Source organism: Dryobates pubescens, chromosome 2 (assembly GCF_014839835.1).
Source record: "Dryobates pubescens isolate bDryPub1 chromosome 2, bDryPub1.pri, whole genome shotgun sequence".
Classification (NCBI taxonomy): domain Eukaryota; kingdom Metazoa; phylum Chordata; class Aves; order Piciformes; family Picidae; genus Dryobates; species Dryobates pubescens.
The window spans coordinates 32571998-32702358 of NC_071613.1; the positions used below are offsets into that span (position 1 = coordinate 32571998).

The following is a 130361-nucleotide window of genomic DNA, read 5'->3' on the forward strand; positions in this document are numbered from 1 at the left end:
AGAAATAATTTTCCTGTTGACTATTTTTTTAAACAGGAAGCTGAAGAACAAAGCAGTGTTAGTCTCGGTGCTTTTTTGAATAGGTTTCAGATTTCAAATATTGCATTTAGGATAAGCAGATGGGGAAAAGATAGGGCTTTGTGCTGTTTTGTCTAACTATGGAGAACTGGAAATACAGAAGACAGAAATGTAACTGAATTCAAAGAGATCCTCTGAATGTGGAGCTGGTGCTTCTCTGCAAGCTGCGCAGTAAGGCACGAAAGGGCTGCTGAGCGCAGGCCAGCCCGTGCACAGGGCTCTGCGACTGCCTGTGTTTGCACAGAGCTACATAGGCTTGGCTTCACACAGCTTCCTCTCTGTCAGTCAGGCTGTCCCTGAGCCAGCTTCCCCTCTGCTCTGCTTGCTCTTTTGCACTAACCGGAAAGAGAAACAATTTCTGCAGTAAGTGAGAAGAAAACCTGCAAATGCCAGAGAAAATGGCAGTGCCTCACGCCACTTTGAACTGTTTTTTTTCTAGACAGTCAGCCAAAGCTAGGGGTGATGTGCTTGACTCCTTTCCAAGTCCTTTCCTCATAAAAGTTTTTAGACAAATTCCATTGAAGTCTTATTTCAGAAAAGCTTCCTTTTGAGGAAGATAGCTCAGCAGTTCTTTAATTTGGGGTGGGTCTATAGCTGTATTTTAAATTTTTTTTGAAGTGTGAGCATCTAACAGGATAAATCTGTTCCTTTGGGTTTTTTTTTTCTCATACACATTGTGGATCATCTCAGAGTGATTACAGACTTTATAGGTGGTGACTCAGCTCAAATCTTCACTCCAAATGATGTTTTGTTCTATCCAGAACATTTTCCTAATGCTCATTTAAACTGTAAAGGGTACCTTACCTAGCCTGAAGTTGATTTGGCAGATACTGTGCTATTACAGATCTCCTTGGTTTTATCAAATACAGTTAAGTGGCTTCAGAAAGTAAGAAATGTGTATTCTTGTGAATAACTGTCCTGGGACCGTAGCCATCAGCCTGGAGTTGTTGCAAGAATAACCTTTATTCCTATTCCCACTGTGTTTACCCAGCTTGTGCCAAAATTACACAAATAGTGGCAAATCACTGTTACTAAGGATGGCTCAGGTGAATGGACAAGAGCAAAACACATACTGAAATGCCATAGCACCATTAGAAGAGTCCTGGAGCGTCTGATAGGCACAGTTCCAGTGAGCAGTGAGCCAAAATGCCACAAAAACCATCCCTGTGATTTGAAAAAAATCTCCTTGAGGCTTTTCCTTTCTTCTTTTTTATTTTTTTCTCATTTAATATTTTAATTGCGTTGAAGTTCTGTATCTCCAACATGACCCTCCTAGAACTGGCCTAGATTGGAATTTCTGCTTGAGGTGTGGAAAAGCAGGAGCCTGGTGTCCAGCTTGGGGAAGGCTGAGCTTTGGCAGTCAGGCTTTTACCTTTGCAGCAGCTTGTGGCTGAGAGGCTGGGCTGCCTGCTTGTGCTTTCACCTCTGGGAAATGCATAGGGTATGACTGTGTGTGTTGCTCCTGAGGAGGAAGGTGCATTCAGAGGTGATGATGGAGGAGTCTTCAGAGCAAGCAGAGAAAAAGGAAGAAGCATGAGTCTTTCCTAGAGCTCTGCTGTTCCACCCTACGCATAATGGGAGAGATCTTCCAGCAATTTAAGGGCTTTGAAGGGTTAGCATCTCTTTCTGTGATCCTGAGCAGATGATACCTTCTTGAAGTAAGGGTTGATGGTGTAGCTATGGGATTATCTCTAAGTATTTCAACAGAAATGAGGTTGTTGGATTAAAGAGAGTTCACTTTTGCTACAGCATTTTTATCCATTGCCATACTAACGTATGGGTGGTGTACTTGTGCAAAACTGGGAATGTATGTCTGTGAGTTTATGTGGCAGTGGGGATGATGTAGAGAGCCTGTTTAAAGATGCAGCTGTTTTCCATAGAATAAAACACAAAGTGCTTTTTACAGATTGTTTAGGTAATGTAGCAAATAAACCCCTTAGCTGCAAGGATGCTTTTCAGCTGACTAGAAATTTATTAAATAATCTCTGGGCCTTGTGTGTTTCTGTGTTTTACTGTGCAGGTTTCTTAGCAAAACCAGACACATCTCAGCCTTCCACCATGCCTGTGCCTCCCCCTCCAGCTCCCCCTCCTCCCCCAACACTGGCATTGGTAAGTTTTACAGGAGGTAAATACACTGTGTATACACTGTCCTCTGTTGCTACTTGTCATACTGAACAGGCACTGAGGTGTGGATGAATGTATGCATGTTATTTGGGGTAGAGGTACATGTCCTCAACAGATGTCTGTCAGGGGAATCAAAGTCTTGATTTCCCCTTGCCCTTCTCCAGCCAGGTACTCCTACCTTCTCCTTTGTTTTACTCTAGTACTTACCCGACCTGAGCTGGAAAATAAAACAATTCTATTGTTTACATTTGGTAAGGATAGTTCTTAGCCAGCATAGCTCCTCAGCTAGCCTGTGGTATCAGATCACAGGACCTACTGCTGGCACAGCGTGCTTGGTGAGACTACACCGGAACAGAGCTTGTGCTGTATTTGCTCTCCAACAATCAGTCACATCACTGACAAGAAAGAAAAGGCTTCTTGAAATACTGCTGTAAAGGACTCAGATACTTTTGTGGCAAAACCCTAGCTGATTACACAGCTGGATTGGGCTCTGCTTCTGAAGAGTCTTTCCCTCATTTTCCACCACAAGCAAGATACAGACTCTCTGCTTGGTTCCTCCATGGCAGCTCTCACCACCTTTCAGGAAATTTCCAGAACACTGATAAAGTTAGAAAGTTTTTCAGGAAACACCATTTGCTAGAAGAAATAATTATATATATGTGCATGTGTGTGTGCGTATATGTGTCTGTTTGAAGGAGGGCTTTTGGCTCTTGTTTGAAAAACTCTGTCACCAAAATGTAAACTGAAGAGAGAAGACCATTGAGACAAACCTTAGGCATCTAAAGATTTTATTTGGCCTCTATGAAGAGGTCTATCAAAACTAAAATAACAAATAAAGCTCTGATTTATCTAGAATTTGTACATTGAGTTTTCACTACAACTTTTAAGAATGTCTACCTTTTTGAGTAGTCTGTTCTTGTTCAGTCTCCAAAATGGCAAATGGCCACAAATGTGCCTTGCCTTTAAAAAATCAGACTCTGAATCCTAAGTGAAAAAAAAATGCAAATTCACATAAAAGTGTTCTGTTTCTGGTGAACAGTGTGGGTTAGAATAGCAGCCTTGTTTTGGACCCTAAGTCAGTAATAAGACAAACTACATATAACATCATCCACAGAAGCAAACACAGCATGCTACCCATTCCAGTGCTGTTAAAACAGCAACTGAGGTCTCAAGTAACTACCACATTTGAGCAACACTTTGTCACTGAAAGTTGAGGTTTATTTTGGCTCTTCACTTCTGATTTTATTTTTCAGGCAAATACTGAAAAGCCATCCTTAAGCAGGTCAGAACAAGCAGGGCGAAATGCCCTATTATCTGATATTACCAAAGGGAAAAAACTGAAGAAGACTGTTACCAATGACAGAAGTGCCCCGATTCTAGACAGTAAGTATGGTTCTGCATGTTGGAGTTTCTCTGTGTGTGAATGGTTCTGCATATCTGAATGCAGAATATTAGTTTATATATCATCAGATGAACTGGCATGAAAGAAGTAGGTAAAATAAAATGCCAGAATTTTCCATGCATACAAATAAATTCTGTTCATCGTGGATTAAGTCACTGAGAAATTAAGTACTGCTTATGACATGCAAGTGTTAATTTGTTTGCTTATTCTCTTTTTCTCATTTGCTTAAATCAAAAAACTATGAAAACCCTACTAGGAGCTCTGCTGAGGAGCTGCAGCAGATCAGGCAAATAAATGCTCTGTCAGGACTGAGGAGAGCACAGAGAATAGCGTGGAATTTCAGCTTATACTTTTGCATAAACAGTAGAAAAAAATTAAAGAACCCCCAGCACAGCACCATTGGCTGTAGTGGCCCCAGTGCCACCTAGACCAAAACCAGAGCCAGAAGCCACAGCCCCACCTGTGTGTCACTCTGCTGCTGGCAGTTTTGCCACTCCTGGAGTGACTCAGAAGTATTATCTTTATAGCTGAGCCTTGCTACTCAGCCTGCCCAGTGGTGCTCTGGCACAGGGCAGCAGCCCCACTTACCTGAATCAAGACAAGATCTCTGTCCAGCTGTGGTGCTGCTGTGTCTCACTGTGCATGTTGGCAGGTGCTGAGAAGAGGCTAGAAAGCCTGGGCAACAAAAGTATTGGGAAGAGAGAACAGAAGAGCAAGAGAGAGTCTGCTGCTTCAGAGGAACAGTGTTTATTGCCTCGGGAGAGAAGACACCTCTACAGACTGATTAGTAAATGTGATACAACTCAGTCCAGGTCTGGCCATGCAATTAAAGACTGGACTATGATAGGAAGATTATGAGGAAAGAAGGACATGCCCAGAGAAATGAGACATAATAATAATACAGTTCTACAGTCAGACAGATGTTTAGTTTTTTAGCACTTCAGTATTATCTCTGAAAGCAGAGTTACGTGTTCTAGCTACTGTAATGAGCTGGAATAAAGCATTAGAGGGAGTAAAGGAGAGGTAAACAAGAAGATTAAAATGATGCATCCCATTATCTTGTTTACGTGAATTAACAAATCATGATGAAAGACTAAACTATAGTAGCAGCATTTCTCCAGAGGCTCACACCCCATGTGAGTCAGAGCTGAACTGAGGTAACATGCTTAAGGAAAGAGAAGGATGATGTGAAACATTCCCCCATGAATACATTCTTCCTCCTTTTTTTTTCTGGGTGGCTTTATTAGAAATGCTTTTGATCTACAGGTTTTAATTACTTGAAAGTCAGTGAAATTTTCACCCACCCAAAGTTGTGAAAAGAGAGATGACAAGAAATGAAGCAATTGATCTTTGTACTTTTAGGATCCTGTCGTATTTCTGGACCTATAGGGAAGTAATCAAAAAAAGCAATCTCTTTCCTTTCTAAGCTTTGTTTAAGTAAGTAGGTATGTTGCAACATCATCAATAGTGACAGAGTTCCGTGCATTCTCAGAACTAATCTCCAGAGATACCTCCAAGAGGAAGGACACCTTTGTCTTCTTCCTTCTTCATTTCCCATGAAATTGCCCTCACAGTTTGCTTATGGAGAAGCGGAGGAGAAGGATAAGAGAGCAAAGGTGTGAAAAAATGGGAAGCAGCTACAAAGTTGGTAACAAATTATATGCTCAGTTCCAAATTCTTCATAGTGATAGTTTCTCTGCTTTCCAGTCCAGAGCAGACTAAAGAAAAGTGATGGCTTAATAAAATGCAGTGGATATATTTATTGCACCACTTCTTCCATGGTGAAATAGTGGTGGTAATGGTAGCTATGATGATCCAACCTGAACAAAGACGTGTGTTTTGAAAGCTTGTCCATTTTTCCCTATCTACAAGCATTGCTCTAATGAAAGAGGTGACTTTGTAGGATCGCTCTTGCCTCTCCGCTTAACATGGGGGATATTTTTTTTTCCCCAACAGAGCCCAAAGGACCTGGTGGAGGTAGCAGTGGTGGCTTTGGAGGAGGTGGTGGCAGTGGCAGTGGTGGGAGTTTTGGTGGTGGTGGTGGCTTCAGTGGTGGTGGACCACCTGGCCTTGGAGGCCTTTTTCAAGCAGGAATGCCAAAGCTCAGGTCTGCTGCAAGTCGAGATGCAGGTAAGAAAGACCTTTCAGTTCCAGTGTGAAAAAGTAAATTACATTGTTTAAAACCTTCATAGCACTGCAATAAATTACCTGCTAAGATTGAAAAGTCTTCCAATATCTTAGGCTCATAGGAAGTGTCATTTTCAGTTTGAATCTTGTTTTATTCTTAACACCAGATTTTGAGTTATTAATGAAAACTAAAGATCTCAGCAATGTTCAGTTGCTACATTCAGGCAGACTAGGTCGTGCCTTGGCTGTGGGTATGCAGGACCAGAGGGGAGCTTAAGAGAATTCCAGATTAATTCTTCCTTGTGCCCCAGATAAAAGGATCTACTTTTCAAATGGAACATACCTCTGCATCAGCTCCACAACAGCATGACTTACCATTTAAGGAGTGCATGAGGCATCCCAGCTGGCTGATACCCACACTGCAGTTGTAGGCTTGTCAGGGGCATGCACTGTATTCTTATGGCTGGAAAACAGCTGTCTGAAGCCTTTGTGCCCTTTGAAATGAGAAAGATCTGGGGCCAGTTAGTTTTGTAAAGTTAAGGACATAAGATTTCACATGTGTTGCGGGAAGACTGGACACTAGGGGTTGTAGGGTATTGAGAACCTTACATATTTTCTAGATTAACATAATTTTCCAGCACCTGTGTACAAAACAGTCTCTCAGAGATGGTATTTTCTGTTATGTCATAGTCTGTTTTGAGAACTTGTATTAACACAAAAGTTCCTGGCATCACAGGATAGTATTTCTTCAGCTGTAAGGCTGGCTGCCTTCTTCCTGATGTGCACTAGTACCCCCTTAGATAACAGCTACTAGAAACAGCTGCAAATAGCCTTTTGCTGGACTAAGCTAAGAAAGATTTCTTTGCTTTCATGTTGATGGTATCAAATACTCCACCATTTCTTCCCTCCCTATGTTATTGCTTGCTGGGTGATGGCTGCATCAGTGGTGTTACCTCGCAGCCACTTCGGTCTCTGACAAGACGTCCCTGATAAGTGTTACCAGAATGTCACCTGCTACTCTGGAGCAGCTCCCCAGTGCTATCAGAACAGCAGCTCACTGCTCCTGGGTGCCAGGCCCTGAAGGCTGGCTTGCCCCATGCCAAGGCTGACCCCCTTAGGATGCAGCGTGTTAGGAATCGCCTGTCCGATGGATTCTTATGCCCTCTCCTGTGCCCACAGATGCCGGGGCAAGCCGCCCGCCCGCTCTGCCGCCCGGAGGCCGCTCCGCCGCCGCCAAGCCCTTCTCTCCGCCGAGCGGCCCGCCGCGCTTCCCGGGGTCGGCCTCGGGGCCGCGGACCCCTGCTCCCGAGCCGCAGAGGAGCCGCATGCCCCCGCCAAGGCCCGACGTCGGCTCCAAGCCCGAGCCCGTGCCGCCGCCGGTACCCAGCACGCCCCGGCCCATCGCCTCCAGCCTGCACAACAGAGGCTCGCCGCCGGTGCCGGGAGTGAGCCGGCAGCCCAGTTTAGGGCCGTCTCCCCCGCCGTTCCTGGGCAGCCGGAGCGCGGGATCGGCCGGGCCACTCCGGCAGACAGGCCCCAGCGCGGCATCCCCCTTCTCCGGCCGGCCGCCGCTGCCGCCCACCCCGTGCCGGCCGGCTGAGGACAAGCCGCCGCCTCCACCGCCGCCAGCCGGGCACAGACCGTCCGCAGCTCGGGAACCGGCTCTGCCCCCGCTGCCGCCACAGAACAGCAAGCCGCCTGTGCCCTCTGCCCCACGGCCTACAGTCGGTGCCCCAGCGCCCCCACCTCCCCCAAGCAGGCCGGGGCCACCCCCTATCCCGCCTGTCCCGGGCGGCAGCGACGAGATGCCGCGGCTGCCCCAGAGGAACATCTCGCTGGGGTCCTCCTCATCGCCCGGCGGCGGGGGCGGCCGCTCCGGACCCCTGCCCCTTCCGCCCAACGAGAGGCCTCCACCGCCCGTCAGAGACCCCCCGAGCCGATCAGGTAGGCAGTCGGGGGCTGAGGGTCCAGAGCTTTGCCAGGGGTTGAACAAGTGGGCCGGGTGGGGTGAAGTGGAAATTCTTGATCGCCCAGTGGTGCCGTTGGCAGTGCTCCCTGGAGCATAACCCAAAATCGGCAGCCACCCTGCCCTGATACAGCCCTGCAGGTGCTTCACCTGCTGTGACCCAGAATCATACAGCTGGGCTCAGCCAAACTTCCTGAGGAAACACTCAATCCCCTCATCCAGGTCTTTGAGAAAGATATGAAAGAGAACCGGCCCCAGTGCGAGCCTTGGGGAACACCGTCTGTGACTAGCCACCAAGGGGATTTAACTCCATTCACTACCACTCTTCAGGGCTGGCAATCCAGCCAACTTTTGCCCCAGCTGAGGCACCCATCCATGCCATGAGCAGCCAGTTTCTTGAGGACAGTGCTGTGGGAGACAGTATCAAAGTCCTTACTAAAAGTCCAGGTAAACAGCATCCACAGTCTTTCCCTCCTCCACTAGGCAGTTCCTCCTTGTAGAAGGAGATCAGGTTTGTCAAGCAGGACCTCATGAATCCATGCTGGCTGGCCCTGATCACCTAGTTGATCAGGTGATCTCAAGGTGATCTGCTCCATGACTGTTCCTGGCACTAAGGTCAGACTGACATGTCTGTAGTTCCCCAGGTCCTCCTTTTGGCCTTCTTTTAGATAGCCATCACATCTTTACTAAGGGCAAGTCCTACAGTGGAGTGGTGGATAAGGAAAGGGCAAGGGATGTCATCTATCTGGACTTCTACAAGGCCTTTGACATGGTCCCCCACAACATCATTCTCTCTGAGCTGGAGAGATATGGGTTTGATGGCTGGACTGTTCAGTGGGTAAAGAATTGGCTGGATGGTCACATCCAGAGGGTAGTGGTCAAATGTTTGATGCCCAGATGGAGATAGGTGACAAATGGTATCCCTCAGGGGTCCATACTGGGACTACTGCTGTTTATTATCTTCATCAGTGATAGAGACAGCGGGATCAAGTGCACCCTCAGCAGCTTTGCAGATGACACCAAGCTGAGTGGTGCAGTTAATATGCCAGAGGCACCTGGACAAACTGAAGAAGTGGGCCCAGGTGAACCTCATGAGGTTCAACAAGGCTAAGTGCAAGGTTCTGCACCTGGGTCAGGCTGGAGGATGAGGTAATAGAGAGCAGCTCTGCAGAAAAGGACTTGAGGGTACTGGTGGATGAGAAGCTGGACATGAGCCAACAATGCACACCTGCAGCCCAGAGGGCCAGTCACATGCTGGGCTGTATCAAAATAAGTGTGGCCAGAAGATCAAAAGAAGTGATTTTGCCACTCTGCTCTGGTGAGACCTCATCTAGAGTACTGTGTCCAGCTCTAGGGCCCCCAACACAAGAAGGACATGGATCTGTTGAAGAGGATCCAAATGAGTGCCACAAAAATTATCTGGGGGCTGGAAGACCTCTCTTACAAAGGCAGGCTGAGAGTCGTGATTCTTCATCCTGCAGAATGCTCTGGGAAGACCTTAGAGTGACTTTTCAGTACCTGAAGGGGGCTTACAGGAAAGCTGGAGAGAGCCTGTTTATAAAGGCCTGTAGATTGCTTGTAGGACAAGGGGCAATGGTTTTAAACCGAGAAGGTTAGGTATTGATTGGACATTAGGAAGAAGTTTGGGTTTTTTACTATCAGAGGTGGAGCACTGGAACAGGTTGCCAAGGAAGGTGTTGGAGGCCCCATCCCTGAGGACATTCAAGGCCAGGTTTGATGGGGCTCTGAGCAACCTGATCTAGCTTGGGATGTTCTTGATTACTGGAGGGATATTGGACTAAATGACCTCTAAAAGTCACTTCCAACCCAGTACATTCTACAATTCTGTTCTATGATCTACAAGGTGGATGCAGGAGGTACAGCATAAGATGGCTTCAGATGAGGCATCCCTTTTTCACCCTGTGCAATGCACAGAAGGGCTGCAGGAGCAGGATGTGGCATGGGGCAGGGCCTTCCCTTCCAGCCATTGCCACACACAGAGGCAGCAAATGGTTCTGGCAAGCACAAGGGATTCTGCAGTTGGAAATGAAAGCCTATGGGTATGATGATGGCTTAAGGACAGTCACTGTGCATCACCAGCCTGTTCACATGGACTTTTACAGATCTTGGCAACTTTCATTATAATTACTGTAATTAAAATGGGTTGCAAACAAGGGATTTCCCCATTATGTGCTTCGGTGCAAAGATGTCTAGATTCTGATAGGTGACAATATTTGCCCTCCTGAGTCAACCAGCATGAGTTAATGGTGGCATTCTTGTGAATGGAGGTTTGCAGAACCAACCTTCTACGTGTTGGGAGACATGAATGCTTACAGCCAAATTCAAATTATTTTAATAGAAGACCTAGCCAACAGTTGTTAACTATAATGGTAGCTGTTACAGCATGACTAATTATTGCTATTTACCATATGCAAATTTCAAGTGAGACTGAAAATGGAACTGCCTCCTTTGAGTTATTTTGTAATATACTTTGTCCTTTCTGACAACTATTGTTCATAACTTTTAAGAATTGCACATTATAACTTAGTTCTCTTAATACCTGCCGGTTCTCCTTTAGAAGATGAGATAATTTGGGCACAAACAGCCAGGCCCTTTTAAAATGAGAAGGGAGAAGCACTGAACAGAAGGCAACACTGGAAAGCTTGTAGAGTTGTTTTTGGTTTCATCCTTTGGAATAAAAATCTGGAATAGTCTCAAACCCACCCAATCCTGAACAATAGAGATGAATGGCATGGAAGCTCCCACGGGCAACAGCCATCTGTATTGCTTTCCAGCTCCTTGAACCAGCCTGGATTTCTTGTAGCACAGCAACTGCAGCAGCCATGCAGCTACAGAAAATACTGGCCCTGAAACCGTGCTTTGTGGAACTGGTTGCCAACCAAAAGGATGGCACAATGCCAGCACAGCCTGCAGGAAATAAACCAGAGAAACCTTGTCAAGTCTGACTGGGAACATGGATCAAAGTTGCAGAGAGTGTCTGCAGTTATTCACGTGATTCCAAGAGCTTTTTCCATGGTGGTCTCTGCTTCCACTGTTGCTTTCCTGGTTGGCTCTTGTCATAAGCAGATTGTTTTAGCAAACCTGCAGTACCTTTCTGCTGGCTTAACAAGCAGAAGGAAGTTGTAGCAATAAATTATAGAAGGACGTTGTAGCAATAAATTATAAATGTAAATACTCCTAATTTGCAGCAGTTCAATATGGATGATGTGGTTTAGAGAGAGAGAATGAAAAACTCTTCTGAAAGTCACTAAATGCTTCTCTTTCTTAGAAACCATTCCCTGAAGGCAAACTTTACTAAACTGTAAAAAGAGAAGGTGGGGGAGAAAAAGGATGTTAAAAAAAAAAAAGAAAAAATTCTCACCAAGTTCAGTGTGTTCCACAGAATCACAGAATATTAGGGACTGGGAGGGACCTCAAAAGATCATGCAGTCCAACCCACCTGCTAGAGCAGGATCACCTATATCAGATCTCACAGGAAATTCAAGTGTTTCTTGAAGGATTTTCAATACTTGTTGCTGGAGATACAATATCTGCTGCTCTCTTTTTCAAAATGCACATCTGTAACTAGATTTTGTCAGGTCAAGGAAGCATTTCATTAAAGTGAACATAATTTTCAGTTGCCCAAATGAGTTCTGACCCAACAGTCAACTCTGTTAGACTGTTGTCTATCAGAGGTAGCAAGACCTTTAAACAGGCTTGGCCCTGTGCACCCTCTGCTTCGTTTCCTAACTATGAGTAGCTCTCTCCTGGCAGCAGCAGCAGTTTTCTTGCCTTTACTTACCTGCTGCTCTTGGAGTAGCACCCATCCTCCGCCCTCAGGCAACCTGTCATGTCACCATGCCAGTTAACTCACATACAGAGACACTGGCAATACCAGTCTACATGTGAGGTCTGTTTTCAGTTTAGCAGGAGGTGGATGTGCTCCAGCTATTGAAAAACCTGGCATGCAGCATATATGTTCATAAATGAGCGAGCTGATGCCATGCTGCCTAACAGTGCCACTCCCGGGCTGAATCTCTCTGTGCACTGCTGCAGATTCTGGCTGTGACACCCAGAGAGGACCACCCCTATGGACAAAGAGCCTCTGAGCCTCTTCTGTTACACATCCTCTTGCAATGGTACGAGGAAAAGAAATGGGCTATGGTTTGGATCTCCACAGTACCCTGAATTCCATCTGTAACCTCATTGTGACCAATGTAATTTAGAGTGGCTTCAAGGACCAGCACCTATCCTGAGGGTCTTTTCCAACCTGAATGTTTTTGTGGTTATGTTATTCTGTAGCTGAGGGAAATGCGGGCACTAAGATATATTTCTGCAGCTTTGCCCATTAAATCAGCACCAACTTCTTAGAGAGCCCTAGAAAGCAAAGAAGTCTGTGTTGAGGGCTATTTCCCCTCTGGGTCAAGGGTCTTCAGCCAGTGCACCGTCTCCCATTTATGCAGGCAACAGTTTATCACCAGCAGAATAACCCCTGATGCAAATAACATTTGTGTGTTTCCCTCTTGTCTTGCTCCAGGCCCCCTCCCACCACCTCCTCCCATAAGCAGGAATGGAAGCACATCAAGAGCTTTGCCTGCTGCTCCCCAGCTGCCATCCCGGGCAGGCCTGGACAACCAGAGAGGTGGACCACGACCACCACTTCCTCCTGACCGGCCAGGCTCAGCAGCAGCAGGACCACCACCACCACCACCCCCTTCATCAGCTGTCCGAAATGGTTTCCAGGATCTAGGTGATGGTAAGTCATCCTCCCAGTTGTTTGCGTTTGACAGAGACTATATGATAGCTTTTGACCTTAATAAGTCACAAAAGGCTTTTTTTCTAGTGCAGACCTTTGGTTTCTGACAAAGACAAGTGTCATTTGGGCCTTGATTAACCCTGCTAAGTAAGAATGGACTAAATATGCCATGCATAGAGCACAACTGCAAAGACATCCGTACAGTCTCCACAACAACCCTTTAGAAAACAGTCAGGAAAATCCAAATTTACAGTGCTTTACTTTGCTACAATACAGAAATAAGGCTTAAAGGGATTGTTCTGACTCTAGTATGAATTCAGACCATAGCTACATTAAGATAAGGCTCTTTGAAGAAAGAATGATGACACAAAAGCTGAAAAATAGATGAGAGAAGAGACTGTCAGAACACTGCTGAGAAGCTCAAATATTTCCCTTTTTGCTAGTATTTATTGAAAAGACAACCACCAAGATTGCTGTTTTAAAGATTTGTTGTGCTTTTCTTCTTAATTATTTTGTATTTGCAGAGGGTAGATAAACCTTTCAGCTAATTATGGAAGGCCAAACCTGGTATTTCTGGCATTTGTAAGGTTAGAAAAAGTAAGCAGAGAATAAAATTGTAACTCATGCTTTTGAAGGATCTTCACACATAAGACAATGCAGGTGGGTCACAAGCACATTTTTTCCTACCCTAGTCATTTGCAGGGTTCAGAAAACACACTGGTTTCTGATTGCAGCCACTGGGAGTACACACAGGAAAACTGGATCACAGCAAACAGCCACATGTACAAGTGCCAGGCAAAACTTACTCAGACATTCATTACATTATGCAATAAAATATAACAATATTGCAAGAAAGTTATGGTTGCAAAGTCCTGAAGCAACCAAGTGAAGAAATGACAGTTTAAGACAGCCCACGCTTTGTTCCTTGGGCCTCTAAATTCAAATGCAGAACAGAGCTCCATAAACTTTTCCTATTATTTCAATGAAAAAAATTGTCAGCTTACTTTATTCATTAGAATCCTATAGACTCAGTAGGGTTTCAGTAGTCTCAAGAGATACATTTTTAACTGATAATTTTCCATTTTGATACTAGTCACATACAGGTTCCTCTGTCATCACAGATTTTGTCATAATGGCCTCAAGTTTTCTTTTTCCTTTGTAAAAATCCAGAAACAAAAAACACCACTTATATCTCAATGTGCTTTTAATGATGCTCTTGAGCTCTGTATATCAACAAAATGTGAGTATCAGAAAATTCTACACTCAGGAGAAAAATACTGTTCCGGAATAGAAAATGCTATGTGTTTTGGGTAACACATATTTCTTTCTGTATGTGTGTGTGTGTATTAAAACAAATGGATCTCTTACACACAAAAGGGAACACAGCACTTATTTCAGTGGAATTATGGCCATTTTCCTGCTCTGTGTTTTTGTGTTAGATTGGCTAAGTGAGCGGTTCAAGTTAACAAGAATTTTCATTCTGAGACTAACTTGAAGCATCTTCTTCCCTGACTTCCCAATAGGATGCTGGTTTGGTACTGAGCTGTGTAAACATTTTGCAATATAAAACCTGTATTAAATGTGATATTAATATAGTTTCCTGAAGCTGTGTCACAATAGTAATGTATAAATCACATGGAATCTTTTTCAGATGAATGGGAAAGCAGATTTTCTTTTCATCCTGTCTCTGACTTGCCACCTCCAGAGCCATATGTACCCATGAACAGAAGTTATCCCAGTAAACTAGCGAGAAGTGAAAGTAGAGGTAAGTTTGTTCCACCTCTGCTGTTGCAATTTCAGCAGATCATCCTGAAATCAATGCGTATGGAGAGGAGACTGGATGCTGAGGTTTCAAAACTTCTCAGACTAACAGCCTGGTCACCCCCACCACACAGGAAATGCCAAATGCAGTTTTGCAGGCACAATCCCTCTTAAACTTGTATTTGAGCTGGAAATTGTTTGGGTTTTAAGTTGAAACGTATTGTAAGAGACCACCTCTGCTATCATAGTCAGCCCTTCTACCCCTTCTGCTACACGCAGCCAGAACCACAAAATTCCCTAGGGCTTCCACCTCATTTCCCATCTAAATTCAAGCACAACTCATTTATTCTTGTGCAAACATCATCCTTGAGTTTAGTTATCCTCCTTCCTTAATGAGTTAAACCCCTAATATTTTTAAAAACAACAGTCATATCCTCTTCTCAGCTTTTATTTTGCTGGGCTGATTAAATTGGGATCCTTGTTTCCAAGCTCTATGCTCTGATCATCAGGGTCGTTTCTTGTATACATTTCAGTTTCGCTTTGTTGTTTCTAATCAGTGTTACATGCTGTTTCAGTTCAGGTCTCAACCATGTCCTCTGTAGCAGCATAAATGTTTCCTGTCGTCATTAGTGATATTACCTGATACTCCCAAGCATCAATGTACTTCTTTCATAACCAGTGACATTGGTGGCTCATAGTTATCCTGTAATCATCTGCACACTCAGATGTTTCTCTGTCTCTCCTGTTCCCAAATGAGGTTTTGGTTTGGAGCAGAAATTCCTGTTAGTCTCTGATCCTTCACTTTGCCCTGTTAGCTTTCATCCCATTGGTATTGCACCACAAAGAAAGGTAAAGTAATATATGCAGGTTTATATGTCCATTTACAAATTTACAGTGAAAATCTTGATATAGGGAAAAACATGAAGAGCTTTGAAATGTTCCTGCCATGTTCATTGGGATTTGCATGTGTGTCAGGTAGCACTGAGAAGGTTTGTGTTTGCATGAAATAGTAAGGCTAACAAGAGGTATCAATCTAGTTTTGAGAAGGGTACAAAGGATTAAATTGCATATGCTTTTCAGATATTTGGGGATAGCATTATTTCAAAAATTTCTTTTGCACTGTTTGAAGTTTTGATGATGTTTAATAAAGTACCTGGAAACTGTAAAGATTTCTTAGTGAAACGGCTAGGCAAAAAAAATAAACCAGGTCTTCACCAGTTAATGACTTAATGAATCGGATGTAAGCTCCCACTTCAAAAGAAACCAGGCGGAGTAACACAAAAAACTTCCTTTCTCTTTTAGGTGGCTCTGGCCGAAAAGAAAGAGGTGCCCCCCCACTTCCACCTATACCAAGGTGAAATGGATTCTGGCCCATCTTTGGGCAACATTTGTTTTCAAGTTTCCTTCAAGTGAGCTCTCCTGCCCTACATCATTGGAAAGTTGTCCGCTTTGCTTGATTTCTACTTCTGACTTGTCAGCTGGAACAAACTTCAGTCTCTCTTACAGAGTGCAGCTTATGAACTATAGTTGCTCAAAGCTATAAATTTTATTTGCTTATACTGCAGGCTGTCATGAAAGGCATTTTGTGAACCATACACAACATATGTGTATCATGCTTAGTGTGTCCAGCCATATGTCCTTGAAAGCTCCATGGGAGGGCTGGCTTTGAATTTAATGAGAGCTGGAACAAATCTGTTTCATTCACTTTGAGTACACTGGCTGTGTTATTTGAATGATAAAGTAAAATCTATTTTCTGTTTAAAAGACAGTTGCTGGAGAAAAACATGTAGCCAAGAGTTCTCTGGATCCTTCTTTGCAAGCCTAACTCATCCCATCTGCTTCTGCAAGCCATAGACCTACTCCATGGTGACTGAGAGTTCATCCTAAAGCTTTTCGCTTCAGCTTAGTCAAACAAATCTTATTTCAAACAATATGTAGCACGTTTTTCCCCCAGAATGAAGTGTGGCTGGCCTTGTTTTTAATCTGTGAAGAATCTTGCAAAGAAAAGCACAAGTGAAGAATGCATAAGCATAAAAATACCCTTTTTAAATTTTAATCCCTCTTTCCTTGTTTTTCAATAGTGTTATGCTTTTAGTCACCTAATTCTTTCCTGCTCTGATGTGAACCAACCCACAGTCAGCTGTGTGCTGTGTTATTTTAATGCCCTCTATCTGTGACTACATGCAAAGAGTCCTCGGAAAGTAGTCTTGGTGCAAAAGCAGCAATTATAGTTGCAGGCTCCTACAAAATATCACTAACACCCGTGCTTCACAGACTGCTTTCCAGCTGTTTCTTTGGTACAATTAAATGATGGGGTTTGGCTTAAAAAGCTTCCAGGGGGTTAGGTCACAAGTCTCTTGTTTTATTTGACTTGTGTTACAGTACAGCAGCTGAGGTCAAAAATGTGCCTTAAGTGAAAGCCCTTTGATGTAGTGAAGGAGGTCTGGGGTTTGTGCCTTCAAGCAGGAGCATTAGCTCCAAAATTTGCTCTCTGCACTGATTCAAGGGAGATGGGAAGATTTGGCTGTCTGAGTTTGCCATGAAGCCTGTGTCCTTTCAAACTGTGCTGAAAGGGGTCTCCACAGAGAACTGCAAGGCCTACATTCATAGAAGAAAGAGGAAAGTATTCTAACATTGTGCCAATTGGTTAATATGTTTAATGGCTTTTGAATTTTGTATATGAGAAGAGTTAATTATATGAGTGCATTTTACAAATGGATCTAAATGCATAGAAAATGCCTTTGGGAATTAGAGGAAGGGTCTAAATCTGGATTTGAAATACTGCTGAATGTTGCTCTTTGTTAATTAGACTTCTGATGGTTAGCTCTGAAAAATTGCTTCTCTGTCTCCTCAGTAGCTTTGGTAGCGTTCTTGGGATCCTTACCAAGCTTGTATCAGCAGCCATGCTTCACAGGGTGTTGTTGCTCAAAAACAAAAACAAAACCCTAGTTATGTAGGTTAGGGAATTTTTTCTCTAGCATGGAAAATATGATCCTGAGTACACTCTAGCTAGAATGAGGTCAGCCCTTGAAAAATCTAAGGAATTTAGCCAGAAAGGATCTGGATCCCATTGGACTGTGAGCATAGGGCTTTTTGCTCTGTCAGTGGACAGGGAGGGGCAGATCCTCTTTCTGCCCAACAGCCTGAGCAGTCACAGTGAAGGGGATGAGACAGAGTTGGATTTGGCCAGATGAGATTTAGTAAGGCCTCTTCAGTGTTTGTTTACAAAATCTTATTAGCTGTGATAGCATTTGATTATGTACCTGTTTTTTACATTATTTTTTTTTGTATCTAATGATCTATTTTAAGTTACTATTTATGGTCTTGAACCTGCAATTAAATGCGCAGGCGCAGAGATGTATCTACATCTAATTGCAGGATCGTGGCTGTAAGAGTTTCTTAAACAGATGTTCGAGGGACCTCCATGTGACAGGTGCACCTTGGAATCAAACCTTGCGCAATACTGAATTTGTATATGTATTTCATGGATGTCACTTAAAGTGCCTATCCCTTTGGGATATTACTGTGTGAATAGAAGTCCAAATAAGATTTTTACGATAATAGCTTAAAGGATAAATTATTCTATCCATGTTTTGAAACTGAAGCATTTATAACTTTCTAAGCAACAACATTTTGAATTTAAGAATGCAATATTTTCAGTACCTTGACCTGCCAAATCCTTATTAGTTTCCAAACAGCTATGCATCCAAAAACCTCAAACCTCCAGAAACTAGTAGCTGTATTTTAACTTACCTGCTTCCAGCATGATGGTTTTACTTTCAGTAAGTTGATGACAGTGCTGCACATTGTTCTGCTAGCTCCCTGCATCATTCAAAATATCCTATATTTGATCTTTAGAGCAAGGTTTTCTGACCAGAAATTGTAGACCACTACCAAAGACTTCTCAAATCAGCTTCAGTCTCACTTTAAAATGTGCTGTTTAAAAGGCCCTCAGTCAAAAAGCCAAGAAACCTGAGCTGTTTTGTGTTTAGCACTTCTGGGTATTATGGGAACCTCATCAGAATGGATGCTTGGCATATATGTAAAATAGCTTAACAATGCAGAAAGAGGTATTTTTTTTCATCTAACAACAACTTTATATTTTGCTATAAAAATCCCTAGATATATTCCAGCACAATGCAGCATTTTATCACTCAATATATTGCTTCGTGTATCAGTACCTATTTGCAATATCATAGTATCATAGAACGGTTTGGGTTGGAAGGGACCTTAGTATTAAAGTATTTATTTCACTATGAAATGTTAAAAAAGAACACAAATCACATTGAATAATTGGTGCCTTACAACTTTTTTAGTAAACTTTCCCATGTCTCACTAGAAAAACTAATAGGCTTTGCTTTTCCAAGTCCTAATGTAAATAGTGCTGCGAGTAGCATTATAAAGTGTTTGAGCCAAGTCCCACTGTTGTAATGTGCTTGGTCTGCTAGCTTCAGACTGAGCTCAGTGTATGGAGGGACTTGGGTCAGTCTTCAGGTGTGGTGTAAGTGGGTACTAGTTACCCTCACAATCAGTTGTTGATACTGCTCTGGAAATTTAACGCTTTCCAAAAACCAGTGTCTCATGCTGCTGTCCATACAGCCCAGCTGACCTCAGCATATTGACATAGATTTTTAGAGGGCTAAATTTGATTGACTGCTTGCTTATTATGATTTACAGAGTTTGTCTAAATGGCATTGTATTACAAACCTTCACACCTCAAGCTATCTTTTTATGTCATCACTAAGACTCGTGTTGTGTGACAACAGTCAGGGCTGTTCACTTTTGTTTAATTTGTCAGTAAATAAATAACTTTTGTACCATGTGACAATAATTTCTGTTCGATATTTTTGGAAGCACATTATGTCTGTTACAGCTTTCAACACCAGCCATTGAGAGAAGAGGTCACAGTGATTTATATTCAGAATTGTTAAAGGAACTCAGTTTGTGATTCAGGAAGCATGTATTTCTGTAAATGAACCACTTCCCAAATAAGGTTGTAAATTCGTGTTTAGAAGGCAGCATTTCCCTCACTAAAAGAATAGTAAGAATTGAATTTTTTTTTCCCTGCAAGACAAAATTATTGAAGTTCCTTAAACTGTCACTTCAAAAATGTGCAGTAGTTTCTCCATGCAGCAGCGTTTACTTGTAGAAGTAGGTCTCTGTTGGAGCAGAGGATGAGGGAACTAAATTGCTGTTGTGTTTCACATATATTGTAACACAATTTTCTGTGCAAAAGTATGGAAGGAAAGAATGGAGTTCAATGATCAAGAGACGTAGGGAGGGCCCCTTAGCCACAGAATGCTGAAAAGGAGAAGACTGCAGAATTATTTTAAAAAATAATTTGCTTTAATTTCTATCAGTACTAGAGTACAAGTTACAATATTAAATATGCACATATGAAATGCCCCATCACAATCATGAACACTGTTGTCCCACAGTCAGGCACGAGCAACCTGTTAGCAGCGGTACATTGACTCTGTGTTGTACGAACTTCAACCTTTTAAATGGTATGCACCAGAAATAAGGTGAATCTTTTACCTAAGTGTTCATGGAATGTTTGTGCTGTGGTTCTTCCTGTACACTGGGAGAAAAGTGGGATCATGTAGCCCAAGGTGGAAGTGTTTGACAATTTAGTTTAAAATATAAACCTGGAGCATTGGCATAAAGGAAGTCTTGGAGTTACTCAGCAAAAGCAGGGCACGTGTATATGTTCTCAGTGAGTGAGTGTGGCAGGTAGGTAGGCAGACTGCAAAAAAAGAGGAAACTGCATGCTTTAGAATAGGGAGTAACCCTTCAGTGTGTTGCATTTTGAAAGACAGAGTTCTTCCTTTTATCACAGACAAACTAAATTTGGACTTCCGAAGCCACACAAGACTGTGAGATAAATAAAACTTAAAGACTGAGCAGAAAAATAACTTGTTTTTTTTTTTTTGTATCAGGTGCTTAAAGTTTGAGCTTTTTATGAAATAGTAATCTAGTTATGTGAATTATTTTTTTTCTTAACATTTATTTTGTATGTGAATTTGTTCTCCTTATTTTTCTGTTCTATGCCAAATAAATGTTACTTTTATGTAATTGGTGGTGCAGACTGTTACATTGAGGAAAAAACACAGTTGTATCCTTGGCAGAAAGCAGACAATGCTTTATCAGGATTTTAACAGTGAGCCTGGCAGCAGCTGGGGCTGGTTGTTCTCCCCTCTTGCCTCCCATTGCACAGTAGCACAGCCCTAATGCTCAGAGGACTTTGGGCCTCTGTACAGTGAAGATTAGACACATGTAGATAAGAAGAAATATTGAGTTTAGTTTAGGATAAAGAAAGATTTATGGGCATTGGCTTCTAGTAAGGCAAGCTAGGCACATGCCATGGGGAGATGACTTGGAAAGTCACTCTAGTTTAGCACAGATTTTTGTTGCTCTTATCTTCACTCACTAGGTAGAAGGCTGTCAGAGAGTATCAAACAAATGAAATCTTCCTTTTGGCTTTGGAGACCTATCTGAAACCTTTTCAGATATTTTGGACCAAGTTCATCACAAAAAGGCCCTTCAGTAAAAGTCGGTGGGGGGGAGGCTCAAATTCTGGCTGCCCTTCCAGCTCCTGAGAAATTGGAAATATCATTTAGAACCTGAGCTAAAAAGCTCTATTTCTATCCTGTAAAGACCTAAGCAACAGATAGTGGAGCGTTTAACATCTATGGGATCTGCTTGATTCCTTTTTACAGACTGACTGGTACAAAGATCTAGACTTCCCTAACAGGCCACCAACACCCATGGCTCAGATGTAACCTAGAAGCTCACCAGTTGTGCTTGTGCAATATAAATAGAACCATGACAGAGGGCAGAGACTAGTTTATGAGCTGCTCAGCAGGCTGAGCACTTTGTTTGCAGATCTTAGTGACAGTAGCCTTGAACAATAGAGGTGTGAATCTAATGATCAGCTAGTAGGACTATCTCAGGTTGTACCAAATGAAACATGGTTCTTTCTGGCTTTCAAGAAATGTAATTGCTTTCTTGACTTTGGGAAGAAGGAACTGAACTGAGTATGCTGTGACCTACTTATGACCACAACATATTCTCTCTTCCATTTAACTCATAAAATGCTGTTGCTTTAAAATAAACCCACACACTACACTGTAAAACAGTTCTGACTGCTCCCTGCGGTTGCAGGGAGGCTCATGTGTTGCACACAGTGCACACAAAAATATCCAACCCCTTTGATCATGATTCAACAATTTCCAATGACCTTCCTGCTTTGTCTGCACAGGCTGCTTCCTTCTGCCTTCTCACCTAGTTTGACTCCATTTTGTGTTGAAGAGAGTAAATTAGTCCTAGCTAATTACCAATTTGAGGGCTAAATATTGGCCCATGCATCTCTATGCAACAACTTCAATTTTTTTAGATATTTTAGATTAACTGTTTATATTTATTTAGGTATTTATATATTTAGATTAACTAACAAAATAGATCAAGAGCCTTCAGGATTTGTTTTTCTCTGGCTAACAGCAAGCACAATGAGCAATTCTTACCAGCAGTTTCTGCTGTCTTATGGATCTCTGAAAATTACCCAAATATGTGACTTGGCATAATCTTGATTCTAAGTTTCATTTTCTATTACACTCTTAGAAGTTCTATACATTTCATTTTATACATAATGAAACTGTGTGGTTTATACTTTTAAAAGAGCTCATCCTTTTCACTTGTTGAATGGGAACCTCTGTAATTCTCCTAAAAAGTTCATAGTCCTCCAAGCTATGAGGGTGTGATGCATACAGTGGCATGCCAAATTTATACTCTAATAATGTCTTTCTCATAAGCAAAAATGTTTCTCCCCATACACATTAACTTCTATCTACAATCAGATATGTGCCTGGGCTTCACTCTCCCTTTCAATTATATCACCATAAAAATTTAGCAGTGCACATGAGGGCTTTTTTTGTTGTGGGTTGTTGTGTCTTTGGGGGTATCTGTGCTTCTTGATCTATGTGTGTTTACACAAATACAGACTGCTAATCAAAAACTTTGGTGAAGTATAAAAGTACACAGGATGGCACTTTGTCTCCACACTGTAGATATTGCAGCAGTGCTGGGAATAAAAAGGAATACAAATAATGTCTGCTTCTTCAGAACACACCATATCCACCGACATAAAGCTGACACAATGACAGCTGTAAGCAGAATAAGTGTTTCACATAGCAGGGTGATGTACTTGACTTCCTCAATAATAAATTGTCTTTTCTGTAACTCCTGAAAGTATTCCTCTAAAAATTAATTAATGCCACTCTAGGTCTCAGATGTTCATCTGATGACTGCCTTCCCTTGCCTTTCTTGTGCCTAGGAAATCTCCCATAATAATTTTTGTTAGTCCAGTCATTTGCATCCTAGTAATATGAGTGCACTCTTCTTGTGTAGCAGACCTTCTGTCACTTCCCAAAATGAGGCAAACCTGCTTTTTATATACCTTAAAGCCCCCAAAGGCTTAATGGAAAAGACTACGTCTCTGTTGGGTTAAACTGTTCCGTTTCAAGAAATGGTCAGAACACTCTGGGAAATACTCCACAATGGATTCCTATTGTAGTGGATTTTTCAAGTGTTAAATTTAAAGCAAACTAACAAACATAAACACCAAACAAAACAAAGCAACCACAAACCACAACCCAAACCCACAAAACAACAACCAAAAAACCCCCCTGAGAATTACTGGTTTATTTTGTTCTTTCATAAGTAATGGAAACATATTTATTTGTACGTTAAAGTTTTGATAATCAAGGAAATTAATTTCAATAGAATTAAGACAAAATCACTTGAAGCAGTAATGATCATGCACACTTCTGTTATTTCCTGCAGTGGCAGTAAGGATTTTAACCTAGCTTAAATTTTCAACTGCAGTCCAGGTACAGAAATAATCCTGAGGAAAGAATGACTGACACAAAAATACTTTTGATTAAAACAGAAAGAACAAATAGGGAGGCTGCTGCTAATGCTACCTGTGCCCAATATCAATCCATCTGCTAAACAAAACCATCGTTTCAGGTAAGGACTACTTCAATTTTAAAACATATATTTATGGCTTATGATACGGCTTATGCAGAAGCGAAGTTCAAAATGTAAAGCAGAAATCTATCATGAATGCAGTCTATATGATATTGTCATACTTTCTAGTGCACTACAATAGGGCACATCTCATTTTCATAATTTGCCCCCCCAAAAATTCCTTTTTTTACAACCCTTTTTCTTCCTCAAAAATTGTGATTTCATCAAGGATGTTGGGGTTAAGACTACATAAAAACATCTCTCATTTTTAAGGTAAGACTGCTCTTGTTACTTAATTTTTTAATAGAATACAGCAGAAATCTCTGCCTAAGCACTTCTAAGGGTAAAGGTGAACAGAGGAGCTGAGGACAAAGGGGCTGTAGACTGCCATTCATCCTTCCTTTTGCCCTGCATGGCTTTATCACAGTGCAAATCCCTTTTCAAAACCATTCCCTTCCCCAAAAGGACCGCTTTGGCTATGTTTTACATTTACTTGTGCACACAATTGTTTGGCTCCAAGCTTGTGCAAACATCATACCTGATAAGACACATAACCAGTTCCCTTCTGAAAATGTTCCTGTGTTCATGCCAAGATGGATGTTTAGGTAGTTCTTCATCTCACATCCTGCTTGGCTTGTAGTAAGTATATGAAAATCAGTCTTTCCTGTTTTCTGTCAGGAATTTAAGCAAATTCAGAATTTTTGGTGAGCCCTTGCATGCCCTGTTGAGCAGCAGACCCCATGTGGCTGAAGGCCAAGCACTCCCAAGCTATGAGAGCAAAAGGCAGCTGAAGTACTCAGAGCACTTATGAAGAGAGCAGGGTAAATGCCATGGGTGAAAGTCTAAGCTCTGTCATATGTGTGTTGATACTAGAACTAGTGTACCTCATAAATAATGTCCATTGCACTGTTTGCGAGAGACTGCAGAGCCCACCAGTATTTTCTGTGCTGCCTGCGCACCAGCCTTTGCAGCACACTGCACAAACCCTTCTGATTCCTGCCACCCACCCCCCCCCTATTTAAAACAGAAACTTTCACTTCTGCTATTTGGCCAGAAGCTTGGGCTACTTATGAAACTCAAGAACCTTTGATTGGAAACATACAGATATCTCGTTCATTTCCTCTAAATATATAGTTTATTCTCCTCAGCCATGCCTACAGGACTGCTGCTGCACCTTCATCCAAACACCTATCAGTGGTGGGATTGGTCTGCTTGATCCAGATTATCACATACTTTAAAACAAAAATTGTGCTGTGTGCTTTGATAAATCGCCTCCACACCATGACCTTCAGTCGTCCTGCTCATACACATACTGGCCACTTGTGTACTTTGTTGGGGGGAAGAACTCTAAATCTCCTTTTCAGGTGCAAACATTTCTGATGTAAGCCCAAGTACAAACATGTATCATAAAATGAGAAACTGTATGTCTGTGTTTGCTTTTAACTAAGCAGGTGGGAATATGTGTGGTGCGCCTCCAGCCTAGGAATTTCTCTTGGTACTGAGAAATACGCCACTTCTGAGGCAAGAGAAGCTCTATGCACACACTCAATACATTATGGAAGAGCATGTTAGACAGTCCATTAGCAGCAGGACCATTCCCTGCAAATATTGCAAGGAAATTTTATTTTAAATGCTTATTTCCAGAGCTCTCTTGTTTTATTATGTGGGGTTTTAAGCATTTTTTATTCCCCCTCCTATTTTCATACAGGAAACTAATTATTTTTATGGAAAGCTCTAGTTTCCACAGCAGATGGTGAGTAAGAGTCCAAATGGCACAGTTTGCTTATCCCTGCTGAGGCACACAGGTAAAAAGAGGACATCCCTGGAGTGAGGGCATTGCTTACAGCCTGCAGCTGGGTGAAGGCAGCAGCTGTGGTCACAGGACTACCAGGGCTGACTCAGTTACAGAAGCTCATTTCAAAGCCACCTTTGCTCCCTATGTTGGCAGTGGGAAGGTAAGCTCTGTGAGCCAGCTGGCTTGCTGACTCATCACCTTTTCTTCCTCTACCTGCTCACTTTTGGCTATGAATTGCTGAGTGCCTCAGGACCTGCCTGTAGTTGGTGTGGTGCTGCAGTCCAGGCAGGCAGCTGGGCTGGAATGTAACAGGGCAGAGGAGCACTTGATGGCACCGCTGGCTGCTTTCCCCATTTTCACACCACCCATCCAGGAGAGTGTTTTTAATGTTAATGCCAAGACTTGGGGGTTGTGTCAGTCAGAAGTGTTTCACTCCTTTTTCATTGCCTATGTGATAAGCAGTTCATAAGTTGTGGTCCTAGCATTTAACTATCAACAACTTTGAATGCGGGGTTTTGGCTGTGAGCACATGGGAGAGTACAGCTGACTGAGGAATACTCACAGTGTTTCCCTCTGGATGTATCCTTCATGCAGTTACACAACTCTCAAGCAAGTAAAATTCCTATATTGGCATAAAAATGATGCAAAAGAATAAAATGTCTGACTACTCTGTTCCAGTTCAATTGAAAGCACCATACTATTAAACAGCCTTCAATAAATGAAATTTAACTGCTTTTTTTACTGAAAAATGTCAAGTGGAAATAACAGATAGCTGTAAGAAAGCAACTCAGACAATATTGCAGTCTTAAATCCAGTATTTGCTCAAATATTTAACAGAAGAAATTCCTTTGTATTGTGAGTCAAAGAAACAGAAAACACAATCAGTCTGGCAATCCATATGAGATTAAAATACTGGCCATGAATTTAAGCGAAATGCCAAATTTTTGAACATAATCAGGAACAGGCACGAGGAACAAAACATTAAGGAAGAATCTGTAGGTTACAGAAGGAGAAGTTATGAAAAAAAAAACCATGTACAGTAGCTTTATGCAGAATAATTCAGGAAGAAGAGGGTATATTAATGTCTCAATGACAAAGTAACAGAAAGGATTGAATGCAAAAGTGATGGTGAAATGAAGAAGAAATAAATGAACAAAGGAACTACAGGATTTCTGCCAAAGACCACTGTATACTGCAGTCAATATATTTGTTGGATAATATTTCGATTGTGTTCATATAAATAATTAATAGTAGCTTAAAAAATAGTGAGGTATGATGTGATTACAAATGGACACTTAGTAAGTGGAGAGAATGTATAGAGATTTGGTTCGTATTCTGAAAATATTTCCAAAGCTATAAACTTGTGATGTAGACAATGGTTTTGTGATTTCTTTCTTTCTTTGGGTTTCTTTACTAAGCAGTTGCTTGCTGAATAAGCAACAGGTGCTGCAGATCACACACCAGAAAAAGCTTATTTAATCAGTGCAGCTTGCTTTAACAGAGTTTTCCCGAGCAAAGCAACGTTTACTACCTCGTGCATAATACTGATAGGTCTTCTCTTTTTTTGCCTTTTTTTTTTCCCCTAGTTTTGGAGGAATTAGGCTGAATTTGAGAGTTTTACAGTGACTGAGCAACAAAGGTACTGAGAATACGTAAGTAATCAGCTGCCTGTGTCAAAATGAATGAATGGGGTTTTTTACATTATGAAAAAGCTGTGACTCTTGTGTCCTTTTTTAACACTTTTACCACATGCCATTAGTCAGGTGGGTATGTGAGAATAAAAAATAATTGAAACATCTACATACAGTAGATACAGCTATGACTTGAATATGAGGCAAATGGACAAAATCTGATACCATTTTCCAGACACAGCATTTGAAATAGCCATGTTAATATAGCATGACTTTGTGTGACTTCTGTGATTTTCCCCCTAGTCAGACAGGTTTGCTTGTTAACTTATCGTTGCTGAAGTCAAATACATGTGTTCAAACTCACCTTCTCCCTGAGCCAAGTAATAGGTTGATAATAGTAATAGGTGAGAGGCCTTGAGCACAAGCCTTATGAAGAGAGTCTGAAGGAGATGGTATTGTTTAGCCTGGAGAAGAGGAGGCTCAGGGGAGACCTCATTGCTCTCTACAACTACCTGAAAGGTGGTTGTAACTAGGAAGGCGTTGGTCTCTTCTCTCTAGCAACCAGCACCAGAACAAGAAGACACAGTCTCAAGCTGCACCAGGGGAAGTTTAGGCTCGAGGTAAGGAAAAAGTTCTTCACTGAGAGAGTTGTTCATCATTGGAATGTGCTGCCCAGGGAGGTGGTGGAGTCACCGTCCCTGGAGGTGTTCAAGAGGGGATTGGACGTGACACTTGGTGCCATGGTCTAGTCATGAGGTCTGTGGTGACAGGTTGGACTCGATGATCTTTGAGGTCTCTTCCAACCTTGGTGATACTGTGATACCTTAGCACTAATGACAGATTTATATATTTAGGAGGTCTCTGCAATGTTGTTTTGTCTCCCTTGATTTCATCGTATTGAAATCAAATGGGGCTATTCTGAACTTTACTGAATTCAGTGCAATCTGATTTGAACTTCATTTTTTTGCTTTAGAGAGGTGAATTTCACCACACACAATGTTTACTGCACTTGCTTACATGAGTAGTCTGTTCCAACAGACATGAACATACATAATTAAAGCCACGTAATGCAGTGCTACAGGCTGGGGTCAGAGTGGCTAGAGAGCAGCCAGGCAGAAAGGCACCTGGGGGTACTGGTCAATAGTAGGCTGAATGTGAGCCAGCAGTGTGCCCGGGTGGCCAAGAAGGCCAATGGCATCCTGGCCTGCATTAGGAACAGTGTGGCCAGCAGGAACAGAGAGGTCATTCTGGCCCTGTACTCAGCACTGGTTAGGCCACACCTTGAGTACTGTGTTCATTTCTGGGCCCCTCAGTTTAGGAAAGATGTTGAGTTGCTGGAACGTGTCCAGAGAAGAGCAACAAAGCTGGTGAAGGGTTTGGAACACCAAGCCCTATGAGGAGAGGCTGAGGGAGCTGGAGTTGCTTACCCTGGAGAAGAGGTACAACTACCTGAAGGGAGGTTGTAGCCAGGTGGGGGTTGATCTCTTTTCCCAGGCAACCAGCACCAGAAGAAGAGGACACAGTCTCATGCTGCACCAGGGGAGGTTTAGGCTGGATGTTAGGAAGAAGCTCTTCACAGAAAGTGATTTGCCATTGGAATGGGCTGCCCAGAGAGGTGGTGGAGTCACCATCACTGGAGATGTTTAGGAAGAGACTGGATGGGGTGCTTGGTGCCATGGTTTAGTTGATTAGATGGTTTTGGGTGATAGGTTGGGCTGGATGATCTCAAAGGTCTTTTCCAACCTGGTTAAATTCTATTCTATTCTAATTATTGCTGAAGTTTTAATTTTACTTTCTGCAAGCTGACTATATTGGCTTCATGTAATTTCTTTTGGCAGATACAATATTTTGAAGTCTATAATTGCACCTACAGCTTTGTGACATACCAGTAACATATACCCTTGTTTCAGCCACAGAACAAAGTGGGAGTATGTTGCAATAAAAATCAACTTTGCAAAACCAGTATGAATGTATATATTGTCTTACAAAAGATACTATATAAAAAATACCAATTAAATTCTTATAATCAACAGCAATAATAAGGGATACTACTACAAATTTGTAGATGAGCAGATAAATAGCTTTCTTGAGAGGGAAGATGTTTTACAGAAGTGCTCCAAGATAATCAAAGTGAATGTAAACAACTGGTGCATTGTTTCTGCATTAACAAGCTTCAAGCTTATGGGTAACAGCATCTGGGTTAGTCTGCTTTCAGGGACACGGGTGCTGGTTCCCATTTACACTCCAGAGAAGAAATCCAGGGGCCTATTGCCGATCCACAGATTCAATTTTCCTCAGGTCTGCCTTGTTGCTTAAGCGCCTTGTCAAACATACATATACTGTAAGCTATAGTTTATCTTCCAGTAATCATGTGAGTCAGTTCAAGTGATCAGGCACATCTAGATACACCTAAGTACTTGATGTTCTTCCTGTACGTCTTACACACAACCGCAAAAGAACAGACACTGGAAGACAACAAACTTTCTAAATCCTGAGCTACATTTTTAGATAACCAAAGTTAGTGTGGTAGTTTTAGGCTATGCCTTTAAAATTTTCCACAAATCTTGAACAGAAAGTGGTAAAATGTAAATAAATCACCATTGGGTGTAAAAAGGGAAATAATGATAATTCATAAGATTTCATCTGGAAAGCAATCTTTCTCTCTCTTTCCACTTCTTCACTCTGTGAGAGACTAACTGGCTTTACTGACCTTGACTGCATCGCTTTTCTTGTGACTGGTATTAACAACTTCTCGGTTCTTGCTCTTGTCCCTTTTTGTGTATGGGGAGTAAGGACAGGAGCAGGGTGGGAGATTTTTTCAACCCACCACAGTTAGACATGCATTTTCAGATGGAGTCACAGAATCAGAAAATGGCAGGTGTTGGAAGGAACTTCTGAAGATGATCGAGTCCAGCCTCCCTACCAGAGCAGGATCACCTAAAGCAGACCACATAGGAACCTGTCCAGATGGGCCTTGAACATCTCCAGAGGTGCAGACTCCACCACCTCTGGGCAGCCTGTTCCAGTGCTCTGCCACCCTCAATGTAAAGAAGTTCATTCTCTATTAGTTAAGAAAATTTAACACCGGTTGAGCACAGGTCCATGCCTTGTGCATTGTATTCTCTATGTGCTTGCTAAGCAATAAGCACTATGAGAGCAGTACTTTTTTGAGTACAAGAGTTACAAGGCCATGTTGGCTACAGGCATAGCTCCAAATTTCTTATAAAATTTGGCTTCTTGTCAATAACCAAGGAGCACTGACTAAGTATTTTTCCTGTAATTGAATACAAGGAGATTACCTAAGAAGTGCTAGTCATTCCACCCATTATTGTAATTACTGTGCTGAGATTGTACCTTTAGATTTGCAGACAGATTTCATCCTGATGCATTTGCCAATATTCTTGCTGGCTGCTCATCCTCTTGATTCTCATTTCTGTCTGTTCTTGGAAAAGTCACTTGTTTGTAATATCCTACTGAGAGGTTGTGGGAGATGTTGGTGCTACATTTTCACTACTACATCAACAGAACTGCTTTGAAGCTCACATAACGCTTCCTATTGTAAGGCAGTGTTGTCTTTTGTTATCACCATAGCCTAGCAATGTGGCTACAACTTCCTTAGTAGCCTTCTGACCCTTTCTAGGAAAAAAATCCACAACACTTTTAGTATTTTCTGCAACAAACTGGAGAAATGCACTTGCTTTTGGCAAGTTCTTGAGGAGTTTTCTTCAGAATATCTCAGCATTTCAGGTTTTGCAACAAATGCTTGCAGTTTACCAGTAAAGTAGTCAAGTACCAAGATAACTTTGTGATCCTTTGAAAATCTGTCCAAATTGTCTCAATTGCATGCCTTTGAAAAATAGGCTTGCATGTGGTCACTGCTGAATCTTAAAAACTAAATTTTCTGAAACATTTTCTCATTGAGAGAGTTAAGCTTCTTCAAGCTCCTCTGTGGGAGCAGTACGTGTATATGAACATGATGAAAGCCTCTGGTCAGCAGGAAAACTGCTGTAATGGTTGCCCCAGCTGCTTTTCACTGCTAAAGCTGTTGTCTGGATCAAAAAACAGGAACTGTTTCTCCCATAGATTTGGTTGGCTACTTTGGTAGTACATAAATGGTTGGAAACATCCTATTTGAGTGAAAATAGAGCAGTAGTCAAGCGGGAACAGTTAATGATTATTTGATGGGTGGTATGAGAATGCTCAGAAGGATTGAAATTTTGGGGACAACTTCCTGTTTTATATTTATTGAGTAAATATTGGAAAGCTTGGCTTTGCAACACCAGTAGTGGTATTTTCTGTGATCTACAGTTTAACTGCTGAAGTTGAATTGCCAGAGGTGGAGGACAGCTGTGAACAAGAGCTGATGGACTGTATAAATCTGTCCTCTCACTCCTCCATAGACAAAAAAACTTGCCTCTCTTGTAGATTTAGCCACACTATTATAGCTATGGTCACTAGTTCAAACATTTTGGGTTTTATTAATGCAGGAGGACTTTTTCACATTTCTATGGGTTAGATGACATGCCATGAGAACTGTCACACTTAGTTTACAAAGATCTGAAAAGGAAAAGGAATGTAAACTCTATATAAACCTAGGGTGCTGGAACACAAAGAGGCTCCACTCAAAACAAAGGTACATTCAAGGATAGAGAACAAGATGTGGGTCAAAGGCCTAAATATTAGGGAAGTGGAAAGGAGGTGTTGAATTATTAGAAGCTACTGTCCTTTGCTGTTCTGGGAAGCAGGACCTTATATAGGCTTGGGAAATATGCAGGAGTGTCCAGTGTATTCAGTACTGCCTTAGAAAGAATTCTTGACTCCAAATTGTTCCTAATTATCCAGGTCAAAGGATGGTAACAAACTGTGTTTACAAACAAATGGAGAACTAGTCCTGTATTCCAGTGTTTTAGTTACTAGTAGTGTGGTTCTGGCAGTACAGTCTGGTTACTAAAGCTTTCATGTTTCTTAACAGGGCATGGAACCAAATCCTAGTGCTATTGGTTGGTGGATAGCAACAGCAAACAATGAGCAGCCTATCCAGCCAAACTGATGCTCTTGTAAAATAATGCACTGAAGGATGACATTTTAAACACTTTCATAAATGCTGGGTCACTAGTGATCTTTTTAAGAGGAATGAATGAGCTCATTAGAAGGGAAGACAAAAATGCTTACCAAGATTTCCTAGTAGTCTGGTCTGCATCCCCTGCTACCCCCCAGAGCTTATCCTTCTAAGGTATGCAGTTTCTGTATGGAAGAGTGTAAGGCAAACCCACCAAAACTCTGAAAGATCCCATTATAGTTACTTTCAAAAACTAAGAACTAAGCCAAATTTTGAAGCTGGCCTTTGTCAGGTGCCAAACTGAGAAGCTTTGATAAATTAAGAGTCTTCCTTAATAGTGTTTGCATTATAAAAAAAAAAAAAAAAAGGGGGGGGGGGGGGAAGCCTCACCCTAACATTCTGGCAGGTGTGACCCAACGGGATGTACCACCTTCCACCAATAAGCGTACATTTGATGGCACAGCTTTCATACAATCCCTCAACGATCTTTCAGCTGAGCTGTGTTGGCCTGGTATAAGGACAGGATGGTGACAGGAATGAAAGGCAGAGAGGAGGCAGGCAGACACTGACTTCTGATTCAGAATTGCTGCTAAATGTCATTTGGGGCCCATATTAAGTGTATACATTAAAATTAAATCAAACATACAGTATCAACAATATAGTGCCTTCTGTTTCCAACAGTCATTTTCATCCTCATAAGCTTGTGCCTGCATTATTTATGGGATATTCTTAACCCCTCCCTGGCATTTTATTTAATTTCCTTGCTGTTTTTCTTGTTGCTACTGTTATTGTGGCTCTTATAGTTATCTGATTTGTTTCTGCCAAGGTTTCTATATTTACAGTAGTCCTTATTACCTGAACCAACCAAATTTATTAGATGATATCTGAGGCAGCACTTCATAAACTGTCAAGCACATCTTTATTGGTTGAGATAGTTCTCCTCTCCCCTCTGTTTTGGTCTTCTCTGGATGTCACATGAAAGGGGAAGAAGGACAGGATGGGGTTTTTTTGTTTTCTCAGTATTAAGGGAGAATTCTTAAGCAAGCAGACTCTAGATGGCATCTTGTCTGCCAGGAAGGATAACTTGCTGTAGTTAGGACATCTATTGCCATGTCTGCCACACTTAAGTAAGACAAGCTATCTGCATTAAATAAACTATGGAAGAAAGTATTCAGTAGACAGATTTTCAAACTTGCTTCCTTTTTGGCAGCAATGTCTGGCTTAGCTCCTAGAAAATAGGCAACTTGAGCTGCCACATCAGTTGCATTCAAATGGGAAGCCATGTGAAAGCTGGATCCTTTCAACAAGGAAAACTTTTGGCTATGACCAGTTTTTAGGTTTTAGTAGGGAAGTAACTGTCTGAGCAGCCTTGGAGAACCAAGGACATGTAGAAAGCACAGCATTCTGCTTCAGGTTTTGTATCTAAGCACTCTTAGCTGCTAAACAATTGCAATTAGTTTAGAAAGTTCAGAGAGCAGGGCTGCCCTGACACCAAGCAGAAAGGTGGGGAGCCAGAGCCACTATCAGTCCACGTCGAGCTGTGGGCAGCAGCCCTGGCTCAGGCAGATAAATGCCGCTGAGGCCCGCACTGGCCTCCGCTGAAGTTGGGGGTTGTGTCTTGCCCTACGTGCGTATGCGGAGGCTCTGCCCTATGCCTCTTAACCCGAGTGGCAGCAGCGCGTCCCCGACAGGCCGAGGCCTGGACCTGAATGAGTACAAGTGGCGGCAGGGAGCTTGGTCTGCCCCCGGGAAAAGCTGGAGACGGCGGGAGCGTTTTGCGCTCCCGGCAGGGAAGGCAGCCGCCGAAAGCGGCAGAAGTCCTCAGGGAAAAGGACGCGGCGGGAGTCACGTCGCAAACGGCCGCGCTCCCCCGCGCCGCCGCTGTGGGCTTCCCTCGGCTGCTGAGGAACTCAGCCGCGCGCCGCCGCCGCCATCTTGCGGCTCATCCCTCCCACCCGCCGGTGGCCGCGCGTAGTCTGGCGCCTCTGCCCCACCGTAGCCCGCCCGCGGGCCCTGCACGGCGCGATTGAGTACTGGCCCAGGCTTGGTCTCCGGCGCACAGGGAAAGCGGCAGCAGGGGGCAGTGCGCGGCAACAGCGCTTCTCCCGGAGCGGAAGCCCTGGGGCGGACCCCGGCGGGCGCGGAGCTGTCTGCGAGTGCCGGGTTGTCGCTGGTGGGGCGGGCAGGGGCGGGCCAACTCCTCGTCTGCCCTCCCCTCCTGGGCCTCGCTACCTGCGGCCTCGGCCTTGGAGAGGTTCTAACCTCGGCAGTGTACGAGTCCTTTAGTCGTATGCTTGTACGGAGGTGCCGCTAAAAGCCAAGTAGGTAAGCTACCTGCTCCTTCCCCGGACTTCTGCCTTTATTTTCTAGTGATATGGTTGCCACACGGGACAGTGCTGTTATTTTCTTATTTCTTGGTTCTTTATGAGTGGAAATACTGTGTGCTCCTAGCTGGGGTGACCATGGAAAGGAGAGCAGTGATGGGCAAGGCGGTGACAGGTGAGAGGCGCTTGTTTTGTTGTGGCTTTCACTCTGGAAGCCAAAGGATGTTTCATACCTATTTGGCAGGTAGGTTAAGTGAGGTGCTTTTTAAGGAGTGCCGACAATAAAATAGGATCTGTCTTTTGAAAAATGTTTTGCTGATTGCTTCAAAAGTATGTATCTATTGACAAGCTCTAAGATGAGCTTAATTGAAAATTCAGCAGAGCTATGCTGTCCATTTGTTTTTCTGGCTTGATGTTTTGTGCTGTTGGCAACTGTTGCTTCATTTGGTCTTGTCTGAGCACCAGCACCGACAAATTTTGCTACAGCTCTGAGTGTTGTGGTTGCAAGCTCTGCCAGTCACATGCTCAGGGCAGGCCTCAGCTTTGCTGGGTTTCCTGTGCACACAGCTTCTCCCCTGTCCAGGTGCTTTCTTGTAATGACAGCATAGGAAAATAAAAAGGGAAATGCAATCTTGAAGGAAAAAAAAAAAAAAAAGGAAAAAACCAACCAAACAAAAAAACCACCACCACCACCTGCTCAGAAACACTTCAAGGTTTGATATTGTGGCATGGTCTGGATTTTGAGCTAGGGGTGACTGGCTTCTTGGGTTACTTGATGGTACAATTGTTCTCTCCAATTTCTTAGCCCAGTGGAAAGTAAAATTTATGGTTAACTTGCAAGAATGGGAACTGCAGTAATCGCTTCTTTCCACTTAATTTTATTATTGTAACTCTGTGAAGTTCTTTTTTGACTTACTGTGCAAACTTTCACATGAAAATGCATATGGTACGTTCTTACCTGAGCAGAGGATGGGATACTGAAGCTGCCACAAATGGAACTCTTCCTGTCCTGATTCCACTTTCAGCTTCCTCAATAAAATAATGTGTCATCCTTTGGGATATTTCTACATTGTGTTGAAGTAGAAAATGAGGTCACATTGTGGGATATAGTTTATGAACAGCCTTAAGAGTGTTTCCAGACTTAGCGTGAGAGTGATTATCAACTGAAAGCTTGGAAGTGAGAGACCAAAGAGAAGATGTATGTTGACATTATCCCATCTATTTTCTCATACCATCTTTGACTTTTGTTTAGAAAGAGGATGAAAGGGATTTTCCTTCTGGGAAAGGAGACAAATTCTCTGTTTTGGTACTCAGGAACCTGGTATTGCTTAACTCACAGCTGCTGAAGAATTAAGTTTCTGGTCTGGTGAATTTTAACACTTTACAAATATTGACAACCTAGAAGGCAGGTGGGCAAATATCAGTGCTCCAGTTTGCTTCAAGGGATTTGTAAACTGCAGTTATTCCTGCTCTGTTTTCAGAGTTCATACCAAGCTTCCTCTCATGCTGCCTGTAGTGTCCTTCCTTACAAGTGCAAGCTGCCAGTATGGCTGCAAGCAGCTATGCTTGACACAGTTGACAGCAGATAGTGCAGCATTATTCCTAAAAGTTTTGCTTTTATTGGCTGACAGTTCTCAACAGTACAGCTGTGGCTAATTTTTCAAGGATTCAAATCTCATTCCTCAATCCCTAAAAGGATAACCAAAAATCATGTGTCCTGTAGAGTCAAAGCTAAGTGCTTTCCTTTGGAACTGTGGTTACATGTACTTATTTTAGTGTCTTTTGACTAGTTAGTTTGTTGCATGCTGTAAGAACAGATGAGTGTGTAGAATACGTGAAGTTTTTGGGTTTCATCTGATCAATTGAAAACACTTTAGCTCAAGTGAGATGCTAATTTTAGTTAAGCCCCAGGTATGATAACACTGTATATTTAATCTGTGATTAGTCATTGCATAATCTCACAACAGTTATGTAAAAGCAAAAGATGAGATGTATTCACTGTGTTAAGCAGCACTCTGCAAGAGCTTGTATTTCTGGAACATACCTACTGCTCTGCAATAGATAACCTGTGTTGAATGTGAATGTTTTATGATGTGCACATCTCTGGAGCTGAAGAGATGATTCACACTCAAAGCCCCCTGAGGACTGCCAGTAGCAGCTTTTACTGTGATTGTTTATCTTTTTGAAACTTGTATAGTTCACCAAAAATTGGGGCATACTGATTTTACAGTGTCCCTTGTAATGAATCACAGAATCATAGAATCAACCAGGTTGGAAAAGACCTCAGAGATCATCACGTCCAACCTGTTACCTAACACTACCTGACAACTAAACCATGGCTTCAAGTACCACATCCATTCTGTTTTTTTTAACACCTCCAGGGAAAGTGACTCCACCACCTCCCTGGATAGCACATTCCACTGGCCAATTACTCTTTCTGTGAAGAGCTTTCTCCTCACCTCGAGCCTAAACCTCCCCCATCACAACTTGAGACTGTGTCCTCTTCTTCTGGTGCTGGTTGCCTGGGAAAAGAGACCATCCCCCACCTGGCTACAACCTCCCTTCAGGTAGTTGTAGATAGCAATAAGGTCTCCCCTGAGCCTCCTCTTCTTCAGGCTAAACAACTCCAGCTCCCTCAACCTCTCCTCGTAGGGCTTGAACTTGAGACTTCCCCCCAGCCTCGCTGCCCTTCTCTGGACACGTTCAAGTATCTCAATGTCCTTAAATTGAAGAGCTCAGAACTGGTGAAGATAGTGTGAAGGATGGATGCAAGATTATTTGTAGCACTTTACGAAAGATGTTTGTAGGACTTGTGGGTGTATGTCCATATCAGTTTTATCTAGTGAGGCAGATACAGGATTTAGCATGTGCTAGAACTGGAGTTAGTCTTCTGCATCTTTATTTAAGTAGTGAATTATTAAATAGGAACAAGGGTGCTTCTATATTTTGTTATGATTTTGTGAGGAGAAATAATAATTTTAATACAGAGGAAAGAGTGGTGTTTAATTAATTTAGGCAAAATTTGGGTTTAAAAGTACAGGCTTATGTAGCTATATTGATAGACTCATCCGCAAAAGCTTAGTCTGTGCAAGCAAAAGGCTTAGACAGCTTTAGACTGCTTTTCAGGTGAGAGAGGGAGGAGATGGTGTAGTGGTAGAAGTCATTTCCATTATATAGTTGCATGTAGGCTCTGCCTTTGGTGAGTAAGAATGTCAGGAAAAAAACCCTGTCATTAGCAGTGGTAAAAGGTACAGCCTTGGGTGGGAAGGCTCAGGAGATGAGAAAGAATGGTAGAATTTTTGGCCAGATATAGCCAGAATATACTTCTGCTATGAACCAAAAGCTGCACTTGATTAAGAAAGCTTCAATTTCTTCAGGGGAGGGGGAGGGGAAGTAGCTTGAACATGTTGCATTGCTAGAAGCCTTACCTTTATGCAGGGATGCAAGCTGGAGGAATTTGAGATGAGGCTGTGCCAAAATTTGCTTTTGACCTTACAGCCACTGTAGAAGGTGGTTACCTTCTTTCAGTAATTCAGTGTTGGAAATCTGTTGCTGATCCTGTTTTGGGGATCCTGTTTTGGGCATCTTGCAAATCCCTACAATATTCTTAAGTTTTGCTAATAGAAGAAATAGTTAGTTGCCCGCTTCATTAAGAAGTTATTCCATCATCACTTTGGTCTCCTGGTCCAAGTGTATCCTCTCTAATGGAAGAAACATACAACCTTTAAAATAAGCCCTATTTTGAATGAGACTTGTTTCCTTGGGAGGAGAGATAGCCAAGGCTACTGAGCAGATTTAAATGATGCAGCTGTGCAGTCCGATTGCAACAGCATCATAGGAGTGCTTACTGAAACCCTCAGGCATAAATAAAAGTCATGAGTCTAAGAGATTATGGTATATGTAAATGCACGTATGCTGGACGCCAGGATGTGAAACAGAACACGCAAAATCTCACTTTTGCTCTGACTTGATTTACTTGCTTATTTACCTGGCTGTCCCCTGTTCCCTGTGGATAGGATACAAAGAGGCTGGGAAGACTCTTGAACCAGTCGTTAATTTGCACAGTTCTAGCCATCGTGCTGTAGAAAGAACTGGCTTGGGAATCAACTTTGTCACTAATACTAACGTAATGGCTCAAAGCAAATCAGTTTGCTTTTGCCTTAATTTCTGTGTCCATGAAGTGGAGTAGGTTATCTTCCTTTTAAGAGTACTTTAGGATTAAGTCCTGTCAAAATTTTGTAGTTAGCTGATGGACCACATATGCTTCAGAGCTCTGTCACCAAAGTCTTATCTGTTTCTGGCAAGGCCTGGCTATTGGCCAATTGACATTTGTGTTTGATGTCCTCTCTCTTCATCTGGTTTGCAGACTTTACATGTCTACTTGCAAATAGAACTGTTACAGTTCTAAGGAATTGTATGTAGCAATATGGATAAGCAATAACGCGATGAATTAGATCATTGGCCATGTGTCATACGTAGAGCCCTTCCTAACCGGAAATCGTATCATTACCACATGATATTGAAATGATGGGAGAGGTTGGAGTTGCACAAAGCAAGGTACAATCTTGAAGGCTGATGCCATGATTTGATCTCTAAATCTTTCTTGGAGGTAGAGAAGGCCTTGCCAAATGTTTTTCTGCCAGAGTGAAGCTATGATTCTTGGTCAAATTTAGCTTTGTTGCCTGTTGTTCCGTTCTTGTGAAAGCTATTCCTTTTGTCATTCTGTGACAAATTAAGAGTCCATAAGCTTATACGGTAAAAGAGTGTGAAAGCAAGGGGGGTTTGATGTGTGGACAATGAGTCAGTAGAAGGATGTGCAAAAAGAGAACTGATACTGATAGAGTATCGTATCAGCAAGTCTTTTGCTCTGAGGGAGTATCTTTTTGGGAGAACAAGAGGACAGTTTCAGGCTTACTGGACCTGTATTGACAGCAAGATATTCACAAGAGAGATCCTGGAGATGGGCTGAAATGATAATTTTAACAGGAGAAAATGGGTCTGGATTAGCAAGATCTATGACTCATCTATATTTAACGTCATAAGTGTTTTTGAAAATGCACAGGCAGGGAGACAAAAGAGGAACAAGGATGGAGCTTTATCAGCACCCACAGACATTTGAGGGATCCTCCAATGTGAATGTTATAGGAAGAAGTAGATATAGGAAGACAACTAGGAGGTGCTGTATTTACAAAAGATATGGGAAAGAGACAGAGACAAGGATGGCTGTAATAGAAGTGTGTGATGGTCACAAAAGATGAACATGGAACACCAGTTTTGAGAGTTTTAAGAAGATTCTGGCCTCTTGGAATTTTGGTGAGCAATGTTTCAGGGGCAGTATCTGGATTAAGCAAGATCTAAAGATGGAGCCAAAGGACTCAGCCATGCATAAAGCTAGGCATATGGAAGCAGTTACAGGGAGTTTGGTAGTGGAATTTTCATATTGGGAGTTCACCGTCTATTTTTGTGATGAAGGCAAAAGAACGAAATAGGGCATGGTTGAGAAAGACCTGAGATAAGTTAGAAAATAAAACTAAAGATTTGATTATTGAAAGAGCACAAAGGAGATTTATAGTTGGGCATTGACAGTGAATGAGGAGGTAAGGAATGTTACAGATTCTTGTGCTTTTCTGCTGGAGACTTAATTGGTCTTGTAATGGTAGTCCAGGAAAGCAAGGAACATACAGTGCCACGTCTAGCAATTACTGTTATCTGAAACAGTGACTTGGAAAGTGCTGAAGAGTTGTAATTTATCCTAAATGATCCCAGAATAGTAATTTTTAAAAATTCTTGTTATATCATCTTCCCTTTCAAGGGATATTTTGCTTTTTGAATGCAAAAGTTTTAATATTTGAGTGTTACTTTCAAATTTCTTGGGGATTTTTAGCCTCTGTCAGTTGTCTTGTTGAATTGTGTGGACTTGAGAGAAGATGTGTGAAGATGTATGTATGGAATGTGTTGTTCTTCCTCAGAGTTGTTTCTCTTTAGCTACTTAGTATTTATTTCATTATTTATTTGTGAGGCACTTGTGTCACCTACCCTTTCAGCAAGTCTAAGAAGCATTCACAAACACAGTTTGGAAGTTAATAAATGCTTTCATTTCTTTTACAGATGAGATCATTTCACACTCTTGTTTTGAAAGAAGTGGTCAAAGGAAATGGATAGCTATTCTGACTTCAATGGAAACAACCTCTCATCTTCAGTTAATATGTCTGTTTCTTTGCCTGAAGAACTTGGACTCAATGCCACCAGCAGTACTCCTTCTATGTCAATAAGCAGGCTTTTCCCAGCCTTGTTAGAATGCTTTGGAATAATTCTTTGTGGATACATAGCTGGAAGAGCCAACATTATCACATCAACTCAGGCCAAAGGACTGGGAAATTTTGTGTCCCGTTTTGCACTCCCAGCTCTACTGTTTAAAAACATGGTGGTACTTAAGTTTTCTAATGTGAATTGGTCCTTCCTGTACAGTATTTTAGTTGCCAAAGCTGCTGTGTTTTTCTTAGTCTGTGTTTTAACATTGTTGGTAGCAAGACCCGAGAATCGATTTAGCAAAGCAGGCTTGTTCCCTATTTTTGCTACACAAAGCAATGACTTTGCACTGGGATATCCAATAGGTAAGTATGCTTTCTTCTTTAAAATTATTTTCAGTGTCCTAGGCATGTTTGCTGTATTTTTCCATAATTTGAAATTCACTTCCTAACTGAAGCTAGGAGCTATTAAAGCCATTTTCTAAGTCACATTTCTTGATCTCAGACCAAATACTTTCTAGTAAGGGAAGAAAACGGTCAGCTGGTACGAATGAGACAGAATTTAAAACAACCCCAACTGCTGTTTTCTGTATGTTCTTGTCAGATTTTTAAAAAATATATTTATAAAAAGAATTTTAAATGAAATTTCTAAATTGGTATAAATTACCTTACACTTAGAGGCAGTTTTCCTTGTGGGAAATTGCCAGAGTTTCTCACGAGATCAAAAGTCCTTGCTTTGCGAAGTATGAGTCTGTACCTGTGGTCTCAGAAGTAGCTGTAGTGGATTTTTACCAGTTTGGTATTGCCTGTTACTTTTCACTTGAAGAAAACATCAAGCCATAGTGTTGGTGCCTACTGGTTATGGAATGTGTGTGGCAAACTTTAAATCTGTTCAGAAAGAACTTCGTAATTTAGGTAGCTAGTTATGGTTTATCCCTTTATCTGTTGTGGCCAGTAGATATGCTCTAGGATATAGTCTTGGAAGAAGTCAGTCTTTTAAAAGCAAGATTTGTGATAACTTGCATTTGTTTGTATCAGATCAGAATTTAATGTGGCTGTGGTGCCATTCTTGGGTATGTAACTAACAATCAGTCCAGTGGAGCCAAACAATCAATCAAAATACTGAGGCATTGGGAGTATAACTTGTATAGCTGTGTACTCTTGTTCTTGTAAACCTATATTTTGAATTCCTAGCAACATGTTACTAATTTTATCCCAATCTACAATGCTATTACTATTTTCTTCCCTTTTGATAAGCAAGATTACTTTTTTCCTTTTTTTTTTTTTTCCTTTTTATAGGCTTTCTTAATGGTATGTTAATATGCTTTTATCAATGCTTACTGTGATACTTAGAAAATGATCTGGAGTTGTAGCAGACTGCTTTCACCAGCTATTCTCCAAATCACAGCGCCTTTTACCTGGCACTGGGAGGGTCTTTTGTGCAAAGGTAGCTTTCAGTGCTGCCTCTTCCCAGGCTGGCCAATGGGGCTGGTGTGGGAATGAACGCTGAAGGTATCAGAATCTTCAAAATACACCTTGAGTGGAAGGCATTTGGCAAATGTGCATGGATTATGTTTTATTTGTTTGCTGCACCATGCAAAGAAAGCATACTCTGCTTCTCGAATTCTCTTGAGATCACTCTTGTCATCTAGACAAGGTTAAAAAAAAAAGAGCAAGTTTGTTTTAGAAAAGCAAGAAGTGAGATATTTGATTACAGAATTGAAAAGTTACAAAAGAGAAACTTAAACATGTGATTCTAGATTATACATAACAACAAGTGGATCCATATTTTAGATTACTTGAGGAGTTGGCAGTTTCTTTCTCCCTATTCCAGGGCAGCATGCTTGGGAGAATCTGAGCTTTTCTCCCCACCCCCCCCAAAAATACCCAATTTCCCTCTGATGTGTGTTTTGCTATTTGTTACTCTTGAGAGAAGTCTGGAGTATATCATATATAGGGCTGTGAGAATTACGTCTTTGTTTCTTGTTACCAGATTGAAATGCCAGTTAGGGTTTCTCTCTTTTCTGTTTTGAGGTTATCTAAACATAGTTCTTTCTACTTTAAATTACTTTCTTGTCAGATTACATTTCCCCCCCCTTTTTTCTTCTTTTCTTGATTTTTTTTTTTTTTTTCTTCCCCCCCCCTTATGTATAACCTGGTCAAATTCACATTTAGTTAAGAGCATTACTGGAATACTTAATGCAGCTATATTGCTGTAGGTGCTTAAGGGTTGATTCTTTCCTATACCTTTTGCTTTTTCCTTTCCTTTCTCCCATCCCAAATTTTCACCAGTGCATGGTTCATGCTGTCATGCGTGCAAACTTACTACTCTTAGTGGCTTCTCTGAAGCATTTGCAGGGCTGGAGAACAGGTGATAGGGAGTGTTTTGAGCAAAATCTCATCTTTTAATGAAAATAATTGTTTTAAGGCGGCTTCCATTGAAATTTGTAAAGAAAAAAACAGTGTTGACAAATCTCTGTATTATAATGATACTATATAAAAGATGGTTTAGCTCTTAAAAAAAAAAGGTGTCCTGAGATTTCAGCCAACGTAATTTCTTTAATAACCACTATGCTATTTTGTGCTGTTTAAGAAAGATACATACATGGGAAGATTAAAATGCAGTTTAAGATTTCAAAAGTCACCATTTTTTTTTCTCTATTTGCTGTTAAAACAGTTCCACAGTACAAAGTGGTGGGGTGAAAAACAAGTGGTACACAGCTTTGGTAGTGCACACACACACACCTGCCTTCCTATCCCCACCAGCATAGATAGAATTACTATGACAGAAAGTTTTGTTTGTTTGGGTTTTATTACTGGACGAGATGATACAGCCCTGATAGAGCTTCATCTGCTCTTAGATGTTAAAGCACAGGTGTAGCAGAAGTGTTGTTTGGAATGATATCTCAGTTAGCATGACTATAATGGTGCTAATTGTTTTAAGCATGAATAACTGATGTGTTCTTTTACATGTAATTTTGAACAGCTGGGATGGCAAAGGTGGGGGGAGGGGGAGATTTTAAGTGTTGGTTTTCTTTCTTCTGTTTTTTCCTTAGGTTCAACATGCAGGCATTTTGATTTAAATAAAAAGAAACTTTTTCATCAGAGACAGAAGTTGTGAATTATTTTCACTGTTCCTTAACAGTGGTTTCTTACGTGGTTTTTTTTTTCCACCAATGACTCGGTAATCTACATTGGTTCCACTTTTTGCTACCCATGAAAATGCACTGTGACTTCAAGTATTTGTAGACCGTATTATTTATGTGACTCAAGTTGCACTTGACTGAAATGAACTTTCTGTATAAAGCAGCATAAAATGTTTCTCTAAGGTTTGAGGCTTTAGAAAAAAAAATTACTTACGTAAAGTGTCCAGCATGTTTAAAGTGGTTCTATTTATCAGGAAATATTTTGTGTTTAAAACAGGCTTATTAAATGCAGTAACTAACCACAAACTTAGTAGTTCTGTTCAGAGTTTATTCAGGTTTTTAGGACAGGTTGCTCTTCTGTAAGTACTTTAATCATGTCTTGTATGAGGAAAAGCACCTTTAGTGCGTTTTCTTCTGTGTTGGAAATCATCTAGTTGAGAATATATTTTTGTTTTCATTCTAAAGAAGAGACTTTATAGTAAGTGCTGATTTAGCACTTAGTAGATCCTCTCATTCCAGGTATTAAAATAATAAAAGTAAAAATCTTCTGGGTTTTGAAAAACATAATCATAAGGGGAAAATACCTGCAACAGTTGACTGCTTAATGATCTTAAAATTTATTTAGTATTTTGAGCCCTGAGATATCCCACAGAAAGGTATATTTATGCAGTAGGGCTTCTTTTTTTATTATTTGTAGTACAAGTAGAATTGTACCAGCATATTAAGATACTTCTGCCTGGGGAAGAATGTGTTTCTCTCCAACTAGGGCAGGAAAACCTAAAATTAAAAGCATTGCTTTGCATATTTCTGAAAGTTACTGGAAATAATAACATTCTAAGACAGGTAAAAGACAACATCCTACTTTGAGAAAAAGTGGCTTAGTTTTTAAGTTCACACTAGAATAGAATCTTTTATATCTTTCTAGACTCTCTTCAGGATTTTTGAAGTGCTACTAGCATGAACTTCAAACAAGAAGTAGCTTTGACTTGCCTCAGAAGTATGTAGTAGCAAAGAAAAAAAACCAACAAACTCGTGATTTAAAGTTTTTTGTGGGACCAGAGCTCCAGTGATAACTCTTGTCCTGAGTAGTCCCAGAGAATGAACTAATAATTATGTGATAGTTTTGGGTTTTTTTAATTTGGTTGTTGCATTGCTGTATTGTATTGAATCAATGTAGAAAGATCACACTTGACATACACACTGAAAACTGGTTAAATTCCAGGGACAGGAGACTCCCCTAAGATAAAAAGCAACTTGTGTCCTGCAAAGGTGCATTTAATTCTCTACAACTTTCATGTTTCTGGGCAGAAAAAGCAATTCAGAAAAATAACTTTTTCTTTTCTTTCCATTTTTTTTGGATGACTCAAAGGGCACACAGAATTGTTATATTGCTTGCTTCCTTTTTTCTGTAAATGTTGAATATTCACAGAATCATTAAATAGTGTTGGATAGTTAATCTTTGGTCTTTAATGTGTGCATTAGATGACTGTGGCCTAATGATGATTGGGCATGCTTCTCTTACTACATCATTTTATATTGATTGTAAAGGCAGATATTTCAAAAGAATAAGGGGAAAAAATTTTCTCTAGTTTATTTCAATGCTAATGTATTTTTGTACTGAAGTATTATCATTCATCACTTTTTATTTCCTATTTTCTAGTTGAAGCTTTATATCAAACCACTTACCCAGAATATCTCCAGTACATTTACCTAGTGGCTCCAATATCTCTGATGATGCTAAACCCCCTGGGGTTTATCTTCTGTGAAATCCAGAAGTGGAGGGATAATCGCACTGTGTCACAAAGCAAAATCAAAATAGTGGGCCTAGCACTTCTTCGAGTTTTGCAGAACCCAATTGTGTTCATGGTCTTCATAGGAATTGCCTCAAACTTTATTCTTGGCCAGAAAATTCCTGAATACCTTGAAAACTTCCTTGATGGACTGGGCAGTTCATTTTCTGGCTCTGCACTTTTTTACCTTGGACTAACTATGGTGGGACAAACTAAAAAACTGACAAAGAGTATGTTTGTTACACTGATCCTTCTCATCACAGCTAAACTGTAAGTTCTGTTTATGTACTTTCATAATTTTGTTTTGTAGATGTTTTAAGCAGATGTTTTTTATCTCAAAGTCATTATAGTGGTAATACATTTCACTTCCAGTATTTTGAGTGGGTGCTTCCCAAAGCAAAGAACAAAAATCAGGGATGCTACAGCTTCCTTGACTGCCTGCAAGCTATCTGTTGTCACAAACTGGCTGTTTGGGGAATTACTAGCTTAAAATAAATAATTAAATAGTAAGACAAGAGTGATTTGGGTTTTGAACCAGCTCCATGGCAGATTTTGTAAGACAAAAATGGGTTTCAGTGTGACCACTTTGTTCTACTGGTGTTAACGTTAAGTAGCCTGCATAAGGCTTCTATAGCGAGTCTGTGTGAGAGCTGGGGTATTGATAAAGGTGAACAAAACAGTGTTCATGCAGGGAGTTATTTTGCTGGCCAAAACATTCATAATGGGATAGTGAAGCTTGAGCCCTTGTTTTATTTCAGATGGCTTACAGAAGGTGGTCTAAGTTTCAAAGTTGCAGACTGAAAGTATAGCTAATATTGCTTTAACAGTCGATAAATGAGGGGGGGTTATATATTTTACCTTTCTGAATCTGAAAATGTCTACTGAATCAGGGAATATGCTTATATTCCAGAGTTTGTTGTCATTTATACCATTTTTTGTGAATTGGGTTGTTTTCATTTAATTGGTAAGCTAAAATCTTTGGCCAGCTGGTAACTGTTATGGTAATAGTAAAGGCAACCATTCAAAGTCATATCAGTACTTTGCTTTTTATAAATAGTATTCAAACAAGCCTTTCATTTCTTTTTCTTCCATCTTCTGATTAAAGAAGAGTCTGTTGCTATAGCTTTAGCATTTGTTTTCAATTCTTTTTCTCCTTTCTTTTCAGACTTATGATGCCATTTCTCTGTAGGGAAATGGTGGAACTCTTTGACAAGAGTGACAACGTCGTCAACCATACCAGTTTATCAAACTATGCATTTCTTTATGGAGTTTTTCCAGCAGCACCTGGTGTCGCAATATTTGCAAGTCAATTTAATATGGAAGTGGGAATTGTATGTAATTAGCTTTTCCCAATTATGTACTAATTCTGAGTAGGCTTAATGTATTTGCTTTTCTGTAGTACAGACTCCTTAAATTCACTTGTACTCCCTAGATCTCAAGTATTAATTATATTTCAGATTATTAATTATGCAAAGTACTATTTCCTGATGTCTCAAATGTATTTGTAGTACACATTTGTAAATAAGTCCTCATACTTCTCTGATTCATGACTGTAGCAGGAGCCAAGATAAATCTAAACCTGAAGACCTTGTATTTCTATTGGGAGCTTGTAGGGTTTTGAGTTTGCTGTTTTGTTGATTTTTTTTTTCTCAAAGATCTTATTTTTGAGCTACTGTTTTTGTAGGGAAAAAAAAAACAAACAAAAAATATGTTGCTGACTTTAGTAAGAGCAGTGTCAGATTAATATGGAAAATGTATGGAAGAACTTATGCTTTAACTGATTCTGTTGCCCTTCAGTTAAATCTTGCAATAGAAATGCATTTTACTTTGCTTTTTATAGGAGAAGGTATCAATTATCTTTTCAACCTGAAATAGAACTTCAGCTGCTTCCTTTCTTCTTCTTAAAGTTACATTAAAACATTGCCATTGACTTCCATGGCTTTTAATGTTAGCTATTTTCAGTTTGTTTAGTTGTTGGGTTTTTAATTAATAGAAGGGGGGGAAAAAGAGGACACTACAAATAAACCTTGCAACAAAAAATTTTGTGCCCAGCAAAATCAGGGAGTCTCTTTAAAACAGGTCTGTAGTGTGAGTAGCAATTCATGCTTCCATCACTGTGCAAATTCTAGAAAGCAGAAAGATGATGAGAAGCCAAACCAGAAATTACTTAAATGTAAATATGTATGCCAGTTTCTTCTGAATCAGTGCATATTAGTATTTGCAGAACTGTATATTTTCTTATTTATTTATGGTGTGACTATTTGCATCCAAAAATAAATTTTGACATTGTAAATCCACCCCTAGGCTGCATTTGATACCCATTATAAAGTATTTGTAATAGGCAACTCTCTATTCCTACTATTTCAGAAGCTTGTTAATATTTTCAGCTTAACTGGCTTCATAAAACTGATACTTTCTCCCTCAAATTCTAATTAATTTGTTCTAGAAACAACTCAGTGATTTGTTAAAAGTCTATGTTTAATGTAAAGGTACAGTTTTTCCAGTGGTTATATTCCTGAAAGCAGATTATTTAGCTTGACACCTGATTAACTCTGTTCTTGCTTCTATTTGACTTTTTGCAGATTACCTCAGGCATGGTGATAAGCACTTTTGTGTCTGCACCTATTATGTATGTTTCTGCATGGCTGCTGACAATTCCATCTATGGACCCCAACCCACTGGCATCTGCACTCCAAAATGTTAGCTTTGACATAAGTATTGTCAGTCTTATTTCTCTGGTAAGTACTTGCCAGTGAATTGAAATACTAATGCTTGCTGTCGAGCTGGGTAGCATTAGTACAGAAGCAGCAAATCAAGTCATGATGGGACTCACATTTCCTCATACCCTGTTGCAGAAGGATGAGGAAGGAGTGAAAAAAATCTTGATTTAGCTGTGGGTCAGCTGGAAGGCTACGCTGTAGAGAAAGATGGGTAAGTGAATTAGAACACTAGTGCAGGGCTTAAGACTTCGTCCTTTTAATTGTGGAGGCTTGTGTTGTTGAGGGTTTTTTGAACAACAGGGTGTGGGGGAATAACAGTACGAGTTAGTCCACAGAGAGTAATTACATCTAGATAGGTGAGGTGCTTGTGTATCACAGTAATGGAAGCTGTGTACAAACTTCAGCTGCAGAAACATCAGTGAATATATATTTCACGAAGTATTAATGAGTGTTAATGACAACGTTTGACTTGGAAGTTTTCATTTAGTTTTATCAAATTCCTTTCCCAGAAATTCTGTGCTTAAAGAATGGGTTGATAATGCAGAAGTCAAATGTGAATTGTATTTTGGCTTTGTAGGCACTGCAGAACAGTGCTTATTCTTTTTTTTCTTTTTTAAAATAAAACCATCTATGTTGGAGCAGCTTGGAATTTTCTTAAGTTATTTCACTGAAATCTCCTTGTCTTGAAAATGTGCATCAAAGGAAGCCACAAGTGAATGCTGCCTCTTGCTGTCACAGATAATTTTGGAAGATTCAGGGTAAGGGATAGGAGGTTTAAATTCTAAATTGCCAGGCTACTCTGTTGTCATTTATGTCCTGGGGACCGACCAGGCTTCTAGGCACTAGAGGCGAGTCATTGCTGCTTCCCAGAAATATTTCACCATTATGAGAATGCAAAGATTACTTTTTATATTTTTTTTTTCTGCCCTGACCATAGCTGCTGAGGCATCAGGACTGGCAGCGCAGATACTGTGGAGCTGACTACAGCAGTCATGTTGCTAATAAACTTTTAAAGATTTGTTGTGCATTTAATTTCACCATGGTCTGCTAGGATACCGACCTTGTTCTTTGGGGGTGTGTTTTACTCCTAATGTTTTTATCTTGTACATTACAGATCTGGTCTCTTACTGTTATTCTTTTGAGTAAGAAATACAAACAGCTTCCTCATATGATTACAACAAATCTCCTTGTTTCTCAGGTCAGTAGTAAGAAGAATGCTTTTGTGTGAGTTATGTGGGGTTTTCTTAAACTCTTATATATGGAGGACAGGGAATCTAATGGGCGACTTGTCAAAACTATATCTCTGCTTTAAAATACACACTTGAAAAAGATGAGAGTTGATGCTGGTGGTACACTTCTTAAACAGAACTACAAGAAATCAGAATGGAGAGTGGCTTCTAAAATATACTTTCAGTTATTGCCTGTTTAGTGCTCTTCTGTGTAAGTGTGTGCCAAACTGATGTCAGCAATGCCAGGATCAGCAGCAGCGTATGTTTGACTCCATGGTGACCTGATTCAAGGAGCTAAATAGAAAACTAATTCACATGCTGGTTTAGTTCCCTGAAATGGCTTGCTGAGGGATCTGATGGGTGCCAGTGCCGATGCAAGGAAGGCGTGTGGGAATACATGGCTGGTAGCTGGGAAGGGCAAAGTGAGAAATCTGTGGATTAATTTTATTTGTTATTTAAGCTCAGAAAAAAAATACAGAGTGTGCGTTCTTCCTTTCCTCAAAGGAAGCTGCTGTTAAATTCAGGGAAAGCAGCCTGTGCTTGCAGTGTCTCTGTGTGGTAGTGCTTGCTGAAGTGTTCCGTAGGTTAAAAAAAACTAATAGAAATCACCAAACAAACATACGTGTAGTAAACTCCCTGAGGTACAAGCATGGATCACATTTGGGAAAAAGTCATGCATGAGAGTCACAGGTGCTTCTCATCTGTAACAACAAAGTTAGTTTCCATCTGAGAAAACAAACAACAAAACTATTGAATTACTGTTTCATATTTCAGCCTATTTTTTCATATGCCTTCAATACTTAACCTCTCACATACACGGTATCATTGGGTGAAAACTTGCATAGTTACTCACTGAACAAACATCTGCTCACCTCAGCTTCATGTCCAAAGGATTTCAGATAAATGTTTTGTACTTAACAAAAGCTTTGCCTTCTACTCATTGTAAGATATATAAAGATGGTTAGTTCTCCTTTGTCTGATTTGCCTTACTCCCATTTTACCTGAGTTATATAATTGCTATCAAAAAATCCCCCTCCTGATAGGGTACCATGGTCAGTGACATAATGGTAATACTGACTTTACTGCTTTACTGTTATGAAAACTGTGCAACTTACAGAGTTTCAAAGCTTATTGTAGATATATTACGCTGTGTTCAGTTTTTCTTGTCATCCTGCTTACCCATTTAAGTGATGGCCTCTTACCTTTCCTTCCAGTTTATTGCTTGCATTGGAATGGTTGCATGGAATTTCATTGTTAAAGAGGAGGACATTACTCTGCAGATCCTAGTATTTATATTCCTCTACAGCTCACTTTATAGCACCTACCTGTGGACAGGTATGATTTTTCTAGACAGAACCGAAGTACTGTAATAAAAGATTAATGTTTTTAAATAATTTTACTATATTATTCAGAGTTGCATGTAGTTCTACAAATACACAGACTGCCCCGTGGTCATGATGACAGCGTTGCCTTGCATCTGAGGAGATACACTCCAAAGAATTGTAAAGGCGACATGAGTTTTTAAATCTATGGGGCAAAGCAATTGGAAGGAAAACCCTGGATTCCCAAGTAGTAGGTCACTAATCTGCAGGGGGAAATGAGAAAACAAAAAAGAACAAGGGCAACAGGGTTGGTGAGGGGCTTGGAGCACAAGCCCTATGAGGAAAGATTGAGGGAGCTGAGGTTGCTTAGCCTGGAGAGGAGGAGACTCAGGGGTGACCTTATTGCTCTCTACAACTACCTGAAGGGGGGTTGTAGTGAGGCAGAGGTTGGTTTCTTCTTCCAGGCAACCAGTACCAGAACAAGAGGGCACAGTCTCAGGCTGCATCAGGGGAGGTTTAGGCTGGAGGTTAGGAGGAAGTTTTACACAGAGAGAGTGATTGCCCATTGGAATGGGCTGCCTGAGGAGGTGGTGGGGTCGCTGTCACTGGGGGTGTTCAGGGCGAGGCTTGACAGGATGCTTGGTTGCATGGTTTAGTTGATTGGGTAGTGTTGGATGATAGGTTGGACATGAAGATCTCGAAGGCCTCTTCCAACCTGGTTTATTCTATTCTATTCTAACCTGAGGCTTCATTTGAGGTTTATGGTACAATATGTATTTAGCAAGGGTCTTGCCATTCTAGTATGTTCTTAAGATGTTTTCTGTGTGCTTGTGAACCTTTCTAAGCATCCAGAAATGAATGTTTAATATAAAATATCCTGAAATTTCTTCAGTGTTTCATTATTAGTATGATTTTTAATGACAATAGGTATCTCTATTTTACTTCATTAGGCTACAACTAGAAAAACAATTTTTGTCTATTTGAAGGTCTGAGAAGAATATCTTAGCTATTGAGTAGGTCACATCATAGAGTTTCTAGATTTTGTATTTATTGGCTCCTTTTTAATAATAAACAAGATATTTGTTTTGGGTTTTGTAGGTTTTCTGTCTTTCTCTTTGTTTCTGCTGAGGAAGAGAGAAACAGTAAAGATTCCCGTTGGGTTCATTATCGTAGCTGGATGGGGGTAAGTTAAGTCAGACGTTTCCATGTAAAATTGGTGGTAGCATACTAAATATGTTACTTTGTTCATACTTTGGTCTTTCAGAATTCCAACACTTCTGGTGGGAATCTTGCTAATTTTTGGTGAATGTAACAACACTAGTATTGACTCTGCCTTTTTCTATGGAAAATATCAGGTATGAACGTCATCCGTCCTCATCACTTCAGACTTCTTCCGTATCTAGTACCTTATTGAGAACTTGTGTTTTCTGTTTGCTTTGTATGTAAGTAGCTTTCAGTGGAAGTAAAGTCTTCCATAACAGTAGTATTACTATAGAATACTTACAGAATGATACAAAAATATATTTCTGTAATGAACCATTAGGAAAACTTGTTTGAACAACAATAACTTTCACAGGTATGCAACTATGACTAAGAAAAAGAGGGATAGGCTTCCCAGAGAAAAGGCTTAGGAGTGGTAATGCAGATCCCTTTTTCTGGTGACTAATTTGTAGTTTTGCTTGATAATTATCTACAGTTGTTATTATCCATTAGCTAATTAATGGCTTCTGGTCTGTGACAGATAGGATCTACATTACCTGTGTAGCATTAAGTGCTTGCACTGTGGGAGACTTCTCTGCACAATAAGGGGTTGAAGTCCCTGAGCCTGAACTATCGTTTTTACCAATAAATAGTTCGTCTTACCAAAGAATGTTCTAGCATAGGTGTTTGTCACATTTTCCTTCTGTCTTTCTTACAGATGTAGAGGCCATGAGTCTCTTGGGATTATGCATGTGGCACTTTCACAAGTATTAGATTGCTTCAGAATATTGGTGGCAGATCATTAGTAGGCTAAGTAATAGGATGCTCCTCATTGATGAGAATGGAAATTGAGCTGTGTCAGAGGGTGACAAAGACACATTCCTCTTTGGAATTAAAAGGTAGCTGAACTTAAACTCGAGCACTAATGATTCTGAGGTGAAAGATGATGATGGAATGTTTTTGGATTGCATGGGAGTAAGGGTCCCCACTTAAAAACCCAACCATGCAAAAGCAAAGAAACAAAACCAAACAAAACCACCACCAAAACAAAACAAACAAATAAAAAACCCCAAGTGCCTTAGTTACTCAGGCAAGGAAAATTAGTCACATGCATTGATTGCTCCTTCAGTGCCACAAGATGCAAGAGCAGTGAACACAGAAAACTGTTCTATTCAGATACATGTTAGAGTATTTTGGAAAACACAGACGTTAGACTGTTTTCTTCTATTTTGTATTCACATGTTATTTTCTTTGCTCTCTTAACAGATAATTACCACAGCAGTGATTCTTTTCATCAGTATATTGATGTCAGGTATCTCACTTATGTGCATGAACAGAAGTAGGGAAGAGTCAAGCTATGAGGTGTTGAACCCATATTCACCACGTAGCCAAGTGGAGGAAGTTGAAGTAGGAGGGAGTGAAGGGAATCAGGTTTCAGCCACTGTTCCTCAGTCTTCTGCAGCATCTTCTGCACAGAATTCTCCAGAGTCTCCTGCACAGCTACCTGCTGAAAGAGGTAGACAAAATGGATTTATAAAAAACGAAATGGCTTGGGATACAATAAAACAATGTTCAAAATTGAATTCTGACCTGGGAAGAATGGTTGTTTACACCTTCAAGTGTTATATCTAGTGTAACTACCTGAGGATTTAGTTTATGTTTCTAAGGAAATTGATGGTTATCACTGTAAGGGTAGGGGAAGTGAATAGGAAAAAAATACGTATATGGTTTCTATGTAAGCCGTGGTATCTTGATAAGAATGAGATAAATGCAGTTTGCTGGGCATGTTAGATTGCTTACCAAATAAACTGTCACTCTGAGAATTAATTGTATGCCAGCAGCATTGCTTCTCAATGTGTTTCTAATCCTTCTTGTCTGTATGTAGCCTTTTTGATCACTCTAACTGAAACTTCTTGTGTGCCTTCTATGTTTCTATATTCAGCACACTGGAAAAATTGTCTGCCTTCTCCTTTTGGGTTATTTTTTGGCATTGTAGTTAAAGCTGTATAGACTATATAGACTGCTGGGTGCTGCACTTTTGCCACAGCACCCCCATGCAGAGCTACAGGCTGGGGTCAGAGTGGCTGGAGAGCTGCCAAACAGAGAGGGACCTGGGGGTACTGATTGACAGCTGCCTAAACATGAGCCAGCAGTGTGCCCAGGTGGCCAAGAAGGCCAATGGCATCCTGGCCTGCATTAGGAATAGTGTGGCCAGCAGGAGCAGGGAAGTCATTATGCCCCTGTACTCTGCATTGGTTAGGCCACACCTTGAGTCCTGTGTCCAGTTCTGGGCCCCTCAGTTTAAGAAGGACATCGAGACACTTGAAGGTGTCCAGAGAAGGGCAACAAGGCTGGTGAGAGGCCTTGAGCACAAGCCCTATGAGGAGCAGCTGAGGGAGCTGGGATTGTTTAGCCTGGAGAAGAGGAGGATCAGGGGTGACCTCATTGCCCTCTCCAACTACCTGAAAGGTGGTTGTAGCCAGGAAGGGGTTGGTCTCTTCTCCCAGGCAACCAGCACCAGAACAAGGGGACATAGTCTCAAGCTGCGCCAGGGGAGGTTTAGACTCGAGGTAAGGAAAAAGTTCTTCACTGAGCGAGTCATTCATCATTGGAATGGGCTGCCTAGGGAGATGGTGGAGTCACCGTCCCTGGAGGTGTTCAGGAGGAGATTGGACGTGGCACTTGGTGCCATGGTCTAGTCATGTGGTCTGTGGTGACAGGTTGGACTCAATGATCCTCGAAGTCTCTTCCAACCTTAGTTATACTGTGATACTGTGATATTGTTATATTTGGAAAATAAATTATGGTAGTGAAGGAAGCTAACTGTCCTATTATCCTGTATATGCCTAATAGGTTGCTGTTCTTGTCAGACAATAAATGGTGAATTATCCTGTGCTGGAGAAAGCAAAGTGTCAAATTCTGTTGAAAGCAAAGTTCCTCCAATTGAAACAGGTAAAGCAGTAGTGTCTGTAGCCCTCACAAAGAAACTGTCTGTTGTTCTCTCAACTCTACTTGCATACTTGAATTTAATATGAAATATAAATTATTAGGCAATATGTTAGGTGTTGGTTCTCTTCTGCCTGATAGTCATTAGGAATCATGTACTGCTCAAGATAGACAATTGTTTTTTAATTGTTTTGGGTTTTTACCACTAAATTACTTTAACAAGTCCTTCTGAACAGTCAAACTTTATCTGTCTGTCACTGCCTTGTTTGGATACTGAGAAGTTGAATGCATAACCCTACTTTACTTCAAGTTTTCCTCTTAAACGTACTTTTTTACATTCTCATATTCACATCGTGTGTCTTCTGAAAAGGCCTTCAAAGCCTTTGTTGTAATCATGCGCAGGTTTTAAATGAGAAACCTGAATGAGATCTGGAGGAGCAAGCGCTTACTGCAGATTAGATCAAATGCCCATGCTGCTCTACTATTCACGTCTAGAGGGGAGAGATGAAGAAAATTGACTAAAGGGGCATTTAGGAGTCACTAAAATAGAAAAAATGCATCAAAGTGATGGAAAACTGCATGGTCAGCCCATTCTCATTGTATGTCACTTTCAGTAACCAAAGATAGCTGCAGGGCAACCTTTCTCTTTTTCCTATTTTCTTGTTTTGTTTTTGGTTTGTTTTGGTGTTGTGTTTTTTGTTTTGTTTTGTTTTCTTTCTTTGTTTCAGCTTTACAAGGAAGTTCATATCCTTACACTTTGCTTGGATGCAAAATTTCACACTGAAGCATAGTTCTGTCTCCTCTCATATGCCTCCTCACAAAATGCTAGCTCTCCACCCACTGCCAACTATTTTATCTATTAGGTAATTCAGACAAGCATCATAAGAATGTCTTCCAATGATAGAAGGCAGATAGTTTAATTTTCTTTATCCTAAAAGATAAGATAGAAAATAACTTCTGATACTGAGTGGAAATTGTTTTCAACCCTCTGAGTGAACACTTCAGAACTGTAAATCAGTAAAAGCAAATAGTAATAGATACCTTGTGTAACTTTGGCGGCAATAATTACTAATCCTCAACTGCTATGACAGGTATCTGATGCAAATTCTTATGTATGTGCTTGCCAGGAAGTTTTTCACTGCCATCTAGAGGAAGATACTCAGAATTCCTTTGACTCTGTAGCTGGAAGACAAGCAACCATTCTCTTACGTGTATTTGGTTCTTTTGATTGAGAAAATGATGACAGTGTTCTGGTGTACCATGTTAAAATACAGTCATAGAACTGAAATAATCATGGTTCATGGTCTGATCTAGAGCTCTACATCACTACAATACAGTGGTGCTGATGGTATATTTGAAATATTTGTTCCAGAAATGAATTAGGAGTTTTAAATCTGTTCTGAGAAATGGCTATTTTTAAATTATTTCTATTAGTGTTTTCTAAATACTTACCATGATTCAAGTTTGCATAAAACCTTTGATAGAAGTGTTCTGTTGCAAAACTGTCTTCGTTTGAGGTATTGTTTCGTTCAAGAATAAATACCTGGACAGGTTATTATCAAAGCTAATATTAAATTGTGTGTGTGTGTCTTCAGTACAGATACTCACAGGGTAATTTAACTCAGGAAGTTACATTAAAGAGTTTGTTCATGGAGTTTGTAAGTCAGAAACCTAATGAAAAATTTTGGTTTGTCTTTCAGCTGATCAGTGTGTGAATCGTTGCAGTGCTCAAACCTGTGTATTGGCTCAGGAAGAACAGCTTCTACAGACTGGAGACAAACAGTTGGCCAGACATGTGCTGCTGTGCTTACTTCTTGTTGTTGGCTTGTTTGCTGTAAATACTTTTTTTTTCTCTCTCCGTATTGTTCAAGTCATTAAGCTAGAATGATTTTCAGGAAAGCTATATAGGCAGTCCAGTAAAACTCTTCCAATTACTCATATAACAATTCATTAAATAAATTAGAGGCCTTATTTTTGTCTCTTACTGGAAGAAGAATGTAATGAAATTATTTTTTCAGTGCCACACCATAAACTAAAGGCAAGTTAAGATTATATTAGTGAGCATGCCATACTGGAGAACCCTAAAGGGAAACAAAAAAAAGTGGAATTGTATCTTTTGGCAGCAAATTCATCACTACTGCCCCTCTTCCCATTTTTCTTGAAAGCTAGTCTTCTGTAGAAAATAATTTTTAAAAAAGGAGGAATTCTGCTTCTCAAGGAGACTACACAAATTGTTCCATCTGGTCATACTTATATTTGGAACTGATTTTGTTGGTTTGTTGTTTCCAAGCATCATTATTAATGATAGTTGTGAAGGTGGCTGCTTCTGTGCAAGAGTGTGAAATACCAGAATCTAATGCAGTAGGCATATAATTTGAATTTTCAACTGTGGCAAAGATGAGAAGCATCTTTCTCTGTTTGAATGTAATGCTCAAAGTTGAGCTTCTTGTGGATGACAGTAGTGGAAGGGGTTTTTATTTGGCTCAAACGTTTTATTGCAAAGGACAGTGTAGCACAGCTGTGTAGTGTAGTAGCTACTGCTATGAAGTTACAAAAAGAAACATGTATTTCCTATAACAAATATTTCATGCTAGTTTTTAATATTTTTAAAACATCTGTTATATATAAGAGGTGTTGCAAATGTTAACCTTTATTTCAGTTGTACCCAAATGATTACATAGATACCGTGAAACAAGACCAATTATATGTAAGAATTGGCCTTTACAGCCAAAGATGTTAACTTTGGAGGATTTTTAACTTTTGTCAAGCATCTAAAATAGCAGAGGTGGCATGTGCTTCAGCTTAATACAATCTTAACTATGCAGAAAATATGTAGAAAGTACTGGACTCAGTTAAACAGGTCTAAAAACAAATACTGCAAATCTATCTGGGTTAATATTGCCTGTGCTAGGTTGAATCCCTAAGTATGCTTAAGGCAAGTGCCTTTTGTCAACATGTAGAGAGGCAGGATCTCTACACTGGTATGTTTTGCATTATTGTGTTTTAAAACAAACGAGCTCTTCTCCCTCCCTTCTTATTTGTCTTTATCTGAATAATTTGTTAAGATGGTGAAAAGCATGCAGGAATCTATTGGCATGTGAAGAGTGAGAAAGTGCTTTTGATTTTTATAATCAGGTCAGGTTTATGGATTTTATTTTGGGGGGCTTTTTGTTGTTTTTTTTCTTAACAGAATCTTTCCAGTTGTTTGTGGTGGCTATTCAACCAGGAGCCTGGAAGGCTGTATGTGGAATTGCAGTTCTTCTGTGCCGTGTTTAATTTTGGTCAGGTTTGTATCAACATTTGTTCTGAAAATGAGTTTGTTAGTGGATGTCACAGCAGATGCTGTCACAAGCACTCTTAAGTTCAAGTCCTCAAACAACGCTGAAGTTGCCAGATACTTGGTTTGCCTTTTTATGTCAAGCCTTTTCTTTTGCTATAAGCCTTTAAGTCATTATCTCTTCAGTTTCAGTTTCAGTACCATTAAAAGCTGACAGAGGTATGATTGTTCCAGCTGTGCATGGCCAATTTCAGTGCAAACTGACACAGGGTAGCTTAACTGATCTATGAAGGTGAAAGCAAGACAGTGTTGGTACACACACCAGAGATCCATGGACAAGTGTGCCTACAAGATACACTGCAGTATCAAGCAATGATACTAGTTTGGAGGCAAAAGCTGCACAGAAAAATGAATGAACTAGAGAACATTCTAGCATTCAAATTACACTGCCAGTTATTTTCTTGACAGTAACAAAGACAAGTTTAAGTAACTGGCTCTGTAAGGATAGCCAGTTATCTTAACATGTCAGTGTCACAGCATTAGGTTTAGCAAACTGTTTCTTAAAGAGTTTCTTTGATGGGCTATTAGGGATTAATCTGCCTTTTTAAGGCCAAAATGAAAAATCAAAGCAGAAACAAATGTGATTTGAATGTTACCTAGGGAGACAGAGTTTTTATGTGTGTTTTTTGCAATGAGTTTTTAACGTTTTGTTCCTGTTCATTAGGAACCAAAGTTTGCTTAATGTCGCCTTTTCTATATTTTTTCCTCCAGGGTTTCATTTGCTTTGGTATTTTTGGCTTAGATAAGCATTTAATCATTCTACCATTCAAGCGAAGGTAAGCAGAATCTTTACACTTAACACCTACAACTGTCATTATTAGCAATAATAATTTTTAAGGGTACTGAGTGTTTAGCCTATTGCATTTAATTTCCTAGTTGCTCACTCTTGAAATTTATTTTCTTTCCTAGTTTTGGGGAGCTAATTGCAGTTCACTGTGCCTGATCTTTTACTGCTGTTCTAATGACACTCCCAAAGACAAAAATCCCTATAGACAAAGTCTTTGGCAAATGATGATGAAGTGTGCGACTGGATCAGAGAGATGATGGATCGTCAGAAATAATTTCAGATAATAAATTAAAGCTTAGATGTGAATGATGAAGCAGCTTCTGTCATCACTGTTTTACAGTCCTATGTTCATAATCTCATGCAAGTACTTTGTGTAGATAGGCACTTTCACTGTGCAGGCATAAGCCCTCCAAAGCCATCTTTAATTTAGAGCTGGCTGGCTGTGGTGTGAATCCAGCAACTAAAGCTGGCCCCCAACTACTCTGTTTTTCCTATTTCCTGAGCCTAGAACAAAACTACTCAGTGTACAAAGGTCATATAGGTGTGTTAGGACGATTGTATATAAAGTATTGGGCACAAAATGAGTAAAACAGTTGTGATGAGCTTCCCAGTTTAATGAGTTCTGTTCTATTATTTGCTGTTTGATTAAAAATGCCTCTGGTTAATTTACTGGTTTTAATTTTTTTTCCCCTTCTTTTTAAGACTGGAATTTTTCTGGGGAGGAAGAGAAGCAGCAGGGCACAGCGATCCCTCTGTACCTGAGGAAATAAGGATGACCTGTCAACAGTTTGTTCGTTATCATAGAGATCACTGTGTCAAAAGTATTGTCAGAGGCAGAAGGTAAGGTTCTTCCCTGCACATACAACCTGTTGCAAAGGTCATAGCTCACCTATGGAAATAATTACATGCAGTTTAGTCTGCCTGTGGGCAATTTCTGTTGTGGAGTGTTCAAGCCTTAAAGTAAGGATGAAGAATTTAGCAGTAGCAGAGCAATGTTTCTAGTCTTACACTGAAACACAGGTGTGAACGTTATCACATTATCCCATCTAGCTTTTATACAAATTATTAAAAGTTTTATGTGTTTAAGGCATTACTCCAGCATTTAGCTGGAGTTCAGGAGAGAAAAATCTTTCCAAAGAAAGTTATATGGTGATGTCTGTAACAGGGTGCATGTGTCTGTGAGTCTGGTCACACCTGAAAAAGTTTGTTTTGTTTTGAGATTAAGGTGTCAGTATTTACGTGGCTGAATGTTTATTAATCAATAGCTTTACAGGTGGCAAAATCATTGTAACTGATGTCAGTGTATTCAGAAGTAATTTTACAACCTTTACACCTTTGGGGTTCATACAATTTCTTCTGCTTATTCCTTCTGTGAGACCTAAACCTCAATTTAGGAGAATAGCAAAGGTTTCAGAGGCAAATTATGACACTAAAATCAAAGATCATTCATTCAGGTATTGTACATGGATGAGAGGAGAAGCACAAACAGAAGTAACAGAAACAAGAAAAATATTCTGCCTTTATTTTAATATTTACTGTATGAAATGTAGACGTGAAGAAATGTTCTAACAGGACGCATCTATTTTTCTTGTCATGTGAGCTTTTAAGCAGAATTAGTTTGGCAGGATGGAGCGGTCTTTTAATGGTCAGGTAGTCCAAAACCATATCCCAGATGTGGTTTTGACAACGTTGTGATTGCATTCAGTCCCCTTAGAATTCAATAATGTTCCTTAGGAAATAGAATAGTGAAGTTATCTACTTAGGAAAAATTAATTGCAGCAGTTCAAAGTCTTGCTTTTTTTCATGCCGGACAGAAAAGATGTGTTTGAAATAGGACAGGTTTTACAGCTGTGTTTCCCATGCATCTGCTGCTGTTGTGCTTTCCTGGACTTTGAGATGTTCATTTGGTTGTTTTGTGGGGTTTGTTAATCACATATCCACCAAAGGATACACAAAAACGTGGCATCTGTTGCTTTGCTGCTTTAATGTTTGTGCAGAACTAGTTTCATGTCTTATTTCTCCTTGTGAGTTGAAAGAAAGCATTTATCCATTTAAAATACTCATCTAACTTCTATCCTCTTTGATTTAAACATACTGTAACTGAGAACTTGCAATCATGGATTTTAATTTATTTTAATTTTTTGCTTCTCTGCTAATAGATGTTAACCCTTGCTCTGTGTTACTGCTACTTTTAAGTTAAAAAAAAAAATAGTAGTAGTAATAGTTTGGGTTTTGCTGTCTTGTGTAGCTGTTAATCATCTTCAGAAACACGGTGCTTGAGTTCCATAGAGCAGATCTTAGATACCCAGAAACATTCATTGCTACAGGTAAACTTATGAATGGTATTTTTACTGCAACTGGGTAGGTGTTAGTGGCATTGCCTCATAAATATGTAAAAGAAAATTAGTTTAGTCTTGTAATGGTTTTGTTTATTCTTAGTACTGCCCATGTGGTAAATATTTAACTGGGTGTTCAAGTGAAGTGTTTTTTTTGCTTACACTGTATGTAAGCAGTTAGTGTCTGTCTAAAGCTATAGAGAAATTATAAAACAGAATTAAAGTGTGCATTGGGTCCCTGTTGCTGCGGGAGTGCTGTACTCGAACCAGGTACTTTGTTGCAGAAATAACTGTCCAGGAAACAGAATTACATTGTGTGTCTCTTTAGGAAAATTGTTAGTTGTGCTCACTGATGTTTACTTCATATTCACACAAGCCTAAAATAACTTTGTACCTGCTTTTTGCTCCTCATTGAAGTGTCTGTACAAAAAGGTAGTGAACATTTGCATGTCCCTAATACACAAGACTTGCAAATGCTCTTCTAACATGCTCTTACCTATCATCATGTCTTTCCTTGTTTCCTGCTGTTTTTCCTTGCCTTTCCCTATCGTGCAGTGATGGTACCAGATTTACAGAACATGTGGGTGAATCATTCCTTTGACATACAGGTGTGGTGCAAAGATCTCCACTGGCATCTTCTTTGGCTGTGACCTGGTGAACTGGCTCATTCAAGTTGGCCTCGCCTCTGACCGTGGTGAAGCCGTGATGTATGGAGACAGACTGATGAAAGGAGGCGTCATCCAGCATATCACAAACGAGTTTGAATTTCGGGATGAATATTTGTATTACCGCTTTATTCCGAAGAGATCAGTTCCAGTTGAGAGTCATTGACTTGAGCATGTAGACAGAGGACAGGCAATTAGGGGTGAGTCTGACCACCTCGTCTGCCTTCACCACTGGAATTGGCAGTATTTCAGTCCTGGGGCTCCCCAAGAGTTGTGCTATTTTCTCTTTTAAAGTTAAGAGATGTGGTTCTACTTGAGTCTAACCTGAATGAAATGGTAGCAACTGATATTTGCTGAGTGTTCCAACCCAAATGCAACAAGAACAAAGTAAGATGCTCTGCATCTAGAGCATTTTTTTTTCAATTTTGAACAAAACACATAGTAAAATGTGTGTCGCTGTCATATTAGAGAGGCATTATAACAGCAGCTTTAGCGACTGGTGCCACAAGTTAAAACAAACCAACCAAACAAAACATGAATGGGAGAGATTTTTCATGTTACTCTATTTTCTCCGTATTTTAGTGTGATAAAATAGCAAGGTTTATGGTCAGGCTTTCTCCTAACTTCATGGAAGATTTCTTCCATCATACCCGTTTTTACTACTCTACTCCTATCTAGCCCCAGAAAACTTTTCTAGCTGTTTACACCTCAGGCCAGGTGGTTAACTTCTTCCTTAAAGATAAAATCCTCTATTTGTAAAATCAGAATTGTTGTGAAGGTGATTCTGATGTGAGGTAATACTGAGTGGAAGAAATTATAGTTTTGTACAAACTTACCAAATTTTAAAACTGTGTAAAAATATCCACCACTTCCCCACGTTAGGAAAAAAAGTCCCATATAATGGAATTTCATATCAAATTGTTGTTTCTGATGTTTTGCCTTATGGTGGCAGTAACAGCTTTGTCAAGAGTAGATCTTTTAATTTATTATTTTTTTTCCCTTCTGAAATTAGCTATTCCAGTTTAATTCAGAAGGGCCAGCCTTAAATAAAGATGTTCTGGATGCCTTGACTTGTGCAGGTATCCCAGACAAAGTAAATTATCAAATCATAAAGCTTTTTAACTTAAATATTTACATCTGTTATATAAAGAATCCAAACTGAACATCCAAGTTAGGGTTTAGAGTAGCTAGAGAACCTAAATTTTTGGTATTGGATGCCTAGCACAGATTTCTAGTATCCTCCTATGATGATTAAATACCTACTCTGATGTCATTCAGATTCCTGTGCACTGAAGGCCGAAACTGTGTCTTCTGCAGTGTTTTGGAAAAGGTAAAAGACAAACTGTAGCATCTGATAGCCATTATACTGTCTTTTTAAAACTGCAAGAACAGCATTTATATACCTATAGAAAAATTTTATATGGTGAGGGAAAGGAAAATACTTGCTCAAGCATATGAATAATTCTTCTCATCCTCTTTTTGAAAGTCCCTGCCTTTTTTTTTTTAAGTACACAGATTTGCACTGCTTATGCATCTAATTTGTATTAAGAATTGAAAGTGATTTTAGCAGCCTAAACTACTGTTCAAGAAAAAATTGTTTTATGGTACTTATAACTCCATGCAAGGCTTATGTTGGAAAAATAATTCCTTTACTGTCAGTCTTACTGCACTCCTGCAGTGCACACAGAACCAACTGTATCCTACCACTTACCTATGCTACATGAGCTGACATATTGTAATGTTTTCCAGCAACAAAATAATTGACAGCTGTATCTGGCTGTGATAACAAAGGAAATCAATAGAGTATTTCCATTGCAACTGCTTAAGATGGCTACATCAAATATTGTGGAATAATTGGGTAAATGTGACTTAAGAGCAGAAGCCATGAGTATGTCGGGCTTCTAAGTACTGTAAATTCTCAATAAATCTGTTACTTGATTTCAGAGTTCTGAGCTTTGATGTGATGTGAAGGTCTGAGAGGGTTATGTGTGCATGTCAAGATTTACAACAAATGTGTTTTCCTGAAAGATTTGTTGAAGTGGCTTTCGGGTTTCTGACTGGGTATTTCTTAAATCCACCCTTTTCGTCTAACAGACTAGACAGACCTTTTTAGGGATGTTTCACATTGTCATATACTTACCAAATACTGGGGGGGTTAATTCTTCAGATGTTCAAGAAGTTGATCTTAGGTCAGTTTTATGGTCCTATGCATAGCCTTTGTTTGTGCACCTTTGTCTTTCTTATTTTCATCTTGAAAGTCCTGCCCCTGCTTCCCTTTTTATTATGGCTGTGCCGTTTCCTAGCTTTGAACACAATGTATCTGTTTTAAGTAAGAAACAGCTCAAAATGTTTGCTTAGGGAAGGTTCCCTGTTACAAGGGTGATGAAGAGAACATCTTTAATTTACAGCAGACACCGTTATACTAACTGTTACAATGTTGTGACTGCTAGTAACATACCTGTTAGTCTGATGATGGTAAATAAGGAATTAAATACAGGACTACATATAAATTACTAGTGTCCTGGTTTTAACTCAGCTCACAGCTGAGCACTAGCAGTCCAGTTACAACAGTGGCTCAACTCTCAGGTACATGGGCATCCACACGGTGTACTTTGTCCACCAAGTTCTTGCCTGAGCAGCAATATCTTGCCACAGTTCAGCTGGCCAGATGGGTTTCCATCTGCACTTCCAGTTGTTTGCCTTCCATTGGTGTAGCCACCCCCACAAAGTATTTGCCACTGTCCAGGAGTATCAAGATAGAGCATTGGCCATTTTTCTCACTCAGCAGTACCTAAAACCAGTTGGATGGCTTTCACCTCTGCAAACTGACTTGATTCACCTTCTCCCTCAGCAGCTTCTGCAGCCCCTCGTGGGATGCCACACAGTAGCCTTCCACCTTTGGTGCTTTCCCACAGTGCAGCAGCCCCATCAGTGAAGAGAGCCTATTGCTCTTCATTATCTGGCAGTTTGTTGCATGGGGGAGCCTCCTCAGCACCTGTCTCTCCAGTTGTTGAATTAATTTGTAAATAGGGCTCAGGGAATCCTAACTGGTGCAATATTGCTGCCAGTGCACCATTACAATGGTAATTGGCAGCTGCTGATCTTCAACATTTAGCAGCCTCACCACAAAAGGGTCCTCTGAGAGGTGAAACAAAGTGGTCGGCCATTTTCTTTCCTCTATTCCTAAGGTGGCTATACCAAATGCCCACCAGTATCCTTTTGGATCCTTGAAATACCCTCTCCTAAGATAGTCTATACCACAGATGCACAGGGCCCCTGGGCCTGTCTCGATGGGGTCTTTGTGCCATTTATTCCTGATTAGACTCACCTCAGCTTCTAACACACTCAGCTGCTGGGTTTCCCGTCACACCAGAAATGCAGACGTATTCCACCCCCTCGTAGTTTGAATCACAGGATGTTAGAGGTTAGAGAGGACCTCTGAAGATCATCAAGTCCAACCTCCCTGCCAGAGCAGGACCATAGAATCTAGCACAGGTTGCTCAGGAGTGCATCTAGACGGGTCTTGAAAGTCTCCAGAGGAGACTCCACAACCTCTCCGGGGAGCCAGAGAGGCATCAGGGTTTGATGGCATCAGAGAACATTGTGTCAACTAAAGCTTTATACTCTTGGTTTTGATGTGCTAGGCCATCTGATCCACACAGCCTAACAGAGCCAATTTTCCCTCTCCTCTACTTGATTAGAGGCAGGGGCCCTCTAATCTTGATAAGAATCACTTGCATATTGTAAGAATGCCTTGGAGACCCCTTGAAGAGGATCAGAAGCAGTATCAATCTGTCTGCTCACTTTGTGTGAGATTTTCCACTGAAAACTGGGGCAGCATTGTTTTGAGAAGGGTTTCCTTGCAGTTCAGACTCCTGCAGCTAGAGCTGAAGTGGACTTCCCATGTCACTTCTTCACATTTTCATTCTGGTCACGTAAGTTAAAACCAGAGGATACACTGTGGTATGTGCTTCCCAGATTCTCTCTCTTGCTTGCTTTCTAATAGCTGAAATATTAGACTGCACATGCGGGGAATAGGATTTGTTTGACCCTTCAGGACAGTGCCTCCATGGCTGAAACACAGGCCCGTGCATTAGAAGAGAGACATCCCTCATACTGCTGAAGCAGGGTAACCACAAGAAATCCCAAGATGTGAGTGTGGTGCCCCCCATCTTGTCCTTCATCCCTCCTAGTGGGGCCAGTCAGCTTAAACCAATACAACTAGGTACTTCAGGAAACCCAAGAATAGACTTCTAAGTACTTTAGAAAGCAACTCTTTATTTCTGATAGATATTTGCTGCCATCAAGGATCACTAGCAAGTTTTAAAATTGACCATTTGAAGTGTGTCAGCAGTTGATCTAGTGATATGTGAATTTTTGGTGGTTACAAACAGCTTTGCTTTAAAGATGTGGTCAGCAGTGCAATGAGTTCTTTTATGTTGAAGGTAGGTTAGTGTGGGATAAATCTCAGTTACCCTTTAAGTTATAGTTCCATGAAAACATCCACTGAACAAATAATTCTGGAGGAGTCTCCAGTGAAAAAGTGGATCGTCTTTTCTAGCATTAATCTCAAATTAATTGTGATAACAAACAAGGGGCAATAGAAACTCTTAATTTTTCTAGGTAGCAATCTTAGTGCACTTTTTTTTGTAGAAAAAAATAATGATCCTTTGTAAATCTCTAGATCTTTTAAAATAAGCTGCAAGATGTATGCAGAGACATGCAAGGGTTGCCCTCTAGAGGACATACAGATTTATGGGTTTTTAATATGTGATGGGAGAGGTATTTATTCCTCCTGTTCTCATCTTCATTTCCTGTTTTTACACTAAATGTGTTCTAGGAGGATGAAATGCCAGGAAAAAATGGTACCACAGTATCTGGTACTCTTCTGGTGATCACTTGATCTATCTCCACACATCACACTTCTACTTTGTATCCTGTAGACCAGTGAATAAACACAGCACAGACACTAGAGTAAGAGAATACTACAATTCTACCAGTATGCTTAGCCTGGTTAATTGCCACCCCATGATTAAGTGGCCAAGAAATTCACTTAAAGGCTGCCCTGAAGGTCACTGCTTTCACTCCTGTGTAACTTCAGTTTGCACTAATGTTTTGCTATGCCACCTGTAAACTTGACTCATACCTTGGTTTCCTGCAGAGTTTTACCTGGCATTTATTAATGCTTTGCAGTTACCAGAGAGCTAGTTTTGAGCAAGCTATTTCCTTACTACGTCTGCAAACCGCATTGTGTGTGTATATATATATATATATATATATATATATATATATATATATATATATATACACACACCCTTTGCCTATACTTTACCAGTGGAGAGTGGAAATAAACTAGCTTATAAAATGACATAACTTCATGTGTATAACCCCATCTTTAACACTGAGGTAATTCTAGAAACTGATTAAATATAGAATACCCATCAAATAATGCTCTTTCTGTGGACATGCTATCATGTCAGGTACTGCCACGGTAGCTCCAATTCTCCATTTCATGTTCCAAGTTCTTTCCTGATGGCTGCAGAAATACTATGTTTTGGATTTGTTTTTCACTTCCAGTTACACTTTTTACCCTGTTTGATTGTGTAGTAAAGACAGAATTTTCTTTCTTTGTTGCCACGGATAATAATATTACTGTCACATATTGATCATTACTTTTAAAAGGATCAGAGTGGAAGAGTTTCTGGCAGGGCAAAATGTTTGATTAACTCCATAATCTAGTACTTTTTTGGCAAGGTAAGTTGTGATTAAAAGGCACTATACAAAGTGGAAAAAAAAAGGTTAAGTCCTTTTAGGTGTCCTGCTGAGTACATGAATATACTTGTGTACCCCAACCTCCTCCTTAGTTGCCCACATTTTAAAAGTAACAATTCAAGAGCCATTAAAAAACTCACAGACAATGTGATAAGGTGTATTGCAGAATTAATTTCACAATAACATTGCATGAATAAGTTAATTTATTTTTTATATCAGGGTGGGGAAAACAGGGAAGTGCAAATTGTATGGTAACTCGCAGGATGCTTGCACTGTTGAATTCCATGTAATTAGATTTCACAACAGATCACAGTAAAATTGTAACCAATTTTTTTACTGTACCTCTAACTTCAGAGAAGGGCCACAAGAATGATCAAAGGACTGGAAGACTTGCCATATGAGGAAAGACTGAGAGAACTGGGTTTGCCCAGCCTTGACAAGGCTTAGGGGAGTCTTTATTACCATGTACCTGCACATAAAGAGTGGCTATCAACAGGATGGAGACTCCCGTCTTACAAGTTACTCCTGAGGAGATTTCTGGTGGACTCCAGAAGAAAATTTTCCACCATGAGAAGAGTTAGGCATTGGAATAATCTTCCAAAAGAAGTAGTAGATTCCCCTATATTAGAAAGTTTTAAGATTTGGCTTGAAAGGGTGCTGGGCCATCTCATTTAAACTATACTGTTACCTAGGAAGGTTGGGCCAGATGATCCTTGGGGTCCCTTCCAACCTGACATTGTGTGATTGTGTGATTCTGTAACTCTTAGTGTCATTTTATACTGAAGGAGCAGAAGGCTCATATACAAAACATATCTCAGAATGGTTTTGTCAAACAGCTGCATATCAGTCTTGCTTGACTTGTATATCCCTTCCTTTTAATTCAGTGTAAGTAATAGGGTCTACATTTTACGAAGTCCTTCAATGTCACCATTTAAATTCAGGCAATGTGAACTTCTGCTACAATTGACTATAAAAGCTACATGTGAACACTACAACTGAGTTATCCAACCCTCAGTTGTGTTCTTCATTCAAAGATGGAGCTGTTCCACAATTTAATCAAGCCATTGCATTCTAAGTGCATCTGCTGTTGACAAAATCAATCCCTGCTGACAGCTTTATGTCACAGACAGACAAAGCAAGTGCCTAGCTCTTAAAAGCCTTTTCAATGTTGCTTCATACAACCAAGAGCTGTTTGGCCTGAATATGAAGCTGCATCTTTTTAAACTGTTCATACTAAATGGTACATTGAAAATAGAATGTAATCTATATAGCCACTTCAGTAAAAAACTGATCGTAAAACTGATTTTTACTATATTCAAATAGCAAGTTTAGCTATATATTTTGAGTTCTTCTTCTACACACTGTGGAAAAAGGTTAACCACTTGGTTAGTGTCGAGACAGCCGTTTTGCAGGATTGATTCCATTTCACTGATCTTCTGTTTCTCCAATTCCTGTATGTCTTTCAGCAGCTTTTTACCTTGGTCCTGCAAAAAGAAACATCTGCATTTCACTAAAAAATATACAGAGTTATGTAGCATTCACCCTAACAAAATTCTGTTCCACTGTCCTTATTTTAACCTCTAATAGTTTCTAGGATACAAACTTGGTTTTGTAGAAGTTAGTATCATGACAGGTTTTTTTTAGAGATCTTTCCTAACATCTTGCACTCATTCCATCTCTAGGTATTTATGCTACCAAAATTTAACTGAGCATATGCCTTATTTTTTAGAATGTGGATCTGTAAATAGAGGAACAGGTACTGTTAAAAGTAAGTAACTACCTCTCTACTTCACCTTTGTGTCCAGCTATCTTTGTGATCTTGTTTCCTTTCCTGTCCCTACTAAGCAATGATAAAAGGCACGTCTCCTTACTGCCTCAGACCAGAGTTCTGAAGGGTTTTAAGTACTCTTATCAGGAGTTGTGTATTTGCCTGTGGCTGCTCAAGCATTTCCCCATTATCTGACTGGCACAGAGGTATATGTAGCCTGCTGCACTACAAGAGCACTACAGATGTTGGGCCTGGGAGTACAGCAAAGTGCTAGTTGCAAATTTTAGTGTTTGAAACATGTGCCAGCCAGATGCTGAAACAATGGGCTTCTGCTGCACTGCACTGTTCTCTGCAATTCATCACAGGGCATTAAATAGTATCACATTAACAAAATGTGAGCAAGGAGCTTATGTAAACCACCTGCTTGCATTGAAATCTAATTTAATCAACGTACCTGGACAGTTTCCATAACTACAGCAGCACTTTCATGTTTTTTATAGAGCTCATGTCTTCGATCTGGCTTATTCTGAAAACGTGGCTGCTTCTTAACTGGATCATCATGACCAAATGTAGGGGAGCTAGTTTTCAATAACTGAGTAATACTGGGCACAAAAATGAAAGGCTTGAATACAGACCTAGGAGAAAACAGAAGATCTTTACTGATAGGGTTTTTTTTAATTAAGACAGTAGATTGCTGTTATTTCCTCCCATTCTTCTAATTCCTTGTTTTAAGTCAGTGTCATGGCAGTATTTCACTAAATAGACAGCATTACTGTACATAATGTTCTTCCTACTTTTTGAATATATTTCTGGGGGAAGTTAGAAAAACAAACAAGCGAGAAAACCAAACCAACCAACAAAACAAAACAAAAGGAATAATTAGACAAATTGCAGATATTTGCAACTTTTTATCCCAATTACTTCTTGTTATATCACCTTGCAGGATCTGGAGTTCCAGTAAAGAAGTGAACACATGGCATATTAGGCTGCTGAGGCAATATGGACACCATGCTTCCAGTTGTCATAAATCCACCTTCCATATTAATGCCACTCTCTTTGTCACGGAGAATTTCCATCATTGTTTCACAAGTGATGGATCCTATTTAAGATACAATACAGTTATTTACACACAGCACTGCTTATGATACCAACTAACTGGCATGTTCTCTACAACTGGCTGCTTTTTCCTTTGAAAGGCAAGACCAATTTTGGTTTATCCATGTTGGCAGAAGAAAAGAAACATCTTAACAGCATACCTCAGTGTGTAACACACTTTAAAATGTTATTGTTTTCCCCAGAGTATTTATTTCAAAGAGTAGGTGATAATGAGCTCTAACATTTATGACTTGGAAAAGAAGGGAGATGATGACACATGATGTTTCCCAGAAGGGTAAAATACATATGGCTAGCGAATGGCTGTCCACACAGTAACTTTTCAGATGAAAATAAGTAGCTTGGATTAAAGGCTGAGCTTTATAAGCACTGTGTGGAAGTTAAAATTAATCACTGTAGTAATTTTTTGTGTTTGTGTTAGTGTTAATACCACTACGTTGCTTTGGAAATGTAAAAGAACAAAAACTGTGCATGGATTTTATGTGTACCTCTGGAAATGTAACACCAAGGCTGTCACCTTTTCCTTTATTATTTTTTTCCCTTTTTTACATTTTATTTTAATCATCTGACCTTCCAAAGCACTTAGACTTCAAGTTGACAATCGAAAGGATGCCGTGGAGAAACATGTTCTACACTTGAAATCAACACAAACTACAGTAGTACTTCCATTTGTAAAGAAGTCTTCATCAACTACCCATGTGAGGTATAGTACCAAATGTCTCTAAGAATTCTTTCTTCTCAGGTGGAACAAAGCCTTTTCCACATACGTCTCTGCATCTATTGTGTGTCACGTAGTGTCCAAATGATACCACTGTTCATGTATCTGTACAGTGCTTAAATCCTGTCATGGTATCACCAAGCAATCCAATATTCTAACAGACAGCACCTGTGTTTTTCTTTTCAAACCTGGTATACCACTTGAGTGTATACTTATGGCAGAAAAATATAATTCACTCTTTTTTTTTTTAACTTGAAGGTATAATCTACCATTTAATCTTCTAGTATTTTACTCAGTGAAGTTCTAATTGCATAAAGATCCTTCTTTGAAACTGCTTTGCTGTTTACTCTTACAGACTCACTCTGTTGCCAAGTCAGATGGTCTCCAATATTATTTTTTCATACACAATTCAGATTGCCTGTAGACAGCCATGCAGCACCACATTTCAGCAAGGAAACACGTAAATATTTCCACAGTTGCCCGGGAAAATCAGACAACTAACAAAATCAGCCATCAAGTTGAATCAAGGAAATTAAAAGAAGCAACAGTCAGTTTGTCAACTGCAAGTGGGCAGCTTGTCCAGCAGGAAAGGTCTTACAAATTTTCCACTAGACTTCTTTATAATTTTGTATTCCTGAAATACGTTCCCTGGTTTTTTTAAATCTAAATAATGTTTATCTAAAAATGGTCTTTGTGTGGTAGGCAGCCTGGAAAAAAATCTTTAATGCCACTGAGAAAGAAAGCTGAGAAGGTTAGACTGATTAAGAAACCAATGATTTTACTGATGCTGCAAATCAAATAGCTTTTAGCTAGGGCACCTATTTAACTGACACCACATGAAGCTGATAGCCTGAACACCTAGTGTTCAAATGGTTCAGGTAAATGTCTGAAAATGGGGACTTAGAATGAAAACAATGACAGAATCTCAGCATTTTTATAATACAAGTAAATACAGGTATTATGAAAATGCTTGCTGTACTCAGAACCTGCAGTTCCCAAAATGAATGCAGGATTTACATGATCACTGGAGCAGGATAGCAAAAGGTAAGTCATTCTGAGGCATTTACTAAATGCTAAACCTGATCTGGCAGACCTCACCCAAATAAATAGAAAGAGGGGTGCAATGTAATTTTGGTTTAATAATTTCAAATGAGCAAGTCAATACAGATGGAGCAAAAACCTGCCAGGTGGACACAGATTAACTTCTTTCTATAGAGGTCTGAAAAATAAGTAAGTCAGCGATTTGGAGCATCTGCTTAGAGTGCAGAAAATTATGGTGCTCTGTTCTTGGTGTGTTTTGTTAGAATCCACAAAGTTAGAGGAGCACTTATGGTGGAACTACAAAGACTTAAAAACAATCTGTGCTTTTGTGGTCTTAGACCTATATGAATGGTACCAAACTGAAGTTACTCATAAGGTTAGGTTTGTGGCTGCAAACCACCGTAAGTCTGTTTTAGTCTTCAGGGGGGGTTTTCTTTGAGGTACAGTAATAATGCATAGCCTATCAAAGTGTGTCACAGCAGATCATAGCAAGTATTTAGTAGTGTGGCCATAATGTGACCTCTTGGTGTTTTTACTGTAGCTGTGTGTTTGATATTTGACTCGGTTTAATTTTTCCTCATCAACAAACTGGAAAAGAATTCAAGTTCAATGTTTCTCCTATAGGTAAGAAGTCACTCTACCAAGTTCTTGTTCACCAAATCATTTGAATGATTGCCCACATCAGATGTCTACTAATTTATGGTTTAAGTTAACATAGCTTAAAACATAGTTTAAAAACATATATAAAACAAAAAAAAATACCTTTGTGTTTGTTCAGAAGTTTATAGCCTTCACAGTATCGACCTCTGGATGTGGTCATTCTGGCAGTATTTACATAAGAGTATGTGGCAGCAAAATCAAATTCCTTTTCTCCATCCCACCAGCCCTTGCTTTTGGCATATTCCTTCAGTTCTGGATGTCCTTTGTCAATCTTGGTTGTGATAGAGAGCTGGTTGGAAATATTCCGCACGCCCCCTGTTTTTAAGGTGAGGAAAGAATGTATCTGAAATACATCAAATGATTTTTCTTGGTACTTCGTTTACAATTAGTTTATTAAAGCCAGTGATGCACTTGAAGAGTTTCCTACAAGATCTGGGAGTCCTGTGGCTTATTATTGGCCTTCTCTCCCTAGCTATAATGCATCATTCAGATTGAAATTTCACTGCCACTCAGTTCTGACTCATTTACTTCTATTGCCAACATCATATTTCAAGTCTGTGAATTATTCCTATCTTTAGTATTTTTAATCTTGGGCCTCCAAAGATATAGCTTGTCCCTCTGAGGCCACTGGAATAATCATCGATTTCAGGACTCAATGCACTTGACCTTGTCATCAGATGAAACTGTGATCAGTTGCCATCAAGTCTTAAAAACATTTCATACTGCTGTCATTCTCATGCTGACCTCTGTTTTCCAAGTGCAGAAGTGGTCATTTCTGAATCTGGAAATGACTCAGCCCCCCTGTGAAACTGCTAGCCACTCCACACTGACACCCTAGGAAGCAGTCTGCTTGTACATGTACATAACTGGGAGCTAGTTTGATGCCTTGAAGTGGTAAATGAAAAGTGGAGAACTGCTAGTTGTCATTGCATTTCAATTATTTAAAACAAAGAACACCATCCATACCTTCTACTTTTTCTGCTGCCCAGTATTTTCCTGATGTCTCCAGCACCCATGCTTCCTTTCTGTCAGCTATCAAAAAACTATTGTAGTATGTAAATGCCATGTGGCTCTCCATGCAGTTTCCTCCCTGTCCATACTTTTCTAGCAAATCAACTATGACAGCAAGAGCCTTTTCAGCTGTGTCCGCTCTCTCCAGTCCAAGCCTAAAACAAAAGGAAGATGTTATCTTTAGAACTATAAACTTTGCATGCAACTCTTCAGCCTGAGTATTTGAATTAACTTGGAATGCTGTTTCTATATATACCTGCTGCTTGTATGATCTGGTAAGAGAAAGAAGCAAGTCACCTAAAGAGCTTGTTCAAGGTGGGCCCCTCTGTGTCCTTGACATGATGAGAAACAACCAAATGGAAATACAGAAAGGCAGGGAGAGGGCTCCTAAGAAATGCCTGCAAGTCCTGTGTGGGTATTGGAACTGGGGGAAACAGTCCAGGAAGAACTGACTGGCTACTGCAGGTTAATGAGATTTACATTGTACCCAGTAAGGCACACACAAGAAACTGCCATGATTTCTATAGATGCATGGCTACACCTGAAACTTAAAAAGACATGTTTGAAAGATAGGGGAAATCGGAGATGAGTACAGAGCCTACAAAAAAGGCCAAAAATCTAGTTCCTGAAGTCCAGTTGCACTCTTTTTGAGTCATGTTTCAGTTTGGTATAAACCTTGTAGAGAGAAAAACGTATGATCTCCTTGACAGATTCTGTTCTAGCACCTGATACCTCTCATGGATTCTCAGCTCCTGGTGGAGACCTAGTGGCCCATGCCAAGAAACGCTTCATTTTAACTACGGTTAGAAGAGCAGAAGACACAGGTGTGTCTTCTGAAAGTGAAAGCATGTATTTCCCCATATAGCTCAAAACTAATGTTTCAAAATTCCATTCTGAATTCAGTACCAGTTACCAAAACAGCTTGTGCAAACCTTACGAGGTCCATGCCGAGAAGAGCTTCATCCTCGCAGATCTCCTCTCTCCCCCACACCGCTTCGTTCCCGATACACACGCCATGCTCGTTGGCGCCCATCTCTGCCCCCCAGAGCCAGGAGGGGCGGCTCAGGACCACGGCGTGGGTCTGTTCGACCTGCTCGATGGTGATGTAGGTGCACTGCAAAGAGACAGAACACACAACAAATCACCTTTCAAGTCAGGGCTGCGGCGAGTATTCCCCTTCATTAATCGTCCAAATCGCAGGCTAAAAATACAAAGGAAATAGGATAGAAGAGGTTGGGGTTTTCGCCTTCTCCAGAAGGCCTTGTCGTGCTCCCGCGCCCTCACCTCCAGCGCTGCACCGGGCGGGTACGCGGCGGCCGGGAAGTAGACGACCTCCTGCACCTCGTCCGCCGGCCGGTCCGAATTCTTTCCGAAGATGACACGACCAGCCGCCGCGGCAGGCGGCAGCGCCACAAAGGTGTCGCAGGAGCGGGGCGGCATCTGGGGGAGCATGCTGGCGACGACAGGGACTCCGCAGACCCGGCGGTGACAGCGACGGCGAGGCGGGGCTGAGCGGCTGCGTGGCCGCGCCCCGGCAGGAAGGGCCTCCCGCCGACCCGGAAGGCCCGGCAGGAGCAGCCGGTTAGGGGTTCGTGTCGGCGCTGTGGGTTGGTGCTTGTGTTCTCGTTGCCATCATGGGGAAGTCGTTCGCCAACTTCATGTGCAAGAAAGATTTCCATCCCGCCTCCAAGTCCAACATCAAAAAAGTGAGAGAAGCTAGGGTTCGGGGCTGGTGGGGGGAGCCTGTGGGGCCCTTGCTAGGCGGCTGGGCTGGGGCAGGGTGCCGCCGCCGCGTCGGGCGGGGGGTCGCTTGGCCAGCCAGGCCGCATCAGCCGCGCACAGAGAGGGCTTGGAAGGCTGGGACATGGCCGGTCAGTATCCCATGGGGAATGGTGTGCTCCTGGCATTGCAACGGTGTGAATAAGGGCATATCGGCCTTCCTATAGTGGCACCGGCCTTGGGGCAAGGGGGAAGGAAGAGGCAGGAAAAAAAGTTAATACATACTTGGAGCTTCAAGCTTACTTGCTCGCAGGTCTGCATAACTAGTGCCTTTTCCTGCCTCCAGCTTTCCAACACCTGGTTCCCTGGATAAATAGGTGCCGTATGCTGTCCTGGTAAACACTCACCTGTCACGGTGTGCTCATGTTCTCCCAATATTTCATACCTGCTTGACCTGGTTCCAGGGCTCTCTTCTTCAGAGAGCAGAGCGCTTATTCTTTCAGGAGTTCCCAAGAGAACCTGGTCTGATGAACCTTAAGTGAGGAAGTATTGCTGTGAAGAAAGTGGCACAACGAGGGTGTTTTCTGAGCCAACTTTTCCCTTTGAACTAGTAAACTTTCTTAGGTTTTGTCAGTTCTCAAATGTTGTTGGAGTTGTGGCTTACCAAAATTACTGCTTGTTTGGAGTTCATTTGTTGAAATGCTGTACAGAAATACTGTGTTTTGCATGATTAAAATGGGAATTTTCCATTGTTTTGTATTCTTAATAGATTAAGCAAGTTAAGTATTTTCTGTATTTATTTAAAATGGAAACTTATATGTTTTAACTAGGTATGGATGGCAGAACAGAAAATATCATACGATAAGAAGAAACAAGAAGAACTAATGCAACAATATTTGAAAGAACAGGAATCTTACGATAATAGGTGAGAACTGGCATAAAACCACACACTTCTTCCTACTGTCTCTTGTTTTCATGACAATAAAGGATGTGGTATTGTGAGTTACTTGACATGCTGTCTCACTTGGGCCAGAGTTGAAGAGTGACTCATAAATTGCTGTCTGATTAAGCAGAGGAAAAGGAGATTCTTTAAAGTGGCTTGAGTGTATCTTCCGATTCATTTGCAAATACGTTGCACAGAACAGCAGGTAACTTGTGTAACAATGGATTCAGATCACACAGAACTCTGTTTCATGATTCTGTGGAATCAGTTACGTTGCAGTTGTGTGATTTGGGGTACACCATGGAGCATGCAGAAGTATTGATCGATCTCTCAGAGGGTTTTTTGTAGTCAAATATTTTTACTCAAGAAATGAAAACATTGACAGTTACTATAACAATTTCCTGCTGCACTTTTGTTTTTAAATGGTACAAATGTGACTGTTCTGTGTGTGATGCCCTAAACTCTGTCCTTTTTGTTTAGATTACTTATGGGTGATGAGCGTGTCAAGAACGGTCTTAATTTCATGTATGAGGCCCCGCCTGGAGCAAAGAAAGGTACCACGGTTTCCCAGTCGTGAGCAGACTGTACTGCAAAGCTAAAAACCATCTGAAGAAATAAGCAAAATGGGGTTTATTTTAAAATAATACATTCCTAGTGAGGTAATGCTGAAAAGCATGAGTTCTAGTTCTTCCCGTGGGCACGTGCAGACATATATAGCATATAATAATTTGGATCTCGCAAAACTTTAATATCTTCAAGAATGGTTGGGTTTGTTGTTTTTAACTAAGAGTTGAATGGGAAGGGGAAAAACAGTTGAAATATCTTTCCTATGGATAGCAGAAAGTCTGTCCTTGACCAAAGATTTCTTTAGCCAATTATAAAGCTATCAGATGAGGAGCACTAGGCCTTGGCCAAGGTGATGACTTGGACTACACAAACTTGTATTTTGGTCTGGTTCTCCTTTTTAGAAACAGCAGTGTCGGTTTTGCTTAGGAATTCTGCCCATAATTCAGCTTGGTGCTTGTCAAGCATAGGAAATACCAAAGCAGGAACTTAGTGGACATTTTAGAAATAAATACTTAGGAACCTCTAGTCAAAAGTGCTGGGTTACCTGACTTCAATGGGTCTATGACTGTATTTAGTAGATTCATAAAGGAAGTTAGTGATTACCTGGTGGATACTCAGTCACTTAATTTTAGCGAAATCTGGAACTAAGAACACATATTTCCTTTAAAAGGAAACATTCTCTTTTAAAGGAATCTTTCCTATTTGCCAGAAAGCCCTTGGAAATGCTTGGGTGGGCTCATTCTTGTAGACAAATTTTGCCATTACTTAACTTCAAATGGTCTTAAAGTAATCCCTTAAGCTTAGAGCAAAATGCTGCCTTAAACTAGTGATTTTTACTTACATAGAAACCTTTCAACTTCTCCCCCCCCCCCCCCCCCCCAATCAGATTAATAGATTTTTAAAAGATTACTCTGGTTTTACAGAATTTGTAACCATATTCTGGAGGCTGATTATAAAGTGTCCTCTATTTAAATAAATTCACTTGTATTGTCATATCCAATGTAAACCATAAAATGTTTTGTCTCCAGCGTTAGACACATCAGCTGCATTTTACATGTGTAATTAATGTATTATTTCTTTTCTTTCCATGATTTCTCAAAATTCAGAGGAAACTAAAGAGGTATTTCATTACATCATTTCTTTGTTTTCTTCTTATATAACATGTATTATAGAAAAAAACAAAATCAAACCTAACGTGCTTTCTGTTCTCTAGCAAGACGGAGAGACTGAATACAAATTTGAATGGCAAAAAGTCGCCCCTCGAGAGAAGTAAGATATCTGGATTTTAGACAAATATTTTATTTTGTTCCTTCTTGATTACCTTTTATATAATTTTCTGTTGTGTTTTTTTGTTTGTTTGTTTGTTTTGTGGTTTTTTTTGTTTGTTTTGCTCCTGTTTTCTTTTAGAGCGGGTCACTTGTATCTACTCCTGTCATGTCCTGGCAGTTAAAACCTGTAAAACTGGAACCGTTTCCTTGATCTTTTTTGGAAACACATCAAAACTAATGTTTACTGGAAGTGTGTTTCTGAAATGGATACATACTTTATAATAAAAAGTACTTTGATGTATGGTGATGTTGGGTTTCTTTTAGTAGTGAATGAGTATTTGTTTTCTTTTGTGTTTGTGTAACAGGTATGCTAAGGATGATATGAATATCAGGGATCAGCCATTTGGTATCCAGGCAAGTTACATAAATTTCACTCTGTGGATGTCTTTGGTATATTTCAAATATTCTCTAACTGCAGAACATTCACATGGACTCTCTTTATTTTGTCATCTGTTTGTCAGTGAGTTTAAGAGCTTCTCTTATGCCTAATAACATAGACATTTCTGTAAATGTTAAGCTGCACTGTTAACTAAATTATGTCAATTTTTTTATTTGTTTTTTACCATTTTAGGTGCGGAACGTGAGATGCATTAAATGCCACAAATGGGGCCATGTCAACACCGACCGAGAATGTCCCTTGTTCGGCCTGTCTGGAATTAATGCTAGTTCAGTCTCCAGTGATGGATCAGGTAGGCAGTGAATATATTGTAAAGGTTCCGGTTAGATATTTTGAGGGAGCCCCTCGCACTTAGTTTTAGAAGGTTTAAGTTTATCACATAGATGAAAGAGTTGATGAAATGGGGAGAATTATTCTTTAATCCAAATGTAGGATCTGCAATTTCAAGTTGATGATTTCAAATGACAGGAACCTAATTTTCTAATTAGTAACACATTTAAAAGAGATTCCATAATGACTGTTGCTTTAATTCTATCTGTGGCAAAAAATGAGAAGCTGCAATAAGATTGTTTATATCAGAATGGCAACATTTTTGTCACCAAAAGAAACAAAAAAGGGTTCTCAAAGACTTCCAGTTCAGATTCAGGCAGACTGCTTAGAAAAGCTAGAATGTACCAGTGTATCTTTGTTAATCACTTGGTAAAGGAGGAGAGGTTTGGATTTTTTATATATGTACTGTGCTTCTGTAAGTGGCCAAGCAGTTTAAACATAGATTTCCAAATTCCTGGGTTCTTTTTAGCTGTCTTTGTGTTGCATCATGAATTACAGGGGTGTTTTCTTCCATTAGCTTTCCTGCTACTTGAAGTCACACAGCAGTTAATGTTAGATGAGGCTTTAAAGAAGTGGAGATAAATGTTCAAATCAGATAATTTTTACCTACAGTATTTTGCTTTCTGTAATTTGACTCAAGTTTGTAACACTTTTAAGATTCTTTAAATTGTGGCACATTAAAGAAACACCTGGTAACATGGGTGAATCTTCAGCCTTGCTGTACTGCGCTGCAAGATCGTGTGCTGTGTTGCACACTTGATAACATCTGGGATTTTTCTCTCTTTCCTCAGGTTATCTATTTTATGCAACAGTTCTTAGTCTTATTACATATTTAACCCGCTTTTCAGAATTAGGTCACCTAGATATGTCATTTCTTTGAGATGAGGGCTGGAAGACCGCATTGAAAGGAAGTAGTGTCACTTACACTCCTCTGCTTTTAGGCACTGATGATTATACCATTGCATTACCCATCCTATAATTGACATTCTCAGCCTTTCTATTCAGAAGGTTATAATGCTAAGTCATTTTTTTTGCCTCGTTCCTACCGTAGAAGAAGATATGATTGGAGCATTCGACAGTAGTAGAATTTTATATTATGTAGCTCTTGCATGTCAGATACACTTTTGTGCTGCAGAATCCCCCCCACTTCTGCCCAGTTCAAAATGTGTGTAAATTTAAGGAGTGTTTGGCTGTGAAAATGGGAAGTATTCTTACATGGTTGCAAACACTTGAAAGTGGGCTCCCTGTTTTTCATAACAGTGTATACAGACACTGTGCAGAGTGGATGTAAGACTAACTAGTTGTTTCAAACCTAACTGATCTACCTGTCTAGGTTTAGGCAACATTTGACTGCTGTGGGCATTCCCTAGTCATCTGTTATCCAGATAGCTTTCTAAAAGGTCTTTGTAAACCTAAACCACACATGGTGAATTTTGCATGAAAGAAGGTACTTGGGTGTTCTCAGGCTGCGCCAGTGCCCTCTCACTTTCAGCTCTGGAACTTAGTGTGCTATTCTGAGCGTAGCTGTTTTTTATAGGCTGAGGAAGGATCTCAAGGAGCAGGAGTGGGGTGACAGATCAGGATTTGTATATATAATTTGTAAGACACTGCTCTTGGGTTTAAATAGTCAGCTGTAATGATACTGCTTTTTTCGAGGAAATTGTGTAAAAACACTGCAGGTAAAGCTTAACATAATTTTGAATTCTTGATTTAATAGCAAATACAAGGCTTGTAGGAAGTGGTAATATCATTAATTAGGTCGTCAGATAAGAGGTTGTCTGCTTTTTGTAACCTCAGGAATACAATCCTTTCATCAACTTTTCTAAAACTTCATCTGATTTAATAGCAAGCTAAATTGTACTCCTTTGACAACTTATGGAAATTCCATGTATGTAAATGAAGAACTACAGTTAAGTGAGAAGGCAAGTTATTGAAATCACTGATTCTCTTAAGGCTCATAATTCATCCCTGTGCTGTGTTAAAGCTTACCTCACACTTTTTTCCTTTTTTTTTTTTTTTTAACTAAACCCTGACACCAGTCCTCTTTTCTGGAATGAGAGTGAGTAATTATCTTTGCATTTCTGAGAGTTCTACCCCGTTGTTACAGTGCTACAAATCTCCAGTTCTGTAAAAAGAACCTACACTGAGGGTAAAACAGTATTGTTACATTTTCTAACAAGACTCTGCCACGTTAAAAAGACATTCTATCGTGTTCCAATTAACACCCCCCAAACACAGAATCATGTCTTGTTTCTCTTTACTGCTTTTTTGCTGCCTCTCATCACTTCTACTAAATGCTTGGTTACTAACCCTAATGCTGACTTGCTATCTACATTCTTCTGATCTTTATAATGCATCTCCTCAAGCTCTTCTTCTGCCCCCTTCTCTTTATCAGTAATTGCATACACTCCTAAACTAATTGCTTTTACGTTTCGAGACTAAAATCCTAATCCTGCAGGTATGGCAGTTGGCACACCGTTCTTATTTGAATTGTCTAAAATTGCAGAATATACTTCTTTGGAAGGGACAGGGACTTTTTATTATATCACTTTCTTGTGAAACCTTTCTGTCTGTCATGATCTCATGATGAGGTTTAAAAAAAAAAAAATGAAACGCACATGAATTGCTTCCCACTCACCCCCACGCACCCCTGCCATGTGTCGCAAAGAAGTGTCTCCTCATGCTTAGGAAACCGGTAAAAAAAACAGACACAGTACTCCAGGTGGGGCCTCACCAGGGCAGAATAGAGAGCATGCTGGCCATGCTCTTCTTTCCAATTACCTCAGAATACCAATGACTGCCTTGGCTACGAAGGCACATTGCTGGCTTGTGGTGAACTTGTTATCTATGAGGCCTTCCAGGTTCTTCCCTGCAGAGCTGCTTGCCAGTAGATCAGCCCCTAGCCTGTACTGGTGTAGGGGGTTATTATTCCCCAGATGTAGGATTCTACTCTTGCCTTTGTTGAACTTCATGAGGTTCCCCTCTGCACAACTCTCCAGCCTGTTAAGTCTCACTGAATGGCAATACACATTGTGGTGTGTCAGCCACTCCTCCCAGTTCAGTATCAGCAGCAAACTTGCAGAGAGTACACTCTGTCCCTTCATCCAGGTCATTGATGAAGATATTGAACAAGACTGGACCCACTACTGACCCACTGAGAACACCACTAGCTACAGGCCTCCAACTAGACCCTGCACAGTTGATCACAACCCTTTGTGCTCTGTTATTCAGCCTGTTCTCAATCCACCTAATTGTCTCACCCAGACATGTCAATAGTCTAAAGAGTTTATTATGGTAGCACAAAAAAACTACAAAACCAGTTAGCTTCTCTGGTCTGAACATCAAGAAAAAATTTCAGAAGCTTTCTGTTCCTAAAATGCAGAAGAAAATACACACCCTGAAAAAATAGGAATGTCAGTGATAGTGAGTGATTGCTTACAGTGTACAGCAAGAATGTGGTGTTTGGGTGTTTTTTTTCTACTTTTTGTTTTAATAGCTGAATGTGTAAAAATGTTTGCAGCCTAGCTCCCAAAGAGTTGAAAATGTTGGACTAATTAATCAGAACAGATAATACTTCAAAGGGTCAGGAAGTAATTCTATATGTAGTATATATGCATCTTTGAAAGCTTGTTCCCAGTTTATATATCAGGAAATCAAAATGCAAATATTGTCTCATGGCAGGGTACCATCTGAGAGTTGCAGATGTAATAAGGAGTAAAGGTGAAACCAGAATAAAATGTTAGGCAGTACATGAGACTCCAGTTTGTGAAATTAACTGTATTAGCAGGACCAAATACAGGCTAGAAATACTTGGAACTTTTATTTTTAAAGGCAAATCTTTGAAATTTTTTTATAAAGTCTTTGAGAACTCTGCTTTAAAGTTATTTTCTTGGTAGAACTTTATTTCCTTTAATTTTCAGTCCTTTCATTCTAACAAAAGACGATCTTTCATCCTTTTCTTGCAAACTGAACTGAACAATTTTTTTCTAGGCGGTGCGTGGTAGTTGCACTACCTAAATTTAGGTTAGGATTCTTCAAGCTTTGGAAATGCTTTGTCAGAGCACACCATGCATCAGCACAGTGCTGGAGGAAGCTAGTCCATGCACTGTAAAGTATCCTTGCTGGTAATGCAATCAGTGCTTGTGAACCATTGACCTCATGGTTCTGAATCTGATACTCTACAGACATTGTCATTGCTAATTTCTGAAGAAGTAGCTTTTAAGAAGTGGTCTGGCTTCCCTGTAGGAGGCTTTTAACATGCTTTGTCCTTCTGTACCTTGTTTTCTTATGCTTTAGAGAAGCACGCTTAGCACACAAGAAGACAGATGACTTTGTTGTGTTCCCTGCTGTCTCCACGCATTTATTCGAATGTGTTTCTATCCTGAGAGAAGTACAACTGCTCTGCTGTAAAGGACTGAAACATACAAGTGTAGGAACTACAGGAGAAGTTTATTATATACTTATCAGACTCGTGACTGAATTCCATCATATAACAACTTTGAAGTCTTTACAAATCCCTGCTGTAGAAGGGTAACTGCTCTCAGATTGTTGCAAAACAGTTGATTAATGTGGAAACGGTGGTTTAACCCCTGTATGCAGCTCAGACACACATTTTCATCTTTCTGCTTATTCAAAAGAACCTTTTGAGAGGAAATGAGGGTAAAAAAAAAATGTTTTATTAGGATAACCAAATTATTGAGTTAAAATCAGCAAGAGCAGCCTTTCCTCATCATTCCTATTCTTCCTTCAAAACACTGGGCCTTCAAAGGTCCTAGTTGAATGGTGGCTTCAATTTAACGCAAGTCCAAGGTGTCTTTTTTTTTTTTCAGTGCCCAAATTGATGAGTTTCAGTGGAATATAGACTCCTTATTTGAGTGAAAAAAAAACCAAAACCAAAGTACTGCAGATGCCTACTTCAAGAGCACTTGACACAGGTTCAGTTTGTGTTTTGTTCTAATTTTTTTGTGCTTCAGAAAGAGCAACCCAAAATGTCTTATTTATGCTCTCTTTGTTCAGCCTCAGAGGAAATGTTTGAGTTCAGACAAATGAAAATGAAACTGCTATATCTGATTTAGCTGCATTGAGACTTGACAGGGTGCTTGGTTGCATGGTTTAGTTGGTTGGGTGGTGTTGGATGGTAGGTTGGACACGGTGATCTTGAAGGTCTCTTCCAACCTGGTCTGGTCTGGTCTATTCTATTCTATTCTATTCTATTCTATTCTATTCTATTCTATTCTATTCTATTCTATTCTATTCTATTCTATTCTCTAAAGTTCCTACTCTGTGTCTCTGTGAAGAAAAAGCAGAGTTTTTGATTGCCTACATTTTATTATTTTTTTCCCGTTATAAAATAACCACCAATCCAGGCTTTTCCTTTCCCCTAAATTCTGTAAGTCGTGATTCTCTTGTTTCAGCACAAGGGTACTTGTCTTTGAATCTTACGTGAGGACTACACTGTAATCTTCCTCTTTGCACATAAACTGACTGACTGTTGCTGTTTTAGACCCAATGTTGAGTATGATGTGTGCAAAGGCAGGTTATGGACTTCAGTTTACTCTGGTGGAACTGCTGCAAAGCAAAAGCATGTCGGTAGCACAGAGCTGTGTTCTGTGAGAAGAAAACTGCTGCTTTTCTAGAGCTGACATACACTGAAGTGCTTCAGCAAACCAAAATAATTGCAATCAGTACCTTAACTTAGGCATGTTGGTTTGGTTATTTTGCTTCTGGGGCCATTTTACTAATCTAGCTGGTAGTTCATACCCCAAAAAAACCTAATAATCTTACCATTTAAAAAGCGCCTATTGAATAATATCTCACCAGTGAATAGAGATTATTTTTGCAATAAGGCAATTTCAGTGGATGTGGTTATCATGGGATAATCACACCCCTGGGGTATGGTCTTGCCTGTAATCTCCCAGGAGTGTAATTATTTCATGATAACTGCACCCCCTGGTGTTGCATTATTTCCATTATGAAATTCTTAGTTTTAGATATAAAGTAACTTACTTTGATCACTGGAAACTGCAAAGTAGCGTTAGAATGTTCCAGCTGTGAGGCTTACAGAGACCAACTTATAAGATTTACTTCTTTTCAAAGATAAATTAGGCAATCAAAATGCTTCTTTGGGCTAAACTGATTTACAGGTTTTGGGGTTTTTACTGATAAAATCCTAACTTTCAAAGTTCAGATGAGATGAAAATACCAGCTATGGTTCCGAGTTTACATGCTGCTCTGTATATATGCATGTGTGTAATAGGTCACTGCATCTAAAAGTTTTCTTGTTCTTTATAATCCTTTTTTTATTATTACTCAGCAGCATCTGTTGATTGGTTGTTTTTTTAAATGAAGCCTGAAAAGCCTTTAACTTTATTAGAACAGGTTTTCTGTGCAAAATGTTTAGAAGTAATATTGTTACTTTGCTTTAAAATTACCTGCACCTTTCTTGGTCTGGTAAAGTTAGGACAAGCTAAACACCTTTTTTTTTTTCCTTCCTCTTTTTCTTTTTTTTTCTTTTTTTCTTTTTTTTTAATTTCCTGAAAACAATCTTATTTTGCTTGCTGAGGGTTGGAGGACAGAATTGCTAAAAAGCCATGAAACCTTGTGACTTTTACCATGGGTTTTTTGAGAACAAATAACCTGCTAGTAATCTGTTACTGTCTTAGGAAGAAAGGTATTGCTATCTTATGAAGTAAGGCTAGTGTTTCAAATAAGGAGGAAATCTTGTGAATGGTGTAGTTAGAAGTGGGATGGTAAGATTAAAACAGGTTCTTACGTTCTTGGTCTATGAAACCAAAGCCAGGAAAGATCTGGGCATCCTCCTCTGCTGTGGACTGCTTTAAATGTTTTACAGCCAAGTGGCTCCATATATGATCTGTCCAGTGAAATTACTGAGAAGACAGTAATGTAAGGTGGTGGAAATGCATGCTGTGGAACATTCAGATACATAATGGTAAAAATATAACAGAGGAACATATGTGTATGTCTCTCTGTCTACATATATCTAATACCTTATGGTCTGTGACGATAAAGAAACTCTCGGTCTGTCTATGCAAATGTAGCCTTCTATAGATTCATTATCAGCTCACAGTTTGTGCTTTTCTCTTCACCTGCATGCACCTAATCTTATTGTGGTTGTGGTTTCCATTAGTTTATCACTTAGCATCTTCAACTGATCTCTAGCTTTTGGGTGAAACTCCTTTCCATAGTAAACACTGAAATTGCCAGTCATATGGAGGAGCAAAACAGGATCTCTGTATCTCCTACTTTCTGTCTATACCTTGCTGAATATTTGTATAAATGGTCATCTACAGAAACAGTGTGTGAAACTTTCCTCTATGATCTGTAGCTGATACCTTTGATTGTGGACAGTAGGAACCTTAAGTAAATCTTCATATAGTTTAAGAACTGACACATTTTAGAATAATCCTCTTTTTTTGTTTCAGAAGCCTCTGTATTTGATGTGAGTGCATAAAATACAGCTTCCTATTAGAAGTCTTGTGCTTGCCATTTAAGCAATAAATATGGCTTCCTATAGTTTGTTTCCAAACAAAACAATACAATCATTCTGTGATTTCATGAAAATACATAACTGCAGCCACTACCTAAGTACAACTGGCTGTTGTCATTTCCCTTGTCACAGGTAGGAATGGTGGTTACACTCTTACAGCTTCTCATCTCTTTGCTTCTCATATGTATTCCACCATAAAAATCTATGTAAAACTTAATTGATTGCAAAGAATCATTCAGTTTGCTGATCTGAATGGGTGACTGTAGTGAAGGCTTTTATCAATAAATTGTGCAGATCCTGTCAAGACAGTCAACATGAGGAGAGAGAAGTAAAACTAATCATTTTGGTGATACTGGCAATCATAACATTATGGTCTGTCCTTACTGCCGCTGGAACTGTTGCAGACAAAAGTATTTAATCACAGTCGTTGTGAAAAAGGTTTTAGCATTCTGTTCTCTAATATTGGGTAATTTGAAAAATGGGTTTGACATTTTAATGGAGGCCTGCTAGATGGTGTGCTACAGTGGGCATTGTTCTCTTAAGAGGAGTCCTGTGCCCGTGCCTCTTGGAGGAAATATTCTGGCAGCAACAATGTTACGTACACTCTGCATTTGTAGCTTCAAGAGAGGTAGAGAGAGAATTGAAAATTAATTGCAGCTATAGGTTTCTCTTGCTTCTGGGATGGGGGTGGGGGTAGTGATGCAGAGTGGGAGAACTTGCTGTAAGTTAAGTATTTAAGTAATTGAAATTCTGAATTGTGTTTCCTCCCCTGGATTTTTATAGAGACAGAACTGAATCTGTTAAATTGATCTCAGTTAAGTGTGACAAGAAATGGGTGTGTGCTTTGTTACTGGGGGGGGAAAAAAGTACTTTGTAGAAATTCCAGTATGATATCCTTCTGCAGTTGAGTATAGGCTTCAGAAAAAATCTATTTACAAATCTTCTGTTTATTTAGTGGTACAAGTATTACAAAGATGCACCAACAACTGTCGAGCAAAGGCTGCACTCAGGTTGTGGTTTGTGAGACTAAAATCCTTCTTTTTACACCTCACTGAGGGGTTCAAGTTTCCAGATTTTGTGCCCTCTTTGAGTCAACAGAGTTGTCTAGATTTTTTTTCCTTAAGTGGTATCTTAAACAGAAGATAACAGAGAGAATTAGTGCAGCAAGAACTTCTGTGGGAAGTAAAAAGCAGGAAAACACTGTCATCTATTTGCTTGACAACACTGTTGCTTAAGAATTACAAATATTTTTTAAATCCTTTGAGGGGTCTTTAACTATGGGGCCTCTTTTGTGCAAGCCCTTAATATCATTTTGGGTACCTGTAGAAAACTTAGCAAGTTGACAGTTTTAAAAAGCATGGTATTGGCATGCAATTAATTCCACTATATGGTAAAAACCTTTTCTGAGACTATGAATTAAAGCAGGTAAATCTTTTTGTTTTAAACAAATGTCATCTGGAAAGGTTTTAAAGGGTTTTTTCTTTTCTTTTTTACCCTATTAAAATATAAATTCCAGAAAATAAGCTTGACAATTATATTCAAAAATAGCAAGGTACTGTGTTTGACTTGTTTCAAACACACTTTGCTGATGGCAGAATGCTGAGAGACTAGTTGTCAGAAGTTGTAGCAATCAGCTATTTTTACAGGATTCCTGTATCTAACATTCTGTCAGCTCACGACATAGTGTCATCTAGATGTTCTCACTTGCATGAGATCACACAGGTAGCTTCTTAAACTGTCTCACAAGTCCATAAGGAATTAATACATTGAGGATATTGTTTTTCATAGTAGACAAAAGGGGGGTTTGTACCTTACATAGGAGTGATTTTTTTACAAGTCAATGAATGCTGTTGAGAATACTTAGCTAACGTCAGCTCTCCAGATTTTTAGCCCGTTGAGAGGCTCTCAGCTCACTCGAAACATCTCTTTGACAGTTTATGGCTAACCAGAAAAAGTATAGTTAACAGGTATACAAGTGATGACCTAGTTGTGGTCATAAACCAAAGACAGGCTGAAAAAATTTACCTCTTTGGCTTATCAGGTGAACCAAGTTTGATCAGTCCTCTGGGCATAGTCATGTCTCCAACAAATAGGACTCCACAATCAGTTAACACCAAACAAAGGAAGAGGCTCTCTACCAGCTGCCATACTGATACCTCCAAGATAAAGCTTTAGCTCATAGACAGGAAGCCAAGGACAATTCTGAGAAGCTGTGTTTGTCAAACCTCAGTTTAGTACTAAAGTATAAATCAAAAGCAGTCTATTGAGGCATGTATGGGAAAAGAAAGTCACCAAGATTTTGATTCCTTTGATTCCAAGCAAAGGAATTCAGTTATGAGAATAAATATTTTCTAGACTCTCCTTGTTGTGTTGCAGAAAGTAGATGGTAATAGACATTTGCTATTAGGCTGTGCAGACATTGTTAAATATAATGTCTTAATTTAACTCCTCAGCTTGGTCCTGTAACCAGATAGAAAACAGTCAATTTAGACTGCCTAGATCAGATACTGCTAACTGTGGTTTGGCATCGGTACCTGAACAAAGGTGATGATACAGTCTTGCTATCACTGAGCAGCAGAAGTTCAGAGGCAGAGCAGAGGCATCAGCACTTCAGAAAAAAAACAAGAGCAAGTTCACCTGTGGCATCCTCTCAAAAATGCTGATGCTTTTAAAACCGTAAAGATCAAACGCTGCAAGAGAGTCCTCCATAATCAACTGTAGAGGACAGCATGCTTGTGTCGTACCTGGCTGTGGTTTGCCAGAAGGGTTGTGAAGCAGAACTGTGTTTTGATCCTACTTTCATTGATTGGGGGGGTGTGTGTGTCTTGTTTTTTTCTAAAACCTTTAATGACAGTAAAAATAATGTACCTAATAAAGCTTCGTGGCGATCTTGCATCTCCTCACAAATCAGGCTGAACCTATGTTACTGTTTCCCTCACCACAGTTATAGAGACACAAAACAGAAATAATATATGTTAGCTGTTGGAATGTGCTGCCCAGGGAGGTGGTGGAGTCACCATCCCTGGAGGTGTTCAAGAGGGGATTGGACGTGGCACTTGGTGCCATGGTTTAGTAGTCATGAGGTCTTGGGTGACAGGTTGGACTTGATGATCTTTGAGGTCTCTTCCAACCTTATTGATTCTATGATTCTATTTCATTAAAGATTCTCAAGGTTCTGTGGGTGCATTTGATGTAGCTTGTATATATCCATATAACAGGAATAGCAGTGATTTGTTAACTGTTCTTGTCATGGTAATACCACATTGCAAAAAAATACTGCAGATGGAGCTATAAATGTCTCCTTGATGTCATTAAGAATATAGAAGCCACATAAATTTGTTTTTAGCCTGGCTTGCTTTCCTTACAAGTTTACCTTGGGGTTTTTTTGGTTTGTGATTTCACCTCCAAAAAGCATACAGAAGCTAACTCAAAAATTTGTGTGTTAGATCCCAGCTTGAGCAGCCACTCTGACAGATCTCTTGTTCACTTGTATAGATAATAAGAATAGAATAGATCAGGTTGGAAGAGACCTTCAAGATCATTGCGTCCAACTCATCAACCAATCCAACCCACCTAAACAACTAGACCATGGCACCAAGCACCCTATCAAGTCTCCTCCTGAACACCTCCAATGATCATAACTCCACCACCTCCCCAGGCAGCCCATTCCAATGGGCAATCACTGTCTCTGTACAGAACTTCTTCCTAACATCCAACCTAAACCACCCCTGGTGCAGCCTGAGACTGTGTCCTCTTGTTCTGGTACTGGCTGCCTGGGAGAAGAGACCAACCTCCGCCTGTCTACAACCTCCCTTCAAGTAGTTGTAGGGAGCAATAAGGTCACCCTTGAGTCTCCTTCCCTCCAGGCTAAGCAACCCCAGCTCCCTCAGTCTCTCCTCATAGGGCTTGTGTTCCAAACCCCTCACCAACTTCGTTGCCCTTCTCTGGACTCGCTCCAGCAAGTCAACATCCTTCCTAAATCTGTGTGTAAACAGCACAACTGACCTCCATTGGGCACGAGTGTACAAAAATCAATAGTACTGTGCAGTCATTATATTCTTACGCAAAAGAGGATGTTATTTTGCTTACATCGTTGCCTGAAAGGTTTGTATCTAGAAAGTAATTTTGAACTGTGCTTTTGAAGGCCTCTCTGGTCTCTATTCTGCCTGTAATCCTCGTGTGGAACCACAAACTTAAGATTTTTGCCTTTGTCTTTTTGCAGATCTCCTTTATTTACATTGTATTCCTCTATTTATGTAATCATGCTAGTAGGAGCTATTAGGTATCTAATATGCATCAAAATGTGTGCAATGCTGAGACATGGAAGGGGGATAGCTGCCAAATTAGTTCAGTTACATTGTTGAGCATTGGTTCTTCCTGCCTATGAGTAACAGGGACTCCAAGCTTCAACCTGGCCACATTTTTTTGCTTCTTTGGTGTGATGAAATTGTTTTTCATAATTCTGCACATTGTCTCCATTCAGCTTCCTCATACAGGGCTTGATTAGGTTTAACATTTGATGGAACTATGTGGCTTGTTTGTATGGCCTTTTCAAATCAAGACTTTAGCTGGTACCAAATTCTCTTGTCAGGTTTCTTTCTAGCGTTGGTTTCTATTCCAGCAGAATAGATTTGGGCAAGCAGAGAAGGGTTTTAAATTTGAAATAGGTGAAAATACAGACACTGGAACCCATTGACATCCATTAACTATCAGTGAGCTTACAAATGCACTGTAACATATAAAAGCCACTTTAAGTAAAAATAAGGGTGGGGGGGATAACCTCTTACTTATAAGAAATGTAAACTTAAGGAAATACTAAAAGGTATCATTCTAGGAAATTCTTTTCGCCTGGCAAAACAAGGAACTTGTGAAAAAGTCAGTAATGCAAGGGCTCTTTCAAGCATTCTCAAAGTTTTATCTTATTCCTTCCTGCTTTACATATGGTCTTGTTTCTGTAAGCAGTGCATTACAGATAAATCAGGAAAATGTTGAAGTTACATCTTCCTTTGAGAAAGTGCTATTTTATTTTCCATAGTAAAAATCTTCTTTACTTTCCATAGTTTTCTGTGTTAAAAATGTATGAGTTTTGTCCACCTCCACAACTAAAAAACTCTTGAAATCACAAAGCAGAATCAGTATGTTTCATAAAACTGGTTAATCTTATAATTTACACTTAACTTTTCTGCAGTAATAGTAATTGTGTGCTCCATGCTCTAATTTACCTTCTTCTAACTCTAGATTTGCCTTATATAGCAGTGCTAATTCATGGACAGTAAAGTTAGTGAATGAACTGGTAAGGAAATGTACTGAAAGTGACCTAAAAAGAATGTATATTTAGGGTAAAGAAAAAGTATCTAATCAGACAAGTATATGAGGGTTTGATGATCACAAGTATTCAATTAAATCAAAAGAGGGTTTATAAATTATGCAGTCAGCTCTGAATGATCCAAACTGCATCCTGTGCTCTGCTCCTTGTTAGACGTTGACAAAGGAAGATAGCATGTGCCTGATCCCAAGCACCTACTCTAATGCAATATATTGTGCATTTTTTGAGCTGATAAAACAGAAGTCAGGAGGTAACAGTCTAGTGACCTGGCATATGTGGGGGTCCCTAAATAAGTAAGGTCACAGATCATTTTTTTTCTGTTTATTTATTTTCCATACATATACTGAGTTTCTAATAATGTTTACTGTCTATGTTTAGTTTCCAAAATGTGAAAAATGGCTTTATTTTAGGAAGGAGGAGGCACCTGAAAGTCTTATTTAATGTGCTTTCTTTAGGTTTCCTGTGCTTTTTTTTTTCTTAGTATAATAAAAATATATTGGTAGACTTACCTAAATATATTGTTTTCAACATGACAAAGTTACATAAGAGAATCCCCTTGTACTTAAAGAAAAATGCAATTATTTTCTATGCTGAATCTCCAGACTGCTGTTTTAGAAAATCATATCTGATTATTTGCTCAGCAGAAGATTATTGAGTTGATTTAGCTGTGATTTTACTTAACAAAGCTTCAGCTGAATTCCTACTGTGGAGTCCAAAAAAGGTAGAGAGATATAAATGATACATTCAAACTGTGATTTTTGTGAACAGGGCCATCAATGCACCCCTCGGAGCTAATAGCGGAGATGAGAAACAGTGGGTTTGCACTGAAACAAAATGTACTGGGGAGAAACTTGACCGCAAATGATCCATCACAGGTAATGATCTTTTTACCAGTAAGCTGAAAATGTCTATAAATCTAAATGTGATTGCTTGTGAATTGCTACTTAATGTTTTCAAATATGCATATCCATAGGAAAGCCGAATAGCTCTACCACTAGAAAAATGCCCCAAAACTTGGTGTTTTCCAGCTTTGTTTTAGTCAGAATGGTGAATCGTAAATTGCTTCTTTTAAAACCACATAAAATAAATTAAATCCCTCCTCTGGGTGACTAGAAATTGAATTTTCATAAAGGGGACGGTCAGGGGTTTTTTTTCCATATGCCTCTGATGCAGTGCTAGCCTTTGGATGAAATTTGAGGAAGCGTGCACAAATAATTGTTGCCAGGAATGCTGTATCTGAAGATTTTTATACTTGATTAACTATTGTTACATTTATTATTTCTGGGAGTTCAAATGTTTAATTGTCTTTACTTAGACTGCGCAGGGTACGTTTCATAAATACGTGAAGTGAAAAACTCCTTGAGTGAGCCACCGTGAAATAACCTTTGTTTGTATGGCAGGATAATCAAACCATTAGTAGAGAGGGGATGACAGCCCTCAGACAGAGAAACCCTGAGTAAATAAGTTCATTGCACCTCCATAGATGGATGCATCTTTGCGTTTAAAAGAGCTGTGCACCCCAGAAAAACACGGCGTATGGGCACTGTTGAATGAACCGCCGTGTGTTTGGTTTATGTTAGGTGTGGTCGGGGTTTCTGGGAAGAACTTTCTAATTTTATTTCTTCTTTACCCTCCTGAGTGTGGCTGAAATTAAAAAGATCACAGTGGAGAACTGTAGTGTACCAGATGCACATAATTTGAAGAATTCAGGGTCTTCAAAGTAGCTATGCTTTGCTGATTGCGTTACTGTATGTAGATTATGTGATTGCTGTATTTTGCATTGCTGGAACACTTTATGAACATTTAAAGACTAATAACACAACGGTGAAGTAGATGTGTTAATACCCATTTTCCTAATGACTAAACCGAGACAGAAAAGTAATTTGCTTAAATTACTCTGGGTTTGAGCAGGACTAGCATCTTACCTATTCATCCAAGCATGATAACAATGGAGTGACTTATCCTGGGGAATCATGTGGGCTCACTGCAAAATTGGCTGGTTTTTGTTAACTATTTCAGAAATGTTTCTGTCCCTAGCAGTGATTTTTTTTTTCTTGTATTACTAATAACTCTGGTTGTATAACCCCCACATTCTAACGCCTACTCAGCTTTGAGACAAAAGGCGGGCAGGGGGTGGGGGGAAATGTTCACTTTTTAGCAAGTTTGCTGCTCTTTCCAAAGTCTCAGGCTGACTTAGTAATACAAATATATTTGTGTCTGTGCAAATGTAAGGTACATAGAGGCATCACTTTTAATACAGAAATCTGAATGAGAAGATTTTATATAAGAATTTAATGTCTTACCCACATTTTGCTAGGAATTTGTTGCAAGTGAAGGAGATGACGACCCAGAAGTTGAATTTTTAAAATCACTGTCAACTAAACAAAAACAGAAACTTCTAAGGTAAGTGTGGTACCCAGTGAAAGACACCTGCGTTGCAAGTAATTCCAACTCCATGATTGTCCCTGTAACTCTGCTATACCATTGAAGAACTTAGCTCCATTAGCACAGAAGAAAACCATCTCATTTTTGACACATACTTCTCCACAAATAGCACTATACAGCATGTGTTTCTAATTGGGTTGTTTTGTTTTAGTCTGACCATTATAATCTAGTTGTGATGCCTTTGCACTGGGGCTCATAGCTGGAATATTCAAATAAGAAATCATTGCCTCACTGCAGATGCTGTCCATTAGTAGTTTACTATCTTTTCCCAGGATTAAAAATTCCATGTTGTTGCTTACTGGTTTACAACTGGGCAAAGTTTATTACCTTCTCTGGTGCAGCTAAACTGATCCTGAGTTTGCACCCTAGGGCAGAGGTTGACCCAGCTCCGTACTGCTTTTGTATCCAAGTTTTACAGTTTGCTGCTCCAGCAAAGGAACCTCCCCAAAACTACTGGGTTTGGAGTTCTAATACAAAGTTAATCAGGTTTTCATTCCTTGTTTCTGTCCTACTAGTTTCACATGTCAAGTGGCTTACTTTTTTTCCCCCTCTGTTAATTTGCAATGTGATCTTTAAATAACCTGAAAATGTTTAAAATGCAAAATATTAACTACTGCCTGGTAGATCCTATCCAGGTGTCTCTAGTTTAAATGGCCTTTTTTGGTTAAAAGGCTTTCTGTGTATGAGGAGTGGAAAGAGGGGACAAAGGTGAATGGCTAAGCCAGGTACATGAGTAGGTAGGTACTTAGGTATTTGCATAAATAATTCTCTGAAGAGTTGGCATATTTTGTATTCCTTTTAAGAAAGGAAAATGTATGTAGTATCAGTAATGTAAAACAGTGTTTTGTTTGAACTTCTGCTGGCCCAGCACAAGGAAATTACAATTATTTATGTTTCAAAAGTTGGAAGTTCAGTAAATATTTGGGTCCTTTAGACTTTATTGGTCTTTTTTTTATCAGTTTTCTTTTTAATGCACTGAAAGTAGTTTCACTATTCAGTCATTGATGTTTTGAGAATAAACAGAAAGCAAAATAAAAGCTAGGTGAAAGCAGTCAAACATCAGTGGATGCATGTGCGTGATGTGGTATTGTATTTATGCCTAGAAAATGTAAATTTCTAGATGTGACAGAAGAGGTTATTGAAAATATCTGTAATATTTGCCTAAAGAACTTGGAGACATAGGCTTTAGAGTCTGTTTCTATCGTTAATAGAAAACTCATGCTAATTGCTTCTTTTCATTTTCGAAAATCTCTTAAAAAAAACTACAAACAAAAGCAGCAAAGAGTTTTCCAAGGTCTCCAGAGCAGGCTGGCAAGGAAACAAAAACACTACTGAGTGTATTTATTTCTAGTTACAAGGTCAAGTTTGACATACCTTACTTACATTGTTTAATACTAATGAAGTAAAAAATAATGTTCTTCCTGTTTTGAGGGAGCAGCTGTGGATTACAGGAGGATTCTTATTATGGTTAAAGTCAAGTTAGAAGTTTAAAAGTAATCCTTTGCTGAAGATGTTTTTATGGAAAATAGTGTATTGACTGTGTAGTTCTTCAGAAGTAGTGAACTTTAAAAGACAATTACTGTAATTTAAAATGTCCTAACACGTCTGTTTGTGCTGCTCTTCTGTTTTGAAAATAAAAGGAAGTTGGATCGTCTGGAGAAGAAAAAGAAAAAGAAAGACAAAAAGAAGAAAAAGCAGCAAAAGAAAAAAAGCAAAAGTAAACACAAGAAACATAAGATGAGATCCTCTTCCTCATCCTCCAGTGAGACTTCAGTAAGCAGCAGTGATAGCGAGACTGACAGCAGAGATAAAGCAGCACAAAAGAAGATGTATTCTAAGAAAAGAAAAAAAGACAAGTTTTCAGAGGCTAGCAGCAGCAGCGATTCAGAAGGAAAGGCAAAGATGAGGAAGGGAAAACTTTATGAAGATCTCTCCAGTAGTCACAGTAACAAGGACAAAGATAGGGAGCAGTACAGACTTTTAAAGCAAGATAGTTCTGCAGAGAACAACAAACGGAGCTCCTGTGAGGGGGAAAGAAAGTCCAAAAGCACACACCATAGCACCATCAAGAGAGAGACTGAAAGAAAGGAGAGGGATAGTAGAAGCCAAAGCATGGATGAGAGGAGCAGGAGAAGCCCTTGCACAAGTCACAGCAGTTCCAGGCAAAGGCGAAGAAGAAAAAGTCTGAGTCAAAGCCCTGGTGAAGAGCAGCATGGGAAAAATGAAACCAGAAGCCCCAGCACAGATGTGCACAGAGAGAAGAAGAAATGTAGAGAGAGCTATGGGGACAAGTGCAGTAAAGTGGAATGCAGAGTAAGGAGCAGACGCAGTAGAAGCAGAAGCAGAGAGAGGAAAAAAAACAGATAGTAGAGCGGACAGGTGCAAATAAGAATGTCTCCATTTTTTGATGAATACCTTTAACAAGGGCTCAATTACATATTGCTGTTCATTTTCCAATCTCTGTAACTAGCATTTCCTACATGAAGCCAACAGCATCATTTCTGTAATGTTGGAATATTTGTAAATTAGGTATAAATGTTAGGGTATTTTTCATACTATATAAATATACTTGCTGGGAAATACATCTTCTATACGTGCAGTAATTCATTGACCTGATTTCAGGATTTGAAAATAGAGCAGTATGTGATATTCTTGGTTTTGTCATGATGATTTCTGTTTAGATGTGACTATGAGAAGAAGAGGAGAATAATTTGGGAAGAGTCCTGGGATATGTGAAATGCTAACAAATGTCTGAGGGAGTTCTGGATAAAATCACCACTTCATGTATCAAAACAGTGTATTGTAGAGGGCTGGGGGGGGGGGAGGGGGGTATCCTGAAGCATTTTTTCTTAAAAGTTCCCTGGAAGAGATCAATTTCATGAGTTAAAACAACAGAGAGACATAGTTCATGTAAGTGTGTAGCCAACATTTTTTGACCACCTGCAGTGTACAGCTTGGTCAGGGCTGTCTAAACATCTTGAACCCCTGTTGGTATATGTCAGTACAATGTCAAGTTATTGTTCGATAATCTTTCAGGACATAAAAAAGAGTATTTACTGCCTCAGCTGTTTGGGTGTTTCATTGTTTGTAGTAGAAATTTAATGTAAATAGGCATCCTTTTGTTTTCATGAAACAAACCTTTTGGATTTTTAAATGATTGTCACTTTCTGCACACATTGTAATGAATATGAACTTCCATAATAAAATACCTTATTATTTAAAACCAGTAAGAAGCGCCTTCTCCGGAGTTGTGGATCAGTGCAAATGCACAAGGCAACACTTGTCAAGGTCTTTATTGCAAAGGAAATGCCTCTGCCATTTCAGGTTGGCAAATGGAAGTGCATTGCGTAGAACAGTGAAAAGGCATCACCTAACTCCGTATTCTGGCAAGCAGCTTGCTTTCCCTTCTCTCTCACAAGACAAATGGGACCGCCTTTTATTACTTCTGCTTCTTAAAATGGTTAACTCTGAAGTTTTTCTGTGTCACAAGGAGTATAATATATGGTGGCAGTGACCTAGCTTATCCTTTAAGTACGTGTGAATGAGTTTGAAAGGGTGAGCCATTAAGAGATGTCACCTTTTAAATGCGTTTGCATTAGGTTGCTCCAGGCATTCTTGCTGAAGTAGTTTGGAGTTAAAGGGTCTGCACGATTCAGTAGAGTCAGAGCCTATGTACCTGTGAAAACTCCGGTTTGGAAAAAACAGGAGGGGACAGCCACAATGTATGAACAATGTAAACAAAACCTCTTGTGTAGGTTTTATTACCCCTCTGTGCCAGAGAGGACACAGTAATGTGATCGAAAAGGTACAGTTTGGTAGAACATTTTCATGTTAAGTGCAGCATGAAAGATTAAGTATGGGGAAGTGCCTCTACTCCAAAAAAATGTCCCTTGCTTACAAGTCTGATGGTTCTGTGGCACAGGGATCTGGCCACCCAGTGTCTTGCCAACTGCAGTGCAACTGACTTCTACCTGCAGAAGGACAACTCAACATCTATGTTTTATTCATTTGCATGTAAGCATATGCTGCATCCCTCTTACCTTTTTGCATAGCCAAAGACTGGCACGTGGCACGGGTTCATTGTGATGGATGGCCATTGTGAATGGAAATTACACCAGAAGAATAGTAAGATTTTGGATCTGTCTCAAAGACTACCTGGTGAAGACCTTTGAAAGAAAACACTCATTCTTGCGATGCCTTTCCTGAATTCAGCACAGCCCTGACAGCCTTGGATAAGGCTGTTGCAGCTTTTGAGGAAGAGGCTCACTTACTCTCAGTAACCTAGGCCAGTTTGTAGCCCGTTACCGGTACGAGGAGCGTACCAGGGCGTTCTACAAGGAAGCCGGGAAGGGGGTGAACCTCCTTCACCTGGCCCTGGCAACGCTGCACCGTAAAACACGGTGGGTTCAAAATGCAATTAAAAGAAGAAAAGAGTAAGGGTGACTGGGGATGTTTCCGCAGCTTTCCCCCACATGATGCGGGACCCGGGTGAAAGCCCTCACACCGGCGGCCGCTGAGGAGCGGCGTTGCCGGGAGCGCCTCGGCAGGCCCGGTCCCAGCCCGGGACGCCACCGCGCTGGGCCCTCAGCAGGCCTGCTCGGAAGCAGGGCCCCTGTAGGAGGTGCTGTCGCTTCACGGATGGCGGTAAGAGATTATTTTTTTTTTTTTCTTTCCCCAAGACGCGGGATAGGGCTAAGCCTCTGGCGCATGGCGACGCCGGACGGCCCGGGTAGCAAGCACCGTGAAGTGGTTCCCCCAGTCTCGCGGAGAGGGACTGGGCCCGGCGGCGCAGTCCTTCATCGCACATGGGGATAGGGCTCCCCGGGGCCGGAGCGGGAAAAGCTGGGGCTGAGAACGAACCGAGGTCTCCCCACGTCGGGCGGCTTCAAAGACCGTGGGCCCAGCAGGCTGGGGCAATGTGAGGGCGGCGGCGGGACGAAGCAGTTTCCTGCCGAGCGCTCCCGGGAAGTGAGCGGTGAAAGCCTCCCCGGAGGAGGGGGGTCCCGAACCGCGCTTCAGCTCTGCCACCCTGGGGAAATGATCACTTAAAATTAACGCTGAACCGTAAATTATTACTGTTCTGAAAGTAAATAAACAGGTGACTTCCAGATCAGGTTCCTGCTTGGATCGTTACAATAAATATCCCTGAAGGAAGCTCTCTATTTATGTTGTCATTGATTAATTCTCGCTACCTCATTTGATTTCGATTTAGAACGATTTGATTCTAATTTAATTAGCATGTAATTTGGATGTACATAATTACTGTAATTATGACATTCAGGTAAGGCAGCTTTAGGCTGAAAGGCAATTTCAAATTTTCTAGCAACCTACTTTGTACTAGGAAACGGACAAGGACTTCGCGCCCTGCCATCCAAGTAGCAATTAGCACATCTCGGAAATAGGCACTGCCGCGGGTTTGTGTTAAAACAGCGGCGCGAAGGCGGCGGCGGAGCCTCGCCCGGTGCCTGCCGGCGGGTGCCCTCCGGGAGCCGCTCCCGGACCCCCCGGACGGCCGCAGGTGCGGGGGCGGCCCGCAGAGCCGAGCGGTGGGCGGGGAGCGGTGACCCACCCCCGGCGGGGTGCCAGCGGCAGTTGTTAAGGACTCACCCGCCCCGTCAGGTGCTGGTCCCGGAGGAGTTGCAGAGGCGAGCTGACTGCCACACCGGACCCCCGTCTCCCTTCAGGTGGGTGTGCGTTGCAGCCACGGGCCCACCCCATCCCTGCCGTCTCCCACCAGAAAGTTCATCCCAGCCAACTTGCCCGCCTGGCCTCTTCCAGCGGTCCGGCCCCACCACTCCCACCCCGCTCCAGCCGCCACACTCTTCCCGCGCTCCCACCCAGTTCTAGCTGCGGCCCGGCCCGCGGAGCGCCGGCAACCCCACGGCGGGCTCCGGCCGCACCCCGGAGCCCGGCGCGGGCCTCTAGATGGCGCCCAGGAGCCGCAGTGCGGCCCCGGGCCGGGGCAGGGCGGGCGCAATCCACAGCCGCGGTGCTCGGGCGCTGCTTCCTGCTGTTTTTAACGTGTTAAGAATGCTGTTCCTGGAGGAAATTTGTAGCTAAATTATTCTCACTTAAAATAAACACTTAGAGGACCAATTACCCGAAGGGGCGGGATCTCAGCGAGATTCCCTTTAGAGGGGTGGGAGAAGATCTTGGCGAACACTTAATGACTACAAATAAATTACAGCTCCCGCAGATAAAGTTTCCATTTGCATTGGAAGACGCAATTCAGAAACTGTCCGAACGCGGGATCGGGTGTCTATGTATTATATCATTAGAACAAAAACATTAACGTTCCCTTTTAAGTGCAAAACGAGCCGTTAGGGCTGTAATTCGCCGCGGGGGTCAGGGGACACACTTCCTGCGGACCGGGGCCTCGGCGGTCGAATGACATGTACTAAATCATTGCTCCTGGCATTTTACCTTTTCCCGTCGGTCGGTGGTTGCTGTCGATGTCCGGGTTTTAGGCGCGTTTTAACGGGCATAAAGCTGTCGTCCGCGAGGTGTGGGAGCGGAAACTGCAGAATGGAGTCGTAAATGGTAGCTGGGCTCATCTCACAGGCAAGCCCGGAACGAGCGGGACAAGGCGGCGGGAGGCCGGCTTTGCCCACCGTCTCCCTCCCTGCCCAGAGCCCAGGAAGGCATCTGTCTCGTTCCCGGTGCTGTTCAGCTCGGGTCAGCGTCTTCCCACTATTGAGGGAACCTGCTGTACTACAGGTTCAGAGAGTGAAAACAGATTTATTTTTCGTTTCTCGACTGTTCTTCAGTCTTTCTTTGTGTAAAAGTTCTCCAGACCATATAATTGTCACCAACACGTACGGAAGAATAGTGTAACTTATTTTTAAAAAGGCGACATGCTTTCTATTTTCCTGATTAAACGAACCATCTCTGAGGCCCAGAGCTGCTCCCCTCTTCGTTTCTGGGGAGTCTGTAAGTGATGGACGTTTTCTGACCCGAAGGGGCAAAGGCAATGCAAAGAGGTCCTTGATCAGTGAGCTGAGAATTGTAACCCCGGCCTAGCAGAAACTGGACCTGGATGGTTTCCTTTGATGTGTTTTATTATAAATCGAAAACAAAGATGACTCTTGCCCAGCACCCTGCGAGAGTACATTCCTCTGCACCCCCGGCACCCCCCGACAAGGAAGGGGAGTCGCCTTCAGCCGCCCGGATAGCCAGACCGTTCTTTCTTTTGCCTTCGCCCTAGCACGTCTCCCTTGCCCGTTCCCCTCGCTCATCCTCCCCTGCTCAGCCTGCTCCCGCCGGGAAACTTGTCGGCACCCTCGCGTCGCCGGGACGGGAGGAAAGGCCAGAAATTTTTCAAAACGGCTGTCGGGTGTGGGGGGGTGCTGCCGGCAGCCCCATGCGAGATGCATCTCCAAAGAAGCTCCCGTCCCTCCGCCCGCGGAAGGGCCCGCCGGGCTCCCACCGCCACCCTGGGGCAGGGGCAGTGTCAGCGCTGCCCCATCGCTTTTGTGCATCAGAGGCATGGAGGAGGTGGGATGCCGTTGTTAGTATTCACGGCAGATGTATTTCCTTTAACGCGACGTCTTTATTCCAGTTGGTGGCCAGCAGCAGAATCCGTTTCACGGTGTTATTTGCATTCCCTGTTTTATGGAGGATTAAAATATTTGTATTCCTCCAATCTGCACCCGGCAGACTAAATTAATTTTTTTTTCTTTCTTTTTACTTTTTTTTTTTTTTAATAACACAATTATCTCATTTAACAATTTGCCTTTAAAAAAAAAATCCTGTGGCTGTTAGGTTGGTGGTCAGGAGACAAAGGGAGTGAAAATAATTTTCATTTCAATAATTGCCTTCTGGTCAATTTAACTGTGCCTTATTTTGAAAGAGCCTGTCTAAATGAGATTCCTGTCCCAAATGTGTTCCCAGGCCTTAGCCCAGCCTTTAATTATTCCTGAGTTTTTTTTCTTCAGAATAAGACGCTGCACTGAGTAATCACAAAGAAGTCAGAGAGCATCCTTGAACCTTTTCAATAGCAGAGCCACTGATATTCAAATAACATGCAAGGACCATTTGACTGCATGGGGACATAAGCATTTCCAATTCACTATTTGCATAGATCAACTGTCTTTGAAAAGGAAAGGAGCAGTTGTCTTCCATAACATTAAAAAGCCTAGTTATCAAATCAAGTGCTTAGTTTGGGGCTTTTAAAACGTTTACATTTTATCTCAGGTTGCCCTTTACCGTTTGACATGCAAATTTGGTGCAGTTAATTTGGACAATTAAAAAGATCTTCAAGGGAGCTTTGTCACCGAGAATATTCGGAGTTTTCCCCGTGGACCAGCTGAGATAAAGTTGGCCAGAACAAATGATGTCTAGGAGATTAATTAGATATTTGATAAGACATGAATCCCTAATAAGGGAATACAAGGCACAGGGGGCTGATGTGTGCTCTAAGTCAAAATTAATAACATTTAACAAGATTTTCATTTAGGCATGAAATGTCTTTTCCGGAGTATTGACTCTGGCGATTTATTCCCCAGAGATCACCTCCCAGCCCAGGCAGCCTTGTGGCGCTAAAGGCTTTTTAAATTCAATAAATAGTTCTTCAGCACACTTTGCTTTCACTCGCTTTTAGGGACAGTTTAGCCAAAGACACTTAGACTCTACTTGACTCCCAGATGGTGTAACGGAGCTCGGACCCGGGTTTGATTTACCTTTTGGTTTATTCCTAAATAAAAAATAATAATTTAAAAAAAAAAATAAATCAACAAACACAAGCCCGTTTAAAAGAGCAAGCGGCGCGCTCTAGCGCGCCGGGCTCGGGGACTAGTTTCTTCTCTCCCTGCTGTCGCTGCCGGACGTATTTTTAAATCACAGTCACTGAAAGGAGGATGGGCAGGGGAGTGTGAGGGGTACCACTAAAATCCCGACACTTCCGAGGGCTAGGCAGGGGGGGAACGGGGTAAGGGGCACGAAGAACAACAAACCCGTGAGTATATTGTTCAGAGTCCTTTAATAATACCAAAATGAAAATATGTCAAGATTTTTTCCATACAGATAAACGCATTTAATTTCTTTAAGAGACCTTAACTTACGTGTGTTTGAGTGAATGTTAACTCAACATTTTAAATATCTTTTACATATATACTGACTTCCACAAAGTGCATCAGAAATTTAAAATTAAAAAAAAAAAAAAAAAGAAAAAAAAAAGGAAGAGAACCAAACCCCCAAAATCTCCCTGAATTTCAGGAATTCAACAATTTAAAAAAAAAAAAATCCCCTGCCCCCCCTTAGATCAACATTTACAAGAAAAATAAGCGAACACGATCTGGTTTTCTTTTTTTGACCCCTATTTATACAGATGTTTATGAGATACAGAGGAACCGTCTCGAACTTGAAGTTTGATTTCTCACCTTACGCCTCTTAAGATGCTTTCCTTTCAACAGAAAGAGAAAAAAGAAACGGAAGAAAGTGTCACTCGGTACCTACCGGGCGGGACGGGACGGGGAGGCTGAGCCTGGCCGCGCCTCTCCGGCCACGCCGCCCGCCCCGGCTGCGGCCCCGGCGCCGTCCGCGGCGGGGCGGGCCGCGTCCCTCCAGCTGGCCTGGGGCAGAGTCCGGGCAGCCCCGAGGGCTCCCTGGCGGCGCGGGGCCGGGCCGTGGCGGGGACCAGGCGGCGCTGCCCCTAGGAGTCGCCGGGCCCCGCAGTAGGTTCCTTGCCCGGTCCACGGGCGGCGGCGCCCACCCCCTCGTGCAGGATGAGGTCGGGGGACTCGGAGCGCGGCGTCTCCAAGTTGCTGGCGTCCGTGTCGCTGTCGCTGCCCTTTTTGCCCCCGCCGCCCCCGTTGTGCGTTTTGATGTGTTTGCTCAGGTGGTCGCTGCGCATAAAGCGCTTGTTGCAGACGGGACAGGCGAAGCGCTTTTCGCCCGTGTGAGTCCGCAGGTGCCGCTGCAGCTCGTCGGAGCGGGTGAAGCGCTTCCCGCAGAAGAGCCAGTTGCAGACGAAGGGCCGTTCGCCCGTGTGCCAGCGCAGGTGTGCTTTCAGGTGCGAGGTCTTGCCGTACACCTTGCCGCAGCCAGGGATGTGGCAGCTGTGTAGCCCTTTGCGCCGCAGACTTGCCCCCGCTGGCCCCAGCCTCTCGGCCTCCTGGCAGTTGGGGCAGTCGCAGGTGGCGCGGCCCGAGTAGCGACGGGCGGAGCGGGCCGAGCCGCCCCCGGCGGCGGCAGCAGCGGCACCCGAGATCATGGCGCTGGCCGCCGCCACCGCCGCGCTAGAGTCCGTGTAGGATGGCAGCACGGGCTTGAAGCCCTCCTGGGTGAGCAGGTGCTGGCTGGTGGAGAGCAGGTGCGAAGCGGCTGTAGAGCCCAGGCCGGTGGAGCTGAAGGCCGAGTGGGTGAGGGAACTGAAGTCGGGGTTATAGGTGCCCAGTTGGGAGTGCAGCGAGGCCTGGGGGGCGCCCGAGTGCAGCGAGCTCTGCAGCCCCCCCGCCGGGTTCTGCACTTCCAGCCAGGAGCCTGGGTTGGTGTGCACGTCCCACCAGGAGGAGGCCGCCCCGTTGGCCACCTCGCCCGCCGAGAGCGTGGAGTGGAAGCCCGACTTGTACCAGGACTCGTAGGGGTGCGCCATGCCCACCCGCGGATAGAGGCTCTCTGCTGCCGAGCTGTGCACTTTGGAGATGAAGGCCGACTGCCCGCCAGGCTCCTGCGGGGACACGCCCGCCGCCGCAGAGTTGGAGAAGAGGCCGCTGTAGTCACTGCTGAAGGCCGACGACGTGGGCGAGGTGGAGGCCAGGCAGAAGGCGCTGTTGGCTGTGCCCGTGCCGCTGGCCAGTCCGCTGGAGCCTCTGCTCGTGGCAACCGTGAAGCCCGAGAGGCTTGAGCCCAGGTTGCAGCTGGAGGTGGAGCGTTTCCAGGGGTGGAAGCCCCCTTTGGCGAAGGCGCTGGACTCGGGCAGGGTGGTCAGGGGGCTGGTGTTGCCGATCTTGTTGCAGGTGGCGGCCAGCATGGCCAGCGGAGTCGTTCCAAATCGCGGCTCTTCCTGCGGGAGAGACAAAGCCGGCCCGTCAGCCTCACCCCTACCGCCTCGCCAAGCTTCCGTGGGGACGCGGCAGTGCGGGTGGAACCGCGGCGCGACGACCGGCACCAGTGAAAAGTTTTCTCTTTTATTTTGGAGGAAGGCTCTATCCCTGCCCTGCTCGGCGCAACTCGTTTCCTGCTGGGGATCGGTCTCGGCGCCCAAGGGATTTAGATTGGAAACAGATCCCGGCGGGAACGAGCGACACGCGTGTTCCGAGAAGGCGGGTCGGGATGCCCCGCGCTGTGCCTAGCTGCCCAAGCATACCACCATGAAACAAAAAATCCCGTGGGAGCCACCGTGCATGAGCGGCAGAAAAAAATGCGACGGCAGAAAGGGAAGCAGGGTGCGGAGCCTGCGACCCGACAGATGCCACTCGCAAAAAAACCCCAACAAAACAACAAACAAAAAACCCCACACCAACCAAAAACAAAACCCCCAAAAACACCACACACAAAAAAACAAACACCACGTAGCCGTTCAAGTTAAAACCAATACTAACTAGAAAACAAAAGAAAATGCAAGCAGCCCGACTTCTCTCTGGCTAAGCGAATGTTCGGACTAAACTATGCGAACGACCCGATGGGAAACCCGTATTGAAATCCCCCGGGACGGAACGGGGTTATTTCTCGCCCGTGGGTCAGCGCGATTTGCACGGGGGACAGATGCAAAGCAGCGGCAGAAGCAACAGTTTTTGTCCCGAGAGTAGCGAAGGTGCCACCGCAAAGCCTCAAGACAGAGCACAGTGCCGACTTACCCCAAGAATAGACGTAGCCATAGCACGTCCCTGGGCTGAGCGCTGGGGTAGAGGGGACGGCGCTCGGTGTGCGCCCCGCGCTGCCCAGCGGCGCTACGGACACTCCAGCTCGGCAGGGCTAAACTCTGCCTAAGTGCGGGCAGCGCCCGCTTTGAAGTACCGCTGGCGGCGGCGCTCACCCAATGAGGGCGCGGGCGGAGCGGGCCGAAGCGGGCCGCCAGCCAATCAGGCTGCGCGGAGGTGCCGGCGTCGGGGCGCGGAGCGCGTGCCAGTCAGCGCGCGGGGAGAAAACTCCCCGCTCCGGACTGCGGCGATTGCGCTGCAATTAACCGCGGACCCCCAGTGGCCCGCCGGGTTGTGACTCCCGCCGTGAGGGGCCGGGAGACCTGCGGCCGGGGTGACGCTGCTCTGGCACCGTCTGGCTGTAGGAGGACCGGGGACAGCCGCAAAGGGCAGGAGGCGAGACCGGGGTCAGCGCCGGCGGAGGGCTGGTGTCACTCCTGACGCCACACCGCTGTCGCCTTAAACTGTGCAGGAGGTGTTAGATTCCCCGCTGCTTATTCAGTCACCTGCGATCCTGGCGTCTAGTAACCCGTACCTGCACTGCTTTTATTCAACAGGCCCTTCATAGGCCGTTGGGCAGCTCCGTGTCGGATACAAATAACTTAACAGCGCCCTAATGGCGTTTTATGAAAATATGTTAATTCTGGGGTTTGCTTTGCTAAATACTTGGAGTGATTTCAGGCACAACGTATTTGTTACTTTCACTGCAAAAGGAACGGAGATGGCTTTTTAGATACATAAAACGCAAAAAAAAAATTTCCAAAGGCAGGGAACCGATAGGCATCCCTTTGCTCTCTTACTGGGGCGGGAGTGGGGACGAGCGGCATATGACATCCTGTGACTTAAGAGAGAGGATTTTAATTTTCAGAGTAATACCCGGCAAAATACTTTGAAAGTCAATTTCACAGCCTGCATCTCGGTTTCCAAGCCTCATATACCCCTGTGGAATAGTGCTGCTAATGGCAGAAGGCTTGCTTCCTCTTCGCAATGCTAGGGCGCTGCTGGAATAAGCCTCCCCAGCACTTGCCTGTGGCCTCTGCACTCTGCACACTCCACACGCCCAGTGAGCGACAGACACTTTACCTGCTCTCTGCATGTGCGAAATGTAAGTCCAAACCTCGGCTCCTCAGTGTCTTGCAAGCTAGTCCCTTTGATTTGTTATTATTAGAGGCTTCTTAAAGTAATTGGCTAGAACTTGCCCGTTCTGTGTCCGCGGAAGATCAATAGGCGTGCAACTTTTCATCATTGCTATCGTCTTTCTAGGGCTGTGAGTAGGGCTTTTCCCTCCGCTTCTGCCGTCCCTAGCGCGACTGGGTACAATTCTGAAACAGAAATACGAGTGCACTCAAGCAACGCCGGGTGCTTGCTCTGCATTTGAGTATTTCCTCCTCTGTGCCGCCTCAGCCCTCCTGTGTAAAGCCTTCTAGCAGATGCAAAACAGGCATCGCTAAGGAGCAAGATGGAGAAACCGCAAATTTGGGAGGATTTCGCTTTTCTTTACCTGTTTTGATGGTTTTGTTTGTTTGTTTTTCTCTTTTTTTTTGTCTTTTTTTTTTTTTTTTTTTAGTTTTTTCTTTCTTTCCCCCTCCCCCTCTCCCTCCCCCCCGTGACTAAATAAGGCGGGCATTGCATTTTGTTGTGCATTATGTTTTGCAATCTGCAGGACGCCTGCCACGCTAGGGAAGGATATCCCTGGAGATTATCTTTTATTTAAACGTCTAAGGCTATTTTCAAAGGACTCTCGCCTTTTTTGTCGGCGCGTATTAAACAGACTCGGGCAGTAGAATCAAATACTGTTCTGCACTTAATTCTTTCCACATTGACTCGCAGCCAGCACAGGGGTCCGGGGAGTGCCCTGCAAAGCCTTTCTGCGAAGGGTCTGCTTGGAACAGATCATAAGCGGCGGCTTTACCCGGGGGGGCTGTAGCTCTCGGCGGGTGGAGGCGATTGAAAGGCGGTAGTGGGGGGAGCGATGCAACCCCCGCGGGCGAGGCGAGTAGTCCGACAGGGGCACCCGGGAGCAATCGCCCAACAGGTGACTCCCTCCTTCCTTCCTTCTCCCCTCCTTCCTTCCTCCGGGGGGACCCCACTCCTTCCCAGGAGCCTGCCGAGGTAGTCGTCAAGTGGGAGAGAGGTGCTTCTGGCCAACCCTGGGTCGGCGGGGGGAGAGGGTCTTTCCCCTCTCCTTGGGAAAAGTCATCAATAAATCAGGACTGGAAGGCAGATGGCGAGCGTGACGTTTAAAAATGTTGCCTTCACACGAGCAAGTAAAGGCATCCACTGCCCGCGGGCGCTGAGCAGTGGAGCGGGGTCTCTGCGGTGGCTGCAGGCGGGCGGATGGCTCTGCCTGGCGTCCGGTCCTCGCCCCCTCTGTACGTGGAGAAGTAACTAAAATCCGCAGGCACGAGGAAGGCGGTGGGAAGGCTGAGCGAATGGCGGCGAAAGGGGGAACGCTGCTCGAATCTTTAGGGGGTCAAGTATTTTCTGACAGATTTTTTCATACTCCAAAAATCGAGTTTTTAAACAAAGATCAATGTGTTATGCTAAAGTGTTGAGCTGACTGTTAAAACATTTGGGGGGATAATGACAATGTAACAAAGGCCTGGTTTGGAGTGAATCATCACCCTTTTAAAAGTTAAAGCAATTTTCAGGAGAATAGCTTTCAGCAAACGCTTTACATTATTCAAAACGGCCAAATAATGCTCTATTATAGCGCCTGAATGCTGCCAGTCAGCCCATAAGTGCAATTTGTGCAAAGGCTCGGTGCCTTATCTCCACTTCTTTATAAAGAGGTGAATATAAAACAATTTCTTCCAAACCCAGACAGAGAGCACGAAAATTGCTTCCCTTTCTGCAATCAGGGCAATTTAACTGGAGTGCAATTAGCACTATTAAATGTCGATTCTGCATAAACAAATCTGACTAAGAAGCGAAAGTGGGGTGAGAACCTCATATAAACTGAAACTGATTTTTTAAAATTATGTATCCGGGTCTTTTACAATTGATTCGTGACGTTTCCATCTTGGAATATATTTACATTGTAAATACATTATGGTTAAATCAACATACATCTTAAAAAAAAAAAAATCTCAATATGAATACTAATAAAGAAGAATAGCCTAATTAAATGCAACAGTTCACTTGCTTTGAACAATATTGTTTCCCATCTTCCCTTTACACTTGTCTTTTGATCTGTGGCACTACTAAAGTTGCAGTCTTCAGGAGGTAAAGCTGGGAAACAATTCGTTCATTAAAGCTGATTGGGAGGCTCCTAGGTTCTTATTCAAGAGCATCAGATGAAATGGCTCTTCTGTTCAAACAGAGCTCTGGGAAAGAGCTGCCAAATATTTTCCAAATAAATCGATTTAACAGCAGTTAAATGTAAGGTTGTTGTACAATTTGCTCTGAATCCTAGGAGGGACACGGACTTTTACACGTGGATGTTGCAGGTGGGAAAGGGGCAAACCCTTCCAAGTTCAAGAGAAACAGCCTCATTTTCTGCCAAACAGAAGAGACGTGGGCAGGAAACAGGCAAACTGTTCATCGCCGAGATAAATAATTGCGTCCTGACAGATTTGTTCTTTTTTTTTTTTTCTCTCTCTCTCTTTTTTTTTTTTTTTTTTTTAAGCAACAGGACTTCCGTGCGAATCCCCCTCCCCTCCTCTCTCTCAATTACACTTTTCATTTACGTGATCTAGAAACCACCATTGATTATCAGAGTAACGCAGAGGGGGACCTGGTGATAAATTAATAACTTCAGTTAAGAAAAGGCTTCCCCACTATTCAGCCCAAGAGTAGATATTAAAAGGGGGAAGGATATATAGAGATGGCGTTAAAATACAGACCTTGGTGCCTGTTGAGTCCACTGAATTCTTTCTGCTGTAGGGTTTTTCATTTGTGGGTAAAGATGAAGTGCAGCTTTTGATTAGAAGGAAATCTTTTATAGTTAATAAAAAGGGAATGAGCACCGGGATCAAACAGATCGTGGAAATTAAATGAAAATTATGGCCTTCTCCAACGATTTCTGCTGGAGCCTTCATGCAATGTTTGTTACATAATGTACCCCCGTTCCCCTGCCCCCTGCACAGAGCTCGAGGTGGAGCATCAGGCTGGGCTTTTTCATCTTTTCCTCGGTCTTTAAGGTGACACTATTCAGGGCGACCCATATTACTCGGCGTTTAAAAAAATCTGCACGGTAGTTTTAGAAATTCTGTTGTCTAGTGAACGCAGTCAAAAACCTGTTTGTGGAGCTAATTGTCTTCCGCTAAATTTATTTGGACCATGTATTTTAAACCTCTCTTGTTCTGTTTATCTCAGCCGAAGACACGTTAACAATTCAAGGAAAGACTAGTTTCAAATGAAAGAAGGTGACTGCAGACTGTATGATTATTTTAATTACTGCACTTATTGGAAGATCATTCAACAGCATCATAGGTTTGTTTTCTGCCTTGGTAGAAAAGTCTGGGGAACATTGTCTGGGGAACATTGTACGAGGCTTTTATGCCTTGGTTCACATGCTTTCCGGTACTGTTATGATATGTAGGGTAGGCATGATAAACTCAGACTACAGCAGGTTTGCAAATCAGCTTGTGCTAGCGTTCACGAAGCTTCCTTAAAATGAAGGTGTTTCTAAACAGGAGTTTAATTAGCAAGCGGATGGACCCACGTTCACAGAGCGTAAAACCACCCTTTCACACGAATCTATTAAAGCAGCTCTGATGACTCGGTAATTGGGTCTGTGCTTTAAGCCGAGGAGCTGCGGGCTCAGCGTTAGCTGGGCAGTCTCCGGCAGCTGTCCCGCCCCGACAGGTCCTGCCCGCCCGACTCCCGCCGCCGCCGTGGGGCTGCCTGAGGACGAAGGTGAGCAGCAGCTGTGTGCGGGGAGCCAGGGCAGCGGGCACGTGCCGTGCCGTGCCGTGCCGTGCCACGACATCCTCACCACAGCAGACTCCCCTCCCCGCGTTCCTCCTAATGTCCCGCTCCTGACTCCGTCCAAGCTTTTTTATCGCATTTTCAGCCAGGCATGACTCAGGACGTTGGTTGTGATTAAGCAAGCTGTCTGTCTCCAGATAGAGATACATGGGAGCGCAATAGGCAGGGTGATTGACATCACAAAATTCTCTTCGGTCCACAATGACCAATAAATTCTCCTGCAGGTTTCCCCCGTTAATGAATTGATAGTTTGGAAGAGCAAAATACACTGGACTCTCCATTCTTATGTTATCCTCTGCCTCTTGCCCCTGTCCTGGGATTAGGGTGAGGAAAGACTGGGAACTGTTCATCGGGCTGCGTCTGTGTTCTGTAATTACTGGAGCTCAGTGAATTTCAGCTCAGATCATGAACCATTTCACGTTCAAATGCAAGCTTGCAGTACTTTCCTAGTGGCAATTAGGAGCCTATTACAAGCCATTAGATTGATCAATGTACCTTAAACAATGTGAATGATTTATATGGCAAAGAAATAAACCTTCTTACATCCATTGTACTGTTCCAGCCACCAACCTGGCCCTGCATCTCCATTCATCACAGCTTTAAACAACAAAAGTGATTTATTTAGAAAACTTACATGCAAAGAAACAGGCTCAATTCCTTCATTTGGAAGGGTATCCGAGCTTTATCTGTCTTTATTGTCAAGTGGTTTAGGCTGGAGGAATTCAGGCATATGGGAGGAGGAGGGGAGGGGTGGATTTGCTGGTTTCCAAGCAGTTTAATTCACCTTGTACCTGAATGAAGGAAACAAAGTGACTTCTGACTGCTTCCTGAACAAGCCCCTAATCTGTTGTGCATATGCAACACAAGGAGGAGAGCAGTGCTTTACAGGTGTGTTTATCAAAGTGTTTGTATAGCTTTTTGTAGCTACCCAAAGTCTTTTAATGCCTTTATGGACACAACCACAAACCCTGGAAGTTCAGTAGCTATGGAGTGGACAGAGGGCTGGGATGTGCTAGAAGGTAGAGGAAGGGGATATCTGCAGCCTTCTTTACCGTGGATAGTTATTCTAACCATTCTACAATGGAAAAAAAACCAACCAAAATATCAGCTGCTATCAAAGCCAGAGCAGCTGCCTTGTGGGCCTTGGGTGTATCTGTATTTGCCTCCTTTCCAAAAATCCAGAGAACCAGTTGGGAAATCACTCCCAGGTCCTTGCAGCCTCAAAGTGAGGGGCTGGAAGAACATGGTGGCTTTGTGCTTGCTTTGATTATGCTTTGTAATTTGTTCAATGACATGCCTCTGTTTCTTGCATTTTCCTTACCTTTTTGTTAACCTTTTTAACCTTACTACTTAGCACTGCAACGTTAATGTGTTCTTTATGGCTACAAGGTGACAGAACCTTTGGCTTGGCATTAAACAGTTCTAACATGTTCTGAATTAAAACTACTGAGTAAAAAGTCCATACATGTAAGCTAACTTAGCTACTCTTTAAAGTGGGATAATGGCAGCAGTGTAACTGGTGATGATGTTTGTTAGGAAAAGCCCCCTAACACTTGTAAGTCTGGAAATTTGTTTTGAGATATGAGGCAGAATGCTATTAATTCAGGATCCCAATTATCATTTGTATTTCAGCAACAATCTGGTCTATTATTTCTGTATGCTGGTCTCTAGAAATTGCTACAGTGCTTGTCAAAAGTCACCATTTTATCATGTAATTTTTTGCAAGGAGGTAAGCACACAGTGCATCAATATTGGTACATAGAAAAGAAACAAGGGATGGGTGTCAAGTCCTATCAAGAGATACAACTCTTCTATTCCAAAGTGTGGGCACAGCTGCTTCAGAATTTGATTTTCCAAGTTGTCCGTATGGGATTGAGACTCTTCACTTATTTCTCTAGTTATCAGCTGGTTGCTTTCTTGATAAAAAGGGATTAGTAACATTCAATGTCTATCATGTAAACTGAGCAATAGGAGTAAAGAGCTCTCTTCCTCCTTCCCTATATGAGATCCTATAATGACAGGAGGAGTGTTTCCACTGAGCATGTCACATACTGAGCCAAATTCTTCCTTTTCTTTTAGACCCTACTCCATCAAGAACAGTGTGAACTGCTTATCTTAAACTTGTTCTTTCTCATAGAGGAGACCAGAAAATAGCGTAAAAGGAGAAGACCTCTTGCAAAGGTTTTCTTGAGATTGGGCATCTAGTTACACTGTGCTTGTAAACATTTTTCCTTTTCCAGATCATTGCCTTTGTCACTTCACCCAGGAGAATTGCTGGGCCAGTTGTCTCAGGACAGGTTCTGTCCTTCCTCTACTTTAAGTATCTCTACAAAAGCTGTCTACTTTAAGGGCTTTCTGCAAGCCTTAGCCTACATGAGTATACATTCTTGTATAAAAAGCAGCCTATGCTTTCTAACTTGCTGCTTTAGGCACTTACCTTCCATATGGGTTGCGTTGCCCTTTATCAGTAGTCTTACTGTGATCGAATGAACTTTTACTAATCTCTGCATTTATTAAGGTAAATAGTTGCTGCTTTTAATTAGTATGGAGGGCCACACCAATGCAGTTCAAAGTACTTAAGTCAACTGTAAAGAGTTCAATGTGTGTATAATTACAGAGGACATCAACTATTCACTCCAGTCTTATTCAGAGTCTCTTTAGGGACAGACCTCTTCCTTTTCCATGGTCCCACTCTCACCTTCCTTACTTCTTACCACTCTGCAAAGCAGGCAAGAGGAATGCAGTGGAGGCTAAGCAAGCATCAGCCTTGCTGAATTGCAGGCTGCTTAGTGGGTTTAAACTGCTAAGTGACTAGAAGCACTTGGATACAATATAACACCTTCTTATTAAAAAAAAAAAAAAAGAGAGAGAGAGAAAAAGGGGAAAAAGATTGATTGCATCTTGGCCTTTGTATTAAATGAGCTGTTATCTGCAGAAGCTGAAATAATGCATACAGTCGCTTTAAGGAAAGTAGGTTTCCTTTGTGAACATACCTATTATTTCAATAGTACTTAAGAACTATTTCAGTAGTGGCCAGATTGTTGCTTACTAAAATACATTTGAATTGAGTATGTATATATCAAGGTTGGTGGTGTGAGTTTTTGTTTTGTTTTGTTTTTTTAATAATTTTAGTTTTAATTATTCCTGAGGTTCTCATTAAATGGACCATTTGTAAAGGACAGATTAAATGAAAATGGCTTTAAGAAAAATAGAGCTGGAAATTATTCTGGCCTTTCTGACCTAGAAGTGGTGAGCAATAGATACTGGACATGTCTGACATTTTAGGTATTCTCTCACAGTTTCAGACCTTTGTACAGATGGACTCCATCTGGGACAACCCAGCAGTCAACTTTTTGTTACCTTAATGTAAATGAGAAGACTTCAGCTGTCTTAAGCAATCTAGGCAGACAACACCGAAGGAAAAATGAAACTCGTGCGAGCGCAATGCTAAGAAAAGAATGTCTATTATCCACAATAATGCTCCTAACATTTTCTAAACAGCTATTACCTGTGTCTGTCCATAATTGTCCTTGTTACGGTAACAGAGCAATCTTTCTTTCGGAACACTTACAGAAATCTCTCTCCGCTGACTTTTCCAAATGTAAACAACCTATATAGCATTTTATAATGTAAAACAAATGTGGTAAGGTAGGTCCCACATTAAAGAATCAGTTTGACTGGAGTGTCTGAAATGCTAGAGGGATTTTTGGGTGGGTTAGAAAATGCCACCATTTGCATTCAGTTTTCAAGTGCAGTCCTGTCAGTGTCAGTAGGGCCTATATAGCATGTTGTGGCTGAATTTGGGTGGTCATACAGAACAGATGGATCACTCTCATTTGCAAAGTGATGCAAGGTAAGTTGTTGTGGATTTCTGATATCTAATATTTCTCATGGCTCTTTTTTTTTCCACACAAAAATGACTAATTTTCAGTCTTGACACTAACAAACATTTGTCTACTTAAAAACCAACACAACTATAAAATTCCCAGTTACACTAAAACAACCAGAAGTCAACATCTGTATCACCCTGCCCTCCCCTTCATAGTCCTGTTAGATAAACTGTGTTAGTTAATCTCATTAAAACAGTACTCTCTGTAAACAAACTGTTAAGCACCTCAGGAGGACTGAAAACAGTGAAACAGAATGCAAAGTTTCAGATTTCTAAGTTTCCTCTCTGCATTAAGAGATAGGATGTTCACAATTCCTATGCAGTGGTTACACAGTGTAACTTGATCCTATATTATGCACTTTGGAGGAAATTTTGCAAAGCACCTAAGCTGGTTCAGCTTGAGACAAGTACCACAAAAATATGTGCCATTTGTTGAGGCTTTTTTGTAAACATGATAGCTGAAAGCACAGATCTCAGAGGAAGAGCTGGCAGTATCCACCATCTTTTTCATATTATCACTGTACTTACATCAGTATGTAAAATGAAGTTGCCAGACCTTTCAGTCATTAGCCAAGTTGTTAAGCAGTAACTGCAAGAGACACTTTTTCTGAGTGAGCTGATTCAAAGTAAGACGTTGAGGTTAGTGAATGTAGAAACTTGTGCTCATTTAGACAAAATGTTCTGAAAAATTGTAAACCACAAAATACAGTTGCAGGCTTTGGAATGAGGTGTTGCTGCATTCTGCTTTAAGTCTGGAGTGTTTCAGAATCCTGTTTTGCCAGCAGTTGGGAAGGTGCTGATTCTCAGACCACAGAGAAGCAGTACTACACTTTTCCAGGGTGTAGCTTTGGTCTCCACAAAGAGACTGGCTATATCCCATGAAGCAACAAGAGTGCAGGAACACCTCTTTGTGTCAAAAGTGTGGACTAGAAATTGTATAAAATGTGGGTTTATTGCCGTGTGAGGGAGGGACTCAGCTGATACGGCATTGGATGTTCTGGTAACGCTTAAAAATCTGTGGTATTGGGTGTTTTGCACATGGTGTCTTACCTGAGCATGCACACTTGCACCTGCATAAGGAATAAGGAGGGTATCTACGTAAAAAAATCTGCTTAAAAAGAAAACCAAATAGTCAAACTAGCAGCTTGGTAGTTTGATATTCGATTGCCTTTTGTTACAGTATTTTTCAAATAGCTGTTACCATAACAACATAACATATTTTTCTTTTAATATTTTTAGCTGTTTGGAAGAAAAAAATATTCTTGCCAGACTCCTTCCATAATAGCTTCCATTAACTGCAGTGACTTCTACTGGAGAGACCAGTGCTGATGTCTCCTGCTGTCAGAAGTCACTCAAATCTAACAGATATTTTGTTTTATAAGGACAATTTGTTTATAAAACATGTGGTTTGTTGTTTTGTTTTGTTTTGTTTTTGACTCCAAAGAGCAAGTATCAGTTAGGATGGGATGTATAACTGATCATTTGCACTTGATACCTGTCAGCAGAATGTGCCCCACCCTTGAAAAAATGAGATCAGACTGAACCATAAAGATTCTCCTTTAATACAGCAATAGGGTGCCAAATACCAAGAGACAGATTATGTGAGTGTGTATATATGTAACACACACACACACATATATATATATATATCTAACAACAACAAATGAGAAAAAGAGGAAAAAAAGGATACAAATCTTTTAGGAGACCAGTATTTTCTTCTGTATTCTACAGTATGTATTTTTTTAAGCTCTTAAGGTAAATGCTGTAGATGAGTGTGGTTTATCACAATAAACTAAAAGTTACTATAAAAGCAATTGTAAAAAAGTGAAAGGAAATAAATCCACTTTAAACACTGATGCTGCCCCAGAAACAATGGCAATTTTATTTTGGATTCAAGTAATTTGCATGACTAAGAAATAATAACTTTTCCAAGCCCTCCACACACTTGACAGTGGAAAACATGTCCAGATCATTATGTTTAATCATTTGTCTGCTAATACCATCTTATTTCTGGAAACAGGGACAAAACTACTTATTTTTGCCAGCTTTATTTTATAATCGGCTTTTTCTAATTTCATAATCAGCTATAATCATCATGTTTTAGCCTAAACAGTTTGATTTTTTTTTCAAGCTGTTAACACAGAATAAGAAAAGGTTCCATGAATTACTTCAATGTTGTTACCTAAAATTTTTCAGAGAAGAAAATTTAACTGTGTTGATTGTCAGGATCAAATGACCAGCAGCTAGCCAACCAGTTCTGGCATGCTACTTTTCTAGGGAAGGTATGCAAGTGTGTATATCCATATATATGCACATGTGCCCATGTTTTCTTTGTACTAGCTAAAAAGATGAATTTCAAATCCTTAAAAGTAAAAAATTGTTGCTAAACAATGTACTTTAATTTCCATATTATTTCCCATAAATCTGCATTCACAAGAGTAGTTTAAATAAATTCTTGAGAGGCTATTTCTGATTTGCAGAAGCATAAATGACATTGTAAACCAAAGTGGTTATCTGGTCATAAGGCTTCAGTGAGACTACTGCATAAGAATGAAAATTCTGTTTACTCTAGAAAGGTATCAAACATTTCAGTGAACCTGAAAACAGCAGTGTTGAAAACAGCATCACAAATCCTGTCACTCCATTTAAAATTCAGACTAGATAGCAATTTTTCCCTGTGTAGTTCAAACTTTTTATAAGGTGTAGCTGTTCGGTAAGGAAATTTTTTTCTTCCATGTTTTGGTGTATTTAAAAGCACACACACATTGCTGTATTTCCACTTTTAAGACTGCAGCAGGTCCAGTATTAGACTGTCGGTTGGAGTATATTTTTCCAGTTTAGCAACAGAGCTATGTGGGGGTTGATCTATCAGTCTTTGGTCACATATTCCTTGATGTAAAAAGGTGAAAGTGGTACTACAGATGCCTGCAATTTGCTTGGTAATATTAAGAATGTTCATCCACATGCAACTGTCCACTAGAATTTATTTGCTGCAGTGAGGTTACTCAGTCTGAGGTAATTTCATGCAGGCAACAAATCTGCTGTTTTGAAATCATGTCAGACACTACATGCCTGCCTTTCTTTCTTTTCTTTTCTTTTCTTTTTTTTTTTTAAATGCCACATACCAGCTGTTTGTGCATGTAAACAATGTTAAGGAGATGTTTTAAATTTAGTTACAACTCTTCTGCATGCACAGCACTCTGCTGTAACTAGGACTGAGAAGACATAGTTTAAACAAATGGAGCTTTCATACCCTGCCCTTGTGTGACTAGTTATTGTTGGTTGCTCTAGGACTCATAACTACTGAGAGGACTTCTGCAGAGGTCACTATGTGAACTTCTGAGCATGGTCTATAATCTTGCTTAATAATTACATCAACTGTGACAGTTTAATTCAGGGTAGGTATCCAAAACTATTTCTGAAATTAGTAATAGACATGCTTTATAGCTTACGCATGTCAGAAGTTATAAGACAAGACTCATCATGGAACTTAACTATTTTAACATGACTTTTAAAAAGTCCAATGATTTAAAACAATTACATAACATTTTTTCTTTCTCACTTCTAAAACAAAAAAATGTTTCATTGCATTTACAAAGTTGATGTAGTTTAGTGACCTCTACTAAAGGCTGTTTCTTTGAAATGTTCTCTGAAGAGAGCTTCAAGGCAGCTGAGTGTATCGGATTGTGATTTTGTAAGGTTTTGATGCTAGAAAACTATTTAACAAACAGCTCCAGAATATTTAGATTTTTATTAATAACACACAGTGCTGTGGTCTTTAAATAATATAAAGTATGAAATCTAACATGTGGCAGAAGAGTATGTGTTCCACATGGTTAGGAGAATAGGAATAGGGGCATACCAGTATCTGAGCAGGGGGGAGATAGTTATACAAAGCAATTAAAATATTCTTTAGGAATATATTAAACTGTTGTCTCTACTTGTGCCAAAAACTTTTCCTCAAACTTTGTAGTTGGAAAGGATGATTCTTGAGCAATGTAGGGAGTTCTGCTTACCATTGCTTTGTTCTTCAAATGTCCACATTGTATACGAGTCTGTAGAACCCTGGATTTGGTTAACACTGACTTCCCAGCAGACAGTTTAGGAATAGTAAGTGTATTAGCACAGTAATATATGAATACTAGTAAACTCAGGGAAATTAGTTGTGTGTAGCCATCCTGATGAGCAACGCTCACAGCAAAATCAGCCATGAGGCCTCAGAGTCACTGACTGAAGTTAAGTTCCTATATAGTTTCACAATTTTCTCAAATACTGAAATTTTACTGATTACAGAAGCTTTACTCAGCCAAAAGATGTTTCAGTCTAAGGAACTAAAGTACTGAGGTATTTGCAATCCTCCCAGTGAAAGGACTTGAACTAATGTTAAGAGGCACTGAACTCGCCTACGCTGAAGAACTAATTTAAAAATCCCACCTCATCTATACCCTAATTACTATTATTTTAGCACCACATCTGATCTCATAGTAATTATATATTAGCTGTGTATATAGATAAACTCTAGGAGGAGATATGATGTTTGCATACAAGTATTTATTTTATTAAGTTAAAAAGGGGAAAAGAGCTACCCAACCCCAGCATCATATGTCTACACCTCATTTACATATACATATTTTGAATTCCAAAACCCAAAAAACCACATAGAACTTTAATTTATATTTTAGGACAAGACACAGGGGAAAGAAAAGCCAAATTTAACAAAATAATAATTTGTTTATGACAGAAGCAAAATGCAAACTAATCAGCTATTTGCTGTGAATACATTCATGTTGTGAATATACAGGTTGTCATTTAACATGACAGTGCAATGCTGAAACTGTCCAGATGTAACACTGTCAGAAGATGAGGTGTAGCTGTAGCTCTTACTGGTTTCAACTTGTTTGTTTAGAATAGAAAGAATTAACCAGGTTGGAAAAGACCTTTGAGATCACCGAGTACAACCTATCATCCAACACTATTTAATCAACTAAACCATGGCACCAAGCGCCCCATCCAGTCTCTTCCTAAACACCTCCAGTGATGGTGACTCCACCACCTCCCTGGGCAGCACATTCCAATAGTCGATCACTCTTTCTATGAAGAACTTCTTCCAAACATCCAGCCTAAACCTCTCCTGGTGCAGCTTGAGACTGTGTCCTCTTGTGCCAGTTGCCTGGGAGAAGAGACCAACCCCCACCTGGCTACAACCTCCCTTCAGGTAGCTGTAGATAGCAATAAGGTCCCCTCTGAGCCTCCTCTTCTCCAGGCTAAGCAACCCCAGCTCCCTCAGCCTCTTCTCATAGGGCTTGTACTCCAAACCTGGTGAGGACCAGCTTTGTTGCCCTTCTCTGGACACGTTCCAGCAATTCAACATCTTTATTAAACTAACATATTTGTGAGCAGTTTCACGTTCCATCTATCAGTTTGAAGAAAATCCCTCTAAACACAGTGATGGGTTTGGTTATACTACAAATATGATTTCAGCAGTGCACTACTATCTAAACCACTTTAGTGATTCTGTCTTCAAATCAACATAGCCATGACTGTTTGAAAACACAAAGAAAAGAGCTCATTCAACAGGCCCTCTTAACTTTATCTAGCCCACATTAGCGATTTGTTTAACTGTAAGCACTTTTGGGTTGGTACTGCTAAATCGTAAGGATTACTTTGTAGTTGTTGGCATCAAAATTAAAACTAGTGTCCATTGATATCTTTTTCAGAAGAGTTCAGGCTACATGTTGTGAAAACAAAAATGTAAATAATAAAAGCCATCTTGATACCTAACCAAAGTATTACCTAATGACTGGAATCTAACCTCAGAATCAATTGCAGAACTTTTTAAGTGTTCATTCATCCCATCACAGAGGTAATAAAATAAAGAATTTTAGTAGAACAATGTTATAAGCAGGAATGGGACAATTTTTTATGATTCAGGGGTTTGAAACTTTAGATTGCTATCTTTAGTCACAGCTAAACAAAAGATGGTCTCTCAGCTTTCTTAAGCACCAACACATTTTACTGAGTATCCCCAGGAGACAGTTTTTTAGGGCTTTTTAAAATCAAGATTTCTCCCCTTCCCCAGGTACTTTCCCTGTCTGTACATGCACATACCTACCACAACTCACAAGCTATCACAATTTTGCATTTCAAATATAAGTAGGGTGGTATTTCTCCAATCAATAATTCTGTAATGTACATACTGAAAAAGGGGGAAAGACTGTAAAGCTTTAAGATATCAAGTATTTTGAAAATGCTTAACTCTTGCAGTGTCCAGGAATTACAGGAATATAAAACTGCAGCACTGAAGCGGCTGACAAAATGCTTTTTCCTAGTGGGCTCTTTGTCAGGTAAGGGAAAACTAATCAAAGCCTGAGGCAGCCTCCTCATTTCTTCTGAGATATTGGAGCATTGGTTTTCCACCTGACAGGCTGACTTAACTGATGAGGCTCTGCAGCCAAAGCCTTCCTACAGCATGTGATTTACAGAGCTGGCTCTAAGCAAATTTAAGTTAAGCTATTTGTATCCGTGTCACTTTGGATGTGTCTTGTTTTGTGAGCAATTAAAACAACAGCTCACATTTCATATGCTTTAGATATTACTGTTTGTGGTTCTCTCAAAGTTTAAACATTTTGAATGCCACAGACCACTTCAGTAAGCTTGCAGCGTAAATGGAGGCTTCTGCTGAGCAGCTGATAGGGGAACGCACACTTTCATGAAAAGTGTGTCTAAAAGCAGGGAATTACTATAAACCTCCTGGTTTGATGTACGCTTGCTGAAATATTACAGGAGTAGCTTGAGTATCCTGCAGCTTCTGCTTCTCACCTGTAGCTTCAGCCTGGTGTTTATAAATTTATTGAAGGTTGAAATTTTAAAAGAGGAGTTATCAGCTCTCCTTAGAGATGCCCCCCCCCCCAAAAAAAAAAAGTTTTGCCTTTCTTCCCTCCTTCAAAATGCTGCACACTCTTAGTCACAGTCAAAGTCACAGCTTGGGGAGATTTTTTGCATTTTGTGGTGGTTGAACATTCAGTGCATACATAGTTATTCAACCTACTCTAGTCATGAGGTCTGTGGTGACAGGTTGGACTCGATGATCTTTGAGGTCTCTTCCAACCTTAGTGATACTGAAAGAGAGAAAATAAAAGAAGTAAAACTACTTTCAAACTATTTTATAAACAATCTTAGTGTGTAGTATGTAATACTACATTATGCACTAGATAATCTTGACATGAAACTGACCTCAGAAGAAAGAAAAAGACCCCAACTGTTTATCAGCTCAACAGAAGGCATTCAAGCAAGTGTAACAGTGCTAGATAAAGAGGCCAGATTGGGGTTTCAATTGCTTTATTCCTCTCTTAGCTTTGAGAGGTGGGCACTGAATTGTGACTGCTCTGTCATTGTGTACAATCTAGACAAACAATATGGTGGGTTTGTGTTTTTGTTTTGTTTTTTATCAAGTGCTTTAGAAATCTGTCTATTAAAGGTATTTTTTTTGTGGCTAGCGCAGCTGATGACCTGATATAACTTCAGCTTCAGTGTTGTCAAGATCATCTAACCCCTCATGTTATCACAGCAGTGAGATTAATACTGGTAGTAGTGACCATCATCTCTTTTCCTGACTGAATACTGTTAGGCATTTTGTGCTCAACAGTACACCTCTCCAGAGAAGTGGGAATCTTGACCTCAAAAGACTCCTGAGATAAATCCTGGTATTTCTGTGTCATCTAATTCCAATGATACACCAACTACTGAGGAAAAAAAAGTAAATCCAGAAATGATAATACAAATAGAAGGAGAAACTTGAATTCACCTTTGTCTTAAATCAAGAGAATTCTTACTCTGCCTGGCAGATTAGATGAGTTTGCTAATGTTGCTGCTTCTGTTGCTAATTGCTTTGAGTATATCACTCATGAGATGAAAGTGAGCTGACAGGAGATCTCCAGTGTTGCTAATAGCTCAAAAATGTGTAGAAGATGTAGAGAGAACATTATTAGTGATTTCCTACAAGAAAGTGTGAGTTGGTAATGCATTGAGATTTGCATTGGGGTGGACCTTCAATGACTCAAAATCATACTTGATTGTTGAATGCCTTTAAAAATAGCCTGTGCTTCTGTGGGGATCGTGCAGAAAGCGTTAATCAACACCAAAAGTATCACAGATAATTGCACTGAAAATGTCTGTCTAATATATGCTTGGATCACATGGATTTCTGTTGTAGTTTGGGTTTTTTTGGGGGTAATGATTATTATTAATTTTGTGCACCCTTTTCTCTTTTGTGTATTTTAATTACAGTTTTGATTTGAAAGCAAGGCATGGCTTTGTTTTGCACTTTGTGTAAATAAAGTAAAATATTTCATCATGAAATTTCATCCTCGAATCTGCTGAATTAGAAAAAACAAGTTGGGTACATTTGAAACCTTTTGTAACTTTCTGGCTGAAGTACCTGTTGGGATCAATAAGGTTAGTGGTCAAATACTATTTTTTCACTTCTCTGAAACAAAGAATTGTTGCAACTGCAACTTGCAGTTTCTGACTGTGTTTTCAGTCTAAGAACAGAGAGGCAATTATTAAAGTTATTATTCAATGATGGACTGAAACTTGCATTTGAGAAGTGACTTCATGACTTATCCTAAATAAAATCAAAGGAGAAATAACTTTACCTGGAAGTAAAAAAAAAAAAAATAGCAATATTGTTCTCAACCATCTACTTAGTAAAATTTGGTAGAAATTGACTTGAATTGGGCATTGAAGCAGAGGTACCACTAAAACCGTGACTGATTCTATGAAGTCTTCTCCCACTTTGCGCTGCACAAAAATCTCTATCTTCTCATTAGTATGGCTGGACACAGTCCTGTAAGTGATCATCTAGATCTTTTTTTTCCAGAGGTTGTTAATGGTCTAAATGGGTCTGTCAGACTATATACCAGTTATACTTCAGCATTAGCCAAAAATAATGACACCTCATTGTTACTGAACGAACATAATACAGCTATTCAAACCTGGCCACCTACCTATGTATTCCAACCTACCAAACACTGAGTGAGGAAAAAACTGGAGTGGTGGGATCATCATTTGGCAGATACATATAATAAATTAGTGATTTTTCCCAAGGCTTTTCACCGAACCAGCAGTGCAGCCAAGTAGCTGCCACTGAGGCACCAAGCTCACGTTTTAAGGGAATGTGGTAAGAAGAAATAATTAATACAAACATTAAACAGTCACTAATTCTTTGAAAGATAAAATGAATGGGATACGTAGACTGAATGGGATATGTAAGCATTCTCAGCTGTATGTTTCCGGCTCAATCAAGGCAGCAAGGTAAGCAGTCTCAGTTACTGAAAACTGCTTGGCTCAGGGCTCTCAGAGAAGTGTTAAAGGCACTGCAGCCTCTGCCCACCCACCAGGGCATTGATTGCCTGTGCTTGGGGCAGCTCTGATGCAGTGCAGGGGTGTGACCTGGGATTGGGCTGCTGTGAATTGAGCTCTGAGACAGTGTCACTGGAGGTGTGTTATCTGTTCTCAAGAGCTGCATTTACACTCAAGTGTGAGGTTGTAGGTGTGCCTGCCCCTAGTTCTGTGACATTTTGTCAAAGTCCCATGATCTAATCTCCATCCCATTTTTATTTGGCTACCTGGGTTGACCACAGACCTCTTTGTCACTAGAGCTTTTCTAGCACTGCTAGACGTTTTGTTGATCCTAGTTACTGTTACCAAACTTGCTTTAGTCTTCCTGCTGAAGTGTTGTGGGGATGCTGCTCCAGCTGGCCTAGATGGCATGCTGAGTGCATGTCTGGTGTTCTGCTGGTGGCTCACCTGCTCCAGGACACCAGCTGCTCTGGTGGGAAGTAGATTTTGCTCCCTTGGAGAAATAAAGGAATTTGAAGTCTTGTAACTCATATGGAAGAGAACAGGGTCCATAGGGATATTTTTTTTCCTCCTCTTCTTTTTTTCTAATTAAAACTGAAAGATCCATTTATTTTGGTGAGGAAGACTAAAATATTTTTGGAAACAAAGGTTTACTTCTGCACACCATTCCAGATCTTTGAGACCTTTGAGATTTCCATCTGTCATCCCAAATAAAACACTAGTTAACAGAGGATGGGGGAAAAAATGCAAAATGAAAGTGCTAATGTCACTGACTTATTTGGTTAGTGTTTTGTAATTAACTTTCCCCCCCTTTACAATCATTATATTTTTATCCCTATTTTTCACTTCCTTTTAGATTTCCATTGTTCAGATCAGTGAACTGACATTCATTGGGATTCTAACTCCAATGTTTTTACGCTCTTGGTTTCTGTCATGTATTTGCTATAACGCAAATGTAACTAGTTAGTACTGAAGTATAACTTTTAATTTATAACATTTTTGCAGATTTTTTAACGCATTTATTCTGATTACTTGTTTATTATGATACAGTGCTTCATATTAGTACCCTGCCTTATTTTAAAAAAGATTCTGAAATCTGTTAATATATCCTGCATGTAAAAGCCTAATAAGAATCCTATTATTTCCATAGCATAGTGGTATTGCTGTAAACATCACACAGTGATTATGATTTCACTGTTTTATTTGAAGATGTGCAGTACTAATACTTATTCCTCAACTTCAGTATCATTTTAGAACCACTATCCTGAGAAGTAGATAATGTTAGAAAGAAGGTGAATTATCAATGCAGAGTGGCATAGCCATCAATAGGCTAGAAAATATACTTTTAAAATCATGCTTTTACAAACATGGCACAGAGTCTGCTGCAGCACTGCATGCTCTAAAAGCTGCAAATATATTTTAGAAAACACTGATGAAGCCATTACTGCTCCATCCATTTGTTCATAGTATATATCATTATTCAAGAAATTTAAGAACTGTAATGATGGAAAATCACACGGAAAGAAAAGAAAAGGAACATGGACTTTGTCAGAAACAAGGGCTACATTTTTATTCAAGAGGCCCATAATGACGGAAAATCACAGTGAAAGGCAGAGACGAAACAGGGATCCCATAAAGGACTGACACACCACAGTGGCACAAGTAGCAGAACAGTCATAGCAAGTGGATAAAAATAAAAACAAAATTAACTAGAGGAGAGCTGGACTCAGGGATGAAGCACAAACCAGAAACAAATCACAGAAAATGCTGAAGATTAATTTCAAAGAATCTGCCGAGAATGAGTGGAGAGACAAGTTGCATCAATATTAATGAAGCTGAAATAGAACTCCAAATGACCACGAGTATAAATTGGCACACAAAGCATTTTCTTTTAAATAGATTGGAGATTGGATCACGAGACCTTCACGAAAATGAACAGAATCCACAAAAGAAGTTATTATGGGAAATGTGATAAACAATCACAACATAAATCTTAGAAAAGAACTACAGAAATACTAATTACTAGCACATTTATTTCTAAACAATGCTTTATAGATTACATATTCAGGAAAATAAGAGGAAAAGATTATTTTCTAATACCAAATGATCTATAAACTTCTTAAGGAGATCTTATATAACCTCAGGTATTGGTCTTCCATTTTTTCAAGCAGTCTAAGAGAGCTAGGCACCCAAAATCCTTAGCAATATATTCCACTTCAAGTTCATATATTGTGCAAGGAAATATTATTGCTCACCTTGAAGTGAAAAAATAAAAAATCTGTTATATACAGGTTGGCAGTCAGAACTTTCTGCAGGCATGAGATAAACTTTTCTTCCCAAATTATTTGAGCTACCCACTCACATTAGACAGCCAGGACTACAGGCTGTGGAGCTGTCAGTTTCTCATGTTCTTGACATCAAACATTTCTGCCCCACCAGCTGATAACTGTATTTGCTTCTTGGCAGATAGCCTATGGTTTTAAACAAGGGGTCACAGTTTAAGAGCCTGATTTGTCAAAAAAGACCAGCACAAATGTGTAATTTCTTAGGAGATGTTTTCAGGAGTCCTGTAAATTGTAACTGGCATGTCAAACATTATAAGGTCTTCCTTGGCAAGAAGGTAGAGGGAGTGAGTACCTTTTCCCAATACAGATAACTCTTCCCTGTGAAAATTCCTTGTGACAGGCAAAATTTCAGTGTTCCAGAGAGACAATCAATTGCTCTGTTTCACTTGCATAACAAATTAAACTACTAGAGGTTTTGCATCTAAACCGAGAGTCGCCACATGTTGTTCCTCCGTCTCATAACAGGTCACTGATGTTATTTCAGTGCCTTCCTAAAGCTTATGAGCAGCAGCTTGCTCCACTTCAGGGTTCTTGCTGTCTGTAAATGCACCTTTGCATTGTAGTAAAGATGTAATGATCTAAGTAAAGCTACCAAGAGGAATAAAAATACTTCGTAAGCCAGAGGTGTGGACTACATTTGGCAGAACAGCTATTTGCAGCAGGCCACGCTCTCATGTTTTGTCAGGGTGGCAATAATTAAATAGTGGCAGCCCACAGTTAAACTCTGGTTGAAAATGCCTATGCAGAAATTATTTGGGTTCTGAAGTCCCTATTAATGAAACTTGTATCCAAGCATCCATGCTGTTAAGTCATGCTTTGATTTTACCCACAGAAACATTAGGATTGTGAGGCAGCAGGATTTCTGTAACTATGTTTTATTTCTTAACATGGTGATAGTAAACTTCACCTCTTGATAAATAATTCCTTGGGGTTTGGTTACAGGATTTAATTATTTCCAGAACTTCTCTGCAGAGGTGTTCTCAAGCAGACAGCTGATCAGTGAGCACTTCAGGTGTGCCTTCTTCTGTCCTGCTGTCTGCATCCTCCGTCCCAGTAACCAGCAGGGTGGGACAGTGATCTCTTCTTATTCCTGATGTGAATGCAATTCTCATTTTGGGAAAATAGGGCTTCTCTCTCCAGCACTGAATAAAATGAAATCCAAACATTTTTCATAGACCACTAGCAATTTTTTGGTCCTTTCATGTCCTAAGGTTTTCATATACAGGCAAAAAAAAAGCTCTCATGTTCGAATGGTCCTAGCATCTTTGAAGCCTAGAAAAAGCCTTGTATTGCCCACTCCATGATCAGTCTCAATTGAAGATATTTTTTTATCTGGTTTTATTAGTAGCAATCATAGAAGTGTTTTTATTTTAGACTGGTACTGGATTTTACATTGTCATTTTGCTAAGCTACTGAAAATTTCAAAGTAGGCTTGTAATTTTTGAGATAAAATCTCATTAATTCGCAGGTAACTTCTCATACTGCAGTATCTCTTGGCTTTCTCTCTCCTTCTGTGAGTGAATCTTTCTCTACTCTCAGTATGAAAAAGCTCAGTATTCCTGTTAGTTATTCTTCTGAGATTTATATACCTTTAGTTATGAAATTCAGCTAAAATTTCCAGACTCATTATCTAGAAATATTATTAATGTGTCAGATCATTCTGCATTACATGCCTCTAGATTAACAAAGTCTGGGATATTGCAGAAAGGGGTGAGATGTTTTATGCCACTACAACAGTCCTGAACAACTTTGGAGCAGCATTAACCTGTCACCACTCTTAAAACAAGGATAGTTAGTACAATACAAAAGCATGGAAATGAGTAAATATAAATGCAAAGTATATTATGAATTTAAGCATATAAAGAATGGTATAAGGTTAGATTTTTCTCTGGAACTTGATGCATCCACTGTTAAAAGAACAAATCTTATTGACGCTAACAAACATTTTAAAATACTCTATTAAAGCACAGTTTAGCTTGGTGATGACTACTTTTAAACTTCACAGAACTCAGTGAACACCATCTAGTTTGGACTGTGTCCTTGAGTAATGTTTCGTTTTAGTGCTGAGTGTATTTATTACTGGGAGCCATCCAGTTCCCTCCAAGTGGCAAAGACCCAAGCAATTCAGGAGCGGTGGTGTGCAAGAGCGGCTGTGTTATTCTCACCCCCTGGGTCGCACTGAACATTGCCTGGTCACAGCGAGGATCAGGGGCTCTGTCTTTATTCTTTCAGTTCTACAAAAGCACTTATTTTTGCAGTTAAGGGTGACTTTGCAGTAAATATATGTTCTGGGCAGGAAAAAGCAAAGGGTATGTTGGTGGCACAAACCACAAGGTGTTCATTTTATTATTCTCCCTTAAACATTGTTTTTAATAAGGTAGAGTTGCTCCAGGGCTCCTTGACTTCTGCACGTGTTCCAGCTGTACAATAAGTTGTATTTGTGCAGTACTTCTGTGTTGGGGAGCTGACATTGAGATGATTGCTCTATAGATGTTTTTTTTTCCTGTTAAACTTATAAACCACATTGTAATGTGATATGGTTAAGATTATTATAGTATGCCAGTTTAAAACAAGGTTTCCACCGTTATGATAGATTTAGGTAGAAACATTCAACCAAGTCAGTCAAACCATGACTCTAAAAGCAACTTGAAATCAAAAGCATGTAAGATTAAGTGTTACACTGTCTAGAGACAGTTTCTAGCTTTAGGAATCAAATGCTTTAGTCTTGTATGCCCTGGGTTAACACAGCCTGCTCTCACAAGCCCCCTATCCCTTACACAGATGGGAAGGGAAGAAACACAAAAAACCCTCTCTGGGTTGAGATAGAGTTTTGCTGGAAGTGATACAATGCACAATTACCTTAGCTCTTTTTGCAGAAAAGTGCAGCAAGATGCAGAGGCAGCAGCAGAAACTAGCAATAAAACAGTTCCCCTACCCAAGCATACAGAAGCCAGCACAGACCACCACCCCAAATGTGGAAACTGGAAGCAGCAACCAGAACAGGAAGCCTCGCTTGTTACAATCTGAACTTCAAGCCCCATGATACTTTGCTCCAGCCTTTACTTTCATTTTGAAGCTGGCATGGCAGCAGCGTGGTATGGAGTATCAGCCGCAGATCCAACTCAACCCATGACACTGTATTTAGTGAAGTGGCTGTGCTAGCAGTAAATTGGATACAGAGGTTAATGGGGGGAGGTACTATTACAGTATGTTTTATAAAGAGTATAAATTAAAAAAACCCAGACTATTAAAGCTTGCAAACTTTTGTACACATAGCACAGGCTTTCATACCATATGTGGACACGCTGAAATATAGCAGCAAATGTGAGTCAGGATCTTAACAATTTATTTGTCTTGTCCAGAGTTCAGGTGTTTTCCCAAATAGCTGAAATCAGAATTATACCTAATGTACGATCTGTTGTTTGTATACTTGATGTAGCAAAGTGCTTATGTCTGTAATGTGCTTATGAATGGATGAGGGAAAAAAACCTTAACTGGCTCCTAGATAAATACCAACTTTCTAGTCACAGACAAATACTCAGCAGAGTAATTTTAA

At 40.9% G+C, this 130361-nt stretch overlaps 5 protein-coding genes across 7 annotated transcripts; 3 read left to right on the forward strand and 2 right to left on the reverse strand.

Moving 5' to 3' along the window:
* Window positions 1-2106: 2106 nt before the first annotated feature.
* On the forward strand, window positions 2107-16478 carry WIPF1 (WAS/WASL interacting protein family member 1). Its single transcript, XM_054174311.1, has 7 exons — window positions 2107-2187; window positions 3456-3585; window positions 5561-5734; window positions 6911-7675; window positions 12235-12453; window positions 14105-14218; window positions 15517-16478. Exons 1-7 carry the CDS (start codon window positions 2137-2139, stop codon window positions 15570-15572), a joined length of 1509 nt encoding a protein of 502 aa, XP_054030286.1. The 5' UTR covers window positions 2107-2136; the 3' UTR covers window positions 15573-16478.
* A 17295-nt stretch (window positions 16479-33773) lies between these two features.
* On the forward strand, window positions 33774-63208 carry GPR155 (G protein-coupled receptor 155). Of its 3 annotated transcripts, none has more exons than XM_054174338.1 (16): window positions 33774-34051; window positions 40159-40664; window positions 45105-45504; window positions 46400-46565; window positions 47817-47972; window positions 49069-49152; window positions 50398-50518; window positions 51604-51688; window positions 51770-51860; window positions 52972-53221; window positions 54559-54657; window positions 56352-56485; window positions 57842-57937; window positions 58700-58764; window positions 59478-59615; window positions 61667-61778. In XM_054174338.1, the coding sequence occupies exons 2-16, from the start codon at window positions 40205-40207 to the stop codon at window positions 61710-61712; spliced, it is 2391 nt and encodes a 796-aa protein (XP_054030313.1). In that variant the 5' UTR covers window positions 33774-34051; window positions 40159-40204; the 3' UTR covers window positions 61713-61778. The 3 variants fall into 3 exon arrangements, with proteins under 3 accessions (XP_054030313.1, XP_054030298.1, XP_054030304.1); XM_054174323.1 differs by having other exon boundaries at window positions 33776-34051; window positions 61720-63208; XM_054174329.1 differs by having other exon boundaries at window positions 33776-34047; window positions 61720-63208.
* Window positions 63209-67741: 4533 nt separating this feature from the next.
* On the reverse strand, window positions 67742-75327 carry SCRN3 (secernin 3). The gene is made up of 7 exons (XM_009906672.2): window positions 75144-75327; window positions 74792-74973; window positions 73815-74014; window positions 72951-73163; window positions 70253-70415; window positions 69771-69951; window positions 67742-69032 (listed from the first exon to the last, which is right to left on the reverse strand). Exons 1-7 carry the CDS (start codon window positions 75309-75311, stop codon window positions 68877-68879), a joined length of 1263 nt encoding a protein of 420 aa, XP_009904974.2. The 5' UTR covers window positions 75312-75327; the 3' UTR covers window positions 67742-68876.
* Window positions 75328-75415: 88 nt separating this feature from the next.
* Window positions 75416-97234, forward strand: CIR1 (corepressor interacting with RBPJ, CIR1). The gene is made up of 10 exons (XM_009906652.2): window positions 75416-75565; window positions 76409-76503; window positions 77002-77075; window positions 78195-78208; window positions 78302-78357; window positions 78722-78770; window positions 78988-79105; window positions 92745-92851; window positions 94294-94379; window positions 96062-97234. Exons 1-10 carry the CDS (start codon window positions 75494-75496, stop codon window positions 96786-96788), a joined length of 1398 nt encoding a protein of 465 aa, XP_009904954.2. The 5' UTR covers window positions 75416-75493; the 3' UTR covers window positions 96789-97234.
* Window positions 97235-104070: 6836 nt separating this feature from the next.
* SP9 (Sp9 transcription factor) lies at window positions 104071-106318 on the reverse strand. The gene is made up of 2 exons (XM_054168505.1): window positions 106217-106318; window positions 104071-105423 (listed from the first exon to the last, which is right to left on the reverse strand). Exons 1-2 carry the CDS (start codon window positions 106235-106237, stop codon window positions 104071-104073), a joined length of 1374 nt encoding a protein of 457 aa, XP_054024480.1. The 5' UTR covers window positions 106238-106318.
* Between the last annotated feature and the right edge of the window lie 24043 nt (window positions 106319-130361).

Coding starts and splice junctions, on each gene's coding strand:
- WIPF1 (XM_054174311.1), top strand. CDS start 2,137: ATGCCTGTGCCTCCCCCTCCAGCTCCCCCTCCTCCCCCAACACTGGCA. Junction 2,188..3,455: donor CTCCCCCAACACTGGCATTG/GTAAGTTTTACA, acceptor TTTATTTTTCAG/GCAAATACTGAAAAGCCATC. Junction 3,586..5,560: donor AAGTGCCCCGATTCTAGACA/GTAAGTATGGTT, acceptor TTTCCCCAACAG/AGCCCAAAGGACCTGGTGGA.
- GPR155 (XM_054174323.1), top strand. CDS start 40,205: ATGGATAGCTATTCTGACTTCAATGGAAACAACCTCTCATCTTCAGTT. Junction 54,658..56,351: donor AGTTCCTCCAATTGAAACAG/GTAAAGCAGTAG, acceptor TTTGTCTTTCAG/CTGATCAGTGTGTGAATCGT. Junction 56,486..57,841: donor TTGTTGTTGGCTTGTTTGCT/GTAAATACTTTT, acceptor TTTTCTTAACAG/AATCTTTCCAGTTGTTTGTG.
- SCRN3 (XM_009906672.2), bottom strand. CDS start 75,311: ATGCTCCCCCAGATGCCGCCCCGCTCCTGCGACACCTTTGTGGCGCTG. Junction 74,015..74,791: donor CTCGGCATGGACCTCGTAAG/GTTTGCACAAGC, acceptor CTTTTGTTTTAG/GCTTGGACTGGAGAGAGCGG. Junction 73,164..73,814: donor GGCAGCAGAAAAAGTAGAAG/GTATGGATGGTG, acceptor CCTTAAAAACAG/GGGGCGTGCGGAATATTTCC.
- CIR1 (XM_009906652.2), top strand. CDS start 75,494: ATGGGGAAGTCGTTCGCCAACTTCATGTGCAAGAAAGATTTCCATCCC. Junction 75,566..76,408: donor CCAAGTCCAACATCAAAAAA/GTGAGAGAAGCT, acceptor TGTTTTAACTAG/GTATGGATGGCAGAACAGAA. Junction 94,380..96,061: donor CAAAAACAGAAACTTCTAAG/GTAAGTGTGGTA, acceptor TGAAAATAAAAG/GAAGTTGGATCGTCTGGAGA.
- SP9 (XM_054168505.1), bottom strand. CDS start 106,237: ATGGCTACGTCTATTCTTGGG. Junction 105,424..106,216: donor TGGCTACGTCTATTCTTGGG/GTAAGTCGGCAC, acceptor TCTCTCCCGCAG/GAAGAGCCGCGATTTGGAAC.